The sequence below is a fragment of the Phyllostomus hastatus genome, unplaced genomic scaffold, assembly GCF_019186645.2.
Source record: "Phyllostomus hastatus isolate PE091 unplaced genomic scaffold, TTU_PhHast_1.1 phas_contig_40, whole genome shotgun sequence".
NCBI classification, from domain to species: domain Eukaryota; kingdom Metazoa; phylum Chordata; class Mammalia; order Chiroptera; family Phyllostomidae; genus Phyllostomus; species Phyllostomus hastatus.
In genome coordinates this window covers 99,493,241-99,632,023 of record NW_025333872.1, presented here as the reverse complement: position 1 = coordinate 99,632,023, position 138,783 = coordinate 99,493,241, and the positions used below count along the sequence as shown (strand labels likewise).

Sequence of the window (138,783 nt, the reverse complement as noted above, 5' to 3'; positions counted from 1 at the left end):
AGCCGAGGGGCAGCTGGGCAGAGCGGGGCGGTGCCAGGCGTGCGAGTCCTGCGGCGGATCCCACCGCCAGGGGGCGCCACAGCGCACGCTGCGTCTCCGGCGTTCTCGGGGTCAGGGGTGCAGAGTCGCGTGTCAGCAGGGTCACGTCCTCCTGGAGCCTGCCTTCGGGGCGGAGTCTGGAGCCACCCTCCTCGGCTCACGGCCCCTACCTCTGTCCTTTTAAAAAGATTTTTAAAGATTTTATTTATTTCTACAGAGAGGGGAAGGGAGGGAGGAAGAGAGGAAGAGAAACATAACGGTGTGGTTGCCTCTCATGCGCCCCCTACTGGGCACCTGGCTGCAACCCAGGCCTGTGCCCTGACTGGGAATCAAACTGGTGACCCTTTGGTTCGCAGGCTGGCGCTCAGTCCCCTGAGCCACACCAGCCAGGGCTCAACTTTTAAAATGCAGACCTCAGGAGACCAAAAAATAAAGTGAAAGCTAGACCTTGCCCTGGAGTTGATAGTATCAATCTCAGATACATTTTATTTTGTATATAAATTGACAAAATCAATACTAGATGGCGCATTTTGAACCAGATTTCTTGGTGAGTGAACTCTGGGTGGCTGGCCCTGTGAGTCCTCCTCCGCCTCCCGGCAATGGCGTGGGGGCAGGACAGGCCACGAGGCTGGTCCTGGGGCGGGGGGGGCTGGAGTCACGTCTGCCCCACAGGGGGTGCTATGAGCCCACGGGAACCTCCCAGACCAAACTGAAGTTCTGTTCACCCTGGGATTTATTTATTTCTCTTTAGCTGCAATATTGTGTTTCACATCCAGTTATTCTCACCCTGAGGACATTGTTCAAATTCCAGATTCCATTTCAATTTTTAACGAAGTGAACTAAGCAGAAACTGACCACTGGGAAAATGAAACACATAGCTGCAAGAGTAACAGCTCTTACTCCCTCCTACCGCCCTCTCTTGGGACCCCAGTCAAACCCTGAACCCCAAAAACCATCAAGCAGGGTATTTTTGGTTTTTGCCTATTTCTTTCTCTCTGTGTCTCTTTCTCTTTCTCTTCAACCAGACTTTCCAGAAAACTAGCACTGCACTCCGTCCTTAAAAACCCACACAGGAGACCCTCCTCTTCCTCACATGTGCGGGAGGCAGCTCTGACGCAGGGCCGGCTCCGTGGGGCACCCTTCAGAAGTCTGGGCTGTGTTCATGGCGACTGTGGGAGGCATTTTCCCACCTGTTGGAAGTTATCATCAGAGATGTCAGTCAAACCCTGTTTTTATCTTGATGATCAAAACAGAGAGAAGCTGGATTTCCAGCCAAGATGGAGGTGTAGGTAGACACACTGCGCTTCCTCACACAACCAAAAGAAGGGCCACACAAATTTAAAAACAAAAAACCACCAGAACTGCCAGAAAATCAAACTGTATGGAAGTCCGACAACCAAGGAGTTGAAGAAGACACACTCACCCAGACCGGCGGGAGGGGCAGAGGCGGGCAGCCGGGCGGAGAGGGCTCATGGCAAGGTGGTGGCTGGTGGACCAGGCGGTCCCACATCCATGTGCTGATAAACCAGGAGGAACAACTGGGGAGCGAGACGGACTCACAACCCAGGGTTCCAGCGCGGGGAAATAAAGCTTCAAAACCTCTGACTGTAAAAACATGTGGGGATTGCGGCAGTGGGAGAAACTCCCAGCCTCACAGGAGAGTTTGTTGGAGATACCCACAGGGTCCTAGAATGCACACAAACCCACCCACCCGGGAACCAGCACCAGAAGGGCCTAATTTGCCTGTGGGTAGTGGGGAAGTGACTGAAAGCCAGCCAAGAGCTGAGCCAGCAGCATTGTTCCCTCTCGGACCCCTCCCCCGCATACAGCACCTCAACACAGCTACTTGGGTTGCCCCTCCCGGGTGAACATCTAAGCCTTTACCCCTTACTATGTAACAAGCGTGCCAAGACAAAAAAAAATGGCCCAAATGAAAGAACAGATCAAAGCTCCAGAAAAAGTACAATTAAGCAATGAAGAGATAGCCAACCTATCAGATGCACAGTTCAAAACACTGGTAATTAAGATGCTTATAGAAATAAATGGTTGAGTATGGTCGCAAAGTAGAGGAAAAAGTGAAGACTATGAAAAGTGAAATAAAGAGAAATGCACAGGGAACCAACAGTGATGGGAAGGAAACCAAGACTCAAATCAACTGTTTGGAGCAGAAGAAGGAAACATTCAAACAGAACAGAATGAAGAAACAAGAATTCAAAAAAAATGAGGAGGGCCTATGGAACCTCTGGGAGAACTTTAAATGTTCCAACATCCAAATCATAGGGGTGCCAGAAGGAGAAGAGGAAGAGCAAGAAATTGAAAAGTTATTTGAAAAAAATAATGAAGGAGAACTTCCCTAATCTGGCCAAGAAAATAGACTTCCAGGAAGTCCAGGAAGCTCAGAAAGTCCCAAAGAAGTTGGGCCCAGGGAGGAACACACCAAGGCACATCATAATTACAGTAGCCAAAATGAAAGATGAGGAGAGAATCTTAAAGGCAGCAAGAGCAAAGGACACAGTCACCTACAAAGGAGTTCCCATCAGACTGTCAGCTGATTTCTCAAAAGAGACCTTACAGGCAAGAGGGGCTGGAAAGAAGTATTCAGTGTCATGAAAAGCAAGGACCTACACCCAAGATGACTCTATCCAGCAAAGCTTTCATTTAGAATGGAAGGGCAGATAAAGTGCTTCCCAGATAAGGTCAAGTTAAAGGAGTTCATCATCACCAAGCCCTTATTATATAAAATGTAAAAGGGACTGATCTAAGAAAAAGAAGATAAAAAATATGAACAGTAAAATGACAGCAAACTTACAACTATTAACCACTGAACTTAAAAAAATGAAAACAAAAACAAATGAAGCAAACAACTGGAACAGGACTAGAATCACAGAAATGGAGGTCACCTGGAGGGTTATCAGCGGGGAGAGGGAGTGGGAGAATGGGGGGAAAGGCACAGGGAATAAGTAGCATAGATGGCAGGTACAAAATAGACGGGAGGGGGGGTAAGAACAGTGTGAGAAATGGAGAAGCCAAAGAACTTACATGTACAACCCACAGACATGAACTAAAGGGGGAAATGCTGGTGGGAGAGGGTGTGCAGGGCGGAGGGGAATAAAGGGGGGAAATGGGACAACTGTAATAGCATAATCAATAAAATATATTTTAAAAAACAGAGAAGAGCAGAAGCCCTCCCCACCCCATCCATCACCCAGCGTGGCGGGTAGTTGCGACCCTGGGCCCTGACCCCCTCCAGCGGCGGCCGTGGTGAGAACCTGCGATCTGTGGGGTCTTGGCGTTCGCTGCAGGCGTTTCCTGCCATGAGGCCATCAGCTCTTGCCCGGTCGGGGTGGGACGGGGAATCGCAGTGAGAACGTCACTTTGTTGCAGCCTCTCATTTTTAAAAAAGATTTTATTTATTTATTTTAGAGAGGGAAGGGAGGGAGAAAGAGAGAGAGAGAAACATCAATGTGCGGTTGCTGGGGGTCATGGCCTGCAACCCAGGCATGTGCCCTGACTGGGAATCGAACCTGCGACACTTTGGTCCGCAGCCCGCGCTCCATCCACGGAGCTATGCCAGCCGGGGCAGCCTCTCATTTGTTACTGGATTTCTTGTGGCGACTTTGGCTAACAAGGCCACACGGGTTTCAGGCGTACGACTGTAAAACAGGATCTGTGCTCTGTACGGTGTGTTCACCCCCAAAGTCAAGTCCCTTCTGCCACCGTGTGCCCCCTCCGCCCTCTCCGCCCTCCCCCACCCCCTCCCCCCTGGTCGTCCCCAGACGGCTGTCTGTGTCGGTGAGTTTTCTGCTGCTTGTCTGTTTGGCTTGGCCCCTTCCCCTCCCTCGGCTGGTCGGTTCCTAGTCACTTCTCTCCTCGTCTCCATTGTCCACGGGCCAGAGGGGCCAGGTCCTGGCGGGAATCACTGTTGCCGTCCACTGTGTCGAGTGAGGCGGACTAACCGGCGCAGCTCTCCCCGCCGGCAGACTGCGCGCTCCGGGGGGGTTCTCCGTTCTCGCTGGTTCTTTGAGCCTGTGCGGCGGACTAGGTCTCGTGGGTGCGCTGGGACTGGCCAGACGGTGACCAAGTCACAACCACACACGCTGGCCTTTGGGACCCACTCAGACCGCGTTGGTCCCCTTCCGTCCCGTGGAGAGGGGAGGTCCCCGGGGCGTCGGTGCCGGCCAGCCTTCGGCCGCTACCGCTTTCGGCGAGTCTGCTGCCGTCACCCACCCGGGGAGCCCCCCACGCACGCACCCGCCCAGAGTGTTGACGACCAAGCTCTCCCCGCCGGTGCCAAGTGGTCCAATAAATCACAGCCCCTGAGCGGGCCCATCTGTCCTAAATGGATGCCAGATGTTTCTCAGGTGGCCCGAGAGAACGCCCCGCTCCCCGATTCCCATAAATAATGGGGGGCTGTCAGGAAGAACAAGCAAAGACGGATCATTTTAAAGCCCATCAGCATTCCTCCTTTTTAACTCTTTGTCAGCGAGCAACCCCCGGTCTTTATGTCAAAATAAAGGAAGGGCTAGCAAGGGTCACAGTGTCCGCTGAGCGGTTTCACGTGGAGGATGAACGTGGCTTTGATCGCGGCACTGGGAACACGAGAAGACCCCGTGGGGGGCACAGCCGTGGGGGGCAGACCGCGGTGGCAGGAATGTGGGGTCCCCGGGGACAGTGGCCGCCCGCTCAGGTGGGTGTCCACCGGCCCGCCTCTCGGTCCGTCCGTCTGGGTGGCCCCGGCTGACCCCCCCCCCCCCCCCCGCGCAGAGACCTCGGACCAGCTCTCCAGTGTGGCCTTCCTGGACACTTGACCACATCACGGGACCCGCAGTCCACGCGTCCGCCTTCTCATCGGCTGCGGTCTGTCCCGGCTGCGGAACGTCCTGGCAGTCCGGCTCTCCCTCGCCGGTCGGCGGTGCCCCAGGGCCTGGCCGCGCCGCACAGCTCGCTCACTGGTCTCTGGGGGGCATTCGGGGGCCGTGTCCAGTGTGTGGCCGTTGTCAGAAACAGAGCTACGGACACTCGGGCGCAGGTCTCTGTGAGGACATGAATCTAATGTAACTCAGGACACGTTCCTAGGACCTAGTCGGTGGGCAGCATGGCGAGGAGAAGCTTGTGTTTTTAAGGAGACTTTCACACTCTTCCCCACGGTGGCTGTGCCGTGTCGAAGCCCCACCAACGACACACGGAAGTGCCACGCGCTGTGCCCGTGCATGGTGACGGTGGCCTTCCGGACTGTGGCCACCAGAGTGGGCATGAGGTGGCGCCTCTCGGGGTCGGTCTTTGTGTACGAGGGACTTCTTGCTGGGTGTACAATTCTCGGAGGACAGTGTTTTCCGTCGACACTGACGCCGCCATTACCTTATTTTCCGGCTCGCGTGGTGCCTGCCAATCCTGTCTTTGTGCCTCGGCAGGCGGTGAGGTGCTTTTGGGGTTTCCTCTCCGTCACTGAGTTTCAGCGATCGGTGAGTGATGGTCCTTGGTGCACACAGCGTGTGTGTCTGCACATGCGTGTGCGTGTGGTTGCTGCTGCTTCTTGGAACTTACAGAGCTTCCTGGGTCTGCTGACGCGAAGTTTTCAACAAACTTAAAAACGTTTTGGCCACTATTTTCTCCAAAATTCTTGTCTCACTTCCTCTGAGATGATAAGTTTGTGACACTTCTTTACATTTTTCTACAGGTTGCGGAGCCTGTTTATGTTCCTGCCGGTCATTCCCTGCTGTGTGCGCCGCTTGGAACACAGTCCGCTGCTGTCTCCTTAAACTCACCGGTCCGCTCTGGGGAGACCTGTGGTCGAGCCCAGCTTTGCAGACTTAGCAAACAGACAGGGTTTAGAGCTGCAGTCTGGTCTGCGAGATGGCGTTTCACCGGAGAAGCTGTGCCGCCCGCCTCCGTTGCTGCTGCGATCGGTGTCTGTGAAGTTTCATCGGCAACGCCCGGGCTCGGTCGCCCACGCGTCGTCCGTGGCCTCCCGGGAGCTGCAGGACCGGCCGAGCGGCCCCGGCAGAGACTGTGTCACCCACAGAACCAAATCCTCGCCGAGCGGCCGTCTCCATGAGAGGTCGCGGGAGGCGTGACCCGGGAACTCTGAGGGGCGCGCAGAACTGGACGGTGTGGGGGTGCTGCCTGCCTTGCGCCGCTGGGACGCCACTCTGTCCCCAGAAACGTGCCATCATCGGAAAGGCCGGGGGTGTCGGCACCGTCCCCGTGAGAGACGCAAACGTGCACGTGACGTGTCTTCGCGGAACCCCGGTGGGGGCCCGCCACCGCCGACTCTGCTACAAGGACATGTTGGCGTCGCCTCGTGAGCGAGCTGCAGCTTTGAGTGTTTAAAAAAAATCTGGAAACATCTACGCGGCGCCCCAGGTGCTTCAAGTTCACGTGGCGCTTCAGCCTCCCGGCGAAGGCTGTCACCTGTGGGAGTTCTCGGCAGCTCCAGAGCCGACAGACTGTCCCCGGCGCTGTCGTGAGCCGTGGGCGGGGCCGCCGGGGTGCAGGGTTCACCGGGCAGAGCGTGGAGCCCGGGCCAGACCCGGCCAGACCGGAGCCTTTCCGAGCGAGAAGCATGTAAGTGCCCATGAGAAACTTACCAGAACGCGGCCTTGACCCTGGGGACCGCCACTGAGCTCGGTTACCGTCTCCGGCAAAGCCTCGGCTGGGCTGGCCGTCTGTTCTCTGCGGCAGCCCCGAACCGCCGTGCAGGCGGCGGACGGCCGCCGGGCACGTCAGCATGGGTAAACATTCCTTTTCCCCTGGGAGACAGGGGGTCTTCCTGCTCGCGCACGCGGGGGAGTAATGAACACGGACACGCCCCTGGTTACCTGCAGGACGCCCCCCCCCAACCCCGGAGTCCGGCCCGTCCTCCGCCGTGTTCCGACGCACCGAGGGCCAGAGCAGCGTCCAGTTGTGGCAGCGACGACGGCGACAGCTGGCGACTCCCCTCTCTCCGCGCCCGGGGGTTCCTCTCCTGCGCGGCAGCGCTCTGGCCGTCTGACGCAGTAATGGAGAGGAGCGTGCGGGGGCGGAAGGGGCCCAGGTCCCAAACCTCATGCTGTGTGCCGAGCTGTGGAGCGAGAACGCCGCAGCCTCTGTCCCACGCGGGTGCCCACGCCCAGCCTGGCGGAGAGACCGGGAGAGCGAGGCCGTGTCCGTGGAATCCCACCAAACACGGCAAGCAGGCGACCTTCTCTTAACACTGCTTCTTCCAGACTTTGTTTTCTATTCCGTAGCTGCATTAAAGAAAATAAACTCGAAAAGGCAGACGTCCCCCCACCCACCCCCTGCTGGCTTCTCCCACATGGCCTCTGACCGCACCCCGAGGACTCCTTCCTTCCAGCCCCTCGGGCGGTGGCCTCCCCGTCCATTCCCCGTGGGGTCCCTGCCCTGACCTCTGCCCCCACCGCTCTGCGGACCCTCAGTTCTGAACCCGCTGGCCCCTGGGAGGAAGCGTGTGGCCCTCAGTGGTTCTGGTGCCCCTCCAGGTCACCCTCCCCCCAAAACCCGCCGTCCCCCCAGGGACCGAGCACCTCCCCGGGACCCACAGGCCAGCAGCCTCTCCTGGGACGGAGCGTCCCGACAGGGTCTGCGTGTCCCCAGCAGCGCCTGTGTCTCAGAGGGGACGGCACAGGTGACCTCGGGCTCGGAGCCCCTGTGTCTGTGTGACAGTGTCCCCGGACCGTGTCATGTCCACTGTCAAGGTCCCCGTGGTCTCTCCGGCGTGACTGTCCTCTGCATCCAGGGACCTCCTCCCCCCCGGGCCAGACGCTGCCCTGGGGGTCCTGCTTCCTTGGTCACCAGCTTGTCCTCGCAGGTGGCGCTGGGTCTGAGGCGCTCGTGTGGGGTCGCGACCTCGGGACCCTGGTTCCTCGGACTCAGTGTCCCTGTCCCCCTCCGAGGGACGACTCTCATTGGTGGTCTGGTCACCTGAGGGAGCTCAGACAGGCCCCCCCACCTGCAGGGCCCTGAGCTGCCCGGGCTCTGCCCCGGGACGGGACGGTGGGCTCCCGTGGACACAGCGTCAGGGGCCACCCGGGCGCCAGCAGGGCCCAGAGGGAGCACCTGTGCTCCATCCAGCCCCGGCCGGCCGAGTCCTGCTCCAGCTCCGGTGACCCTGGGGGGCCGCAGAGCCAGCACGTCCCCGTGTGCCCCCCCGGGGGGGAAAGAACTGAGGAGCAGCTGGTTCTGGGCAAAGGTGCGTCTGTCCCTCGGTGGGGGCGCGCTGGCTTGACCTGAGCAGGAGGGGGCGCCGTGGCTTCTCGACAGAAACCGTGACGACCGTCTCCTGAGAGAGAGCTCCTCTCCCGGCTCTGGAGGTCCCAGACGAGGGCGTGACACACCGGGACACTCTCACCGCAGCTCCCCCCCCGGGGAGGGGGGCTACGCCTGCGTCCGGGACACGAGGGGGGCCCTGGGGAGAGAAGCGGAGCGAGACCGACGGCCCCCCCGCCCCCCCGTGCATACCCCCCACCGGCGGCTCTGGGACGGGGGAGGGGCCAGCACACGGGAGAGCCCCTGTGCGAGGCCTGGGAAGTGCCTGCTCGGCTGCAGGCCCCCCAGTGGGCCTCGGGCCGCCGCCCGGCCGGGCTGTCCTCAGACACCCCAGGTGGCCGCAGCCGCAGCTGAAGGCCAGGTGTTCGACGCACCTGCCACCCCGGCCAAGGGCACGCGAAGCACCGTGTCCCCTTTCACGCTGGAGTAATCCGTTTCCGTCCCTTGGATCGATTCCCACTCGCCAGGGCGGCCACACGGTGTTCGAGCTCAAGTACCGGCCACCCCGGACACGGCTCACAGTGTGTCCACGCTGCGTCCTGGCGTGGGGGCTGCCCCGCACCGCCCCGGCCCCAGGGCCCCCGAAACGCCTCGGGTGAACGCTCACCCTTCGGGTGAGGCTGTGCTGAGAGCACACAGGGGCCTCGGGGCCGCTGCGTGCTGCTCGGGCCGACGCCGCGGGCACCACCCAGAGGCGAGCGAGGGAGACCGTCTGCCCCCGGCGCCTGTCCCTGCAGGTGCGTCCGGGAGCCGCGGCCCGAGGGCTGAGCCGCAGGGGCCTCGGGGACTCGGGGGCACCAGCCCGCCATGCGGCCCGCGGGTCCCGTGTGGTGGGCCGGGAACGTGCAGCCCTCTCTCTGACTTCTCACAGGGGCACGGACGTGCGTTACGTGTAAAATGCCCGGTTTCTCAGCTGCCACTTACACACCTTAATACAAAGGCAGACACGCCTGCGGGTGGCCAGCTGGCAGCTTCCTGTCCGGAACGTGCGATTTTACACTCTGTTCAAGGGAGAGTCTCCTCTCGAATGGAGTCGCGCAGGGAACTCCGAAGCAAAGCCGACAAGCGCTGCCCGCGGCCCCGGGGTTGTTGTGAGTCCGACTGCTGTTGTTCAGAAGAACCGGAGGAAGTGGGGGCGGGGATGGGGGTCGCTGCGAGCCGACACCAAGGAAACGGACGGCCCCGGCTGCACTCTGCTCAGGACCCACCGTTCCCGGGAAGTCCTGACCCGCGCAGGCTCCAGCCACAAACGCCTCCAGTCCCGGCTCCTCCCAGGCCGGGCCAGGTGCTCTGCGGTGGCGAGGGGGAGGGGACGGTCTCGCCCCAGGGGCATCTTTGAGCCAAGAGGAGCCCCGAACTAGCAGTCACCAGACTCCCTGAGCCCCGTCTCACTATGGCCGGCCTCTCACGGCGGGAGGAACACGCCACGCTGAGCACCCGCCCGCGACCCCCGGAGCCAGACCCCGGCCACCACAGCCGCTCCCACTGCGGGGCCCGCCTGGGGAGGTGTGCACAGACTGCACCCCTAGTGGGCAGCGCCGCGTCCGCTCTGCCGTGGGCGACCTGGTCGCAGAGGTGCCGAGAGGGAGGGACGTCTTCACTGAGCTGGTGCACGAACCCGGGTCGGCTGCATGGACAGAGGGACAGGTGGGGAGACAGGGGCCGAGGAGGTAGACGCTCAGAGGGTTGGCAGGGGACCGGGTGTAAACGCGGACACGGAGAGAGGCTGCAGCTCTGCAGGACGGGAGTCTAGGCAGGGGCGGACTCGGGGAAACGCCAGAGACCGGCAGCCCACCCGAGGGCTCCGCGCGAGGCCCCAGTGGACTCCAAAACCGGCACGCACAGAGTGAAACGGGGGCGTTCAGGTCCCAAGGAGAGCAGCAGCTGCCAACGGGGCCTGGCTCCAGGTCCGGGGGGCCCTAGAGGCGACCCCAACGTGCGACCCGGGCAGGCACGAAGCCAGACTTCAGCCGGAAACACGGCGCGGCTTGCAGGAGGCTCCAGGGAAGGCCCGTTTGCCCTGAGCCTCTCCCGCTGGACGGCGGCCTCAGCTGGGACCTGCGGCGTTCCGTCCCCCTCCCCCCGCCCGCGACCCCCTCCCCCCACCGTCACCCCCGCCGACCTGTGAAGTCTCGGCCCCGCCGCCTGGCGCGGGGCACCTCCCACCCCTTCCTCTGTGCGTGCGAGGTCCGGTCGATCGGGCGCGGCGTCCCTGGGAGACCGGGATCGTTCTGTCGTGGCGACGCCGCGAACAGCTGCACCCCTCCCCCCGCTCCCCCTCTCCCCCCACCGCTCGCCGACTTCGGTGCGGCAGACACGCCCCACGTTCACGCAGAAAGGGGGAGTCGGGAGCCAGACCCCTGGAACCGCCAGCCTCAGGGACAGACACCTTCTGCGCTGAAGCAGCTTATTTCCATTTCAACGGAAAACTCTCTGACGTCTAAGCTGAAGCTTCTCTCCTTTTCCTGAACCAGTAATTTCATCTCGTTTTACCAACTGCGTGTACATGGTAGTTTACCTTCCAGAAAAAGGCGGCGAGGAAGAGAAGAAAGAAGCGGCGTGGAAAAAACGCCGAGAGCGTTCGTGTCCTTAACGCGCGTCCCCGCTGAGCCCGGTCCAGCGCCCAGACTCAGCGGACGGACCTCGCCGCGGCCCCGAGACGGCGGAGCGCGTGCGCGCTTGCCTCTCGGACGTGGACGCACTGAAGCCGCGTGCGCTGATTTTATTTAAAGTCTCACGAAGCCTCAGCGATCGTATCGCAGGGCCCCATCCCCATTAACTAGGTCATGCTTCATGTTTCAGAAATGCCTCCCTAAGCGCACTGTTTACTCTTCGCCATAAATAACTGTGCTAAATGGCCTCCTAAAAAGCTCGCTGTGAACCGCCAAGCAATAACATCATGGAAGAGGAGCCTCTGAGGACCTGGGGAGGGCTCAGCCCGTCCAGGCTGAGGGACAGAGCCGCCGGCCCTTCCGCAGGACCGCTGCCAGCCCACTTTGTCGGGGCGACGCTCCCCCGCAGAGACGCGGTCGGCCTGGCCCCCGCACGTCCGCGGGCCGAGGCCTGGGGCGGGGCATCCCCAGCCCAGCACATGCCTCCTCCCCAGCGGCCCCCCCCAGCGTGCCCCCCACAGACCCTGCGGTCCTCCAGGTCCCCAGGGTTCCGGCAGCCGGGGTGTGTCGCTGCGGCGTCCCCCCACACCGGCGACCTTGCGGGAGCGAAGGATGAAGGTGGGAGCCACTCCCCAGGGCGTGTGGCCTCGCGCGGCACTTGGCGAGGTTTGCTGGCTGCACCCACGGGCTGGGGGCGGGGGTGGGGGGAGCAGCGCCCTCCTCACATCTGCTGGCCCTAAGGCAGACCAGTAATTGTCAGCTATTTAAACAAGATCAGTATCTCTTAAAGGGCTCTCAGCAGTGCAGCTGAATGTCACCGTGCCGTCCCTCGCGCCACGGAGAAACCCTGGTTCCCATTCCGGGAAGAAGCCGGGGCCTGTCCTCAGCCCCGCTGCACCGTGCTCCCCCTCGAGGTTGGAAAGGAGCCCCGGGCCCCACCCCACCGGACGCCTCAACGGCCGGCTGCTCTCTCTCACGCAGAGGCCCCCGTTTCCTGTCCACCGCAGCCTGGACCCTGTCCCTGCTCCCCGACCCTCCCTAGCGGGGTGTCCTGGTTCTCTGGCTGCCCAGCTACCCGGCCCAGCTCTCCGGGCTCAGCCAGGCCCCGGGGGCCGTCCTCCTCAGGGCGACTCAGAGACAGCGTCGGAGCACTGGGAGAGCGTGGGGCTGAGCGAGGCTTCCTCAGGAGAGGACCAGACGGGAGGGGAGGCGGAGGCGGGGGAGGCGGGCACCGAGAAAGAAGGGGTCTCCGAAGAAGGGGTCCTCGTCGGACCCGTCTGCTCCCCTCCAGGGCTCCACCCCTGGCCTCGTGGGGTTCGCTCACACGTGGGCTGATCGAGCTTCAGCTGCAGCGTGAAAACGGTTTGTTGCAGAGACGTGTTGTGAGAGCTGGTGTGTTCTGGCGGCCGCTGCCCCTGGCAAGCACGGGACACAGAGCTCCCCACGCCATTCCGACCCTGGGGTCTGACACGGGCCTGCTGGGGCCCGGGGTCTCGGGCTCCGGAGCCCAGGAGGAGTGGAGCCGAGGTTTGCAGGCGGTGCCTGCAGAGGCCTCAGTCCACCAAATGAATAGATGTCGCCCTGACCGGAAGCCAAGCCGTGGCCAGGAGGAAGCTGATGCTTGAAGGACCAGGCTCGCCGTGTCCCCGGCAGCTGGGACGGGAAGCACGGACGCACGTGATGTTAGACCCAGTGCCGCCCTCGATCCGAGGCTGAGAGGGGGTGCGAGTGAGCGTCAGAGGGCGACACTCACCAGCGTCCCTCAGGGGGCCTGGGGCTGCCAAGGACTCGAGGACATGGAGCCGACCAAGGAGACTGTCTGGCCCCAGGCCCCCACCCGGGACGGCCGCCCCGTGGAGCTGTGATGGGGTGGGAGGGGCAAAGGGGGCTGCTGCAGCCCAGGCGGGGCCCCCAGCGCTGTGTTGGACGTTGGGTGGACTTTGGGCCACGTTTCATTCAAAGGTGTCCACGGAAGCTCTCCGTAGCAGGTGCACGGGTACTTCCTACAGTCTCCCGACCCGCACAGGGCGAGTTTCAAGGGGCATCTCCTAGGAAGGCTCTGGTTTCTTGGTTGGCTCCAAGCTTGATGAGTCACAGGGGTTAGGCCATCTAAATAAATTTGTTTTTCTGTTTTTCATTTCATACGAGACAGCAAACATTTCACTCAGAAAAAAATAGGACACTGGTAGAGCTGCAAAGCATGTCTGCATGAAGACTTTCATTGTTCAAGCAACACAATTTGAAGGTTTCTTTTCTTCCTAAATGTAATCAATAGTGTGGTTTCTTTGTTTGCTTTGTTCTGCTTTTCATTAAGTCCGAGGAGCTCCAAGGGCGGGACCTTTCCGCAGGAGGCCGAGCCGCCCAGGCGGTGAGGAGGCTCCCGGCCGAGTCCCTTGCCAGCAGCCAAAACTCACCACTTAAAGCAAGTCACCACCACACTCAGCTGCAGAAACGGCTGCACTTACTCGTTACATCCAGCGCTCTGTGGCGGGAGACACAGAGCGTGTGTGCATGTGAGGACCGCTGCAGACGGTTCACTGTTCGTAACACCCACCAAGAAACAGTGTTTCGTGCAGTCTCCTCCCCCCACCGCCCCCGCCACCGCCGGCAGCTGCCGGTCGGTGCCATGCGTCCAGGGCTCTCTCTGCCTCTGTTTTCTGTGTCGGTTTTGTTCGTCAGGAACCACAGACGAGTGAGATCACATGGCACTTGTCTTTCTCCGGCTGGCTTGTGTCACCGAGCGGAACCCACTCCGGGTCCATCGTGCTGGGGCAAAGGGCGCGGCTCTCTGCGTTTTACGGCTGAGTAGTATTCCACAGTGGGAGCTTGAAACCGGTATGGTTTTGCAAACCAATGTCACCCCAGCACATTCAATTAAAAGAGGACTTTCCTTTGAAGTTTACAGAGCAACATAAAAACAAAATTTAAATAATACAGAATTCTCAGAAGTTTTTCTGACCACGCTGCGTATGAGTTTAGACACGGCATGTTTTCGGTTTCCCCAGCGTCAGCTTCAGAGGACCAGTCACGACATGCGGGGCAGAGGCCTCTGGCACGGCAAAGCTCCCCCTGGACTTGGTTTTCCTCTGAAAAATGAAAATCCTGGCAAAACAGTTAAAGTAAACCACGTCGGGATTCTGGCACCTCTTCGGCGTTGGAGAACAAGCGGACCGCTGTCCAAGAGCTCGCCCCGAGTCCCCGCGAGGTGGGGCACTTCCCGGGGCCACCCCCCTCCCCAGATACTGGGTGCGGCCAAGCAGGCCACGCACGGGCAGCAGGGAGACGTGCCCGCCGGGGCCGTCCGTGGAGAACACCGGCCCTGGACGGAACACAGTTGCTGTTCCGTGTGGACTCACTCGCAGCTGCCCGGGGCAGCTCTGTGTCCGTCGGGGCTGCTGGTCTGACCCCCGAGGGCTCTCCTTCCTGTCGGTGCACCATGGGGTCTGCAGTGCCCCCCAGTAAGTTCTCCAGGTCAGGGTCCAGGAGCCAGGTGGCCCAGGTCCCCGAGTGCAGGTCAAACAAAGGGCAAGAGATGCTCTCGGGGTTCCGTTTGGTCCATTTTTACCAATAAAAGTGATTCTTCCTGTGTGATAAATGTGATAGATGCAGCTTACAGCGACTTAAAGCCTTAAGGGTGTATTTGTAGAGTATCTGGCCAAAGTGACTCTGCTATCGCCCGCCCCAAACCCCGCAAAGCCAGCCTCTGCGCCTGTCTCTGTAAACCCGGCTGGTTAGAACCGCCCGGGCCCGGACTCAGGGTCCCTCGGAAACCACGCCTCTGCTCCTCGCTGATGGAAACACAATCGGCCTTTGCTCCAGCGACCCAGATCGCGTCCCAGGACGGACGCCCGTTCTCCGGGAGGCGCTTGCTACCCGCCCTGCCCCCTCTGGGCGGCCGTCCTGGTCACTTTCTGTGACACTCTCCGCCGTGGAAAACGCGGACTTCAGTGCCCGGCGGTGTTCGGGGCTGGCGCCGCGTGCCGGGCACCACTCTGCGTTCGGCGGGCTCACGGGCTGACGGACAGCGGTGAGGGAGGAAGGAGCGGGTCCCCGACGCCGAGACGCCGGTAGCTGCCTTCCCAGGGAGTCGGAGCGGAGATCTGCATCCCAGGGAGACGGCGGGAAACGCAGCGCCGTGCTCCGGGAATGCCCGCGTGGGGCGGGGCGGCCCGAGCACAGCGCTGGAGCGCGGGTGCAGGGGCTCTTCCCGGGAGGGCGTCTGCGCGCACGGCCGCCCCCTCCCCGCGGCTGTCCGGGGGCTGCGAGACCCGGCCGGCCCCCTTTCCCGACATCCGGGGGTGCGGGACGGTGGGGGCGCGGAGGGGCCGGCGGAAGACCCCTGCGGTGGCCGCTGGTCGCACTGTACTCCGCTGGTCGGGACTACAGGCGTGCGGATGGGTACCCACGCCCCCGCCGTCAGCGAGTGCCGCGCAGGGAAAGCGTTTTGCATCCACGCGTCCTCACGCCGGTCTCCGCCGCAGGGCCGAGACGAAGCCGTCAGCCGTCAGGTCGCTGTGCACGGCGTCACTCGGGACAGTGGCGAGGCGACCCCGCCCGAGGACACCGCGCGGAGGAACATCTGTGGGCGGCGCTGAGGCTGAGCGCGCACGTGCGCCTGCGCAGGACCCCTGTGTCCGGTCGGCCGCCCGCCATGGCCGCCTCCGCCGCCAGCGGTCACTCCCGGCCTCGGGGCACTGAAAGCGAGACTCTCCTTTTGGGAAGACCCCCCCCCCACGCCACCCTCTGCACCCAGCGCAGGTGTATGGGTGTTGAGTCCCTTGCTGTCCCCACCGTTTCTAAGGGGCACGTGAGCTGGACGGGGGGGCGGGGGCGGGGGCGGGGCCTGGGAAGGGACAGCAGCGGCCAGTGCCCAAGCTCCTGGCGACCTCGTGCTGGCCCCTGGAGGTTCCCGGCACGGCCGCCCGGCAGACGGAATCCGCTCCGCAGCCTTGCCTGCGGGGCGTCTTCTCCTCACGCATTTGTCTGCATTTTTTCACCTTTCCCCGGGTTCGAAGCCCAGTGCTCCACGAAGGTCATCTCGGCCCGTGTGACCTCTCCAACTCGCCTCGCCCGGCTCTGCAGCTGAGGACGGTGAACACTCGCGTCGACGTTAACATCTCCACCTCGCGCACAGGTGTGCTGTCGTAGCCGAAACACCGTCCTCCGAAAGAGCCCTGCCCTCCCGCCGGGGTCCGCGCGGACACGCGCGTGGTCGGCCACGTCGTCACAGCGCCAGCCGCTGCCCACGGAGGCGCGGCGTGGTTTGGCCCTGCCGCGCACTCGCCAGCAGCCCTCCCAGACGCAGCAGCCGCCTGCTCTGCTCCGGCCGCCGGGGCACACGCCGCCGGCCAGGCAGCTCCGACAGCAGGAATGAGTGTCCCCCCACTGTGGCGGCCGGGGGCCCGAGACCAGGAGTCCGCAGGGCTGGTCCCTCTGGGGACTCTGTGCACGGCCGTCATGGGGTCGTCCCTCTGCGTGTGTCCGTGTCCTGGTCTCCTCTTCCCACGAGGACCCGGGTCCTACCGGATTAGAGCCAGCCTGGCGGCCTCGCTGTAACTTCAGCAGCCCCGTGCAGGCCCCTCCCCACATAGGGCCGCCCCCCAGGTGCCTGGGGTCAGGTCTCCACCTTCGAGTCTGGACGGACTCAGTGCAGTCCGCAGCAGTGACGGAGGCAGAAAAGGACCCGGGGCTCCCCCGCCGGCAGCCCCCCCAAGCCACGCCCGCCCCCCCCCAACTCCCTGGTTTCCGGTCGCCCCACCACCGTCCCTGGGCGAACGCGAGACCAGTGGTCTCCACGGCCGCCGCACGAGCGCGGCCGGGAAGGGGAAGACGGCCGTGCGCCCACCGCGCCGAGGGGACTGCGTGCGGCCGGCGTTCGGCGCGCCCCTCCCTGCAGTTCGGTGTTAAAGCTGAGGCTCCGCCGCTGTGCGCTTCTGCGTCTTGAACTCCTCGCGGAGGGCGTTCGTCCGCGGTTCCCGCAGCGTTGCAGTGTCCTGGCAACAGCAGCTCTCTGTTTCAGCTCCTCCGAGGTCTGAACAGAGCTCAGTTTCTGCAGTAGCCTCCTGACGCGAGTCTTTAATAGTCCTCCAAAATTAGCTCTGGTGTGAGGGCTGTTGTAACACACGTCCTGACGCACACACCTGTTCTTCTTCATGTATCACTGTTTTACGCCGACAGCTGCCTGGAAGTGGGATGATGAGGCTGGAGAACAGGGCAGTTTTGAAGAAAATTGGTTCATGTTGTCCAGCTCGTTTCCAGGAAGGGCACGGAAATGGAGTTTCCCGCTGGAGAAACGAGGAAGCGCTTCTCTCCCAGACAGGCTGGCGGGGGGCGGCCCCTCGGCGGCTCCGCGACGGCCATGTCCAGCCGTGTGAGCCCCTTGCCCGGGCTCTCTCCTGCGAACGTGTGACCCTCGTCGTCCGCCGTGCAGCTGTGATGTCGTCGTGCGGTGTCGCTGCTCTTACTCTCGCTGCATTTGCTGGCGCGTGAGCAAACAGCATTTGGAGTTGTGCGCAGCCTCCTTCGTTCCGTGGACTTCAGTACGTCTCTTTTCATGTGCGAGATGAAATGGATCAGTGTTTCCCTGACTGCCTCTTGGGTTTGTGCTTCAGAAGTTCTTCTGCCTCTCAGCTTAGGATTATTTACTATTCAGTGCTTCAAAGGTTTTCCCTCGGGGCTCGGTTTGGAATCTGTTTTGAAGAATGGTATCAAACAAATATGTAACTTTGTTTCTGTATAAATGCCATTTTTTTTCCTCCGCGTGATCTTTTGTAATCCTTCCCCGGCTCGTCCGAGGGGAACACAATCACCCTCTGTGTACGGAAAGCATCTGAGTGTGTGTGTGTGTGAAGAGCTGTTCATTTTCTCTGTTTGTGTCCTGAGTTGTACACATCCCGGTCATCACAGCGACTGTCGTCACAGTGTCGGGATTCCGAGGCCCGATGCCCGGGTCCCCTCCGTCTCTCTCGGGTCCGCGCACGGCCTCTGTCTGTGGCCTCTCGGGGTCACACCCCCTCGAGTGGGAGCTGCTGTTTCCATGCGTCACGTGGCTGTGAAGCAGCCATCCCTCCCCCCTCCTCCTCCCCCGCTTCGCGGAAACGTGGACGGAATCCTGTCTGGGCTCCAGGCAGACAGCGGACCTGTCAACGCCGTGCGCTCATCCGATATTGATGGGGTGCCTGCGAGGGGGGAGACAGAGGCTTGGACGCGGCCGGGCCAGCGGCGAGCGGAGCAGACCAGAGCCTCTGCCCTCGGGTCCTTGGGAGATGAGTGTGCGGCCTTGCACTGGCAGCAGGGGGGTGGGGGGAGCTGTCTGCGCCGCAGGCCGGCCCAGCCGGGGGGCCCGTCTGTCCAAGTTCATGCTCAGTGAGCTCGGCACAGGCATGGGTGGAGAGGGCAGAGCTTCTGCCAAGGAGAAGCACACGCTACGAGTCAGGGCCTCTTCTTCCCGAGCGGGCGGGAGCTGCGGACGCGCTGTCGGTGGCCAGTGTTGCACCGAGAGGACCCGCAGCGGCAGCGAAGAGACGCACTGGCTTCTGGGGATCGGGGGGAGTGGCATTTCCTGTTTAAATACGGGGCCCAGGAGGCTGCCTGAGGCTGGGACCCGGGAGCAGGGACCCAGGAGAATGAGGGAGGGGGCCGGGAAGACATGTGGGGGAGGGGACCCGCAGGGGACAGACAGCAGAGGCCCTGGGTGGAAGGGCCTCTGACGTGTGCGGAGAGGCCGTGCAGCGGAAGGGGAACACGGAGTCGTGTGGCCAGTTACACACTCGAAATGCTCCCCACAGAGGGAGGGGTCGGGGTCTGCGTCAGGGCACACAGCAGTCTGTGTTGCGAAATTACCCCAATTTGTCGCAGCCCAAGAGGAGTCCCACCTGGGACCCTGTGCCACCACCGCTGGTCCGCAGGACTGAGTCCCTGTCTCTGCCCGGAGCCTGCTGCGTCCCGGGAGGACCGGACGGCCCTCTCGGGGCCGGACGGAACGGCAGGGCCGGCGCAGGGCAGGGGCCGGGCTGGCAGCCCTTCTCCCCCCGCTTCTCGCCTCCGATCTTGGCCCCCAGGCCCTGTTCCCACGGCTGCCTGGGGTGACTCTCACAGCCCCGGGACACGACACCCCCTTGTGCTCGCCCCTGGTCCTGCGCAGGTGCCCGGGGGTGGGGCGTGTGGTGATGACGAACCCCCAGGGGTCTCGCGTGTGACTCTCCGTGACCGCCCCACGCAGCCGCACAAAACATCCTTTTCCAGAAGCGACAAACCACCAAAGCAGCGAAAGTGGGAAATCGGTCACATCTGAATGTCAAAGTCGAGTCCAAAAGGCAGGACTCGGGATCAAGGAGAGAAGTCAGGGCAGGGTGTCGTCTTAATCCCTGGACTTGCTGGGGTTTTGCGAGGAAGGGGGGAGGGGGACCCAGGGCAGATGAGACTGACTGTCCCCAAGGAGGGGCTTGTGCCGGCGGCCAGGTTCTCTTGGGGGGGGGGCCGGAGTCCCAGTGGGACCGGCGTGTCTGGGGACAGAAGCCCAGGCCCCACCCCAAAGCCCAGCCTCGAGGAGAAGTGAGGGGCGGCCCATGGGGACAGGAGGCGTCTGTGGGCCTCTCGCGGGAGACAGGCAGTGTCCCCTCGGGGGCTGGGCCCGTGAGGGCATTCGCCTGCCCCTGCGTCCCCTGTGACCCGGTCCTTGTGAAGCGTGTGTGTGGACGCCTCTGCATCCCGGTGCACACACCACGCCCAAGAGACTTCAGGTGGACGAGTCCCAGTGCCCGCCTGCCCCAGGGCCCACGGCTGGGGCCCAGCCGAGAGCCCACGTGTCTGCCGGCAAACGCACAAAAACGAGCACCGAGAGGAAGCAACGTCCGGCTGCGAGTGTGGGGGCCGGCCCCGGCCCCCGGCCCGGGAGCAGGCGTGAACCACGTGCCCGAGTCCCCGCCCCCCAGTGCCCGCCTGAGGGGGGCGGGCAAGGCTCGTGCGCCAACCCCACGTCCACACCTCAGGGGGCCTCTCCCCGAGCGGGGTGACTTCCGGGGACCCTCCGAGGGGCCGAGGGAGCTGGCCGCCCCGGCCTCACCTGCCCCCGTGCCCCGGCCTCACCTGCCCCCGCGCCCCGGCCTCACCTGCCCCCGCGCCACGGCCTCACCTGCCCCCGCGCCCCGGCCCACGTGCGAGGAGGAGGCGAGGGGGCGCCCCCCCGCGGCACGCCCTGGCCGCCAGGCTTGGCCCGCTCTCGCCGTCGGGGTCTGTTGTTTTAGACAGACTTCCAGCCCGTCATTATTTACATACTTAAAGCTGTTTGATTCCTAAGCCGCAGCCCAAATATTTTCTTTTAAAGTCGCTGCGAGCGCGGAGACGGCCCCACAGAGAGTGCAGTGTGCTCGCTCCGGGAGCGGCCGCGGCGCAAACGCCCGCCTTGTTTCTCGGAGGGGCACTTAACCCGCTTCTCGAGGCCCCGCCGCCGGGGCGTGTAGAGGGAAAATGCGTTCCGAAGAAACAGCCCTTGTTAAACTGTTTTTTAAAAACATACGGTGCCTTTGCTAGGTATTTAGAAACTCATCTTGCGGTGGGGGCGCGGGGGCCCTTCCAAAGCCCATCTCAGGTTAAAGCGATTAATCACCCCTAATAGACTCTTTGGGGGCCCTGTTTACTCTGCCGTGGGCCGCGCAGCAGGAGCCGGGGCCCTGCTGCCAAGCCTCCCAGCGTCTTCCAAGAACACGGAGGAGAACGGGGGTGGGGGTGAGTCTCTCCCGGGAACCTGTCTGTCTGCGCCAGGGCGCGGGAGCGGGGGCTGCAGGGCCCGTCCCGGCCTCCAGGCTCCGAGAGACAGCCCGTCTCCGGAGGAGCGCCCGCTGCCCTGTGGGGCGCCTGGGGTCAGCGCCGCCAGGCCGCCGCGCAGCAGGTGCCCTGCCAGCCGGGAACACAGGCCGCGCTGTCCGGGCCTGGCGGCCGCGGGCTGCGTGTTTGCTCAGGCTCGGGCTTGGCCGCGGGGGCCGGCGACCTCAGTCCCCGGGTTCAGCGCCGGCGCTCGCCCTGGCTCTTGGCTGGGACAGACGCCTTCCCCGGGTGGTTTAGGACCCCGGGGTGCTTGTGTGGCGGTGTTTTTCTCGCTCCTTCACCGCACTCAGTTTCTGGGAAAGGCTCATAAACGAAGATTACAAGTCATCCACACAGAAACTTTAATTCCCTGATTTTGCTTTCTGGATGCCCTTTCGTTTCTTTCCCTTTGTTCTAAAACCACAGGCCTGTGTGGGGCAGGGGCCCTCAGGGGCAGGGGGGCCGGGGCGCCCGTGGGCTTCTGGGGGGGGGAGTGGGGACCGGGGCCACCGAAGGCAGGCACTGCCCCAAGCCCATCGCGGCCGTGGCCCCAGCCATGGCCCCGACAATCAGCACGAGAGAGACTTTTCTCAGCATCCCATTTCATGTCTAAGGAGAAAAAATATAAATGTTGAGGAAGACAAGAAATGGGAAAAGAGATCTTATTGACTAAAAACCAAAGTCTTAGCCGCTGGCAGTTGGAGACCAAAAGCTCTGCCAGAAGTGCGGACCCAGCCTGCACGGCCAACGTGAGCGAGCTCATTCCTCCGACGACACCCGGACGCCGCGTCCACCTTCCCGAGGGGGAGTCGGGTCCGTGGAAGGCTGTGGGCGGGGGGCGTCCCACTGGCTCACGCGCACGGTCAGTGCTCACTGGACGTGCCGCTCGCTGGGCCGTGACGGACGGCGAGGACTGGCACTCGGACAACAAGGAAGTGAACATGCGCCTGGAACGATGACGCACCGAGAAACGGGTCACCAAGAAGCAGGCACGGGCCCGAGCGGAAGGAGGTGGGACTCTCCGCCTCGGGCAGAGACATGGGGCGTCCTCTCGCAGCCCCGGGACCTGGCCTACCGGCCTCTGAGAGGTCAGGGGGCGTCCAAGCCCCTGTGCTAGAAGAGTGGCCCCCAGCCTGCGGCTCGCGGCAGCCACAGGTCTGACCTCCAGCCCCTGCGGCCCAGCGGGGCTGGGCCCGGGCCTCCGGCCGGGCGTCCTCACCTGCTCGCTCCTCAGGACACTGCCCGGGGGACCAGGGGGCCTCAGCGGCTGTGACCCAGGCAGCACCTGAGCCCGGCCGCCTCAGCTCTGCTCTCAGGGTGTCGCCCTCGCAGGGACCGGCCAGCAGCGGCGGTCCATCCCCAACCTGCAGGCCCCTCCCTGGGCCCCACCCCGGCCCCACGGCCAGTCTGCTCCGAGGGGGCAGGTGAGGAGGGGGATGGGAGCGAGGCCGGGCACAGGTGTGGGTCTCCTGCTGTCAGAGCGGCCTTCATTCCCCCACGTTCACCGTACTCCGTTCACGGGACTCGGGCAGCAGGGTCAACCCTACTCCGGCGGTGGGTGTCCCCAGGGAAGGACCCCAGGGGTGGGGCCACTGAAGGGCTGGGTGCAGGTCCAGGGCACCTGCGGCCGGGAGAGCCCGGGGAGGGAGGGCCGGTCCGGCTCTGACCGCTCTGATGGTGACACCCGGCTGGCGGCTGGGTCAGCGGTGCCGGCTTTGGGGACAGCGGCCGCAGCCGAGGCCGAGCACGTCCGTCCGGCCCGGGGACGTGACCCGACATAAACTCCCCCCTGCCGCCCCACTTCCCCTGCTTGCTTTGGGGCACCGCGCTCCGACAGGTCGCTCTTAGAGACACCTGCTCCGAAGCCGCGACCCGAGATGCGTTAAGTACGGTCGGTATTTGCTTAGCACTTCATAAACTCCTCACCGTTCCGTCGCTGTTTATTAACTCTGCATTTTCAGAGTTTGCAGACTCGTATAAGAGATCAGGTTTTATTTGCAGGCCCGTTAACACTGGCTCACAGACAGTCTGTTCAAACACCCTGTCCCCCCCCCCCCACCCCCGGGGCCCCGGCTCTGACCTTCCACGCCGGCGGAGCCATGCGGAGCCGCCCTCTGGCCGGGATGCAGGGCACAGGCCCCCAGACGCAGCCCGCGTGACGGCCGTGCGGAGCCGTGGTACGCGGCTGCCAGGGCAGCCTCCTGTCGAACGCACGCACCGTGTGTGAGACACAACGAGAACACGGAACGGAGGGCGCGGGTGCGTGTCTCCCGATGGGTGTCACGAGAGCTGCGGCCACACCGGCTGCTGAAGGCACGTCGTCGTCGGGTCCAGCGTGAGTCGGCGGGACCCGCACGTGGGAGCCCCCGAGAGTCCGGATGAAGGCGGCACGTGGCCGGCAGCGACTCCGAGGGAGCCCGTGCCGCGGCTGGAGCCACCGGGCTCTCGTTCTGTGCGGGCAGAGAGCGCGTCTGAGTTTGCTCCGGGGAGGGCGCGCCCCTCTGCGGGAGGTGGGGCTCCAGAAACCCCGCAGGCTGGCAGCATGCGGCGGCGAGGGGACGGGCACCCGCGCCCGGGCAGCAGCCGGAGGCCTGGGCCCAGCAGGTCCCGGGCCGGCCCCCTGGTTGTGCCCAGTTTGTGGCGGACGGGTCGCGGAGGGCGTTGGAGTCCCGGGACCCCAGGCGGGAAGCTGGGCCACCCGCCGGGTGTCAGCTTCGGGGACCTGGTGGAGTCTCCCCACCTGTCCGACGGTCTCGTCAGCTCATTTGCCGCGGAGGCACCTCGTCCTGAGGATGCGGGGCGGCTGCCGACGTCCAGGACCCGGCCGAGTCCTGGCCCTCGAGGCCGGTCCACCCCCGCTGACAGAGGCCCTGCGGCGGCCCACACTCCAGCAGGGGCCTCTCCGGCCGCTCCGCTCCCTCCCCTCCCGCCCCGCCCGGCCCGCCGGCCGCCCCTGCGTCTCTGGAGCCCGGCCCCTCCGCTCGCAGACCGCTGCCGGCACCTGCGCTGCGTGCTGCCCTGAGTCCTTCTGTCCTTCCGGCCGCCACTCCCGTGTCAGCTGCATGCAGAGGCTGTCCTGACGGTGCCCCGCTGTCCCCGGCATCCCACACTCTGGCTTTATTTTCGTCCTGCCAGGCCTCGAGGCTCTGGGACTGGGCGGTTTGTACTTCGTGCACCCACGGAGTGCATGAGAGAGCGGGGGCGGGTGCTGGGACCGGGGGTGGGGCAGGTTCTGGGACCAGGGGCGGGTTCTGGGACCGGGGGTGGGGCGGGTTCTGGGACCGGGGGTGGGGCAGGTTCTGGGACTGGGGGCGGGTTCTGGGACCGGGGGTGGGGCAGGTTCTGGGACCGGGGGTGGGGCGGGTGCTGGGACCGGGGGTGGGGCGGGTGCTGGGACCGGGGGTGGGGTGGGCAGGGTGGGATCCACAAGGTCCCTGCTTCCGCCTCAGTGTGTTTTCCGTGAACACGGCCCGAGCTCGAAACTCTCCCGCCCGCCCGCCCGCCCGGGACGACGGGAATTCTCACGTTCTCGCCCACAGGACCCTGAGGCAGCGCGGACCTGCGTGCAGAGGGTTGGAGACCCGCGGTGCGGGGACCCCTCCGCGCCTCCCTCGGGCCCGTGGGCCAGACCCGGCCGGCTCCCCGGGCGAGTCCCGTGTGCCGGGCGCGGCCACGCTGGGCTCCGGCGCTGCCGTGCGAGGGCTGTCTGACGCCAAAGGAGGCGTTTCGGCCCCTCCCGCCGCCGGCAGCCACAGGAGGGGCCCAGCCTGATTTTCCTGCTGGAAACCACACGGTGTCCCGGAGACGCAGATCCGAGAGGAGAGATCCTTGCTCTCAGTATTGGAAGCCCGTGCGTGCGGTTTTCGGAAAGGGCGAGGGAGCCGTGTGTGAAAATGTTGCGAAGCAAAAGCTTTTGTTTGTTCAGGCTCGCTCTCACACGGGGCCGTTTACTTGAACTAAATCCCCAACAATATTAAATACGGCTTGAAAGCGTAAACACGCAGAATATCAAAGCTTTCAGAAACCAGAAGAACGTGAGGACTATCTCGGTGGACGTTGAGAGGGGTGACGCTGCAGAACCCCACGCCGGGGGAGGCGGCCGGCAGGGCGCCCGGTCACTCCTGGGGTCTGCCGGTCCCCCCCCGCCACAACCGCTCGGCGTCGGCCCGAGTGCCGGACGGAGCCCGGCGGTGACGGAGGCGTCAGGTGCTGCCCGGGGTCGCGGCACCACCGCGCACAGGGCGGCGACGGGTGGTGCGTGCAGAGTGTGGGGGGAGGGGCAGAGGGGCGGAAGACGAGACACACGGCTCAGCCCACGGATGACACGCCACACGTCCGTGCACCTGCAGCCCACGTCATGCGGTGACCCGTGTCGGCCCAATAAGCTCCAACGGAGGAAAGGCACCACGAGAGCACTTAGGTTTTCCAAGGCCGACTGTGCGAACGGTTCGGCACACGCTCCCGCCGGGTCTTTGCGCGGGGTGCTCGGGGGGCTGGAGGGTCTGGGGGTCCGGTCCCCAGGTCTTAACACACAGCTTCCCTCTCCTGTGGGGAGTGGAGCCCAAAGCTGGGGACGACGGCGGAGACCATGAGACCCCCACGGCGGCGGGGGGGGGCACCTGGGACCCCAGCCCCCATGGGCCTGGCCGGCTGGCAGGCAGGCCGCGGCCCCACGGGCTGTGAGCGTCCCAGGAGGGACGGACCCCCTTTCCCACGTCGCCACCGGGCAACCCTGCGGGACCCGTCCCACCAGCAGAGGGGGCTTCCCAAGCGGGCGCCCGGGACGAGGCCAGGGCCGCAGACCCGGCAGCCGCCCCGCCCCTGGGGGCAGCCCTCCCCAGATGTGGCCCAGCCGCATGTGGACGCGGCCTGGCTGCCGCCTGGGCGGGGGTGGGGGTGGGGGCTGCTCCACGCGCTGCCCCCGCCCTCCCCCCGCACCCCCCCGTTCTCACCGAGACGCGTCCGGAGGAGGCAGAACGGGTTAACCGAGACCGCGTTTCCCGGCTCCCTGGGCGCTGGGGCCCTCGCTCAGCCGCCCCGTCCCGGGGGTGGGGGGGGCGTTGATTTAACCGGCCACAGGCCCCGCAGATGCAAAACTGCGGAGGCAGGAGAGAACGCAGATGAGAGGACGGCTCTCTGCGCGCACTGCGGCTGACCCCCAGAGTGCGTCCCCACGGCCGCCGCCTTCCTTCCCAACGCCGATGGTCAGGAGTGACGGCCCTTGTCTCGGCGACAAACGCCCTCAGCCACCGGGTGGCCCTGAGCCCGTGTCCCCCTCGGAAGCCCTTTGAAACGCAGCGCAGGGCGAGGGCCCGGCCCGGGGCGTCCTCCGAAGGGGCCCCTGGCACGCGGTCTGGGCTCTGGGCGGGGGGAGAGGGACCCGCACTCTGCGTTTCTTGTTATAACTTCCGTGACCTCTCCCCAGCACGTCCCGTGTGCAAGCTCGCCTTCCGGGTCAGTCGGGGTCGTCAAGGTCGGGACCGGTCCCGGGAGGTTGAGAGAAGCTCCTCCCGCCGTTGCGACTGGCCAGACACAGCCCAGCGGGGCCCAGCTGGTCCCTCATCACCCGGACGCCCGAGCGTCTCACTGCCCCGTCCCCGACCTCCGGCCTCTCGGGCAGCGCAGTCAGCACGGGGCAGCGCGGTCAGCACGGGGCAGCACGCCGCCCACCTGCTCTCCGCAGGTAACAGGGAGGCTTTTGCAGGGGCCCCCACGCAGGGCCCCGGTGGGGTCAGCTGGCCCTCTGCCCGCCACCCGGCCCGGCGTTGACCTTGACACTGCGGCGGGAGTCAGGAGGGAGACCTGGACGGGAAGGCAAGCCTGGGACGGCCCCTCCGGCACCAGGCCCGGCAGGCGGCCCGGCGGAAGGAGAGCTCCTTCCCACCGAGACCCGGGGTCGCAGAGGAGGCGGGCCACCCTCCGACACGCCGGGGGCCACCATCAGGCCCGCGTGGGCACGGGGCCCGCGGAGAGGCCGGGACTCGGTTTCCTTGACAGCTCTCAGCTCCAGAAGTCTCCGCACGGCGCTGGTCTTGAAGGCTGCTCAGCCAGGGGCAGTGGTCCAGCCTCCGGCCTCAGACTCGAAGACCGTGGGACTGGGGGCTGGGCCCCCGGTGTGGGACGGGCTGCGCCTCCTTCGGCCAGAGATGGGTCGTGACTGCCTTGTGTGTCCTGGCGTCGTGACGGCCCCTGTGGCTCCCCACGGGACCCACCCCAGCCCACGGGCGGCCACGCGCCACGGCGGGGTCCTCGGGGACCGGCCGGGAGTGAGAGGGTGTGTCCGGGACCCTCCCTCCTCCCCGGCGTCGCGGGCGTGTGTCTGGCTTGCACACGTCTCTGTGGGACGAACCGGGTTGGTGCCCTGTCCTTGCACGCCTGGGCACGGAGCTGCTGAGGCGGGGGGCCTCTTGGCGTTTGATTTTGAGCAGCGGCCCGGCTGTGCCAGACCCAGGCTGCCCGTTTCACGTCCCGTTAGCAACGGGCGAGCTCCCGTCTCCCCACCCCCGCGTCAGCACCCGTCCAGGTCCCGTTCCGAAACCGCCGCGGCCACCCTGGTGGCGGGGAGTGGCCCCTCACGGCGGGTCAGCGTGCAGGGCTGTCGGCGACGGTGGTGTGGGGCGGGCCTTCCTGCGCCCACTGGCCCTCGGCCGGCCTTTCCTGCGGAGGCCCCTGTTCACAGCGTGGGCCCTGAGTGCGCTGGGCCCTTTGTTTCTGCTGCTGAGCAGAAAGGGGTGTGTGGTGTGTGTGTGTGTGTGTGTGTGTGTGTGTGTGTGTGTGTGTGTGTAACACACACATGACACTGGGCCCTGATCAGGTAGGCGGGTGACAAATACTCCCCCCGTTATGCGGGTGGTCTTCTCCCTTTCTTGCTAGTGTACCCTGAAACACACACGTCTTTAGGCATTTTGACGGAGAATAATTTACCGTTTTGGGTTTTTTTTTTTTTTTGGTCATTCATGCTTTTCATGTCACAGCTGAGAACGCACGGTCATAAAGACACATCTCCAGTTTTCTTCTAAGAAGTTTATCATTTTCACTCTTCCATGGGCGTCTCCGGTCAACTCTGAGTTGACAGGTGGTGTGGACAGGGCTCCGCCTTGTCCATTCGCGCGTGGGGAGCCCCACACGACTGGGGCAAAGACAAGCTTGCCCCACCGAGAGGCAGTTTGCCGAGACTGTCTGGGTTTATTTCTGGACGCGGGCTTTGTCCCGTCGGTCCGTGTGTCCATGTTTGTGCGAGCGTCAGAGTGTCTGGATTCCTGCAGTTTGCTCTTCTCAGTATCTGTTGGCTAATCTGTGTCCCTTTTAATTTCCTTACCAAATTTAGGATCGGCTTGTAGATTTCCGTGAAATAAAGGCTTGGAGTTTTGACAGGTCCAGTTGCACTGAACCTGCAGGCCAGCAAAGGAAGGTTCATCTTCTCAAACACATTCAGTCTCCCAGGTCACGAACGAGGACGTCTTTGCATGTATGGGTTTCTTAATTCCTCTCAAAAGTGCTTTGTGGAATTCAATGTATGTGTCTTCCCTTTTTCCGTTAAATTTATTACAAGTATTTTAGTCTTTTTAATACTATTTTAAATGTAATTGTTTTCTTAGTTTTACATCCTGATGTTTTATTGCTGGTGTTTGCAAGTACAGGTGAGGTTTATGTGTTTACCCTGCAGTCTTGCTGGACCGTGTGTGTGTGTGTGTGTGTGTGTGTGTGTGAGTGTTTTATACACAAGTTCCTGTCGTCTGCAGACGGACAGTGTTACTCGTTTCCTTCCGAACTAAACGTGGTGTATTCTTCTCTCCTGCTTTCCCGGCTACGACCCCGAGTGCGGTGTTGAACAGAAGTGACAAGGGTAGACATCTTTTTCACGTTTCCAGGGGGAAAACACCTAGTTTCTCACCACTGAGTATGATGTAAGTTGTAGGTTTTTCGCAGATGCCCTTTATTCGGTTGAAAAAGTTTCCGTTCTTGGTTTGTTGAGTGTTTTATTACGAAAAGGTGTGACATTTGGTTAAACCCTTTCCCGCATGTGTTGAGATAACGATGTGCTCTTATTTCTTCATGTATTCACAGGGTGCCTTGTACCGCGTGTCTGCGGGTGCTACACCCACCGGGCGTTCTCTGGGCAGCTCCCACGCGGCCCCGCGCCTCTGCTGTTGCTGGTTTCTGCGCGATGCGGCGTTTGCGGTGTTTGGTGGAGGATTTCTATGCATAATAGTCACTGGTCTGTGGTGGATTCCTTTTCCCGTGACATCTGGCTACTCCCGGCCTCCTAAAACAAGACATCTGGTTTTTGGAAGAGTTCATAAAGAATTAATCGTCATGCTTTGAAAACACGTCACAGATGTCAGCACCAGAGCCATTCGGTCATGGGGTTCCCTCCATGTGAAGGTTTTTATTGTGAGATCGATCTCCCGACTCGCTTCAGAGCCGCTGCTGGGGTCCGCGGCCGCCCCTGAGGCGACTTCCCTTCATCGCGTCTGCCCTGCCCTGCCCTGCTCCTCAGCAGTCCCTTCTCGTTTCTCGTTTCAGGGCTCGCTTGCCCTGCTTTTTTTCGTTTCTTCTTCTTTTTTTTCTTTAGTTTCTTAAGGTGAGGCATTAGGTTATTTATCTGGGGTCTTTCTTCTTTTCAGTGGAGTTTGTTCAGCGTCTCCGACGTGTGGGTCGATCTCCCCCACACTCGGGAGGTTCTCCGCCGTCCTCCTGCGAAGGCTGTCCCGGAGGAGGGCTGCACGGCCACCAGCGCCGTTCGTCCTCGGAACGCAGCGCTCGGCTGTGGCGAAAGCTGCGTCCCCACCCCCCCTCCCGCCGCCGGCCTCCGGGGCTCTGCCGCGCTGGGCCCTGGTGGAGCTTATCCGTGCGTTTGTGCCCAGGATTCGTCGGGCTTTGGGGTCTGTGGGTATACAGTTTTCATTAAGTTTTCAGAAATCGAGGTGGCATTTGCTTAAACACTGTTCCTGCCCGCCCCCCCCCACCGAGGGAGACCCCAGCCCCGCCTGGTCGGTGGGCTCGGGGCCGTCCCGCAACTCACGGCTCTCGGTGTTTTCACGTTCTCTCCCCGTGGGTTCTTTAATGCAGTTTCTACTGCTAAAGGCTTCACATTTGCTAATATCTTTCTGCAAAATTGGGATGTCTCATTTGCCATTAGTCTGATCTAGTGCATTTTTGACTCCGGACATTACATTTACCAACAGTTCAAGTGTGACTCCGGCAGTTTCGTCTCTCAAGCCCCTGAAATCCCCGCGCTTCTGAGTTCCAGGTCCGGGACGCTCCGAGGCGTCGCCGACAGTCCCGCCACCTGCATCTGCATCCACCCTGGGTCGGTGGTAACTGCCCGACGATTGTGTTCGTGGTGAGTTACGTCTTTCTGCTTCTCAACAGGCTTGGTGATCTCCGATCGGACCCCGGGACTTGTCTGTGCTACCTCATCGGGAGCTGGGTGCATTCCTGCAGGCATCCCTGAGCTTTGCTCTGGGCCGGGGCTGATGTTCTTGCAGGCCGCTCCGCCCGCTCCGTCCTGCTTCTGGGACTCCCGGGAGAGTCAGGGGCGGCGTCTGTTCTGTGAACGGTCATTTGCCGCCACTGAACCGAGATCTCTCCGATGCTCTGAGCAGTGCCCCACGGCTTACGAGTTTTCCCGTGGGGCCGGTGGGCGGAGGCTCCATTTCCGGTCAGGTGTGAGTGGCGGCCACCATTCCCTCTGGTCCTCCTGAGGGGTTTGTCCCACCTGGTGCCCCCCTTCTGAGGGGTTCGTCCCGCCTGGTGCTCTGGTGGGGAGGTCCCCCCAGACTGCGGGTCCCCCCTCAGTGTATCCTTCCTCCAGCACATACCTGGTGAACTTGGGGTGCCTCGGTCTCACCGACACGTCCACTGCCTCCTCAGGAGGAGGACCTTGCGGGCTTGGCCCGGTGCCTGCCCCGGGACACGGCTCAGGACCCCCAGGGCAGGGGACAGGGGCCATCGTGGGCCTCTGTGCGTGGGCTTCCCGTGGCTCTCGGACCGCCGCCTCCCATCGTCTGGGGCCCAGTGTTTTTAAAGTCACGTTTCCTGTATTTTCGTCTGAATTTCATGACTCTTTCAGGCAAAAATGTAAATACTGACCCTGTTACTCACCCTTGGCTGGGATTAGTTTAGTAATTCTAATCTTAATGCAAAATCTATTTCGGGAACAGAGGAGGCAAGAACAGTTCTCAGCTAGTTTTATGAGGTTAGCATTACCTTGTATTAAAACTGGTTGAAGGTGTTACAGAAAAAAAGAGAAAGAAATAAGGAAAAAGAAAAAAGGAAGGAAGGGAGGGAGGGAGGGAAGGAAGGGAGGAAGGGAGGGAGGGAGGGAGGAGGGAGGGAAGGAAGGAGGGAGGGAGGAGGGAGGGAGGGAGGAGGGAGGAGGGAAACTGCAGGTCAGTTTTACTCAGACACACAGATGGGAGCATTTTGACGAAGGGCCGCACGACGGCCCCCCGCGATGTCTGGCACCCGGGGGCCCAGCAGAACCCCCTGCGCCCCCTGGAATGTGCGCAGGTGCTGGCACTTCTGTCCCCGCCCCCGAGACCGACACTCGCAGGACTTCCGTCAAACCGCCGCGTTTCCTCGGGCCGTGACCCGTCAGTCCCTCTCCGGGGGCGACAGGGTTGTGATGTCTGCGCCGTAACCAGTTAGGTCCCCCCTTGAAGTTCCTGCGGGCTCGGGGTACACCCTTCTGTGGGGGCCCTTTTGCTCAAAGGTGTGATCATCGCCGCAGACCCAGAGGCAGCACCGACAGGATTCAGGTCACTCCGGGCAAAGGTTCCTCGAGGAGGTAAAATGCTCCGATGAAAGCCCACACGCTCGGGAGTGCGTGCGCGGCGAGGGGGGCCCTTCCGCGGCCCCCGAGCCGTGGGGGGTGCTCGCCAGGCAGTCGCTTCATTAACAGGTCGCCGCTCCATCCAGCACCCAAATTCCATCATTAAAGTATCGGTTTAGGAGAGTCAGCGCACAACTTGTAAGTAATAAACGTGAAGGTCTGTACAATATTATTATTGAATCAATATAGTGTCAATATTGATTAATCATCAATATTATTGATAATATTATCGACATTGATACGTAGCAAAGAAAAGGCTCAGAAAACACAAACGTGAACACAAGAGCACGCCCTCCGCCTGACGCAGGGAACCGACAGGAAGCCCCCCCACTCCCCCCCGCCCCGTCTGTCTCCCGAGGTGGGTCGCGACCTCCCCTGCCGCCACACACACCGGATCGGGAGGGTCTCCCTCTGAAGGCCGGGAAGACAGGGGCCCCCTTCTCATCATCCGTACCCCACTTCGTTCTGAAATCTCTTTCTATTGAAAAAGAGTAAATCGAAGTGATTAGAAAGAAAAAATGTGTTTATTTAAAGAAGACAATACTGTTCACGTGGGAAATACAAAGAAATCTACCAGTTCCTGGAGCAGAGCAGCTCCTAGGCTGTTCTGTAAATGTTTTCATGTGTTGGTGAGGAAACTGTGAAGTGTGAAATGAAGTAAATCCCATTTGCACTGCCACTAAACACACAGAGGACTGCGTGTGACTCTACAAGGCACACGCCAGTCTCCGGCGTCGGGATCTGCAGGACATCGCCACGGCAGACTGGGGACCGGACAGACACACCGGGTTCGCGGACTCGAAGACTCGACCTTGTGAAGACCTCTGCCGTCCACAGTCGAGTCACAGATTTAACACAATCGCAGTCAAACCCAAGGATCTTAGGCTTTTTATCAAAATGGATGGGTTGATTCTCAAACTCATGGTGAAATTCCAAGGGCATAAAGCAGGCCAAGCGAGCTTCAGAAGGAACAAAGCTGGAAGAACCCCGCCCTGTGGTTCCCTGACCTGCCCCCGAGGCTGCTGACCCGGACAGGGGAGGGGCCCCCGCCGTGGCCCCGCCGCGCTGGCCGTCTGGTGAGCACAGGAAGGAATGCAGCCGCAGCCGGCCCCGGAGAGCCCCACCAACACGAGTCCAAGACAAGTCGTAAAAGCTGAAGAAAACAGAGAAATACCTTTTCGTCGTGCAGACGGGCAGAGGTTTCTTCCAGTTGACACGGACAGGCCGTCCTATGAGGGGAAGCCCGAGCGACTGGACTTCATCAAGACAAAGGACCTCCGTGTGCCGAGTGGCGTGACCAGGAAGACGAAGAGGTGAGCCACAAACTGAAAGAAAATATTTGCGAGGCACATGTCTGACACAGGTCCCACGCCCAGACTGTATAACGGCTTCCAAAAATAAAGAAGACAAACAATCCTGTTCAAAACGGGCAAAAAAGACTTGGAGATCTCACAAAGACACAAAAAATGGCCAATAAACACTAGAGAAAGTATTCAACATCATTAACCATCAAAGAAGGGCCAAACAAAACCACAGCGAGATACTGTTTCACTAACTTCAAAATGGCTAAAATTGAAAAGACTGTTAATCCCAAAAGCTGGCAAGATTGTGGGGCAACGGGAATTTTTATGTGTTGCCGGTGGAAGGATAAAGTGGTCGAACGGCTTCGGAAAACTGGCAGGAACAGCACGCTTGTGTTCTTACCCAAGTGAAATAAAAATATCCATCCGTAATAAAACTTACACGAAATGGTTTTCATTATAACCCCCAGCGAGAAGCCACGCGAACTCCGTGGCGCGGAGAAGCCGGCTGCGGTCCGTGGCACAGCCGTGCGGGAGTCAGCAGCTCGGCGAGGGGACCGACTCCCACGGCCGCGCGGCGGAGGGGCCGACACACGCCCAGCGGAAGCAGGCAGCCACAGCAGCGTTTGCACCGGACGCTTCCCTTTGCACCAAGTTCAAGAGCAAAGGAGCGGGAGTCGCGGCTGCCCGAGGAGGATGGTGGGGGGTGGGTTCAGGTGGGGGGTTCTCTCGGGCGGCTCACAGGTTCCGGGATCGATCGGGGCGGGGGCTGCACAGGCGCGTTCCTCTGGCCCTTCGTCCAAACCTTCGTGCTTTCTATGCAGATTTCGTCTCACATCAGGAGCCGGAGAAAGCCTCTGACACCGACAGGCCCTGCCGCGAGACGGGAGAGACCGTGCCCGCAAAGACCGGGGGCAGGGGCGTGCGGGGACACGCCGGGGGAGAGCCGTGGCCCCGGGGAGAAGGAAGGGCTCTGGGACAGAGCCACTGGGAAGCTTCCTTTGCAGGAAAGGCAATCCCACCGCAGGGGCTCGCGGCCTCAATTCTGGGCGTTACTGCCATGCGGCAACGTCCCCGGGGGAACGACATCCGGTTGGAGAGGACCGCCCACTGCAGGCCACTGACCACGGGGGAAAGGCAGGAAACTCGGCTGCCGGGCTGTGACAGCCGGCGGTCCAGCGGAGACCAGGGGCCTGCGTGGCGCACCCCCGTGGGAAGCTTCCCCCCTCCATCTCAAGTCACTGAGCCGCCCCTCCCCCGGCGCACCGCAAAGTGGGCTGACGGTGTCTCCCCCGACGCTGAGCCCTGCTGGCTTCCGGGCCTTCCCTCTCCCCCAAAACACGGCCGGGTGTTCGGGCCGCCGTGTCCCGGGGCCACCGTGTCCTAGGGGCCGCCGTGTCCCGGGGCCGCCGTGTCCTAGGGGGCGCCAGGCAGCCGCTGGAGAGAGGAGGCAGCTCGGGAGACAGAGCTGGCAGGAGTGGGGAGAGACACAGGTACGTGGAGGTCACGGGGACGCAGAGCGGAAAAGGAAGTGAAATGCAGCCTGTCCGACCACGTGGGAAACCCCTTTACCTTGGGGCATCTTGCACCCTGGGTTTAGGAGGGTAAGTTTCATTTGGCAGATCGACCGCTTAAGAAGTAGGTGAGGGTTCTCCCCCACTCCACCTGTCCTGACCCCTGGCCACGTGCAGGAACTCAGAGGCCGGGGGGTGGGGTGACTGCAGGACAGGAGGGGTCAAGAGGCCGGGCCACCACAGTGAGAAAAGCCGTCAGCAGAGTGGGGACGCCCTTCCCTGAGCTTTCGGCACCTCGTCACGAACTCTCTCTCACGCTGAAGTGTTCCTGCCACAGCGGTCGGTAGCCATACTAACTAATACCACACCGCTGCCTCGGGCTCACCAGAGGGCTGCTGCGGCTCCGGCCTATGCATGTCACATGCCAGCTGCATTTCTCCGACATAAAGACTGTTCTCTGGGGCATCAGCTCACCTCTTATCAACAAAACGGGGTTACATGGCCAGCACGAGCTGCCAGAAACAATGTCGGCAGGACACGCTGTCCCCCGAACAAACTGGGGGTTGTGTCGGACACAGACCAGGAGAGGAACAGTGTCTGGGACAGTGTCTTCCGACAGGAGAAGGCTCAGCAAGGCGCCCGACGGGACGGGGTCGGCAGCACGATGTTCTCCCTCTGGGACCCCCCAAACCACGGGAGAAACCGAGTCGGGAGACCACGGGCGTCTGGGAGTCGCTGGGCCGACAGGTCACGAGAGGCGGGCGGTCAGGGCACGCTGTCCTGTCCAGCCCAGCAGAGTCGTCATTCGCGGCGTCTGCCCTCTAACGAGGTCCAGGGAGGCAGGCGGCCCCGGCAGCCCTCAGCCCTGGGTCTCGGCTCCCCGACCACTCGGGAGTCCTCGGTAAACGGCGGGGACGCACTGGCGACCGAGGGCAGCCGGAGGGTGGAAGGGACAGGGACGGGCGAGGAGCCACGCAGGCCGAAACTCCACCCACAGCCGTGGCGTGGGCGCACCTGGAAACAGCAGGGCCGCACCCCGGCCCACGCCACGCGCTGTCCGGACAGCGGTTTGTCGGGAGGACCAAGCAGCCGGGGGACAGGCAGGCGTCCGTCCCAGGGGACACGCCACCCCGGTCGCCCGCACTGCGACCCTCCCAGCCCCTTCCCTCCCCGGCTGCCGGACAGCCTCCAGTCCCGGGTCCCAGCCCGGCCCCAGGGGCCCAGCTCCGGAGCAGCCGGCCGTCGGCCGCCGTGCAGACACGGCACCTCGGTGGCGACCACGGTGTTCACCTGACGCCCCGCCCACCAGCCTGACGAAGACGGGAAAGAGGCGAGATGACTCGGGGGCGATGGGACCCAGCCACGGCCCCAGCCCCGTTTGGGGGACCCAGACCTCCTGCCACGCTGCCCAGTGGGGCTGCCGCTCACCGGGTGGGGCTGTGGAACTGAAGTAATTTAAATGAAACTCCAAACTCAGTCTCTCAGTCGCTGCAGCCACGTCTCAGAGGCTCACTCACTGCGAGGGGCCAGGGTCTAGAACATTCCCATCGTCCCAGAGACGCCTGCCGGACGGTCCCGCCCGGGTCCCGCCCAGGAGCCGCCCAGGAGCCGGGGCCAGGCCGCGTCCGGCCGGCCGGTGTGTGGACGCCCGGCCTGTCCGGTCAGGGGGCACGGCCCCTCGGGCTCGGGGGTCCCAGGGGCTCCCAGCCCTCACAGCAGCAGGGTCCGGGGACGCCCGTCCCTCCCCGGCAGCCCGCGGGTGAGAGGGGCGCCCGCCACCCGCTGGGTGCAGGGAGGCCCCCTGGACAGTATCCCCCCGGAGCCGTGACCTCGGGCTGTTTTTCTAACAACTTTGTTTTCTTTCAAATCTGAGTTTAATTTCCCGCTGAGTCACAACACCTCCGCGGCAGCAACCCCAGCGTCCTGGCCTCCAAGTGGAAACTGCCGAGTCACGGGCCCTGAGTCCCTTCCAGCGTGAACTTGCTCTGACGCAGAGGCTGCTCCTGTTGCCCCCGAGTGGGGGGGCGGGGGGAGGAGGGTGGTCTGCGGCCCCCAGGGGTCGCGTAGCCTCTCTGTGCCTTCAGGGCCAAGAAGTGGCTGGTCTGCCACCGTGCGGGCACCCCTGGAGCCACAGAGGGGGGGACCACCCAGCCTGGCCTCTGTCGCCCGCCTGGGAAGGTCCGCGCGGCCACTGTGTGCAGGGCCGGGGCCCCGCAGGCCGAGAGGAGTGGTCCTCGGCCTGCAGCCTGCCGCCCGCCTCTCTGCCGCTCCCCAGCCCTGGCCGAGGGCCCAAGGAAAGCAGGAGTTTGGGGGCGCCGAGGCATGCAGCAGCAGGGGCGCCCCCTCGGCTCCTCCGCCTGGACCCCTTTGTCGGCACTTCTGAGCGGCGGCCACCAGGGCGGTCTCCACGCTGGGACACGCCCCTCCAGGCCCCGGAGCAGAGCGGCCGCCTTGTCCCCATGCCTCGCCGCCTTCGGGGTCCGCCGTCCGGGCTGAGCTTCCTCCGGGGTCACCTGTCCGAGTCCCAGGATGCTCCGCTCTGGCTCACGGGGGCCTGGGGGCCCGGCCACTGGCCCCGCGCGGTCCTCAGCGGCGGCGGCGGGACTCGGAGCGGGAACGTGGCTCCTGGTCTGCGAGGACGGCTCTGCTGCAGCCTGTGGCGTGTTTGCAGCCGCCCTGCCCTGCGCCGGGACCTCTGGGGGCCGCTGTCCCCCCACCCCCCCGGCCATCCTCCCGACAGAGGCACCCATCCCCCCCACCCTCCTTCGGGCGTTTCCCCGCTCCGGGCGGCCGCAGCATCTCAGGGGAGATTCCAGACGCGGGGCCCTCGCACGCGGATGAGGTTTAACGAAGCGGGTCACTGCCAAGGGTCACTGTCGGCGCAGACACACTCAGACCGGCCTCCGCTGCGTAAACGACGGCCCACGCCGCCCACGCATGTGTCCTCCGCGACGCCCCCACGGCACTCTCCGGCGAGATGCTGGTCCCGAGGCCCCACACACAGAGGGACGTGGGCAGGGCAGCGCTGGCCGGGCGCAGGGAACCACACGGACTCTCGCGCGTCCCCTCCGCAAGCACAGAGACAACGTCCGATGTCCTTCACGACCAGCTCTCCCTGAAGGACTCACGCTGGTCAGCGCTCGGGCTGGTCGCCCCCCGCCCCCGCCCCCCCCCCGCCACGCACCTGGGGGGCGGCGGGGAGTTTGAGGCGCCGGCAGGCGCGAACACCTGGCCGGGCTCGGTTCCGGTTCCACGTGGGCCGGGCGGCAACTCCAGGGCACTTCTCAGAACTTTAAAACCCGGTCCAGCGGCGGACAGGACCACGTCGTCTGAGACGTATCCACGCGGAGTCAGGAAAGGGCAGACGCATCCAGAGGGTCCCTTGTTTTACGGTTCCCTCCCTTTCCTGCTTCCCAGGTGGGTGGGGGGGGAGGCTGTGCGTGTGTCTGTCCCAGCTGTGGGAGAACAGGGAACAGAACGAGAGCCTTCTCTGACGATGCCCTGGCCCACGGGGCACAGTTTCCCAAAGTGACGGGCCCATGTTCGAACATTCTCAAAGCACCGAGCCCCGTGTTTATTTCCAGCGCGTGGCGCAAACTGCTGCCCAGACTGTGGCTCCGCCCCCGCGGGGTGGGGCCCGTCTTGGGGGGCCGCCGCCCCAGGTGAGACGCACGGAGCCCCTAGGTCTTCCTGCTCCGGAAGTCCCCGTTCCGACATCAGCAGAGAACTGGAAACAGGTGGTAAGGACACGTGAAGATCCGAGAATGGGCCCCTTTGCTACCTTTGCTGCGAAAATACCAGGGAAGAGCCGCCGCGGTCGTGAGGCGAGCAGTGGTGCTCCCCCCCCCCACGGGTCTCCAGAAGCCCCTCGCAGGCAGAGTCACGGGGACAGACGGCGACCGCGTCTGGGTTTAAAGTCTCGGGGAACAAAGCTGGTTTCCTTTGTGTCCTCGGCTCCCGTGGGGCAGATTGGACGCCGCCTGGTCTTTCTGCTCCCGCGGGGAGTGAGCCGGCAAGAACCGACCGGCCCCGGTTCTCTGGGACCCACCGGTGTTGGGGCCCACCCTGCACCCCCGAAACACGGCCTGAGGTACTGAGGGTCCCGAGGGGGCAGGCGGTCAGTCTGCGGCCGACCCCAGACTCCCCACGGACCCCACTGCGGACGAGGACGCAGGTCGAGCCCGTGTCACCGGCACCCACGACCCGAGGCCCTCATCGCGTTCTCCTGGTTGCACGCACACCTCACCTGGATGACGCCTGTCCTGTCTGGGACACCCTTTAGGGGCTCGGAAGCCGGAGTTTCGCGGACGTGAGCAAGACACCCCAATCCCGTGCCTTCGATCGAGAGGGGAAGCCTCACTCCCTGTGCTGACGGCCCCGCGGCCCACTCTGGGGCTCGTGGGTTTCAGACACCCGTGGTCACCGCCCGAGTGATGACCAGAGACTGAGGTCCCTGTCTCGCTGCAGGGGTGTCCAGCCCACTGCCTGCAGGGTGGCTGTGAATGCGGCCCAAGCCCAAATCATAATTTTACTCAAAACATTATGAATTTTTTGCATGTGATGACATGTTGCAGTGTATTTAATATGTGGCCCAAGACAACTCTTCTTCCAGGGTGGCCAAGAGATGCCACAAGGCTGGACGCCCCGGGAAAGCAGCCTGTGTCACCGCAGGAGTCTGGCTTGGGGACCCAGGGGCAGGTCCTAAGGGTCACACACCTAGGGTCCAGGCTGGGGAAAGAGTGCGTCTCGGTATCTTCCCAGGAGGCCCCTGCAGGGGTCTCAGTGCAGAGACACTGTTATTTCGGGGAGAGTTAGAGAAGGCATCGCAAGACCAGCGGGCGGCATGATCGTCTGTGAGTGCACGCCCAGGAGCCCTGGCTCCCGGCAGGGTGACGAGCACTGTCTTTCGCCACCCCCCTCGCAGGGGTCCCGTGTGCTGGCCGGCACGGCAGGACAGTGCTGAGCCACCGGAGATGAAGACAGAAGCCACGGGGTTGTTGATGTGCCTCAGAGTGAAACCGAATACTTGCTCGAGGTTCCAAGTGTTCAGACCGTGTACCCGCTGACTTTGTGTCACTTCCCATTCGCACACCCTTCCGCCACCTGACCCGTTGACTTAAATAAATGTCTTCCACGAAAAGCAATGACCAATGGGTTTCTAAAAACTGAGAACAGTGCTGTTTGTGTGTGCCCGTGGAGAAACTCCATTTTTCTCACCTTTCCGAGTATTTTCCTCTTGTTCCGTGCTCAGTGTTCAGGATGCGTCTCAGCGCGGTTTCCTTTGAGCTGCTCCTGCCTGGGGCTCACCGAAGTTTTGAATCTGTACGTTGTGTCTCGAATCGTGTTTGGGAAGCGCCCGTCATCACCCCGTCAATAGTTTCTCTCCGAGCACCGCGTTCGCCCCTCCCACTCGGACACTCCCTCGACGGGAACGCGAGACCTTGGACGCTGTTGGAGTCTGTGCTCCCAGCGGGGACTTCGCTGCCCACGGTTCCCGGCCCCGAGCCCCACCCGCCCTCAGGGGTGCCGGGAGCGGCCGTCAGGGGCCTGTCGAAACGAACTCACACGCAACGAGGGGGACGGCTGTCTGCCAAACGCCCCACCCCACCCCCCGGAGTGGGGCGCGATGATCACGATCACCCCACCATTTCAGAAAGAACAGTGAGAATTTATCCCTCCTCCTTTTTGGCTAGTACCCTCAAATGAAACAATGATGATAGTAGAGTCAATTTCCCTATGATATTCACTTGGCGAAAAATAAAAACATGAAGTTGGATCCCTGGCTGGCGTGGCTCAGTGGACTGAGCGCAGGCTGTGAACCAAAGCATCGCAGGTTCGATTCCCAGTCAGGGCACATGCCTGGGTTGCAGGCCACGGCCCCCAGCAACCACACATTGATGTTTCTCTCTCTCTCTCTCTTTCTCCCTCCCTTCCCTCTCTAAAAATAAATAAATAAAATCTTTAAAAAAAACATGAAGTTGGCAACCACGTGCTGGTCTTTGGGTCTATCATCGGGTCGTCCTGACTCCGAGAAATCTCGGCGCCACGGAGCCACGTGGGCTCCGCCTCTCGGGAGGGCTCTGCGGGAGCCCCTGCTTCCCGCGAGGATCGGACTCGGCGGCAACACGTCGTTTGAGTTCTCGGGGTGCGGACGTTAGGACCGCCGCTTCCCCGGGGTTCTGCGAGTAAACAGGAAGAGGTGGCCGCCGACCTCCCCTCCCCCCCGTGAGTCAGGGCTGTAAAATGCAGCCGCCCCCACTCCGGGAATGCGAGCTATCTCCAGCCGTCTCTGGAGAGAGAGAGAGCAAGCACTCCCTGGCCTGGAACCGCGACTGTGTTTTCCAGAAAAACATTTCCGAGCTGGGGAGATGGCGGCTCCTTCCTGGGCGGAGCCGCCGCCTGCGCTGGGGAGCGTGCGCAGCGAGCGCTGAAGTTCCCCATCAGAGCGACACACCGTCTCGAGTCCGTTCGATGGTTCCTGACAAGGGCAGTGATGTCATTAAACAGGTTTCCAATGGCTTACATCTGTCCCTGGAAACAATTCTGAGAGAAATTGAGCCAAAAAAGAAAAACAGAGAGAGAGAAGGAGCTCGTGGATTCGGACAACGGGGTGGCGATCGCCGGGGGGAGGGGTGGGGGAGGGGGTGCCTGGCTGGGGGGGGCGGCGAGCACGCCCTGCAACACGTGGGCCGCGAGTGGTAGAGCTACACACCTGTACCTGGTTTTACTAACCTGCGCCACCTCCGTAAATTCCATAAAAAGGAAAAAAAATTTAATCGGTTTTGAAAAGTCCTTGAAACAGAACACGGTTGGTTTGTAAACCTGACTTTCCCACTCCTTCTTGGCACCAGGGGGAGGGTGCGCAGCCCTCTCCACAGTAACCGAGTCTCGTGTCACGACGCGGTCAGCAGCGGGCGAGGCCGCCGGCCTGGCCGTGGGGCTGACCAGTCCTTCCGGCCCTGGGCTCAGCCCCGGCGCCACGGACTGCCGGCCCCACCCGGCTCAGCCTGAGCTGCTCTTTTCCGGGACAACAGCGAAAGGAGTGGGGTCGCCGAGGAGACCCGGGACACGCGGTGCGAGCCGGTGTTCGGAGCGGTTTGCCGGGTGCGGCTCCCCTTCGGAGCAGCGCGAACCGGCCGCCGAGGGGCCCCTGGCCGCCGGGTCTGGGGTTTCGGGGGCCCTGGGCCGTGCGCTCAGCTCCGAAGGCTGTTCCCGGGGCCTTGCCTTCCGTCCTTGTGATTTGTCCAAAGTCACTTCTCGCCGACTGCAAGGCCTCTGCGTTTTCAGAGGAGACGCTCCCCCAGCTTTTGGGTTTAAAACTGGAAAAATAAATTTAAATTTTTATAGCTTTCCAAAACTCATTTTCATTCGGCCACATCCATTTTGCCTTTGGTCTCCTATGGAATGTAGGTTGAACTGGAAACTATTTGTGGTTAAGCCAGATATGATTTTATTGGAGTAACAAACAGTTCATCAGGAGCGAGCGCTTTGGAACGGTGGACGTGTGGACGGGCGGCTCCTCACGGGGCCCCTCCCTGCGTGGGGCGGGTCTCCCCCCGCCCCCCCTCCGGGCCCCCCTCGCCCACGCGACACGGCAGCCCCCCACCCCCGCGGCCCCTCAGCGCCGTCCACTGGAACCGGCTCGGGGAGGTCAGGCGGCGAGAGACGCAGGCCCAGGTGGCCGCAGAGAACAAGTGGCCGGATCGTCTCCCGTGGGTGGGTCTTTCGTGCCCGTGTGCGACGTGACACGGAATGGCCCCTCCTTTGGTGGATGGTGGGGGCTCCGGCGGGGTTCCTGGTGAGAGGCCTGTGTCCGGGGGACCCCCGGCCCAAACGCAGGCCCCACAGAGGAGGCCGTGCGGGGCTGCGCGAGGCCCAGGGAGCCTGGGGTGCGGGCTGAGGGCGAGGCGGGGGAAGCAGAGAAGACAAACGGAGGTGGGAAGGGCAGGAAGTTGCTTAGTTCCCGCCACGACGACGTCCCGGAGCCCCACGGGAGGTTCGCACCCGCACACAGAGTGGACGGAGGCAGGCGTGGCGCTGGGGTCTGCCTGGCCCAGGGGCGCCGGAGGCAGGAGGCAGACCGGAGGCCGGCAGAGGGCTCCGGGCACGCACGGCTGGTGACAATGGCTGGCGGAGCTGAGGCGGCCCCGTTCTCGCCCTGGGAGGCGACGGCCAGGCCGTGAGGGCCAGTGGCCCCTTCGATGCGCAGGGAGGGCCTTGAGGACGTGACCCAGGGGCCTGGGAACTCTCAGCCAGGGCCCCGCCGCCCTCTGCACCCCTGACGACGGCTGCGGCCATTCTTCCCACGTCTGCGTGTGGGGGCAGCCCTGGGGGTCGCTCGGGGGCAGGGGACCTGGCTGCTCTCCTGTCACCACCTCCCTGGGCCGGCATAGAAGCTGCCGGGAAGGAACAAGCTCACCAAGCGCTCAGGGACGTGCTGGGGGACTGGTGTGGCCACAGCAGATGCGTCAGAGCGCTGTGCCCCGTGGGCTGGCCGTGAACTCGACCTTCTCTGGAAACGGTCACTGCGGAAGTGACAGGTTTAAGGTGAGGTTGAGGCCCCCCTCCTCCGACAGGGCTGGGACCCCCGAGTGCAGGGAGGACGCCGTGGGAGGGTGGACACAGAGACTGCGGTGGTGCCGCCACAGGCTGAGGGATGCCCGGGCCCCTGGGCCCTGGGGGAGGCTGTGTAGGGACGGCGGCCTTGGGCCACCTCAACCCCAGCCCTCCCGCCCCCTGACCTGTTGTCCTGAAGCACCAGTGTGGGGGCCAAGCCCCGGCAGCCGGGGACTCGCAAGGGGTGGAAGGTCGTGGGAGAGGCTGGGGAGGGCGCAGCGAGGCCCCCAGGGTGGTATTTCTTTGCCCCCTGAGAACGGCAGGTCCACGCCCCGAACCCCAACGCTTCCCCCCAAGGGTTCCATCGTTTCCCACCTGGAGGCTGGGTGCCGTGGGCTGCACGGTTTCCGTTTCCGTTTCAAGACGCGTGAGAAGCACGTGGGGGTTTTCGCGTGTGATGCACTGAAGGGCGTTCTTTCTGAGGGCGCCCCAGACGGTTAAGGCCGCCCTCACGCCCCCACGATTCCCAAGGTGCCAGGCCGTGCTCGGCCGGGGGCTGCTCTCCCGAACCACCAGAAACGCACGCTGGACCCCTGGAGTCGCTTCCCTGCACGGGGCGGACTCCCGCCCGCCGGCCCGCGGGGTCAAGGGCCCCGAGGACCTGAGTCGCCCCCGGCGCCCGCGTGCCCCAGGAAGCCTGTGCAAGGTCCCCCGCCCCCCCCTCCCCCCGCCGAGCAGGCAGAGGCTTACCTGTCCTGCCCCTCCGAGGCTGCCCAGACCACCCCAGCCGCCTCATTTGCCCCCGAGTCCCTGCAGACCCACTGCGTGCGCCCCTGCAGACCCTCCCCCATGCTCCTAGTGAACACGAATTCACCCAGTGGGACTCGGCGCCTCCCAAGCCCCTCGCGGGGTCTGCGGACACGTCTCTGGTGCCGCACGCGGTCTCCTTGGGTCGCGTGAGAAAACACGACTGTCAGTGCTGCCTGCGACTGACAGTCCCTTTTCTGGGGGGCTGGGTCCTCCCCTGGCCCCCGATCGGCCCCTCTCCTCCCAGACTCTCATTTCTCTCGCGTCCCGGGGGCCAGCGTCTGCTGGAGACAAGCCCCCGTGGCCTTTAGAAGGTCGCCGTGGTCCCGCTGAGGCCTGGGTCCCGGGGAGGGCGCAGGGGGCCGCGTGGGGGGAGACGGGGCACCAGGTCTCCTTCCGGGTTCTGGGTGTGAGTTTTACTGGGTCTGTTGGGAAGGCACAGGTTAGTACCATTGTCAGGGCATCAGGCCCACCGTCCTGCATCCATCGTCCATCGTCTGTGGAGAGAGTGGAGTCGGCACGGGCTTTACTCAGAGCAGGGCCAAGCGACACCCTTCGACGGCCCAGCCTCACTTCCAGGGCAGACGGCGTGGCGTGCACGCCCACAAGGACACGGGGGGCTGGTCCCACGTGCGGGGGCGGCCACTTCTCACTCCCCACAGTCCCTGCCGCCCACCACCCCCGGGCCCACCAGCCCCCCGCCAGGACCCCGGGAGTGGGACCGGACTCTCCAGGCCCCGCCCCCAGCCCACCTGTGCTGACCATACCCAGGAGAAGAGACACTAAGGGCGAGGGAGAAAAGGGGGGGGCGCCCTGACTGGTGTTTGCTTTCCCCCACCCCGACCGCAGTGGGCTGGGAAAGGGCAATCACGGGAACCGGCAGGGAAGTGAGCTTTTCCTTGCAACTGCTCCCTCGGTCGCCACACGGCGCCCGCCCCACACACGGGACCGGCGGTCCCCACGGAGGCACGGAGCCCGCCGCTGCAATCCCGGGTGGTCCGGGCCCAGCCTGGGGCCCGGCGTTCGGAGGGGCCGCCTGTGTGGCTGGTCCGAGGGCAATTTGGGGTTTGTGGCGTGAGGTTTAATTCACAGCAGAAACGCCTTTAATCAGGCAGCAGGAATGCCGGCCCGCGCACGGCGAGGAGCGGCTCCAGCGAGGGGGCTGCCGTGTCGGGGGCTGGGGCTCCCGCCCAGGGCCGGGCGTCGTAGGCAGCTCCTCGGTGAGGTGGGGGTTTCCCCGCGGCCACTGTCCTCCCTGCCTTGGGGCAGGCTGGTCACCGGGGGGCGGCTCGGGCTTGTTGTAGGAGCTCGCACCTGTGCGGCCCCCCACCCCGTGCCCACAGAGGTCCCGCTGGGCGGAGGGACCGCTCCTCCACCACACGGGGCTCCAGGTGGCGCCTGCAGGCCAGCGGGCCCTGTTCCCATCTGCCCCTGGACAGCAGCAAGTGGCCGGAGCACCTGCCTGGGACCCGGGCCTGTCCGAACTCTGGTCGTGACCGTGAAAGGCGGGGAAAGGCTGTCCTCACGGGTGGACGTGGCGGGCGGTTCACAGCTGAGCCCCAGGCAGGAGCCCGCCGTGCACAGAGCCCCGTCTGCAGGAGCAGGGGGTCCCACCGAGCGCCCACGTGCCCTGGGGGGCAGCCACCTGGGGCCCCTGCTCGGAGCTGCCACGGTCCAGGTGTCTCTGCGTTCCCGCTGACGGGCTCCGGACGGAGAGGCTGCCCAGATGGTTCTGGAAGGTGACTCTGTTATGCAATTCCCAGGAAGAAAGTTATTTCTGCAAAGCCCTTTGATTGGCAGGACAGGGGCGATGAGCCACTCTCTGGTAGAGAACAGCCCGATGGTCACAACACAGTGACGATGACGACAGAACATCCGACAGCGGCTCAGAGCTGGGCCACAGTTCACTCAGACGCAAGGCTGGTGACTCCGGCCAGCTGGGGCCGCGGCCCCTCCACTGTGTCTTTGGAGACATGTTTTGTCTTCATGACACCGTGTCCACAGCCGGCCACCGGCCACGTCGGGGCCGTGCCTTTGTTTGACCTATCGGAGGCGGGCGTCTGCCCTGGACAGCTCGTCTCGGACGGGGACGCGGGCCCCAGCCGGGCCCGGCGGCCGGGCCCACCTGCTCCTAACCGACGGCGGCCCCAGCCCTGAGCGGCCGAGGGGCCTGAGTGTCGGGGACGAGGCGCCGGACCCCGAGGGTGCCGGTGGGGAGGACGGGCAGAGGGGAGGGACACTTTCTCCCCCGAAGCTCCTGTGAGAACAGCCACATCTCACACACGCGCCTGCCTCCTTGAGGTCACCACCGCCGTCGTGGTCGCGAGGGGCGGGTGTCCAGAAACGTGTTCCGTGACGACGAAGACAGCGGTCGGTCCCGCCCGTCCGTCGAAGTCAGGGCGGCACTGAGCGCTCCATCCTGGTCAGGGTCTGGGAGCGGGGGTGTGGGGGCCGCGTGCCTCTCCTGGGGCTGCCGGGACGCAGCCGCCAGCCGGGTGCCGTGACGTGGCAGAAACGGCCCCACGTTCCCGAGGGCCAGCGGTCGGAGACCGAGGGGCCAAGGGGCCGAGTCCCCCCAACAAAGCCAGTGAGGATTCCTGCCTCACCCCTTCCACTTCTGGGGGCCCTGCAATCCCCGGCCCTCCCGGGAGGCAGGTCTGTGCCTCTGTGGTCACGGGGTGCGGTGCCGGTGGCACAGCCCCTTTCCGTGGACGCCCGTCACACTGAGTCACGGCCGCCCACTGCAGCCCCCCTCACCCCAGCCTGACATGTGTGCAGAGGCCCCACTTCCAAACGAGGCCACGTCCACTCCCCTCTGGGGGGAGGACCGGGACGTCCCTTTTTGGGAGACCCCGTGGCCCAGACAGTCTCCCTTCCGAGACGCATCCTGGGACCCGTGCTCCATCATGGCTCTCAGAGACCCCGGACTCAGACTGATATGAAGAAAAGTGTCACGGAAGAAGGCATGACCTTCCGTGACACTCTACCCTGTAAACTACAGAATCACGCAAAGTAGCTGTAATGTTGACGCGGCAGCATCTGCGCGAGACGCTGTCAGGGCTCCCGGGTTCCGTGCAGAACCGGACACGCGTGGTCTCAGACCCCGGAGAACTCGCAGGACTCGATAGAAGACAGTCATCGACTAAGCCCAAGTGAGCGTGGCTGTCCCAGCACCCTTCCCGTGTCAGGAGAAACCACCCGCAGGCTCCACAGGCAGAGAGGACTCCTCTCCCGTGGGGCACCCGCAGGCCGCCCAGAACCCCTCACAGTGCGACGCGGAGCAAGAGAAAGAGCTTAAAAGCGTGTGTGCAGAGGGACCTCAATTATATAAATACATGCACAGAGAGCCTGAAAGGAAACATTAGCGGAGGTTCTCTCTGGGTGGCGGAAACGTAAGTTATTTAAATTTCTTCTGCGCAACCTCCTGTGTTTTCTTAATTCTCTGCAGTAAATAGAAATTATATTTATATAAAACCAAAGGGCAGGAAGCATTATTGCAAAATAAATACAGGTTATTTTCCGAGAGTCACAAAAAAACGAGGCCCAATCAGCCCCACGCGGGCCCCGTACCGCCCTGCACGTGAGCGTGAGGGACAGCCAGGGCCCGGGGCCCGGAGCAGAGTGGGGGGAAGTCACCGGGAACGAGGGCTCCAGGGCCCCCTGAAACATTTGCCTTACCTGCTTCATTGTTTTTTTTTTTAATTTTATTCATTCATTTTTAGAGAGGGGGAAGGAGGGAGAAAGAGAGGGAGAGAAACATCAGTGTGTGGTTGCCTCTCCCACGCCCCCGACCCAAGCAGGTGCCCTGACTGGGAATCGAACTGGAGAACCTTGGGTTCGGGAGCCAGCACTCAATCCACTGAGCCACCCCTTCCAGCTACCTCGTCTGTTTTAAATGTCACTTGAGGAAAATGAGTCCGCGGGGTGTGAGGGACAAGGACGCCCCCCGGGGCAGAGTGGGTGGATTCCAGCCGACTGCACTCTCTCACCACCACCCCTCCCCGCCACTGTCTGGAGATGCCATCTGTCCCCATCCCCCTCCCTCCTGTCCCGAGCCACTCGGGCCATGCGGCAGCCGCCTGGGCTCGCCGTCCGCCAGTCTGAAAACGCTGCGTGTCGGGGGAGGGAAGGACCTCCAACGTCACGAGTGACGTCCCGAGTCCCGACTGCGGAAGCACTTGTCCTGTGGTGGCGCCCGAGCCCGGAACACGGGCCTCACCCTGGGCGGCGCCAGGCGGCACGCCCTCCTGCTCCGGGACCCGCGGGGCGCCCCAGAGGCTCGTGGCCTGCGGGTCCCTCGAGGACGCCTGGGCGTCACTTCCCAGGGCCACTGTCCATGCCGCCTCCCCTTGGAAGGGCCCTCCCCACCGGGCGTCCCCCCATCCGACCCTCGTCACAGAGGGGCGGGCGCCAGCACCGTGGTCACAGCTCCCCTCCCACGGGTGTCGGGCGTCCTCGCCGACCACAGTGAGCTACGAGCCGTCCGGGTCTTTAGAGAAGTTGATCGCGTGTCCACAGGGCACCCAGACGCGCTCCGCGGGCCTCGGGGCCAGGATTTGAGGGCGGGAGGCCGCTGGGTCAGGGGGAGGGTGACAGTGACAGGTGTGGCTTCGGTCAGCAAGTGTGTCGGGGCCCTCGGTGCCACCCTCCGGCCTGACCTCGTCACTCCGGACGTGAGAAAAGCCCCAGTGCTGACCTCTCCACGCGGGTCACTGTCACTACTGGAAAGCTGGTTACAGACACGAGTAGATGGTTGAGTCACTTTAAAACACGGACTCACCTCGGCTGCTCTGACTCTCAGATGAGCCGTTGGCTTCTGTCACAGGCAGGTGGCTCTCTGAGACTTGGGGACCCAGGGCTGTGGTTCCAGGGGCCGCCTGGCCTGCTCTCGCTCTACCAGAATATACTTTCCGTCCACGGCTGTTGGCTTCGTCCGTCACGACCGAGGAGCATCTGGGCCCTTCCAAGCCCACGGTCACAACAGAAACCTCAAGGCGGGAACCGGAGACCCAGGTTTTAAAGACAGAACTCCACGTGCCGTCTCCGTTTCCCGTCTGGTGTGAAGTGCCGACCTGGCGCCGGGCAGCCGGAGAGCCGGTCGGCGCGGCTCCGCAGCTCCAGGCTCCGCCCTGCGTCCGTCTGCATGGGCGGGCGGGGTGGCCGCGGGGAGACGCAGCCCCACGGCCTGCTCCTCAGCCCAGCGCCGGGGCCAGGGGAGAGCCGGCTGCGGAAACAGGAAGAAGTGCATTTTCCCCCTGCTCCTCCCCTCCACCCTCCTCTTCATCACCACCTTCATCACCACCACCGCCATCACAGAGAACGCTCACTGAGTGCTTTATAATGGCCAGTCACTCCGGTCACTTATTAGTCAGCCCCGCAGAGCTCCGTATGGAGCAAATGCCGGAGCGCGGAACCATCGAGGGACTCGCTGGGACCCCGCAGACTCTGTAAGGGCTGCCTCCCTCTGTCGCCTGGAGCTGAGCCCTGGCCGTCACGCAGCCCTGATGGGGGGAGGCCTCGTCTCCCTTTCCTGCACGGCTGTGCGGGGGGGCGGGGGGGGCACAAGGACGGCCCCCGGGAGGCATCCCCTCCTCGAGCGAGCGGGTGCTGTGTGCAGGCGCAGTCACGCACGTGGCAAGGCTGTTGTGAAAGAGGTGCTTCTGGCGCTGGCCCGAGCGTGACACCAGAGCAGGAGCGCGTCCTCTGAGTCCTGGCGTCCCCCAGCGTGTCCTGGGCCGGGAGGCCGGCAGCAGTGAGCAGGCGGGAGGGGTGGGTCTGCCCCGCCTCACGCTGCCCCCCCACCCCCGCCCCCGGACCCAGGGGGTGCGTGGCTGACACTCGGCGCCTCCTCACAGAATTCCGGCCGGAGAGGAGACGGCGGGCACTGAGCCCCTCCCCACACACACGTGCGGCCACACAGGGCACCGAGCGGGTGAGCCCGGTGGGGAGCAGGTGCCTCCGCCAACGCCCCTCCAGCTCGTTTTTGATTCCCGTCCGTCGGGGACATTTCTGCCACCGACATGCAGAGGAGGGGCAGCGAGGAGCACGGCCGTTGGCTCTGGGGCGCGGGCACCTCGTCAGGAGCAGTGAGCATAGCGTTGTCCTTTCCGAGGGACGGGAACCGGCCGTGGGGGCGGTGACCAGAGCGGCCGAGAAGACGGGCCGGGGCGTGCGGACGCCAGCGTCCCCGCCGCCGCCGGGCCAGCGTGAGGGAAGGCGGCGTCTCTTCAACGGCGAGTGTCCCCTGCCCCGTGGTCACAGCTGCGACTCCACATGCGACGACCTCCGCCGTGCCCGGAGCATTCGGGACGGGCTTTTCCCTCCGGACTGGCTTCTTGTTAAGGTTTATTTTCACTGTAAAACATAGGATTGTTAAAGACGTCTAAGTGCCGGATTCCGAGTCTCGTGGAGGCACGCTCCTGGACGCCCGGGCTGCCCTCCTCCAGCCCTCCCCGCGGCTCAGCTTCCAAGCCCGTTTGGCGCCTCTGGAGAGACATGAATTTTTCCTAGACAAGGTTTTTATGGTTTCATTTTGTAACGTTTAACTACATGTTTGATGAAGAAACCACAAAACCTCATGAACCTATATGCAGTAATGTCAGATGAAATCTGCTGATTTTGTGCAAGGCTGCTACACTGCCATATGACTTCAGTCAAGACCATGCAAATTAAGACAAAAGCTGAAGGGGGGACCAAATGAAGGGTTTGGAGACCGCACCGTCTGACGTGTGGGGTCACTTAGCTGCACCCCAGGACCTGCGACGATGCTGCCCCTCCTGGAAAGGGGACCCCCTCCGGCCTCAGGGGGTGCTGTGGGCCACAGGCTGTGCTTGGGGGTCACGGGCAGCACGGTTTAATCCATGTCCCGAGCAGTGTGAGCACCCGGCAAGCGGCACCCCAGCCCTGCCGGAGCCGTCCGCCGCGCGGCAGTCCCCTGGAACCTTGACTGGGGACGCTCTGCTGGCCCAGCTCCCGGGGAGGGCAGGGCGCCGCCCGGGCCAGCTGCCCCGGCCCAAGGACACCAGCGGCCAGGTCTGTTTTCAACACGCTCAGGCGAACCCTGTCCAAACGCAACAGCTTCGCTGAAGAGGTCGCCTTTGGTTACGAAACCTACTGTGCCCGATGCCGTGAGGAACTGGAACTTGGAGCAAAACCTCCAGACAGGGAGCCAGCGGGCTCTCTGGGCACACGGACGCTGGCCCTCCGCCCCCGGCTGCTGGGGGACGCAGTGACCGACAGCAGTGCGTGAGGCCTGCTGACCCCTCACAGCACCACCCAGCTCCAAACTTGCCACGGAGAGAGAGGCGGGCCTGGACCCACGTTACCGCGGGCAAGGGAGAGGAGACGGTGACAGGCTGCCTCCAGGAGGACAATGACCTTCTCCCTAAGGCAGATGGGTGTGGTCTAGGGCGCAGCTCCACCGGCCAGCCGAGGAGGGTCACCGACCTCCGCAGCCCAAATGCTCCTCCCTCCTGCGCCCCCGGGCCCCGCCCCGCCCCCCAGCTCTGGGCAGAGTCCCCAAGACCGCAGGTCGGAAAGACGCAGACCCCAGCGCTTCACCGCAGGGGAAAAGCCCCTCCTGTTAACTTTCCGGCTCCTTTGCGCCCTCTCGTTTCCGGAAGACGCCTCCCCGCCGGCCACCCGTTTGCCGCAATGTGATCGGGCGCGCCAGTCTCAAACGGGGCAGACGAAGGGAGGGCGCGGAGAGAAACACCTCCGGAGTCGGCACGCGCTGTTTTCTGCGGCAGATGGTGGTTGGCTGTGTCTCGGGTTCTGCGGGAGCCTGCAGCACGCGCTGGCGCCTGGACGCCCGTACACGAAGACATCGCTGTCCAGCCCAGCGCAAGGCCCGGCGGCACGAAGCCGCGGCCGTGAGCAGAAGGCACGCTGCGGAGCCGGCTCCCTGCAGGGGTGCGGGGAGCAGGACTTCGAGGGGACCCAGAGGGCACACACGGGAGAAAAGCCCCTCCTGCAGGTCGAGGCAGATCTGTGTCGGTCCGCAGGGCGAGGGGTCGGCGCGAGGGCATCAGGACGGCCGGGCCACGCTCCAGCCGGTCAGCCTCTCACAGGCTGCAGGTGCCCGCGCCAGCCAGCCCTCTCGTGGGTGCCGATTCAAAGCCAACGGGAACCCCCAGTTCTGCACCCGCTGAAGGAAAAACCCTGTTGGGTGCAAACGCCTCCATTATGACACCGCGAGGCCTGAATCCCCACAGCTGTAAGGTGCCCCCCCAGCCCCCACCAGGCAGGTGCGCCCACTCTGCTGTGGTCAGCTCTGCTCCGAGCCAAAAAACCGCAACCTCCAGCCTCAAAGGGAGAGAGAACGCGCCTTCTCCAAGCCCGCAGGGAACAGGCTCCTGCGGTCGGAAGGCCCGCCCCTGGCCTCTGATTGGTCCTTGCTCATGCAAATGTACCAAATCCTTGCCGTCTGATTGGTCCTTACGGCAATGTCCTGACTGGTCAGAACAGAACTGCTGTGATTGGTCAGTGTTAATAATAATTGCAATATAGCTGGGAAGCTCCTATTGGGTGGGGAAAGCCCCAGTCCTATTGGCTGACACAGGATCCCAGGGGCTCCTCTCCGAGGGCTCCCGCGGCAGGAACGGGGCAGACGGGCGGCTCAGTGCAGGCTGCGCCCTGGTGCGGGTTGTGTGCGGGTTCCTTGCGCAGAAATGGCTGCGAGGCTCTGCTTTTGTTTTGTCTTTAATTTCAGCCCAATTAAACCCCCAGGGGCCCTTCTTAGCAGGCGTCTCCTTCCGCAGGGTCCACCGCTGTCACGGGGCACGAGGCAGGGCTGTGAAGGCGCAGCCCCACGATCACCAGCTGGTAACGCTCTTAAGGGCATCGGGGGTCCACTCCCAACTCGAAAATACTCGTACTCTGTCTCTCAGTCGTCACCTCGAACACCAGCGGGACCCTCAACGATGTGGGCGAGGCTTTTGGGAAGAGTGGCAACTGTTTATCGAGCACGTCCAAGGGACGAGAGCTGGTGAGCCCCTCCCCATCCTCCCAGCAACACCGGGGGGTGGCGGATCTGCGTTCCCAGGTGGGGAAACCAGCGCGCATGGCAGGCCACGCCCATCTGCGGCTCAGCCCCACCGCCCCCGCGGTCCCCAGGCCTGCAGCTTTCCTCTGGGTCATGCGTCTCCTTCCTAAATTTCTCTACTTCCCCGTGCTCGCGTGAAACCACGGCTCCCATAGCTCCCCGCTGGCCTGCCCAGCCCCTTCACTGTACCTCTGGCTTCAGTTCGGGCCGCTCCGCCAGACCACCACCACCGGGGGCGGGGGAGGGGCGGCTTGTGAAGGGCAGACCTTTACGTCCCCGGGCTCTGGAGGATGCACGTCCAAGATCAAGGGGCCGACAGGCTCAGGTCCCATGAGAACCCCTCCCCGGTTCCTCGCGTCGGCTGCCCGCTGCGTCCCCACACGGCAGCAGGCGCAGGGAGCCTCTCCGTCCCCTGTACCAGGGCACCGGCCCCACCCTGAGGGTTCACCCTCTCAACCTCCCCGCCTCCCCGCCTCACACCGCCGCTTGGGGGGTAGGATTTAACGTTTCAGTCCGGGGGCCACAGACGTTCAGTCTAGAGCACCCTGCCCCCTCCTCCTGCCACCTGCAGGTCCCCCCAGGTGCAGCCTCGCGGTCGCCATGACAACGACTGGTTGGCCGTCCCTCACACTCCCCGGTCCCCGTGGTTCGGAGCTTTCTCCCCAGACCACACACCATCTCACGGCTCCATCTGTGCGCCCTGGGGCCTGGGTCTGCTTTCTCACTTCGAACCGTTTCCTTGAAACAGCGATTATATTGACAACACAAATAATAAGCCTGGACTTTCAGAATCATGGTGTCAGGCGTGTGTGCACCGTCCTAATAAATGTCAAGAGGAAAGGAAGGGCAAAGACCAAGGCACACGGCGACGTCGCCGCAGGACTGCTCCAGCCCTGCCTCCCCAGCCCGGGCGCCTCACAAACGCCCCCTGCGGGGTCCTCCGCCGCCCTGCCCGGGCCACCGGACCACCTGCCCAGCACCGACGGGTCCCGGCACAGACACAGGTCCAGGGAGGCATGCAGTAATACACAAGAAGGCCGCCGTCCGTGGAAATAGAGGATGTTGTAAGGAACCCATGTTGTAATGAATTCAGACAATGGCGGTAGTGCGTGTGCTCACTGAACGTGCAACCGGAAAGGTGTTAACATTTTAGACGCTGCAGCTCGGACAGTTAAAGACCGAGTTGGACGTGCAGTCTGACTTTATCCGTCCGCTCTGCGGTGACTACAGCCTCGGCGACTCGCACCGGCTACCCATGTCGGCTGTGCCAGGCCCTCTTCTGGGCTTTGTAAAGTTTGAGTTAATAAACTTAAGAATTAATATTGAATTCTTCAAATTAAATTTTAAATTTTGTTTATTAACAATTGGACCTTCACATCAGCCTAGGGAGTAGGCTCTGGGAGAACAATGAACTCGGTTGTTCCCGGAGGTATAAACATGCTTGTGAGGTTTTTTGCCAAATCCCTGTGGTATTCTTAGCACTACTCCCCTGACACGAAAACTGTCTCGGTTCCCACGTTCTCCTCAGGGTCACCCGAGACCGTTCCAGCACTTTGTTGCCGAGTCACAGGGCTGACAGACAGACAGACAAACAGACAAAAATTGCCAGGAAACTGCACAGCGTCAACTGTTTTTATTTAAACTGCTTCCTTGATTTCGCTAAAACCATCGTGCCATGGTGATCACTGCAAACAGTGCAGAAAAGTTCCCTCCCCCAAATTCTTTGGAGAGATAACCAACAAGCACGAAAAGTTCACTATCCAGCAAGTCTCCATGGAGAAGAAAAGTCTGTCCTGGGGGGCCCAGGTCCTCGGATGCCCCCCAGGGTTTTGCAGTGACTTGTGGAGGCGCTTGGAAGAAACGACTTTCCGGGCAAAGAAGGGTGGTGTTTGAACGTCTTCCTGCACCCGCCCACTTTCCATCAGTGGAGTCGTCTGCTGAGGGCCAAGGTGAGGCCCCTCCCAGAGAGAACGAGAGGTCACAGCCACCTGTAGGCACTTGGCTGAGACACAGGTGGGAGGACAATCTCGAGTCTGCTCCGGAGGCCGGGCGGTGTTCCGGCCTTGGAGGGTATGAAAGGGTTAACACCTGCGGCCGAATTATAGGTGCAGAAGGTACCATTCCCTCCGGGGACAGACAAGTGAGGAGGCGCCAGCAGGACAGAGGACCTGAGGGACCTGCGCATTCCCTGAGGTCCTCACGCCTCCTCCCCACACCTGCTCCGAGACACGGCAGGAGCCCGGAAGGTTCTGGAAAGCACAGTGGCCGAGAATCGCCGGCTCTTCAGAAGGAAGACTTAGCCCCCATGTGATGGTGTACATGCGTCGTAGACTGTATCGTCCATCTCAATTCTGCAGTTCGGGGTTTTTCCAAATGACAACCACAGAGTTCCCTTTAACTTAGGAAGTCACGCGTGCAGTGAAACTGAAAGCAAGTTTGACGTCTAATAAAGGTCCTCCATGAAATCACCGCTTCACGTCTCAGAGAGCGAAGCGGCAGCTCCTCACGCAACCTCTGTTCATAACAAGGTTGTCAGAAAGTTCTCGCCCCCAGCAAGCGGCAGCACCCAGGAGTGTCGGCCCCACAGACCCCCGAGTCACCCACCTTAGATGCCCGCACTGCCGCCGCTGTGTCCGGGCAGAGCTGTCCCAGAATTTGGCCGGAGGGTCCGAGGATGCAGGGGCAGAGCCGGCGAGGGGACGGGCCATCCCGAAGGAAACTGGGCCACCGCAGGAGGGGCTGGCCAGCTCCGTGGAGGGTGGTCAGTGACCCCCAGACAGTGGCAGGTGAGTGCAGCCCCGGAGGGACCGGTGTGGCTGTAGCTGCTTCCGGATGCTGGACGCCTGCCACCAGCCACCCGTGCTTCCCGGGGTTTCCACAACCTGTCCTCTGGGCGCCCTCTGACCTGACGAGCAGACCTCGTCCAGCCCTGCCGGTGGGTCAGGATGGGGGGACGGCAGGGGCCACACAGAGCGCCTGGACGCCGCACATTTTGGGAGGAACAAGGCCGACGGAACTTGTGACACTCCCCCGCCGCTCTGCGTCTCCCGAGGGGCGTCCTGCCGGGTCCCGGTGAGGGAGTGAGAGCCAGCGAGCGAGAGCCCGAGCCCGGCCCCGACCGCCGCGTCCAAAGCAACCGAGAGCCGAGCAAACGCGGAGACGGTGCCCAGGGCCCTCACCGCGTCCGTTCACACGCGAGGGGTCCTTGCTGAGGCCCTGGGACAGGTCAGAGGGCGCAGTGCTCCGCCCACTGCGGCCCACGGCGCTGCGGGCGCGTCCTGTGGGACCCACACGCCCCTGAGCTGCTGGGGCGCGGCCCGTGCCCCAGGCGGGGACGTCTGCCCAGAGCCACCGTCGCAAACGCAAACAAGGCTCACCCTCCGCCCCCGGCTGCGGCCTGCTCCCGGCTCCCGGCTCCCGGCTCCCGGCTCCGGGCCCACATGTCTCGTCCTCGAACTCACCGCTCCGTGAAGGGTCAGCTTCGCGCTTTACGGCGGGGACAGCGAAGCCTGGAGACTCGGAGGACCGGGGACGGCCCAGGGCCCACGGGCGGAGCGGGGAGCAGAGGTCCGGCCCGAGCCGGCCCGGGATGGTCCGCCGCCTGCTCACGGGACCTGCCCTCCGTCGGCGTGAAAACCCCAGGACCGTCGGACGCGGCTGTTCGTTGGCTGTCTGTTAATCTGCTCCTTTTAAAAGTGGACCCTGTTCCCCGTAAAACAGCCCCTTTCTCAGCAGCAACGGGGAGCGCGCAGGCCGGCGGCCTCTCCCCCGTCCACCACGACTCAGGGGCGGCCGGTTCTCCGTGAAGCGTCCGCGTTGTGATGCGGGGCCGCCGCGCAGGGCCTGGGCAGGCGCGGGGGCCAGCGGGGCTCCGAGGGTGGCCGCCCGCGCCGGCGTGCCGGGCGGGTCGCTTACGTGGCTGTAACACCAGACACGTTTACGTTTCTCGCAGTCTCTTACCGCTTTCTCGTTATTTTCTCGTCTGCGAAGTACGGCGACCACAGTCATCTGGGAGGTGCGCGCAGAGCGGCACGGGGCATCCTGCCGTGTCCAGCACACGCGTGGTGGCCCGCCTGCCGTCCCCCGCGTCCCCTGCCGAGTCTGCACCCAGGGTGCCGTGAGGCTCCCTGCACAGTCCCCAGCGGCCCACCCGGCCGGGCGAGGGTCAGGGCCACACCCCGGCCCACACCCCACGCCCCAGCGGGGCAGCCGGCCCCGTGTGCGAGCACAAGGCGGGCCCAGTGAGGGACTTCGGAGTCGGTCTGAGTGTCAAAGACTCGGGGCTCTGTCGGGGCCCCAGAGGGCTGGTCCCCCGGGCACCAAGCGAGCCGCTCCAGCGCCCGGGGCGGGGGCCGCGGTGGGTCCTCCGGAGCCTGGTGAGCGAGCGGCCGACAGGCTGGCGGCTCGGAGTGGACCCCAGGGGGAGTGACTACCACGGACACCGGCAGACGCTAAAATCGGGGCTTTGCTGCCCTGCGCTGTTGTTTCTTCTTCCGTGTGTGTGTGAGGGGGGTGCCCCCGTTCACCTGTACCCACCCCCCCACCCCGTAGCCCCACGCCCCAGCCCTCTCAGGAGCCTGCCGCTTCTCAGCGGGGCACAGGGTCTCCCGTCTCGGCGTCTCCCCGGGAGGGAGGCAGGAAGCGCAGTCCTGACAGACGCTTCACGGCCAACCGGACCTTTGTCACTGCCTCCGGCCACGCCGGCCACGCTGATGGCGCCGCCCCAGAGGAGGCTGCTGGAGGGACCACAGTGCGGGCGCCTGCCCACCCCGGGCTGAGGGGGCAGCCCTCCCACCGCTCGGAGGGGCCCTGGGAGGCCTCGACGGGTGCTGGGCTTGTGGGCCCCTCCTTGGGCAGAGGGCTGGCACCCGAGGAGCAGACGGCTCCCCACACCCAGGGCAGATGCCGGCACCCCATCCTCGGGGACTCACTCGACCAGGTCCTCAGGCCCACGCGACCGCCCGCTCCTGTCCCAGCCCCGAGCAGCCGGTGGAGCGGCCGGGGACCTGCCCCCGGGCCCCACCCTGCCCCACCCGCCCACCCGGCCAGCTCAGGTCTCCTTCGCCTGCGTGTCTGCATCTCCAGCGCCAGACACCTGCGGAGCCCGGGGGGAGGGACCAGGCGTCCTGACGCGCAAACCCCCCCCCCCGCCCCGTCACGGTTTTACGACTGTTTGCTTTACATCACTGGAGGTTAGAACTGGAGCTACCGTGCAAAAGTGCAATGAGTGGAATGTTCATTTCTCATTTTATATGAATTTTAAAAATACTTTCTGAAATTTTCCAAAATAGCAATGGGAAAGAACACGCAAGACACCCTGCTTGCCCTGGGTGGGCCCCAGCAGCCTGCCCCCCAGCTCCTGTCTGTACCCCGGAGGCCGATGGCCGCCCCCCGAGCCTCACGGTCCTGGGCGGGCGCAGGCAGCCGGGGGCGAGGGAGCAGAGACCAGGGCCGGCCCCAGCGTGTGGTTCTCGCTCGCAGGGGCTGAGAGACGGCTGTGTTCTCCCCGGTGCTCCGGGCAGGCCCGGCCCCGCAACACCGAGGGGCTCAGTGCAGGGCCGTGTCCTCAGGAGCCCCGGCCGCCACCAGCAGAACAAACAGGACATTCATTCCTGGAGCCCGCGTCCACCCCAGCTCTGCTCGGAGGCGCTCACACCCTGGGTCCCGCCGGGCCTCCCGGGGCATGTGGGCGCCCGGGGTCAGACCCCCAGGGTCGACTGCCCGGCCGTCCCTCGCCCCGCTGCAGGGTCGGGAGAGCAAACTCCCTGGGGGGCCTGCCGGCCCTTCCCCTGGAGCAGCAGCCGTGACCCCTGAGGAGGTCATGCCAGACGGCGTGTCGGCGAGAGGTCGTGCAGCTGCGCCGGCGGCTGCTGTTTCTAAGGCGCTTGCAGGGGTGCCCTCCGTCCCCGGCCCCGCCCAGCCGGACTGGGGGGGTCTCTGCAGACCCGAGTCAGGACGTGGGCGCCCCGGGCATTGGGGGGGGCGTCCTGACAAGTGGGCTCTCAGGGACCTCTCAGCCTCGGCGCGACAGGGCCCACCCCGAGGTAGCGGTGTACCCCTCCCTGGGCCCGTCGCGTGAACGCCGCGGCCCGGGGTCTGCCCATGTCCCACCGCAGAGTCCGCACGCGTGTCCCCGGGTGCATGCGTGGCCGCTGGTGATTCCGGGGCAGCAAATCTCTAAAACCACTTCCTGCGTCACGCGGAAGGAGGTCCTCGGGGTGCTGCTCCCCGCACGGCGCCGCGGGGGGCGGGGGTGGTTCTGCAAACGGGACGGCTCTTTGGCACGGGAAGCCCGTCCGTCCACCGGACCCGGACCCGTGAAGGAGCCGGAGGGGGGAGCGCGTCGGGGCTGGTCTGTCCGGAGGCGGCACCTGCTCCCCTTTCGCCCCAGCAGTGTCCCTGTCACCCGGCCGCGGGCCCAGCGGGGGGGGGGGGCACGGCCGGCCCCAGGTGGAGGAGTCAGCCCAGGGGCGCGCCCTGGGCCGTGCGTCCCACGCGCCAGCCGAGAGCCGCCGCCTCCGAACGTCGGGGGGGCCGCGGCAGTGGGCGCTGCCCGGCTGAGGGTGTCACGCCTCGGGCTGCTCCAGACACGCGTGGGCCGAGGGGCGTGAGGACGGCGTGCTGGCCCGCGGCAGCTGAGGCCGGGGCGGCAGCCCAGGGCTCCCGGACGGCCCTCCGTCCTCTGGGCGGGGTTCCGGCAGCTCCCAGGACGACTGTGCCAGAGTGGGGCAGCCCACAGTGGTCGTCCACTTCAGGGAGCTCCGGTCTGCACAGGGCGGCCGGGGCCCACTGTGTGTCCCTGCGGGGTCTCGGTCTCCTCGTCGTGAGGGCAGGACGGTGTCCACACAGGGTCCCCCCACCCCCCTGGCCCTGAGGCTCCGGGGCTCGTGCACCGCCTCCTGGCTGCCTCCCGCCGGGAGGAGCCCAGCGACATGGACGGAAACTCGGGGGGGTGGGGGGCGGGGCCGGCCCTTCTGTCTCCTCACGGGGCCCCGCCCGCTCAGCGGTTGCGTCCGGCCCGACCCGCGCTGGCCCGGCCGCCCTCGCAGCCTCCCGGCCAGGTTCCGTGGCTCAACACCCCCCCCCCCGGCTCGTTCCCGTTCACAGCGCGGTCTCAAGGGATAGCTCACCCCTCCTTTCAGGGTGAAGAAACTCCAAAAAGGGCTGCATATCTCACTAGTCAAAAATGTTTTCCAAATTTTGGCCTATGCAGCAGTGTGTGTTATCAGGGAAAAAACCATCAGTCACATTATCATCACCACCCCCAGCACCCCCAGCACCCCCAGCACCCCCAGCACCGTGGTGATGCTCACCATCGTCACCATTGTCACCACCACCTCCGTCACCACGGGCCGAGGGGGTGCTGTACACATTCCTACGTTCTCTGACCAGCTTTGCTGGCCACATGGTGTCCACTGGGCAGCGTGAGATTGTCGGTCCTTTCTGCACATCGATGACAAAACGCTGACACTTTCACCCTGATAACCTACCCGGAAAGGCCTGGTGTCACACCATGGGGTGGGACTGAGGAGCCGGTCCGTGCCCTGGAAAGTGAGTGAGTGGTGTCCCGGGCGGAGGTTTTGGACAAGGACGTGGGAGAGCCGTTCTGAACCTCGGACGGAGGGCGGGAGGGTGGGCGGGTGAGGGGCGTCCTCTGGGAATGCCAGCTGTGGGGGCTCGAGGGGGGGGCGGGGTGGGGGAGCTGCATCACAGTGCTTGGCAGCAAGGACTGTCCGTGGCGGCCGGCGGCTGCCCCCAGCGCTGGCTCCCTGCCCTCTGCTCGCCGGCCCCGATGCGACCCCCCCGGGCACCCCCCCACGTGTCATCTGCCCCGCCGCCTTCTCCGGGGCCCTCCCCCAGCGGCCCTTCTCCCTCCGCCCGTGGTCCCAGCCTCGTCTCCACGGCACAGCGGCCGCGGGGTCACGGGGGTGGGCCAAAGTCCCTCTTCTCTGAGCAGGGGAGGGCAGGGGGTCCGCAGGGGGCCTGCCGGGCGGGACGCGGCAGTGTGGCGACGGTCGTTGGCGCTGCCCTGGGGAGCACGTCGTGACGGGGGCCCAGAGGGTGGACCCCCCTCCCCGCCCCGCGCTCTCCCCGCGAGGAAGGCCGCCGCACTTAAATTCACGTGGCACTGGGTGTCGGCCACGTCGCAACAAAACAGGAGAAGCAGGAGAAAGCCACCGCAGCGGCCGGCCGAGGGGAGCGTCGTGGGGCCTGACCAGGACGCGACCCGGGCGTGTGAGGGAGGGCGTGGCGCCGCTTTCACCACAAGAGCCTTCGCGTGTCCCCTGGGGGTCCCCGTGGCATCGGGACTGGGTGGGACTCCTCTCTCACCAAACAGGGGCGTGTCCGGCACACGGCCTCCCAGAACCTCTGCCCGGGGCCGCGTGCGGCACCCGCAGGGAACCGGAGCCGGAACAGGCTCAGGACCTGCCCAAAGGCACCCGGCCCAATCCGGCAGAGCCGGGTTCCAGCTCCCTCCGGCCCAGCGCCTGCCCTGCCCTCCCCTCCCCGAGGGCCGACACTCTGCAGTCCAATGGCTGCAAAGCTCTGCTTTTAGCCGGAAAGAAGAGACAGAGGGCTGTTTCGATAGCAGATTTTATTTCACTCGCAGAGAAACGATTAATCAAGGTTCAGAGATACAAAGACGACCCAGTAAGTTTGGGGCCGCAACTGCTTCCTAAGCAACGGTGACGGGCACTGGAGCTGGTTTGTGGCTCGAAATTTCAGCTTGTCCTTCGCAGTTTAAATAAGAAGCCGCACAGCACGCCCTCCTGCGCAGTCAGGGGCCGCGGCACCTGGCACATGGTACGCACGGGGCCCGGGGGCAGAGGGCCTGGAGGGGCTTCTCTGCACGTGGCTCCCCGCCCCCCCTCGGGCGCCGTGGCGCCACGGCCCCTCCCTGGCGGCCGTCCAGCGCTGATAGTGGCCCCTGGCCGCCACCGGCCGTTTCTGTGGCTCACGGGGTGGGCGTCCGGTTCCTGACCTGCCCGCCCCCGGTCCCTGGTCCCCCGTCCCAGAGGACTTTCCCCGTGAGGCGTTCTCATGGCCCAGAGGCCGCAGGGCAGAGGAGGGGACGGCAGGGCCCCAGGACACAGCTCGTCCCGGCCGCGCCTTCTCTGAGGAGACCGTCCGGGGTCGTCCGGGTGACAGTTCCACCTTCCAGGGGCTCCAGGGGGCGAGGCCGCAGCAGAGGGAAGGTGGTGGGCCCGCGTCACGGCCTGAACACACGTGCTCTTCCGGCCGCCGGGGCCCTCCCGCGGCCCGGGCGGCGGGGCCAGCGTCGGTTCTGCTGCCTGGTCAGCAGGCGCCCACGTGTGGAGTGCAAAGCAGGGGACTGTCCCCCCGGCCCCCGGTCACTGGCCGGCTGCTGTGGCTGCAAACACGGCGGGAACGGGACCTCGGGACAGCAGAGCGAGCGGCCGAGTCCCGGGAACACGTGGCCCGGGCACGTGGTCACTGCGCTGGAGGCCGGGGGCGGGCGGCAGACCGGCAGGGACACAGGGGGGCCGCGAGGACGGCGGGGCTCCGTCAGCGGCCGGCAGGGGCTGGAGCGCCAGCACGCAGCCACGGGGCGGGAGCCTCGGGGCCCCGGCCCACCCCCCTCCACGCGGACACGCAGGGCCGGAGAGCGCGGACGTCCGAGGTCCAGGGGACCACACGGGGCCTGCGGTGCGTCCGCGACGCCAGCCCCGCCCTCTTCACAGATCAGAGCAGTCTGTTTGAGAACCTCGCTTCTACTACGTGAACTGACATTTAAAGTACAAAGTGCAAATACTATGGGTTTTGTTTCCGATTTTTAATTGGGTTTTGGTGAGGGGTTCTCCCACGCGTCCGGGGAGCCGCGGCCGGCCCGCGCTCATCCTTGGTTCCTCGGCTGCAGGGACACAGAAACAGGCGCCGTTAGTCGCCCGCCCGCCCCGTCTGGGAAGGCCGCGGCCGCCCCGTGCGGACGAGACGGGAGGACCCGCCGGGGACGAGGAGCAGGCCGCGCCTCGGGGTGGACGGGAGCGGCACAGAAGAGACACAGAAGAGAGGGCAGGACGTCGGGAGGAGAGGACGGACGAGCGGAAAGGCCGGGGTCCCGGCGGCGAGGGCTCGTGGGGACAATGACGACACCCTGGCGCCTCCTGACGCCGACACCGTCTGCCGCTCGGGGACCGGAAGCGCCAGGGGACTGGGGGTGGGGACAGCCGGCATTCGCCCCTCACACTGCCAGGGGACTGGGCACCGTGGACGCCCCCACGAGTCCCTCTCTGCTTGGACTGACATGCAGAGTGATGCCCCAGTCCACACCCTGACCCGAGAAAGGCCTCCCTGGGGTCGGACCTTCCCTTCCACTCCTGCTCAGCGCGGCCCCTCCCACTGGCCTCCCACGTCCGTCCGTCCGACAAACCGGTTCTCAGTGAGACCCACGGAGCGCAGGGGGCGCCGCCGAATGCCCCCGGCCGACACCGGGTGGGGGGGGCCTTGGGGAGCGTGGCCGGACTTCAGACGGAGACGGAGGGAACACACCAGCGCGTGGTCTGCGGGAGGGGCTCCCCCAGCCCGGGGGGAGGGGAACCGCCCGCTCACGTTCCTCTCCCGGAGGGAGAACGTTCTAGACCTCGGACAGGCTGCAGGTGACTTCACCTGCAGGTCGCTGGCGGGACCCCGGGAGGCGCCCTCGGCTGGGCCCCCCCCGTCCACAGAGGACTGAGTGTTTCCCGCCCACAAGCGAGCCCGCAGATCGGGAAGGCGGGAACCCAGACTCACCTGTCTGTTAGAGGTGCTCTCCGCGCTTCCTCTGGGGGCTGGGGGGGAGACAAAGGAGGTGTTGAAGGGGGACCACTCTTCCTTCCCTGGAAGGTTCGGGACGGTCTGGGGGGGGGGACCTGCACCCCGTGGGAAGACCCCCCCACAGCAGACCTGCCTCCCGGAGGAAGACGGGGGGGGGGGCACGGACACCGCACCCCGGGCCACGCCAGTCTCGCCGGGAACGCCTCCCGACTGGACCAGTGCTCGCACTCTCCTTGGGGGCGGGGTTCACTTCACTGCACACTCCACAGGCCGGCCGGCCCCCCAGGGCGCGGGCTGGTCTTCCCGAGCTTCTCGGGCGCCCCCAGGAGGGGGCTCGGCCCGGGGGTCCGGGAACCAGGCCCCGGGCACAGCGCTGCTTCCTCCAAACCCCATCCGGTTTTCTGTTAAATCTCGAGACGCCAACACGTGCGGCTGCCAGCAGCTTCTCCCCGGGAAACGGGAGCTCAGGGCGCACGGGAGACGCAGGGTGCTCCTGCGGGGGCTGCACCCGTGGCCCCGGGGGGCGGAGGGGGAGGGGCAGATGGGCCAGGACGGCAGCCCTCTCCCGGGGCGGCTCGTCCCCCTCCCCAGGGCACTGCTGCCGTCCACCCTACACCCCCCACCCCACCCCACACACACACACACTGCGGCCGGGGCCCCCCCCACCCCTGCTCTCTGAGGCCCTGGGACGGCCTTCTGCCCTCCTGGGCTCCTCCCCTGCCAGCAGACGCGGCCTCTCCCCTCCCACTCCCCCCTCCCCCACCCCACCCCCTCGCTCTGGCTCTCCACTGCGGGGCTTCAACTACGCACTTCCCGACGGCCCCCGATGTCCACACCCCAGGTCTCCCCAGTGACCTCTGACCCTCCACCGGCCTTCCTGGCCAACCCCTCGACGACCTCCACTTCGGAGCAGAGGCCCTCCACGGGGTCAGGGCTCTGGACTCCCACACTCCACGGGCCTGTCCACCGGCCACCAGCCCGGGCCCAGCCCTCCGGGGCCTGGGCTCTGGCTCTGGGCCCCGCCGTCCCCCCCGCCAGACACTCCCTCAGCGCCTCCTTGGACTCCTGGCGGAAGGGCCACCGCGTGAGGTGCCCGCCCCGCCCCGTCGGACTCCCAGCGCTCGGCCCCGCCCCCGCACGTGCCACCGGCACGCCGGTCGGCGCTGCCTGCCGCCGCCCTCACAGGCCGACTCGAGGAGGAGGCAGGGTCGGCCCGTTTGCCGTCCTTTTGCCAGCTCCTAGAGCAGGGCGCCCTCCTCAGATGTACATGCTGTTTCCCACAAACAAACACCTTCTGAGCCAATCAGTTCACAGCGGGCAGAATGTCCACCCCAAATGCCTTAACTGTGGACCTCTGGCCACGGGACACAACACACGAGGGAAGCGTTGAACCACCTACTTTCAGAGCCCGTGCTCTCCCGCCGCGGCAGGGCAAGCGCGGCCCCGTGAAAGGGCGAGACGCAGAGGTACGGGGAACACTGCAAAGCCATTAAATGAACGGCGGGTGAGTGGACTGTTTCTTCAATTGCAGGCTTGGACGGTCCCAGCGTCGGGGTGATTGCAGCCACTTTGCTCTCTGTGGAACGACGCCGTCGTCGTCGTCGCTGAGAGTGCGGCCCGGGGCCCGGCTCCCCCTGACGGGCCGTTGGGGCCGTAACCCGCCTGCCCCCCCCCGCCCCCCCCCCCCGTGCCGGCCTGGCTGCTCCTCGGCCGCCGGGTTGTCCCGCGCCCCTTCCCCGGCCGGCTCGGCCGCCCTGGCCTGGGGGGGGCCGTGGGCTGACGGTCGTCCGGTGCCTGCACGCACACGGACGAGAGGCACACACTCCACGCACACGGACGGGAGGCACACACTCCACGCACACGGGACGGGAGGCGCACACTCCACGCACACGGGCGGGAGGCGCACACTCCACGCCCCACGCACACGGACGGGAGGCGCACACCCCAGGCACACGGACGGGAGGCGCACACTTCACACCCCACGCACACGGACGGGAGGCGCCCACTCCACACTCCACGCACACGGACGGGGGGCGCCCACTGCGGTGAGGGCCCCAGGGCACCATTTCGCCCCGGGGAAAACAGCGGCGGAATCCCGGCTCCACATGTGCAAGGGGCAGGGCGTGAGGCCGCCTCGCGTCCTGGGACAGAGCGCGTCATCGCGGTGACGCGAGGAAGTGGCCGTGGAGGGAGGACGCGGGAGAGGAAGGGCCGTCCCCAGGCCCCGGCCCCGGGCCGGGGGTGGGGGGGGTGTGCGGAGAGCCGGGCCGGGGGTCCGCAGGCGACACCACGCAGGCCGGCCGTCGGCCTGGGAGCGGCTGGGGTGCGAGAGGGCTGCTGCCCGGCCGCCGCCCGCCCTGTGGCGGTCGCCCTGGGGGCCAGCAGGGCGCGATGTGGTCCTTCCTGGCGCTTCTCTTCTCTGGCTTGGTCATTCCTCACCAGTTTTTAGCCACTTTTCTTTCATTTTTTTTGTAACCACGAAAGTTCTGATGAAACTTTCCAATAACTTATCTTTGTTGCAACAACTTAAATGAAAATCTTGTGTGACTGCTTAACATACATGTGATTAGAAATGTGTATGCGACGCCATGCACACGTGAAAGCCGCCGCACACGGACGTGCACGTCTGTGGAGCAGGAACACGTTCTGGAAGAGCGTGGACGCAGGTCCGATCGTGTCTGAGAACGAGGAGCGCGTCCTGCGTCCCGGACGGAGGCGGGCCCGCAGGGGGCAGACGCCGCGGGGGCGGGAGGGGCCGGCGAGAATCCGTGGGGAAGTCCCGGCCGACCCCCCCTGAACATCTGGGTTTTCCTGGCTCTTCACTGACTCAGATCACATGGGAGAAGAAAAAACTACTGATAACCAAACTGAAAAAAAAAAGTAGGAAAAAACTTACAGAAGTTTGCAGGGAAAGTAAAAGGGTTCCAGGCCCAAGGCTCATCTTTGACAAAGTAACCACTGTTAACAGGTTCTGGCTCGTCTGGCGGAGGGGGTCGGGGGTGGGAGTCACAGACGATTTCCTCAGGTCCCGACAGGAGAGCAGCGCTCAGGCCCGCCCGGTCCCTCGTGGGGACCTGAAAGAGGTGACGCGCTCCCGCGGGGACCAGCGTTTCCCGTGAGTGACCGTCGCGGCCACAGAGACCTGCTGCCCCTGCCCCCACGCTGGGAGCGGATGGCCCACCCCAGCCCCACGCGGGGCACGTGCCAGAGGGAACTCGCTCCTCTGTGGCCCCTGGAGAAGCAGCGTGACCCCGGGAGACAGCCGGTGGCGCCTGGCTCAGCCACAGGGACTCACGGGACGGTCCCCGCCACCGTCAGAGCCCCGTGTCACCTCCAAACGCACGGCGCAGGCAGCACCGGCCCAGCATCCCCTCCTGGCCTCTCCCCCCCGGGGAAGGTCCCCGTCACGGCGGGGCCCCGAGCCTGACCCCATCAGAGAGCAGAGGGGCAGCCCCTGCCGGACAGAGGTGCCCAGCTGCCCTCCCGCCGGCAGGCGGCACGGCCACCCCACTCAGAGGCGAGGGGGCGGCCCCACCCTCGCCCTTGGCCTCCAGGCCAGACGTGTGGAGGACGACGCGGGGCGCAGAGGCTCCCCACACCTGTCCTCACGGCACAGCGAGCCGCTGCCCCAGCAGACTTGTCACCGGGGACGAGCACAGACGCCCACGGCTACACACACCCGGTCCGGAGCCCGGTCCGTGGCTCCGTGTGGAGTGACCGCGAGGACAGGTACGGGGACACGGGGGCAACGACGAGCCAGCACAGGCTGCCCTTGGGGGGGGCCCCCAGCCTGGGCCGGCTGCGTGGTCCCCGCCCCAGAGCTGAGCCGCCGACACGGGACCGACAAGGGGGCCCCGGGAGGCCCGGCAGAACCTGCTCACACACGTCACCTTGCCCGGGTGTGTGACTGCGGCGGACGCCAGAGGGACAGGTGAGGGGGCGGGGAGGGGGGACCCCAGCACACAACCCCCACCCCCGGTGCCGGCTCCTGGTCACGACGGGAGAGCAGGAGCCCTGTCCCCGCGCAGAGCGGCCCTGCCGGCCGCCCCAGCAGCCAGCTAGCAGGCCGGGCTTCCCACAGGCCCTGGGGGGAGGGGGGGGGCCACCAACCAGAGGGTTCCCTCGGCGACGGCTGGCTCCCGGGGCCAGGCCCACCGAAAACACACCCTCGGTGGTGAGAGGAAGTGCGCACACGCGTCCCCCAGCAGGGAGACGGGACACCATGTGCACACGGGAGGGGTCTCACTGCTCGTAAGGGGGCTGGCGCCTCGGGCTGCGGCCACGCGCGGGGCCGGCCGGCCGTGGCCGATGGTTCCAGGGCGGGGCCGCCAACACAGAGGCCGCCACCTCTGGACCGGCGGCCAGTGCAGTGGGAGCAATGACAGACTCGTCCTCAGCCCCACCCCCGTCACCCCTTGTCACCCCTGTCACCCCCCGTCACCCCCCGTCACCCCCCGTCACCCCCCGTCACCCCGTCCCTCCTGCCCGGGGCCCCAGGGTCTCGCCCCACTCTGTGGACAGGCAGCCCGCCGGTGCCCAGGCCCCTCCACCTTGGACCTCAGGACGACCTTGGACTCGGGGGCGGCCACAGTCAGGCCTGCGGCCGGGCGCGGGGCAGGGGACGGACTCACTGTGCCGCCTCCTGCCGCCGCCGCCGGCCTTGGCCTCGTCCCGCGCCACGCCCAGGCAGCCGGTCAGCTCCTGCAGGGACAGGGCCTTGTCGTTGCTCACGTCGCAGTACTCCACGAACTTCTTCACGCACTTCTTGGGCTTGGACTTCTTCCGGAGGAGCCTCTTGAAGGGCTTGATCTCCTTCTTGCCGATGTCCCCGCTGGAGTTCTTGTCCAGGAGCCTGAAGTACCAGTGGACCACCCTCTCCTCCAGCGTGTGGCTGGGGTCGGGCTCGGAGACCCTGGAAAGACAGTGGTGGTCGGGGGTCCGCCCGCGGGAGGCCGCCCTGGGCGCCCCAGAAGGCCCCGGGGCCGGAGCCCGCCTGGACTCGCCACTCGAGGTGACGTGTATCTAAAAACAACTCGGAGAGAGGGTTCAGCACAAAGTGTTCAAGCTGGTTTCCAGGCCGCAGGCGGCACTGGCCCCGCACGTGCCAGCGGTGCCCTCGGGCCGCCCGGTGCTGGGGGACGGCAGCGGCCTCGTCCGGGTTCTGGGTGGCGTGGCCTCGGCGGCCAGCTCGCACGTGAGGACCCCCGCCACCCTGGGGACCCCCGGGTCTCCCCTCCCTCACACGTGGGCCACGTGTCACAGGGACGACGGCAGGTGCAAGTGAAACACGTCTTGAAGCGGCGACGAGACGCCTTCCCCCCAATCAGAAAGAATCTCTGTTCTACAAGAGCCTGGGTTTGAGTCGGGTCTGAGAACCACCCCGAGTGTTACAGCCTCGTCCCCACGGAGGAGGTGAGGGGCCACGAAAAGCCTGCCACCTCCCCTCGGGCAGCTGGGCTCCGCACTCTGCCGGCCGGGGGGCCCTGGGCGCCCCTTGCCGAAAAGAGGGGGACCTGGGTGCCCCCATGGGAGCGGCTCCCAGGCGCAGCTGAGTGTCCCCAGGCGCGCGGGCCGGTCCGGCCTCAGCTGCGCCCGGGAGCCTCTTTCCGAGTCGGTGCAAGAATCCACGTGGGACCTCGGAGACCCCCGCACCTGGGACAGTGTAACCCCCTGTCCTGTCACGACAGTCTCCGCGGTCACTGCCTTTCTGCTTCCTTGGCTCTTGGGCAGAGAGATGGGGGGGGGGGGCTGGTAGCGGGGGAGAGGACCGAAGACGCGAGGGTCTCCTTCAGAAAACGGCCCCTCGCCCTGGCCGTCGGGGGCAGGAGACGGACAGACGGATGTCTCTGGGGACACGAGAAGCCCGCCCCCGCGGGCCTCCCGGGCCCTGGGTGGGAACGAGTCCCGTCCCAGAGCCGGGCCCCGAGCGGGGTCGGGTCTCGAACCACCGCACACGGTTAAGGCGGTAGTTCCGCGCCACACCTGGGGTGTCCCACCAGAGACACGCCTGGGGAACTCAGAGCGGAACGCTGTCGCACGTGGGGTGTAAGGCCCAGCCCACCGCTCGGAAGCGCCGTCCCGACGCGTCACGCCGTCGACCGAGGGCCCGTCCGCCCCGCCTGCAGGGGACCCAGGGAGCCCGGTGTCCCCGACGGGACGGCGTCTCCGGTGGTTTGGTCACGTGACAAAAACCCACCGCGGGGCCACCCGCAAGCCCGGGAGGTTCCTTCCCTTTGGGGACGGGCCCCTGCCCCGCCCACCGTGTGGTGCCCAGGGCGGCCCACGGGGCCTCGGACAGCGAGGGCCCAGAGCGGGACGCACGGGCTCCCCGGGTCTCCTCCGGTCACGGCGGCGTCTCCCCAGCCCCTCGCTCTGCGGCCCGGTGCCACCTACCTGCCGGAGGAGGAGGGGTCGGAGACGGCGTGGACCATGTCGGTGGACAGCGCGTCCAGGACACTCGTCAGAAACTCATTCTTTTTGGCGCCGGGGCAGCCTGAGGAGAACAGAGCAGAGCATGCACGGCTGTCGGAGCCCACGGGACCCCCACGGCGCGGCCGGTGTCGCCGCCGTGGTGGAGACACCTGGGAACAGTGAGCTCGCTGGACGCCGTCAGGAGGCACGCTGGCGCGGGTCTCCCGGGCGCCTTCCACGCCCGCCCCCCAGGTACGCGGCAGCTGCCGGAGGAGGTGCCCCTCCGGGCCGGGTTCCACGTCCCCAACACACTCATCAGAGAGCCACTGAGGCCGCTCTGGGGGGAGAGCCGGGAGGGACAGGGCTCCGACCCCCCGAGGAGCAGGTGACGGGCACGGAGAGCCCGACGCCACCACCAGGGCCGCGTCGCTGCAGAACAAGCACGACTCCCGCCCGCTGTCCCCGTGGGCGGGAGTGGAGGACCAGAGCCTTCCCGTGTGTGTGCGTGTGTGTGTGTGTGTGTGTGTGTGTGTCGCGGCCGAGGGTCTGGCGCCCCGGGGGCTCCCCGTGGCCGCCCCGCGCTCCGGCTCTCAGAGGGGCGGCGGCCCTCGTCAGGACAGCTGGGTCCCCGAGGACGCGGCGGAGCGCTGCGCCTCGTCAAAGACGACACGCGTGCGTCATGAGCCGGACCACCTGCAGACCAGGCGTGTGTCTGGGAGCGTTAGGACCCTGGCGCTGAAGGAGTCACACCGGCCGGGCTCCCCGTCGACGTGGGCTCCCCGGACACCGACGCGGGAGCAGCGGCCCGGGCTCTGGGGCCACGCAGCCAGGGGCAGGCCTGGCCGGGCCCAGGGCGGTCGGCCGGGCTCCAGGGTTCAGCGGGGTCTCGGGAACGCCCCCTGCAGGCACGGTCCCGCCAACCCCATGCCTCGCGGCCCAGCCCCACACGCGGTCCAGCAGAGGCCAACCCGGCCGGGCGCTTTTCCCTTTCCCTTTAGTAACAGACGTGACCTAAGGGAGGCTCTCCATCCACACAGAGACGTCCGTCTTCCCAGACCCCCACGCCACCGTTTCTCACGCCCGACTCTCGCTGCACACACGGCCTCTCCTATCTCCCTGTCCTTCTCTCTCTCGAGGACTTTAGGAGACACAACCCCGGGCTGAAGGAGGGGACAGGCTGCCTGCTCACTGTAAGGCCACAGCCCGTGAACATCCACTCACCGCTGCCCCGAGAGCCCGCTGCCCCGAGAGCCCGCTGCCACTCTAGTGCGACGCAGACCACACTCCACGGCCCCGAGGGCCTGGGGTGGGCACAGTCACTGAGCTCTCACCGTGCCCGAAGCGAGCGTGTCCAGTGTGTCCCGCATGTCCCGACAGCGCTGCTGCTGCTTCCCAGCGGCTCCCCGGCAGGACTCCCTGCGGTGTTACCGGGAACCACTCGGGGTCGGCGCGGTGCCGGTGCGGGAGAGCCCATGGCCCTGTACAGTGCCCGCAGCCTCAGCGGCCCCCCAGGCTGCCCTGGGTGACCTCTGCTCACGTCCTTCCCGCCGTCCTCGGTGGGGCCTGACCTCCCGCACGAAGAAACCCGGCCTGGAACAGGCACTAGGGGTGTCCCCAGAGGGGGACCGACAGCCACAGCGCAGCCTTGCTGACCAGGAACCAGAGGAAACGGGAGGCAGGGCTCATCGCCGGGGACGACCCACGACCCCCCGGCCGGGGAGCCTCACGTGAGCCAGATGCCGGGCTCTCGCCACCCACGTCACCTGACGGCTCAGCACGGCGACGCCGCGGCACAAGCGAAACCCCAACAAACAGCGCAGACACTTCCCGGAGAAAACGGCCCCGTGGGCGCAGGGCTGCCCGGCCGACTAAGGCGGCGGCCCCTCCAGAGTCCGGGGGGCCCCCGGGCGCCCGAGGAGAACGGGAGCTGCGCCATCTCTGCCGTGCCACCTTACAGGGTGACAAGAGGCGGGGGTGACCCCTTGGGGAAGGCGATGCCCAGCCCTGCACCAGGCGACCACCAGCACCGTCCGCTCAGCCCAGCGGGAGGTGGGGCGCGGAGCGGGCCTCTGCCGGAGCGGCCGCGTTGAAGAACACCTGCCGACTGTGACCGACCCCAGCAGAGGTGAACTAACGCGCAGACCGGGAGATGAGGTAATGGGACGTGTCCGCCTGGGGGCCCGGGGAGTGGAAGCAGCCCCCCCGCCCCGCCCGGGCAGCCCCCAGGGGCCGGGCCCGCGGGAGCGGCAGGTCTGGCCAGTCTGGGGGGGACCCAGCCGACCCGACCCGCTCCCATCTGGCTGCTGTGCATCGCGGCGCGCGGCTCCGGAGCCGGAGCCGGTCGACTCGGCCGACAGCCGACGAAGGAGACGAGAGGCCGGGGCCCGAGCTGAACAAAGGAAACTCCGTCCTGAACGTCGGAGCGGGGACCCCTCCGGGGCGGGAAGCCCGGCTGTGCGACGGCGTGGCTCCGAGCCGTCCATCTGTCCGCCCGAACCTGCAGGGGAGGGCGGGCCGCACGCGACGTGACCGCGGGGGGAGCCCCTTTCCCTCGAAGCAAGTTCTGGTTTGCCTCCTCCCGTCACCGCCACCCTTTGCCGACGCTGTTGGTCAGGGATGGGACGACGGTGCATGGGACGCACAGACGTGCAGCGCGCTGACCCCTCCCCCGGGTGCCCAGGGGCCGGCGGCCTCTGCCTCGTGTCTGAGGCACCGGGGGCGCTGGCGTCGCTGCTGTGACAGCCGACTCGCCCCCTCCCGGCCAGCAGGTCGGGCCGGGCCTCTTCACAGTGCTCTCTGCAGCCCCCGAGGCCTGGCCTGCAGGGCGCAGGGGGCCCCTCCCTAGACGTGTGCACTCCCCTTGGGTGGCACGCCTGACACCCAAGCAAGTCAGCAAGGACATGGCTCTGCGTTTCTCAGTGTCGGCCAGCAGCTGCCCCCAGATGGACGACCACCAGCCTGGAGACGCAGAGTCCCCGCCGGCCCCGAGCGCGCTGGCTGGCCCCCGCCGGGGAGGGGCTCCACGGTACTCCCACAGTGGGCAGCGGGGGCGGGGGGGCTGCCGTCTGTCACCAGGACTCTGTCTCGTCACCGTGCCTCCTGTCAGCGTGATGACCGTCACCGTGACTTCACCGATGGCTGCAAAGCCCGACGGAACATCGGTGAGCTCGTTCAGGCGTGCGTGTGACGCCAGCCACCGCAGCTCGAGCCGGCTGTGGCGCGGTTCTGGGTCGTTCTGGGTCGTCCCAGGCCTGGGACACCCAGGCCATTCTCGCGGCCTGACCAAGGCCACAGACAGGCACCCCCCGAGGGCGGTCCGCGCGCCGAGCACATGCCGGGTCCGCCACCCAGGGACACGCTAGGGGACACGCTGCCCGCCGGCGCTGAGCCCTGGCTCCGAGGCGGGAGACCTCACCAGCTGACGGAGGCAGGGCTCGTGGGACAGGCGGCCCAAGCTGCCGGCACCTGCCAGCACCCGCCGGCCCCCGCCTGCCCGGGCTCAGGCGCCGCCCCCACACGACGCGGCCCGGGAAGCAGGGGGGGCGGGTGCCGGGGAAGGCTCGGGTGTCGCGGCAACCCTTCCGGTGCGTCGCAAACACGCGTGGGCTTCTTGGCGGAAGAGGCCGCCCCCAGGACACCCTCCCGTGAGCGTGCTGTTGACAGCTGTGAGACTAACCCCGCGGCCCCCGTGCACCGTCCCACAGACCTCTGTCCGCAGTGACACTCGCCCGGCGGACGGAGCCCGGGGTCCACGGAGCCAGGCCCCTTCCAGAGGAGCGTGGGGCCGGGCTCCTGGGCCGGCTCCCTCTCCGGGAGCAGGAACAGTGGGCGCGCAGGCTTGGAAGTCACGCCGCGGCGCGTCCCGCGTGGGGGGCAGCGCCCCCGCCCCTGAAACGCTGGATCGGAGACCGGCGGCTCCTCCAACTGGGCCGCCGCCCCCAGCCGGCGCCCCTGCCTGCCAGCAGGCCCCACGGGGATGGGCAGCAGCCTCCTCCAGGGGACTGACTGCGGGGGACACGGCCACAGGGGCTCTTCCCTGCCCCTAACCTGCAGGAAGTGTAGGCGGTCCCTGCTTCCAGTGTATTCCCGCCCCACCCCCCCCCCCCGCGCCGGCCAGCCCACTCACCCTGCAGCTGGCGGCCCCGGTAGAGATCCCGCGCCTTGGCCGGGTGGGCCCTGGCCGTGTGGTCACATTTCGGCTGCTTGTACCTGGGGGGGTGGGGGGGACGGAGGGGAGAAGAGAGAGGTCAGTGGAGTCAAGGCTTGAAAGGGTGGTTTCGTCCATCTCTTGCCCGGCCACGGGGCAGGGCCCCTCCTGGGCCCTGGGCGACCTTTGCGACCCTGCACGCGGTGGGCGTCTCTTCCCCGTCAGCAGGGGGGGCACACGGCAGGGCCACACTGGTTCGTTCCAAATTTGGGCTGGAGTCCTGGCCCCGAGGCTGACGTGGAGACGTCCATCTGAGGGGCAGCGTTCTCTCCTCGGGGAGATTCGGCGACCGTCCCGTCCCGGGCAGACCCGCCGCATCAGGACCTGCAGTGAGGGCCCCGGACCCCGCGCGGAGTCACCCGCCGCTGCTCTCCGTGCGAGGGAAGCGCGAGCACCCGCTGTCCGGGTGCCCACCAGACGGCAAGCCGCTGCCAGAGGAAGGCGGGGTCCTGCCCCCGGGTCACGTGCCCTGCAGGACAGGGAGCTTGGCAGCCAGGAGGCCGGGCAGCCCGGCGCAGGGGGACGGTGAACAGTCTGATGGCGGACGGACGGGCCCCCCGCCCGTCCAGGACAGGGCAAGGGAAGTCCCCCCGCACTGGGCGCCAGTGCAGCCGCTGGCAGCCAGCCCAGCCCACGCACAACCCTAGAGCCGGGCCCAGTGCAGCCACCACCAGCGCGGCCAGGAAGGGACCGCCCGGCCCCCAGCTCCCACTGCACCGTGCCCGGTGTGGGCGCCCACGGGTGCCCGGTGCTGCCGCAGCCCAGCTGTAAGCCACGGCCACGGGGTCAGCCTGACCCAAACCAGCAGGGGAGCTGGGGGGTCAGGGGGTCAGGGCCGGCCCGCCTCCAGTTTCTCTCCCGAAGAGGGACCCCGTGCCGGGGGCGCCGCTCTCTGCCCCCCAGGCGAACGGCGCTGGTTCCAGTCCTTGGCACAGGCCGACCACAGAACTCGTCGGTTTCAATTATCTTGTTGGAGACAGGAGGAAAAGGAGCTGGCTCACGGTGATGATGCATTTCATGTCTGTGGCTAATTACGGGCATTTGATTTTTTAATTATATTTCCCCACTGGAAAATGTAAAATAAAGGACAATCAGGGAAAACAAAACCTTGAACTTCTACCCAAATCTAAACCAAAACTGCACAGTCTCTCCCCGGACCTGCTTCCCCGAGGAAACCCCGGGGAACGGCACTTCGGTGACAGCAGGTGTTCCGACGGCGGCGGGGACTCCGGGGCGCCTGCCTCTGCGCCCTGCAGTCACAGCAGAGCCCGCCTCGGCCGGCGCGTGAGGCGCTGGCGCTGGCGCTGGCTCGGCCAATCAGACAGCCTGAAGGTCGACATCTGAGTTCCCAACATCCTCACATCCCTAGAGTCCAATTTAAACCAATTCCAGGTTTCTTTCCCGTGATGGATTTAGCTACTTTTTATAATCCAATTGTGGCCAATAATCCATGAATGAAATCTGCTCAAGGGGCTTTTTGGAAAGGCTTTTGGCTCCTAAGCAAGGGAGAGAGGGGCCGTGTGTCCTCTGAACACTGTGGTATCTGGATGAGATGCCTGGTTCTCTGCAGCCATCTTGTGACCATGAGGGAAGTCTGTCCAAGGGCATGAAGTTGTCAGAGTGGAGGTTTGGGGGACTGTCCTCGGTGAAATCTCACCGAATCACGTTATCCCCCGAAAAGGAGCCTCCTCCACCCCTGACCTCTGACACGAGGTCATCTGCTCCCTCGTTATTTATGTCCGAGGGGCAGGCATGAATACAGACAGTTATATCTGAAGTCCTTGTCCACACAGAGGTGCTGGCCCCATGCGGACGGCCCTCACTCACTCCATCCGGATGGCCTGTCACAGTTGTCTACCCATTGGCTCCTGGTCAGGGGGCGACATTCTGACCAACTAGATGAGGGATGTCCACTGAGGGCCGAGGGCCAGTGGGGGAAGCGCTCCTTCCGGTCAGAAGGAGGCACGACCTTTGCTGTCATGGCGGCAGAGGATGCAGAGGCCACAGGGCGAGCCGGTGAGTGGAAAATGGCCGAGCAGAGAGCACCACACAGAAGTACGCCCTTGAACTTGAGCGGCTGAAACAGTCTGACCCTCCGTGTCCCCTGAGCCGTGTCGGCGGGCGCACGTCGAGGCTGGTGAGGTGTGGGGGCTCTGCCGCTGTGGAAGCAGCCCCGCCGGGACCCCTGCTTGCGCCCCAACGCCCCCAGCGGGGGGCCCAGCCCCCAGAGGGGTGGACGCATCTGCAGCTCAGGGCTCCTTCCTCGGTCCCCGGAGCCGGGCGCTGCCGACCGCCAGCATCCGCGACAACAAATGAGCAACTGGATGAACGACCGAGTGAGTGAGTGAGTGAGTGAGGTCAAGACCCAGCGGGAGCCCCAGGGGTCTCCTCCTGATGTAACGCTGTTCCAGGAATTCCGAGAAGAGAGCGGGCTCTGCTCTGTTCTGCAGGCAGCCTGGCGCTGGTCTCCCTGGCGGAGCCGCCATCGGTCCGGGCAGAGAGTCAGGACGGGGGGAGGGGAGGCGGTGACTGTGCCCCTTGTCCGATCAGATGCGGAGCGGGTTCTGGCGGGGAGCTCCTAGATGCCGATCTCATCACTTCGGGGCCGCTTGGAGGAGTTCTGGTTTTGACAGCTTCAGGGTTTTTGTTGGCCGGGGCTGGGGAGCCGTCTGCCAGCGGCGCCTCCCCCGCCAGAGGTGCGGCCGGGGCCGGCAGCCAGCGCCCCGGTGTCCCGAGTGGGCAGAGCCCCCCTTCCCAAGGAGGGCTCCTCAGAGGGCGTGTGCACCGGGGCAGGAGAAAAGATCTCATCCAAACTGCTGAAGAGGTGTCCCTCTGAACGCCCGGTGGTCACTCGCAAGCAGCAGTGGGGGCCCTTCAGGGGCCCCCGGCTGCTCGGGCCGGGGCCCCCGGGCAAAACCAGGGCCCAGGCCCACAACCTGGGAGGCACCGTCGTATGCCTGTAAGCCAGTTGCACACGGATCGGTGAAAACCCGGAGGTCGGCTCATGTAGCAGGAGGCCGCAGACACACTCAACCTCACGGGGACAGCACTCACTTCCGCGAACAAAGCCCGTGCCCGTCGGGGGCCGGGAGGACCGGCTCTGCCCACGCCCTGCAGCCCCGAGGGGGTGCCGGTGCCCGGGGGCCGGGCTTTCCCTTCCGCGTGGACCCTGCAGGGTGCACGCACCCTGTGTCACAGACAGCCACGAGGGGCGGTCGGCTCCCCCCGCTTGTGCAGTGCCGGCGACTCTGCCGCCACCGACACGTGGCACACTCCCCGAGCCACCGTGGCCCGGAGAGCAGAGCCGGCTCCGCGCGCCCAGCCCACACCAAACAGCAGACCCTCCCGCGAGGGCCGGACGTGCCGTCACCACACGGTCGGCGCCCGGGGGCCTTCAGAGGGGCGGGCACCTCTCGTTTCCACGGCCAAGGCCAGATGTCTGCAGACACGCAGCCCAGAGACGTGGGGGCGAGGCGGGGGGTGGTGGGAGCTGCAGGCTCTGCCCTCCTGAACCCCACCCCCGCCCCCCGCCTCGCCGGCCCCGAGCGGGCCCTTACCTGGTGGAGGTGCCGGGGATGGGGCGGCCGGTGTCCACCAGCACGCACCAGCAGTAGCCCGTGGACGGGTGGCACTGTACCGGCTTGTAGAGGCCGCCGTGCGCGCACTCGGGGACCACCACGTTGTCGTTCTTGGGCTGCCGGGCCTCCTCCAGGGCCGACTGCTGCTCCTGGTCACACGAGGACGCTGGGGAGGAGGACGCAGGCGTGAGCACGCAGCCCGGTCACGGGAGCCCGTCCCGGGGAGGTGGGACCGGACAGGGCACGGCTGGGGCGGCGGGAGGGCAGCTGGGCGGGTCAGGAGCCCCGGGCGCCTGCCGCCTCTTCCCGGTCATCCACTGGGGACACGCGTGTGCCCCCCCACACACACACGGCAGGCCCCTCCGCCGACACGCTGAGGACATGACTAACTGTGAACAGCTGAAGACACACGTGTGTGCAGAAGAAACTCTAAACTCAGAGCCTGGACGACGAGAGCAAACGAAGACGAATGTGAGTCGAAGCCCCGCAGGACGCAGGAACCCGTGGGGCCTCTCGGGCCCCCTGGCCCCGGACCTTGGCCTCCGAGGCCGGCCTCTGTCCCTCGGGGGTGGACGAGCAAGCGGAAGCTAAGTCACGTGGGCCCCGGCCGGTGTGTCGGGGGCTGATCTCAGAGCCCGTCCCGGGGTCACTTAAAGCTCGCAGCTGGCGCCTGGTGCGGGCCGCCACCCCTCCAGGAAGCCCTCGGGCCCGTCACGGAGCCGCCGGCCCTCGCTCGGCCTGCAGAGGACCTCGCGGGCCCGCCCAGCCAGGTGGGCGCTCCCGTGGGGGGCACAGAGGTGCCTCCAGCCGACCTTGAGGCTCTCGTTGCCCAGGCCAGATTGCTTTTTGGTCTGAAAGTTAAGAACTTGAAGTAACCAAGTTCTGACTCTCAAACAGGCCAGCGAGGGCTGAGCATTTGGTTTTCATCAACGGTGACGCCCTGCCGATCTGCGCCCTGGACAGCAGACTCCGGACGAAGGGCCTCCCTGCGTCGTCAGCCCTGGGCCGGGGGCCCAGCGGGAGGACCCCGTGTGGAACCTGCCCCCCGGTTCGCCTCGCACCCACTGTCGGCACCGCTGCTGAGTTCCTGGGGGCGTCGCTGCCCACGAGTTCTCGCAGTTCGTACTGACGGCTCCCCGTGAGTTCGGGACTCTGGAGCACGCTCCCACGGCAGGGGGGCCTGCCAGACAGCGTCACGCCGGCCCGGCGGCCTCAGAGGACGGTCCGGAGGAGCCCACGGAACAGGACACGAGAGGGCTGGGAAGGAGAGACAGTGCCCCACAAACGTGCAGGACTGTCCGAGCTGCTAGAAGTCACACCTGGTAACCCTGCCAGACGTTGTCATGACACTGTGGCCTCAAAGCAAACGTTTCAGCCCCAGCAAACCCACCGTGTTTAGGAAAAGAAAACGTCGGTGTCCACGTTTACGAAGGTGAGCTGCTCCGTTAACCAAATGGCAAAACCCTCAGAAACCCGGGAAGGGAAGACAACCGCTGGGTTTCAAAGAGCAAATGAAGCCAAAAACCTACAGCTAACATCAAACTTACTAATACAACCATGGCTGCTTCCACTCCGGGATCGAGAATAACCTCACCAATTCTACTTCCTATCACATCACAGGTCCCAGGCGGCGCAAAGAGAAAGTTAAAAAAGACAAAGATCTGAAACACAAAAATGTAAAACTGTCCTTAATCACACACACGATAAGATTGTTTATTTTTTAAAAAATGCTAAAGCATCTACAAAGAAGCTGCAAGAATTAATAAGCAACTGTAACAAAGTCTCAAGACATAACGTTAATAAGCAAAAATGGCTCGTGTCTGTACACTAGCAGAAACAATGGAAAGATAGAATGGTTAAATGTCATTTGCAATACCAAAAAAATGGAATTCTTAGGATTAAATTGATGAAAATACGTGTAAGACACCGTAAACAAACAAACAAACAAACAAACAAACAAACAAACACAGCTGAGAAAAATGCAAGGAAACCGTCAACAAAGCAAACAGGCACCAGTGGAACAGACAGCCCCAGCAAGCAGCGCCCCCCGCCCCCAACGAGGGGCTGGCTTCCGAAACTCGGAAACAGCCGCAGGACCCGGCAGCAACGCCAAACAGCCCAGTGGACCGGGGCAGGGGGCGGGGCAGACCCTGTTCCCCAGGAGCCGCGCGGAGGGCCAACAAGTGCTCACGCAGACGCAGGCGCTGCAGCCGGGCACCCACGGGGAGGCTCCACGCCGCAGGAGGGAGCGCGGCCGCCGGCAATGAGACGGGGGTGCGTGGTGCAGGGGCGGGGGAGGGGCCGCCCGCACTGCCGTGGGGGCCCAGGTGGAGCAGCCCCCATGGGAACAGAAGGTGTTCTCCCCCCCACACACACACACTGAGACTGGACGGCCCTAGGGCCCAGCAGCCGCTCCTCTGGGCGTGCACCCGCACAACTCAAGGACGCCCACCCCTGAGAACGCACGCGCCCCTGTGCGCACCGCAGCGTCACCCGTCACCCGCAGTGAGAACAGGTGCGGGCACCTCCGTCGGCGGGTGCGACCCCTGCTCACGCCCGGGGCGCCCAGGCGCCCTCGTGGTCCCCTGTCAGACGCCGAGTCGGGGCGAGCCCTGGGCCTCCAGGCCGCTCGTGCTGAGTGCCCACGGGCACGGGGGTGGGGAGCACGCCACCCTCCAACGTCTGCTCTGTGGCTGCGGGGTCCCCCGCTGTCCCGGCTGACGGGCCCTGAAAGTCCAGCCGCCCCGTGAAGGCCGCCCCGGGAGGGCTCTGAGGTTTGAATGGGACTCACGTGCGGAAACATTCAGGGATAAAACAACGGTTTGTCCCACAGGCTCCCACTCACAGAGGGCAGGAGGCTGGCCACTGAGAACTCGGCGGGGGGCTGCAACTGCACGCTCGTCACGTCAGAGCTGGGCTGCCGGGAGCTCCGAGGCTGCGGCCCCGTCCTCACCCTGCAGACGCGGGGACGACGCCAGAGGGAGCGGGGTCCCCGGCCGGCCGCCGGGCCCCGCGGGCCAGGAGCGTGCGTTTCCGACAGGTTCCCAGATGGTGGTGACGCCCGCGTTTCTGTCCGTCCCAGGTTTCATTCAACATATGGGTTTTTTATTTTTTCTCCGAATTGATTACTTAGTTTTTACACACACTGTCTTCATCAGTCACGGAACTTTTTGCGGTTTCCTCTGTAATTGGGCAACATTCAGACGATCAAAAGCAAAACAAGGAAAATCAGAAGGAGGCCATTTAGGATCTGATTTTCTAGAAATGGCAGATTGGGGGGGGGGCCTAGAAATCATGGTTCCAGGGGACCTAATTGCTCGCAGGTCCACGGTCAGCGAGGGGCCCAGCGGCCCCGTGCGGCCGCAGCTCCGCCTGGGAGGGGCCCGGGCTGACCGGCTGTGTCGCCGAGTTCACAGAAGACGGCGGTTCGTTTCTGAACACACTTTGTAGCCTGGGCCTGTCACCGCAGCGGCACAGGCACTGAGGCCGGGAGCAGAGAAGCCCGCCTGTCCCCTTCGGTCCCAGTGAAAAGGGAGTGGCATGGGTGTGACCGGGGGGCAGGCGGAGGCCCCCCGGGCTGCAGAGCGGGGGCAGGCTGGGCGAGGAGCCCCCCTCCCACCAGAGAGGCGGAGCCACCGTGGAACCGGCGCGCCAGGCTCCGGGAGCCCTGGGAACGTGGTGCCCAAACACTACAGGAAGCTCAAGGTCAGACCTGCTTCCAACGGTGGTCAAGGTCTGGATTCGAGTCCTGAGCTAGCACCTCTGAGAGGACGGGAAGGACCTCGGGGTCCACTCTGAGGTGCCTGTCCCGGACGCGTCCCCACGGCAGCCGGCCCCGCCCGAGGGGAGCCGCAGCCCGAGAGGCTGTTTCCGACGGACGGACCCTGGGTCCTGGACCCGAGGGCCGGGGGGCAGGGCGCCATCAGCCAGGGGGAGGCGGGCACCCCACGGAGCGCCCTCTCCCGCCCTGACCCTCCCTGCGGCCTCCGTGCCCCGGCCGGCCCACGGGCCGTCTCTGCGGAGAGCCCACCTGAAGTTCTCTGCCCAGAGCCTTTCCTCAACGACGACCGCACCGCCATCGCTCTCGGAAACCTGAGACCAAGTCACCCCACGTCCCCCGCGTCCCCTTCTTTCCTCCGCCTCCATATGGAGCCCCACCGCCCACGGTGCTCCCCAGACCCCGCCGCTGCCCGCCCACCCCACAGTCACTGTCCCCAGCCCCTCCCCCATCAGGTCCTCGCAGCTCCCGGGCAGCAACCCGCGTGCAGACCCGCCCGGCCACCCCCCGTGACACCTCCCGGGACGCGTCCACGCCGGGACGGCCCCTCGGCCGCCCCCCACCCCCGAGGGCAACGTGCGCGGAAACGTCAGGGGTCGCCGAGGCGCGGCACCAGACGTGTTTGTCCCCGTGGTGCTCTGCAGGGTTAGGAGGCTGCTGCTATTTTTAAACGGTTGGGAAAACAGTCTGATTTTGCACTGGGACGCCGTACAAGAGGGGCCAGAATGTCCCCCGCTCCCCAGAAAAGCCCCACGTGGAGGCCGGCAGCAGACCGGCCGCGGCCACGTCCCCCTCCCGCCTGACGGCCCTCCGAGCCAGCCCTCGGGGCGGCCCCGTCCCCCCGTGTCCCCGTGTCCCCGGCATGTGGACGACGCAGAGACTGATGCGTGTTTTTAAAAACGGGGGGACAAAGAATAAAACAAAACCAGCATCCTGACACAAATGACGGGCGTTGGGGAACCACTGGGCCCACTGGCCGCCCAGGGCCCCAGGCCGCCGTCGCCCGGCAACAGCCCGCGGTCTCTGTCCGCACGTCAGATGCGAGAGCCGCCGCCTGCGTGGTCATGGAGACGCAGACAAAATGAGACCCAGGGCACTGTCACCGGGCCGTGTCACCCCCTCCGCCACAGGGTGTGAGACCCAGGACAGGCAGACCCAGACAGCGGGTGACGCCACTTCAGGACGAGAGGGTGCCCCCCGGAAGACCCTGAGCCCTCAGAGCCAGGAGGAGGGGCCCCCCAAACACCCGCCATCGTGCCCCGAAGCACCGCCCACGTCCATCTCGCTGCCCAGGTGGCCCCGCGGAGCCCAGCGGGTGGCAGGGTGCCGGGTGGACTCTTGCAGCCCAGCCCTCGGTGCACAAGGTGTAGCTCGGTCCTGGGGTGGGGGGCTCTCGTCTCTCCCAGGCTCACCACAGGGGAGCCCTCTCCCCTCAGGAAAACGGGGTGCGCAGCTGGGCCACTGGTCTGCCGGGTCGGAAGTTCAGGGACGGGCACGTGGGCTTGGTGTGCGAGACGCTCGGGGACGGACGGACCAAAGGACACCAGCGCAGGACGGACCTCGGCAGCCAGCGAGGCCGCCCCCGCAACTGGACCGCACTGGAGGACACAAGGCCCCACTCCTGCAGCACCACTCAGCGTCCGGAGCGGCGTCCAGACATCCGGCATCTCAGGGCCACAAAAACAAAAACATCTCGAGTGTTCAGTGACCTTGCGACCCTGTGCTGGGCCACATTCATAGTCATCCTGGGCCGCATGCGGCCCACGGACCACGGGCTGGCCACCCCGATTCACGGTCCCAACCCCCGACAACGACCCAGGGTTTCGTCCGTCCGCACCAGACACAGCCCTGGTCACCTGGGGACCCAGACTCTCAGCTCCCACGTGGCTGCGATCACCCGGTTTCCAGGCACGGCCCTCACGCCCTGGGCCCCCACCGGCTCCGCTGCGCCCCCTCGCTGCGCCCCAACCGCCACACGGGGTGTCAGGCGACCCTCACTGCACCCCGGGGACCGGGCGTGGGAAAGCAGAGTGACTTTCCAGAGGGGACTCAGGCCACGCGTTCGACCCCAGAGCTGACACTGCATCCCCGGAGGGAGACTCCACGGGCCGCTGGGACCACGCGGGGGCCGGGCCTTGGGCTCCGAATGCAGGACGCGTCGTGACCAGCTCTCCTGGGCGGCCAGGCCCGCCCCACCTGCTGGTGCAACCCTCCCTCGGCTGTGTGACTGGACCGCCCCTGTCCTGTGGGGTGCGGAGCCCGTGGGGCAGCCGCACGGGGACAAGGGCCCGAGGCTGAGCACCGCGCACACGGCTGCTGTGGGCTGGTGGCCGCCGGCAGACCGACACACGCTGGCTGTGCTCTGGGCTGCGGCCCTGACCCCGGCCTGCAGGGAGCGGCCGCAGGGACAGTGGCACCCCAATTACAGAGGCGGGCCAGCTCCGGGAGACTGCAGAGGTGCTGCTGGGTGTCCGAGGCCCCGCCCCCACCCTGGGGAGCAGGGTGCCCTCCCCGGGTCGGCAGCTGGTCCCCAGGCTCCTGGCCATGTCTGTTTCCTCAGTCGGCCGGACCCCGGCTTGGCTCCACCCCCCTTTCCTGGTGCGCACGCGCAGACCCCAGACAACACAGTTCCCATCCTCCTCCTCCCCCTCCCCCTCCTTGGCCCGAGAGGGTCCCGCATCCCCTATGTTCTAGAAGCTGTTGGCGGGGCCCCAACCTGCTGGAAGGAGGCCCTGCAGCCCGGCCTCGGCGGCCGCACGCACCACCCATCAGGCAGGGTGTCAGCAGGCGTCTGGCCAGGGCGAGGAGAAGAGACTGAGGAGGACGGACTGCTTCTGAAGACGCAGCAGAAACACACGGGCAATGCTCATGCTACAGCCTGCTGCCTCCTGTAACTCCTCAGTCACAGAGTGTTTTTCCAGGTGTGGCTGCAAACCCTGAGCTGTTCGGTGGGAAGTCCACGGGCTGTGTCATCAGCCTGCAGATCTGGGGGGAGGGGGCCGGGCTGGGGGGCTCCAGGGGAGGGGGCTCGGCCACAGACCCTGATCAGCACACGCCCCCCGAAGGCCCTCCCCCGACGAGGGAGGAGCGGCAGACACGTCTCGGCAGAAGGGCTCAGGCCGTGCGGACTCTAAATATTTAGCTTGTGCCGACGGCCGGGGCACAGGGGGGGACGAGGCTGGCCCCCACCGCGCCGCCCAATAAGGCAGCGTTCGTTCTGTTCTGGTTGAGGCAGGGCGCCTGGTCCCGCTCGCCCCGCACACGCGTGACCCTCGGGGCGGCAGGGGAAGCAGGCCCCCGGCCGTGCGCAGGGACGGGACGTCGGGTCGTGCACAGAGTTCCGGGCTGGGACCCGGGCTGGGCCGTTGGAGACTCCGCCTGCCTCTTGCCACGAGCCTTCGCACGCAGGCCCCCCCCCCCGGAGGCCGTGGGGGGCAGCAGCACGGCCAGCCCCATGGCCCCCTGGACGTCCCAGGGGGGCTGCACTGGGCAGGCACCCCCGACATGGCCCCTTCCCGTCTCACTCTCTGGTGGCCCTCGCAGTCCAAGGCCGTCTCTCGGGTCACGGCCACCTCTCACAGGGACACGGGACGTGTGCCGCCCTCCCACGGGGGGACCCCACCGACTGTGTCTTGTCCGCCCCTGCTGCTCTGCCCTTCGTCCCCTGGGCCCCCAGACGGCCCGCTGAGGCTGGGCCCGCAGGCCCCTCAACCAAGCTCCTCCCCCACCAGCCCTGGAGCGCACCCACTCTGGCCCCCAGCTCCGCCCCACCAGCTCCCTGCCCCTCACCTGCACTGGTCACCCCCAAGAGTGCTGCAGGGCCCCCGGCTGTCGGCCAACCGTTCCCAGTGGTGACCCTCCTCCACCTGGCCGGGCGGGGCGAGAGGTTCCCGTCCACCTGTCCCCGCCCCCGTCCGCTGACAAGGATGCGTCCTCGGGGTTCCTTCCTGAGCCCTTCCCCGGACTGCGGGGGCCTCCCGCCCCGGCTGCAGACCCGGACTGTCCTGGGGGGGGCGCGGGGCCGGCACGACTGCCACTTCCGGCTCTCGCTCGGGGAGCATCCGCCGGGGCCCTGTGCTCCTCTCCAAGGGGGCACTGCCCTCCACAGTGGCAGGACCAGACCCCTGCCGGCGGAGGAGGCAGCGAAGGGAGGCTTCCGTCCAGCTAAGACCTGGATGTCCACCTGGTGGGAGAGAGGGGAGCGGCCCGTGACCGGCTCCTCCGGGCGTCCCGAAGGGGCCTCGGCCGAGACCCTGCGCCGGCCACGTCTCCCTGCGGGCAGCGGCTGCTCACCCGTGGCCTCTGGCCCCCGCTCTCCGCACACCTTGGCCCCGCCCCCAGCACCACCCACCCAGCGTCCACGGCTGGACTGCGCCCGGCAGTCCACGCTGAGAGGAGCTGTTCCAGTTAGTTTTAAGTATTTTCACCTCTTCAAATGACCCAAACTTCACAACATAAGGGTCTGGTTGGGATCCAGATGCGTTTGCAATCCTGCACTTAAAAACTGAGACTGAAAACACGGGGGGACTACTTTAGAAGTCGCACGCAGACAGAGGAAACAGCTGGTCTGACTGTCCCCCAGGGAGTGCGGGCGGCCACGACTAGAGCAGACGCAGGAGACGGCCATCGTCCGGCGCGGACCCCAACGCGCACTAACGCACAAACCCCACCGGCTCCGCAGGGAGCAGAGAAGCGCAGCAGCATCGTGAGCAGGAGGCACAGGGCGTCCGCCGGGCGGGGGTGGGGGTGGGGAACACTTTTACCAGGAAGGCAGGGTGTGGGGTGGGGTGGGTGGGCCGGGGGCTCTCAGGGCTGACAGAGCCGGGGCCTCTGTTTGAGGGGCCCCAGGCGGGGCACCCGCATGGGTCCTGGGGTGTACAGCCCAGCCACACGCGCTTTGAGAGGGGGCCCCCGCCTGGGCCCCACGCAGATTCTGGACCAGCCCCGTGCAGCGACGGGGGGGCAGGCCCGCTCTGCCGCCGGCCTCAGGTCTGGAGTCAGCAGCCCGAGGGGCGGCACACGCCAGGCCGCAGGCCCGGGCCGGCGTCCGCTCAGCCGGCAGGGCAGGGTCAGCCCCACGTCACAGACACGGGGGCCCTGGGAGGGGCGGCGACCGGGCCACTCCCGCGCGTCCAGAGTTCCCTCAGTGTCTCCAGACTCAGGAGACAGCGGCACACACCTGACCGGACGCGCAGAGCTGGCCGCCCCGCCCCGCCCCGCCCCCCCCCCAGGCCACGGGGACCCGCAGCAGTCCAGCGGGGGACCCGGCTGCCTGGGGCCCTGTCCGGGCTCCCGTCCTCCCCTGGGAACCGGAGGAGGGGGCTGGCCCCCCACGTGTGGGACCGCGCCCAGGACCAGCAGGGCAGGAGGGGCTCCGCACGGAGGGTGAACAAGAGTCGTTCACACCCCGAGCACCGCCGCCCCTTTCGTCCCAGACTGAGGGAGGGGAGAGCGAGGGGTGCTCAGGGCGTGGGCTCACGCTCCCTCGCAGGCTCCCCCTCGCACCAGACGGCGCCGCCCTCGGGGTCGCACGTGGGCGGCTCGGGTGTCGTGGGGCCAAATGCGACCTGAGCTGGGGGCAGAGAGCAGTCATCAGTTGCTAAAATAATCACAGTCGTGTCCTTGGCTGTAAAAATAAAATGAAATAAAAAAAGTCTTAGCGGGCGATCTGTTTCTTCGCAGCACTCAAGTTTTATTTGCTTTGGCAAAACCGTCTGGAGAAAGGGACCTGGAGAAGCACCTAAAATTAACGCTGACGCTGAAGCAAGGAAGACTTGCCACCTGGCAAAGTCACCCAACTGTGCGCGCCGCGAAGGGGGGACGGGGACAGTCGGGGACGCCGTCTCGGAGGCCACAGCACGACGCCCTACTGACAAGACAGCGTGTCACAAAACCTCCTGCCTGGTGAAGTGTAAGCAACTCTTGTATCCTCCGTGAATACAGAAACGAAACTGAATGTGACGGTTCAAGAAGGTAAGTATATGCACATGTACACACATGTATGTGCATATATGAAAAACTGAGTAGTGCATCCTTAAATAACAGGCCATTTCGGATTCTCCTCACTCATCCGAGGCACCTTGACTCAGATGATGAAAGCGACGCTTTCCTCCTGATGAACCAACAGGAGGCCATTCCGTTCACACTGACGCTGAGCTGCAACCTACCAACCTCCAGCGAAGGGCAGGGGTCCTCGGGTCGGGCCACCCCCCTTTCCCAGTTACCCCTCCATTCGGGCTGTCTGCTTCCTCGGGCCTCCGTTCCCGAGAGCGGGGGGGGGGGGAGCTGGGCCCCACACCTGTGCATGAGCGGTGCTCCCCCAGAGCCGGCCGCGTGCACACGTCCACAGGAGCGCTGGGCCTTCCCCTGTGGACACGGCCCCTCTGAGACTGTCCCCAAACACCCTCGCGCACCTGACCGCGTCCCCGCCACGTGGGCGCCGCTGGGCAGCCGCAGGCGGTGTGTCTGGTGAAACCCCAGTGGTGGACGTCCTGGCGGAAGCCCGGGGGGGAACAGCAGCCCTTCGAACGGACAAAAGGAAACGCCAGAGGAAAGCAGGGGGCTCCCCGCGCGGCCTCTTCTGAAGGAGGACGCACGAGAGGATGGTCCCCTCCACGTCCGCCGCTGCCCTCGGAGGGTCCGCCCCAGTGCAGGTGGAGAGCCGCACCTCTGACCCTCGGCCGGAGCCGCGGATGGGGGAGGCCGGCCGCGAGCCTGCCCCACCCCTTTTCACACGACGGACCCCGTGGGCACCTGCTGGGCCCGGGCACCTGCACCTGCGGAGGGGCCCGGGTCATCTGAGAGGTGACTTACTGATGGACAAGTACGATTTTCTACAGCCACAGAAGAATAAAGAAGCCAAACTACTCTTTGCCCAATAAACGTGTCCACTTCGACCAAAGATCATTAGTAAGAGTGCCTTTTAACAATGAAAGTGAAATGCAAATCCCTCTCTTCTGACGTCTGGAATCTCAGTGACTGCAGTGGTCACTGCGTAAACCCTTCGTTACCTGCCACTCCATGGCTAACCAACCTGACAGACTAGACCCTGTTTCTGACATCCCGGAGCTCCGGCGAGGGGTGACTCCTCCGCACCCCAGAGAGCAGCAGCGGCCGGACCACTGTGCGGAGCACAGACCCGGTCAGGCGGCCTCCCGCCCCGGGCCCGGAACCCAGCTCGCCGTCGCCCTTCTGTCTCCCCTCGTCGGGGGGTAACCAAGGGATGGCGCCGGGTGGCTCACCTAACTGGGCCCTCTGAGATGGCACCCTCGGGCCCACTGACCATGCGGGGCGGCACCGCCCGCGTGGGCTAGCCGCCGCCGACGGTCACTCAGGCCTGACAGCACGGCGCCGACCAGGGAGGCTGGAGCGGGGAAAGCATGTTCGCCCCAGGAGAGCGCAGGCCGCCCGTCCACGCCCGGAGCAGCTGCCTGCCCACGACCAGACCCACCTCCGCAAAGACGCGCCAGGTGCCCGGGCGCACAGCTCCGTGGGCTGGGCGCCGGCCCGCCGGGTGGAAGGCTGCTCAACTTTCCCGCCCTTTCTTGCTCCCCACCCCCCCCCCCCGCCCCATCTACAACAGCAAATACAACCTTCTTAAAGGCCCCTGACATCTAAAAGAAGGTGCCGATGCCCTTGTCCAGACCTGGCACACACACACACACAACGTATCACGTTTGTTTCTCAGATCAGCCGGGGCCCTGCCACAGGGACCGTCCCCGGAGACGTGCCCGAGACCCAGCGGCCAGTCTGGGACGTGCAGTGTTCCGACTGACCTCCCGTGCGCTGACCGCTGGGGCGCACGAGCAAACCCCGTAAGGGGACCTCGGCAGGCGTGGTGGCAAGGCCGAACCGAACGGCTCGGCCCCCGAGGTCCGCGGCAGAGGCACGTGCACGGGTCCGGCCCTTGGGTGCCGGGAAAGCTCACCGACGGCAGCGATTTCTGCGAAAAAGCTGCCATCCCATCAACAAGTTTTAAGTTTTCCTGACACTCGCACACACTCGCACACACTCACACACACGTGCACATGCACACCTCTGGGGCTTCCCCTTGGTTGGCTGTCCACACAGGAGAGGGGGCCAGGACAGTGCTGGGCTCGCCCAGTCCGGGCAGGGCCAGGGTGACACGGGGTGGGCAGGGCACGGGTTGGAGCTGCGAGAAGGGGCGTCACGGGGTAGACACCGTGCGGGAAGAGCCCACGGGCCTGTCCCACCAGCCCCACCTCTGCCCCGTCGCGGGTGGTCCACCACGTCGCCACGTGGCAGTAAACGAGGAGACATCACCACCACACGGCCCCGGTCTCGGGGCCCCGAGGCAGCCGCCGAAACGGCCAGACTGGGGCGCCATCTGAGGGGTCCCTTCGGGGGGGGGGGCACGAAGGGGCAGAGGACGGAGACGCGCGAGTCAGACCGCTCCTCGAGTCCTGAACGCTCACGCGACCCGGGAGCCCGAGCCTCACGTCGACGGGCATCAAGAACGCACGTGGGAGGAACGCAGGTGCCCACGGTGGGGGGGGGAGGCTCCACCCCGAGGCCGCTTCCCACCGCGGACGTCGGCACCTGCCCGCTCGGGCCGGCCTCGGAGAGCCCGGTGTGAGCTCTTCAGCCCTGGAGTGGCCGCCTTGTCGCGCTGATCCCGGGGGACCCCTTCGGAAGGCCGCGGGGGCGGCAGGCCACGGGTGGGCCGCTGAGCGGAGGGGACTGCCTGGGAGTCCCGGAGCTGCGGCTCGGCGCCCCTCGCCTGTCCCCAGGGCGGCACCCCCGCAGGCCGTCCTCAAAGGGAGAACGGCCCTCCCACGCCACTTTGCGGCAAAGCCAGCACTCAGTTTCCAGGACTTTGAACTAAGTTGGTCGAGTGTTCGGACATCACTGAAGTCAGGTCGAAAACAAACACTCACTGTCAAATACTGGCATTTCCATTTTCATCTAAAACGATGTTCGCCCGGCACATACAGAGAAGCCTTTGAAGACTGCAGAAAATCTACTGAAAACACCCAGATCCGAACCGCATTCCAGGGGCCGGTCACGCACGAGAACTGCGTGCCCGGCCGGCTGGAGGCCGAGGCGCTGCCCGCGCTGCCCGCGGGGCCGGGGAGCAGGAAGCCGGCGGCGCTGTTACCTGCGTGCTTGTTGGTCTTGTTCTGCCGGCTCTTCACCTGCTCGGTCCAGAGCGTGGGGTAGCGTGAGGCGATGTCTGACGGAGCAGAAGAGAACCGGCGTTACTTTCAGTTTGTCAGCAGAACACAAAACCTCTCACAGCCTTCGGGCGGGAGCCTGAGACCCGAAAGAGCCAACAGAATAAACGATACGTGCTACGCACTTAAAAATAGTTCAGACAGCTGTGCACAAAAGACAATAAGAAGTGACAATACACATGGTTTTCAAATCTCAGCGTATTTTTTCCTTTCTGCACCAGAAAGGGTAAATAAAAGTCGCGTGAGTCCAGACAGCCCCGCGGGGGCCTAGAAGTGGGTTTCGGCGCAGAGCCTGTGTGGGGAAACGCCCTTGTGGTGGACACGGACACCCATGCAAACACGGGGCTCCCACGCGGTCGGAGGCCCCAGCACCGAGCCCGGCGTGCGAGAGAGAAGGTTCGCGCCAGCCGTGTCGGGAACACATGTTCTCGGTCGCACTGTTTAGATGGGCACACCGCACGTGTGTGTGGAGGTTGGGGGGTGGCCACAGTGCACGCCTGAGACCCCCAGGGAAGCAGGCCAGCCAGCCCCACCCCCCTTCGCCCAGCAGCGGCGGCGGCCTGGCGGCCCTGGGCCGCCTGCCTCGGCACACCCGCCCGCACAGCGGGATCCCGAGGACCAAGGGGGCTCTTGGGGCCGCGCCGCCATCCGCTGCTGCCGCTGCGGCCGTTTTCATCGCTGCTGTCGGCACGACGCGGTGCGACCCCGCCTGCCGGCCTCAGACCCGTGCGCCACGTGCAGGCCCCATCCTCCGTCGTCGCACCCCGTGACCCGAAAACCTGTGACACGTTCGCAAACACCCGAGACCAGGCGCCGAAGCCTGAGAGGGGGATGCCAGCTCGACGTGGCCGCGAGGCCGGCGCCCCTGAGGGACGCTCCTCGTGGCGTGACGAGGCACAGCCGGGCGGCACGTGGCAGCCGTGCACCCCAGCGAGAGGCGGGGCGTGTGGACCGAGCGGCAGCACACGCCGGCTCGCGCTTCAGAAACAGCTGTTCTATGCGATCCGAGTCACAGAGCTTCCGCCCACGGAGTCTGATCACAGACCACACCCTGGCCCTCCGCCCCTGCAGAAGCGCACGTGGCGGCACCACAAGGCCACGGAGGGACCGGGGGGGGGGGCTCACGGGGAGAGGGCCACGAGGCCCCAGCAGCGTGGCGGTCCGCAGGCGCGCCCACCCCGCCCCCTGCCCCCACGCCCCGCTCACCTTCTTCGTCTCCTTGAGGCTGAGTGTCCAGCGCGGGGGCTGAGGCATCATCTGAATTCAGAACGGAAAACATTTGCAAGGAGACTACAATCACGAGAGTAGGTTAAGTAAGTGTGCATGCGGGTGAGGCTGCGGGCTGGCAAACGGCCCGCAGGTTAGCGCACCCCCCACCCGGGGCACGCACAGGGGCCCGCCGCGGCGCGACAGCACCGCGTGCTCGGGGCTGCCCCCTCCACGCGCTGCCCGTGGGGGGCCCGGGACACTGTCCCCAGGGGGCCGAGCACGGCCCCGGGACAGGGAGGGAGGGACGGACCGGGGTGAGCCAGGGACCCAGCGCTGGGACGACCTCAGCCCGATTCAGGCCGCTACCCGGCAAAGGAGGACGGCCGTGTGGGCGGTGGGCCCTGCGGGCAGTGGGGCCAGGTGCCCCCGCGGTGCCCGCTGTCCTGGCGGGAGGGCAGGGATGCGGGAGCCCGGGGTGAGACCGCTGCCCTGGGCGTGCTGCACAGCTGAGGCCCCTCTGTCCACAAACTGACCCCCGGGAGGGACCTGAGTGTGGGGGAGGGGCAGGCAGGGGCGGAATGACAGGGGCCGGAGTGGCGGAGAGGGAGCGTGGGTCATGAAGCAACTCGGGGTCGTCCCGCGGATGACGCGTACTCCTCAAGCACGACGTGCCCTCTGGGTTTCCAGGCCAGGTCTAAGGCCTAGGCTCTAGAGGGCCCCGAGACGCAGCCCGAGGACGCGGCCTGGTGGCCCCCACTCGCCCTTCCTGGTGTGGTCTGTCCTGTGGCGATTTCAGGGTTGACACAGGACAAACAGTGGCTGCGAACTCTGACCTACGACTCCGCCTGCTCTCTGAGGAGCAAGAGCAAGTTCCTCGTGACCTCTTTCCGAAGGAGAACCAAAAAGACGTCTCCCAAACCTCCTGAGCATCGAACTAGCCCTTGCAAACAACTCGCTCTCCGCTAAAACGCCGACAAAGTGCGACGTCGTCTATTTGAAACAGCCAAGCCTGACAATGACGGCAGCCACCAACTGTGGGTTTTGCTGTCGCGTGTTTTACAGTCCCCCAAGAAGCCAGAATGAAACGGGGGGCGCACCTAAAACACTGAGAGCCTCAGAAGAGCACCCTGAGAAAAGGTCCCCCCGACCCCGGGGTCGTTGGGAACGAGGACAGACGCGTTTCCAGGGCCTCGCGTTCGTGCCGGGGGGCCCGGGCAGGTCGCCACTCAGGGCCTCGCCCGCCCCCAGGGTCATGGGGCCATGTCCGTGTGAACGCTAGCGGAGCGGACCACACCAGTGAAGGCCACTCACCGACCCAGAGGACAGGATGGGGGCAAGTGGCAAGTGAGGTGCCCCGGGCCGTCCCCTCCCCGCCCCCCCACTTTCTGCCTGGGGCCACCCCTGCCGTCAGCGTGACTCTCCCTGGGCCACCTCCCACTCTGGCCCCACGAATACTCCCGCCCAGTGCACCCACCCCAGGGCGTCCAGGGCGCCCAGGGAGCCAGCCGAGCCTCGAGGAGGCGGAGCCAGAGGCCAGGGCTGCGCCCTTCCGCTCCCTCCCACCGGGGTCTGCGGGACCTCTCGGCCCCACCCACATGCCCGCCCTGTGGCCCATCTCCGAGCACTTCCTCTCCGTGTCTGGGCTGGGGCCTCCGTGGAAGCAGGGTGCTCTTTCCCGAAGTCCCTCCCTCCCTGCGCCTGCAGGCCAGCGCCCCAGACTCCCTTCCACCGACCGAGGAGGCAGGGGGCAGCCCCAGGAGCGGGGGGGGGGGGGGGGGCCGCCCTCCAAGGTGGTGTCTGCCCCTCCCTTCAGCATTTGATTGGTTTTCCTGGTGGAACGTCGTCACTTCCTCCTCTTTAAAACAACATGGGGCTGTGCCCACCCCGATCTTAGGGACCTGAGTCCCAGCCCAGGCTCTGACGCACCAGCCGTCACTGCGCGTCACCCATGAAGGGGCCCTCTCCCCAGCCGTGGGGTCTCCTGTTCCACACCAAACCCACCGCCCACTCACACACGCCTCTGGTCATGGCTCTGCCGCCCACGGCTCCCCCCTCACCCCGCCGGGTGCGCCCCCCAGGTTGGCACTGGTCCATGTGTCGGTCTCTGTACCGTAACCTCTGTAAAGAGCCCCCGTGACCTGCCAGGGCCGGGCCGTGCCCACCAGGGTTGTCAGGCACACACCTAAGGGACCTGGGGAAGGAAACTCCGGCCCATTTTTTAAAATCACTGTCTCAGCCCTGGCTGCTGTAGCTCAGTGGATTGAGCGCGGGCTGCGAACCAAAGTGTCGCAGGTTCGATTCCCAGTCAGGGCACATGCCTGGGTTGCAGGCCATAACCCCCAGCAACCGCACATTGATGTTTCTCTCTCTCTCTATCTCCCTCCCTTCCCTCTCTAAAAATAAATAAATAAAATCTTTAAAAAAAATAAAAATAAATAAATAAATAAAATCACTGTCTCACACACGACCACCTACATCAGAGAAATTAGTGCCTGGGGTTTTGGTGCCAAAACAGTGTTTTTATTTCCTCTTGAAAATAACCTGTGACTCCACAGGGTGGTCCGAGACCGTCACCCATAGGAGGTGAGGGCAGGCTGCGGGGGCTTCCCCGGGGAGGGGGCTGATGGTGGGCCCGGCCCCCGCGGGGGCCGCCCCAGCGCACCTGCAGCCAGGGGTGGGGCCAGCTGCCCCCCCCCCACTCCTCGGGAAGAGGCCCCCAGTGGTCGCTCTGCTCTGGGATCACAGGGCAACAGCCCAAACATGGAACCCCAGTGCCCCCCGGGTGGCACTGGGGGGGCACCTCACGGCACCAACAGGCACTCCCGATGCAGCCTGAGAAGCCCCAGTGCGGGCCCGGGGGGCACCCGGCACCCTGCCTGGAGAATGTGCGGTTGTGAATGAAGAAACAGGCAGCGAACTGCTTCAGCTCTGAGTGTCGTCATGGGACACGTTTAACTCGCAAAGTTACTTAGGGCACAGGTGGACCGGACGTGACCTGTCACCACGGAAACCCGTTCTGGGGGTTACCTGTTCTTCCTGTGCCTTCCCGGGGGGGCAGCTTTTCACTGACGGAACCTGGAAGGGGAGAGAAGGAGCGGGTCAGTGGGGCTCTCCCTCAGTCGCCGGCAGTTGTCGCAAAGGTGCTTCCCTCCGTCCTAGTGAGCTCCCAGCGCTCTGTCACCGTCTGGTTGGACAGGGTCCGAGCCGTCTGGGGCCCCAGCTGGCGCCGTCTCTGCAGGGACCACAGGCCCTGAGCTGGGACGGGGGACCGGCTCGGGGGCCCCGCTCCTGCCACCGTCTGGACCTGGCTGGACGCAGGTAAGACCCTCGGGTGCTCCCCAGGCCACAGCTCCTCCGTCTGAAAACTGTCACGGTGGCCTCCTGAGCCTCGCGGCACCGCGGGGCGTGCAGACACCTGCAGCACAGGCTCCGGCTCCCGCGCCCTCACTGGGACGGGACACGTTCACACCCGACGCGCAGCGTCATCTGGAGGCACGGGTCGCACTGGGGGTGACGAGTCACCGTGGAAACCCGTGCTGAGACGGTTTAATGAGTTAAAGTTAAAAACTTCAAATAACGGAATGTCATGCATGAAATGCTAAATGAAAACCCTGGTCGCAGCTGGACTCCCACGTCCAGAAAGCAGAACCGGGAGCCCAGGCGACACCCGGGAGACACACGTCACACGTCACCGGGTGACGCGTGACGAGACTCTGCAGCATCTGCGCAATCCCGAGTCTCCGTGACGCACGCCAGGAGGGGCCCCTTCCTCCCCGGGGGGCCGGGGCTGCCACAGGCACCGGTGTTCCCCCTCGTCATGGTCACACACGCGAGGAAACACACGTTTCAGTCTGCTCAGACTGGCCTCGGGGTGCGTCTGCTGACCCAGGCCAGAGCGATTCATCCAGGGCTCGTTTAGAATGACCACGATCCAGCGCCGGGCCATCCTCGTCAGCAAGAGCTCCTCGTGAAATGGAACTCAAAATTCACCGTTTATTTTTCCAACCGTGAACATGGCCCTGACGTGCAGACCGATATTTATGCAGCAGTAGACGCCCGGTGGTGTCTGGAGGGTGTCCATCCTGTTTCGGGGACCGGTCACAGCACCTGGGCAGGAAACGCACCGCCCTTCTCGGAGAAGGGTCCTGGGGGGCAGGGGCAGGGCCGGGACCGGGCCGCCGGGCCGCCACCCGCTCTCTGAAACACAGACGGGAACCCCCGTACGCATGCATGGTGACACGTCCTCACCCACGGCTGAGCCCAGGGACCACGGCACGCCTGCCCTGAGTCACTGCTCTGGCGAGCACAGCAGGCGCAGGAGACGCAGCCACGGCCCCAACGGCACCCCCCGGTGTCTGTGGGGCCACAGTGTCGGGTCCGACGCATGCGTGCAAACCCGGTCTGCCCGTGACCGAGAAAGACCACGGCTCCCGGGCCCTGGCCCGGCCCAGCTATTGCCGTCGGCACTGGGTGAGACGGTGCCTCGTCTGCAGGCGTCCTGGTCCAGGTCAGGGACACCACACGGGCCCCCCTGGGCGGCCCCCACGCGCCTCTGGGGCCCGACTCCCCCATCTCTCCCATTCCTACTGTGTCTTTACAAATCCAGATTTCTTAGGGGCTTCGGTTTCTTAGTCGTCAGTTTGTTTTTATCATGTGTTTCGGCAATGAGTCAAAAAAAAATGTTTTCTGCTTGTGGCCAGAAACTGTGACAGTTTGGTGGTATTTTTTAATATGACTCTGTAGGCTTCACGGCTCTGAGCTAAACGTAAATGCCCCACGCAAGCGTTTGCTGCCGCCGAGGGAGCCCCCCGGTGGGGGAGACCACGTTTCGTGGCGTGAGGACAGAAGGGCCCCCGAACCGCCGGGGCCCAGTCTGGTCAGAGGCTCGGGCCTGAAGACCACCCTCTGCCGACTCCTGCCCCTCCGAACCGACCAGCGTCCCCGCTCACCCGTCAGCCCTCTGCGCGCAGTCGGCGTCTACACGAGCAGATCCACAGACGAATCCCACCTGGTTCCCCATGTGCAGGAGGGAGGTTTACACCGGCCGGGTGCCCCGAGCCGTGCTCTGTGACCCAGACACTGCAGGGCGCCCTGACGGGGCGCCTGCCGCCCACCGCCCGCCCGGCCGTCCCGGGCACCGCCCCCAGGTCTGAGGGCGCGGTGCAGCGGTGCGAACCGGAGTCCAGGGACCCAGAGCCAGAAGGCACCCCTCCTATCACTTCATCCCCGCTTTCTGGAGATAAGGACGCGCCCAGGAACCCCCAAGGGCCGGGTGAAGGCAAGAGTCTGGGGTGTCACCGTAGAAGGGCCTGGAAACGGGGGGGTTAGATGCCGTGCCGACGGGCTGCTCGGCCGGACCGGCAGGTCCGTCTCCGCTCAGACGCGAGGCCCCTGCTCCACGCCGCCCCGCAGACCCAGGCGCCCGGGGACCTTGCCTCAATCCCACGAGCGAGACCCCTGCCGCACGCCGGCGCTGTTTGAGCAGCGAGGCCTCCCTCGCAACCGGAGCGTGCGTTTCTCAAGGCAGACACCACGAAAGCGCCGGGTTTCGCAAAGGACTGGGTCCCCTTTACGGCAACAGGCGGCTCTCAGCCCCAAATTAAAGGTGCAGCAGAGCACAGTGACGGACGCACGGCAGTAACAGTGCGAGTGTCAGGCCCTGCAAGTCCCTCTCCCGCTGAGAGGAGGAGCAGCAAGAACAGAAAGAAGCATGTTTCCCGGAGGGAAGACAATAAGGCCAGAACGCTATTCATCAGGTAGCTGAGTACGTCAAAACAAGTCCAAATTAGGAAAAGAGAGCGAGAGACACAGAGAGAACTCGGGCCTGACGGGGTTCTCTCACAGCCGCCCCCACAGGCTGCGCTGAGCCTCGGCCGACCGAGGGGGGGGCTGGCTCCCGCTGCGGCTGCCAGCCGGTCCCGACGGGTCCCCAGACGGGTCCCCAGACGGGTCCCCAAGCGGGCCCTGAGGCCTCGGCTGGCGACCACACCCTGCGACCCTCTCGTGGAATAGTGGGCTTATTTTTTAAAACTGCAGTGTGAACTCAGTGCCCTGAGACATTCCCACGGGCCGGAACTTCCGCTGGGAATGTCACGTATCCCATGTGGGCTGTGTCAGACTCTGGTTCATCTCGTCACGGGGGTAAAACCAGTGTCCTCGAGCCTTCAGAAGCGGCTGCGATGGCCCGGGTGAGAGGGGGACGCATTCTCTGTCTTTCTCTAGAATAACCATGTCTTCAGTTCAACCTCCCCAGCCGCCCCCTCATCGGGGCAGGACGCGGAGCAAGACCCCAGCCACCAAGACAGGACGACCCCCTCCCACCGGATCTACGGCTCAGAACCGGCAGAGACCAGCTCGATCCAACATGGCGACGAGTTTCACTGAGATGTGGTCACACGCTCACTGTGGTCACGAGTGTGCTGATGAAGACACACGCGCACACACAGACACACACACACACACACACACACACACACACACCGGCCACCCTCCCACCCGCACGGCAGCGGTCAGACGAGACAAGCCCAGAGGCACACGCACGGGAGGCGGACGGAGCTCCTGAGAAGTCCCCACCGTTTCCCGGAAGACCCTGAACGTCCCTCCCCCCAGGGAGTACCCCAGCCCCCCACAAATGAACCTCCACAAAGGAGGCAAGTGCACCACAGGGGGCTGCCCGGCCTGAGGGGCGGCCCCCTCCCTGTGTCCTGCTCCTCTGCCAAACTCGCTTCCACCGCCGACCCTGTGCGGGCGCGAGCGTGCATCCCTTCCTGCGTGAGGCCCACGCCCCACTCGGGTCCCGGATAAACAGATGTCCTTCCCACACGCTCAAAACGATGGCAAAGGTCGAGTTACAGACCGGGTGCAGTAAGGGGTCAACAGTCAGCAGTAATAAAGTGGAGCGGCTGTAGCAACACACAGTGATGAAAGTGACGGGAATGTGTTCTCTCTCTCTCTCTCCCTCTCTCTCTCTCTCTCTCTCTCTCTGTCTCTCTCTCTGTCTCTCTCTCTCTCTCTCTGTCTCCCTCTGTCTCTCTCTCTCTGTCTCTCTCTCTCTCTCTCTCCCCCCCCCGCCCCCGTCAGACACCTGGCTTTCCCAGGCACTGTCCAGTGTCCAGGCCGTGGTTGGCCCCCGGGACCAGAGCCCTCGCAGGTGACACCGAGAGTGAGGGACAGTGGTCCTGAAACCTGGCCGCCAGGACTGACCTCTCTCCCCGGTGTCCTCGTCTGTGGGAAAAGCGGGCCCCACATTCCGTGCCTTCCCCACCTTTTTACACGCACACACACACACACACACACCCCGGCGGTATCCGTTCAAACACCTTCTCTGACAACCGTGTTCGGGAAGGTGACGGCCAGGACGCGCAGGCGCCGTGAGGGGACACAGCGGCGGTTCCTCTGAGAGGGAACCTCTCCCGCGTACGCAGAGCGGCTCACGGCTTGCGTTTGGGGGTCTCCACGAAGACGCACCTCGGATACCCCGGGGGCCGGCCCGGGTGCCGCTGACGTCGTGTGCGGGGCTGTGGGCGTGGCTTCGAGTTCCTCCGTGTCACAGGGCCCTGAACGCAGCGCCAGGGAAACTCCCGAGTGAGTAACTAAAGATAAAAATCAGCTTCTCTTTATAAGTTAACATTTTCAGAAGTCATTTCGCTGTCCACAGAGACGTGGAGTCCCATTTCTGGTGGACGCGAGACCACGGGGCGTCGTGGGGAAACGGGGCAACCACAGATAAATCAGCACAAATGCTACATTGCAACGTGATCCACCCCAACCCGAGGTCCCCTGGCCACTGATAAGGGGGCCTTTCTAGAACCCCAGCCTGGCAGCGGAATGAGCAGGAGAGGGCGGACCCTGGGCAGGGAATGACCCGTCTCCAGCCCAGGTCGCGCTGGAGGCCGTGCCCCCTGCCGGACACACGCCGGGCCGAGGAACGGTGCTGTCCCAGGCCAGGCGGCCACCAGGTGAGCACATCTGCCACCCTTCCCCACAAACACCTTCCTGCACTTGACCTCGGTCTGCAGGGGGGAGCGGGGGCGGGTGGGGCCGGTGACTCTCCAGACCTCAGCCCCCGCCTGTGGGAGGTGCCCCCCCCACTCGTCAGCCCGAGCCTGCAGCTCCCTTCAAGCACACGCCTCGCCCTGAGCCGGGTGCGCGGGTCCTCCGGCTGCGGCAACAGTGAGGATCCCTGCACGCAGGTGCAGCTCCCCGCGTCTCCGCCGGCTCTGTGCTCGTGCCAGGAACCAGCTCCCGGCCAGGGCGCGGGCTACGGAGCGAGATGAGACGAAAACCCTGGAGCTGGGCCCAAACGGCAGAGGAGAGGCCGCCTCAAACACCCTCCCTCCCCGAGAAGTTCTGTGTGTCTCGGCCCCCCCCCCCGCCCCCAGCAATGCCGGCTTCGGGTCCTCAGAAGGGGAAGAAGAGGGGGAATCCCTGGGGAAAAACAACCCAGCTGTGTGCAGAGGGAGGCGGCTGACGGCCCCGACCGGCGGCACGGAGGGCCCCCTCTCAGCTGCAAGAGGAGACCCTGAGGGCCGGCCCACGGGGCCTGCGGGTCCGAGTCCACAGGGCAAGCCCGTGCCCTGAGCGAGGAGCACCTGCTCTTGGGGGGACAGGGCCCAGGGGGCAGCGGCCGGTCCCGAGTGCCTGTCCAGGCCGGACCCGGCTGCCGTGGGCAGGCTGCCCCCAGGAGCCCCCGAGAGCTCCCTGCCACCCTGGCTCACGTTCCCAGACCTATGGGGTGGAGCCGGGACCAGAGCTCTCTCGGGACGAAGCGGCGCCCCCTCCCGTGCCCAGGTGCCGTGTGGGGCACCGCCTGGGACGCTGGACCCGTGGCGTGTGTCTGTGCAGCTCCCCCAGACCGTGTGCGCCGTGCCTGGAAAACCAGGGGGCTGCTCGCGTGTACACGCGTGTAACCTGACCACCAACGCACACTGAGGGGGTTTCCTAGCGGGAAGGAGAAGTCTGGGTGCCCCCCAAGCCCTGGCCGAGGGGGGCCCAGACAATGTCTCCCACTAACACAGACCCTGGTCGCCTCCTGGGCACTGTGCACACGCGTGTGGTGCTGCGCGAGCCGGCGGGCACCTGCAGCGGGAAGGGGCTGGGCCCGGCACCCTTCTCCGGATGCTCCCGCGTGCCCGGCTGGAGCCCGCTGCTCGCCGGGCGATGGACGGTGGGGCAGACTGCCGGCCGGTCCGGTGTGAAGCCGGGGCTCCTTCCCCAGCGTCTCCCCACCCACAGCCCGCAGGAGGCGGGCTGCCGTGCTGAGGGGTAGCCCAGAAAGACGGGGTTCCAGACTCCAGGCCAGTCCCCGTGTGGGTGGGGGGGCAGCTTCTCGCTTCCTGCTCTCGAGGCACTGCCCGGGCCCTGGACCAGCCCCCCCATGGCCACGGGTCTCAGGGCCAGGACTCACGTGCCCTCGCTCCTCATGTCCCGTACAAGGCGCTCCAGGCCCAGGGTCCACCCGCCGGTGGACGGTGCTCGGGGGACCGTGGGCCACGGAGACGAACCTGGAGGTCCGCGCCCTGGCCCAGCCACTCCCAAGCACGGAGGCCTCGGGTAGGACTCTACGGGCAGAGCAGCAGGGAGGTGACGCACCTCCACCTGGGCCGCTGTGACGCCCCACACGTGGTGGCGACGTCACCCCCACGCACCTTGGGCACCGAGCCTGCTCCCGCCACTTGGCCAGAGCCTCACCGGTGGCCAACGGTAGCGTGGGCCCCCCCAGCCCCATTTACCACTTTCTGTCCCCCCACAGCCCAAGGTGCGCCCTCCCCTTACCTCGCCTCTGCCCGCTCCCGGCCTCCTCCCCGGTCAAAGCTCCAGGGAAGGTGTCGGATGGGGCCGGGCCTTGGGAGTCGGCGCACCACCTCTCCCGATGGGATCTGCACGTTTAGCTTTGCAAACTGTGACACACGGCGCTTGTCCGCGGGAGCACGTGCACACCAGTGCACAGCACCACGCACGATCGGACACCGGGGCGCAGGCCTAGGACAGGGGGTGGCCCACACACGGGCCCTCCGTCACACGTGTCCCTCCGCAGGGGCAGCAGTCCGGGCTGTGGGCAGCCTCGCCTCCGTGGCTCCCCGGCCAAGGGCGCCCAAAGGGCAAGAGCCGCGCACGCCTGGCTCTGATTTTCACGTGGGCCTGCAGGAAGGAGCGGCCCTGGCCCCCCTCGTCCCCTCCACGTGGGCACGTGGGCCCTCCCGTGGGCCTGGCCTGCCGCTGGGGCGGCTACGTGTGTTCACAACAAACACACACACACGTGCACACCCTGAGTGGCAGGTATGGTTTATGGCCAAATTTGAAATCTCTTTTCATTTTTTTAATTTTTATTTTTTAATTACGTTTCATTATGGTATTACAGTTGTCCTGATTTTTGCCCCATGCCCCCTCCCCCCAGCACCCCCCACTCATTCAGGAAAGCCCCCCACCACTGTTCCTGTCCGTGGTCAGACACGTAAGTTCGGTGGCTTCCCCATTCCCTGTACGGTCCTGTACATCCCCACGGCCACTCTGCAATGACCCATCTGTACTTCCCAGAACCCCCACTTCCCACCCACTCCCCCACACCCCTCTCTCCCCTCACAACCATCGCAACACCCTCTGTGTCCACGGTCCTGTTTCTGTTCTCCTTGTTTGTTTAGCTGGTTTTTTAGGTTCAATCGCTGATAGATATGTGTTTTTTGCCAATTTATTGCTCATACCTTTGATCCTCTTTTTCTTAAATAAGTCCCTTTAACATTTCATATAATACTGGTTTGGGGATGATGAGCTCCTTTAGTGTTTCCTTGTCTGGGACGCTCTTTATCTGCCTTCGCTTCTAAGTGACAGCTGTGTTGGGTAGAGCAATCTTGGCTGTAGGTCCCTGCTTTTCATGACTTTGAATATTTCTTGCCAGTCCCTTCTGGCCTGCAAAGTTTCCTTTGAGAGATTACCTGGCAGTCCTCTGGGAACTCCCCTGGTGGTAACTAACTTCTTTTCTCTTGCTGCTTTTAAGATTCTCTATCTTTACTTAACCTTTGGCGTTTAAATTCGATGTGCCTTGGAGTGGGCCTCTTTGCATCTATCTTGTCTGGGACTCTCTGTGCTTCCCGGACTTGTGTGTCTATTTCCTTCACCAAATTAGGGACGTTTTCTTTCGTTATTTTTTCAAATAGGTTTCCAATTTCTTACTCTTTCTCTTCTCCCTCTGGCACCCTTATGATGCAAACGTTGGACCTCTTGAACTTGCCCCAGAGGCTGCTTAAATGATCCTCATTTTTGCGGATTCTTTTTTCTTCCTGTTGTTCTGATTGGTTATATTTTTTGCTTCCTTATGTTCCAAATCATTGATTTGATTCTCAGCTTCATCCACTCTACTGTTGTTTCTCTGTAAATTCTTCTTTATTTCAGTTCGTGTGTCCTTCATCTCTGACTGGATCTGTTTTATGCTCGTGAGGTCCTCACTAAGTTCCTGGAGCATCCTGGTCACCAGTGTTTCGAACTCTGCATCTGATAGATCGCTCATCTCCATTTCGTTTAGCTTTTTTTCTGGAGTATTAATCTGTTCTTTCATTTGGAGCATGTCTCTTTGTCTCGTCATTTTGGCAGCTTCCCGTGTGTTTCTATGTATTAGGTAGAGCTGCTTTGACTCCGTGTCTTGGTCGTGTGTCCTGATGTAGTAAGTGTCCTGTAGGGTCCAGTGGCATGGCCTCCCCTGTCACCCAAGCTGGGCCACCGTGTGGGCTGAGTACACACTGCCGTTGCAGTTTAGTCTTCATTGCTGTGGGCAGATCATGGGAGGGATATGCCCAGGCCAGTCAGCTGCAAGGACTGGCTGTGGCCACTGACCACCACCCTCTGCCCTCCCTGGAGGATCAGCTGTGCAGGGGCAGGGAGGTGGTGTCCCAACATGGCCTGTAGCTGTCCACTGGGTGTGCTGGCCCTGGGGTTTCCCAGGTGGTGCAAGCCAAGGCCAGCCCCCACCTGTGCTTGCCTGGGGCCACCCTGCCTGAGTTATAAAGCAATCTGAGATGTCTCATACTTGTGCTGGGCTTGGGGATTTCCAGGTGAAGCCAAGCTGTGAATCCAGGCTGCTAGTTCCGGGCCTGGGGCTCACTGAAGCCAGCTGCTGCTTGTTTGAGAAGATTTAGGAGCCAAGACCAGCCATTCATATGGAGAAGCAACTTGGGTGGGCCAGTAAATTGCGTGGGGTGGAGTCTCTGGGGATCTCCAAAGTGGGTCACACAGTGTTAGCCAGGTTGATGGAGTCTCAGATACGGCACCAGCTTGCTGGCTCTGTGGGGAGGGTTTAGAAAAGGGACAACGGCCTCTGCTCTCCTTGATGTCAGGCACTTCAATTTCCCCCAGTATGTCATCGGTACCCTTTAAGCTGCCACCCCGGTGCGGGAACTCAGAGGGATGAGTCTGAGTAGGGGAGTCGTGAGCAGGTCCATTAAGAAGAACTGCTTAGGGCTGCAGCAGCCTCCTCTACCAACTCAATCCCTACTAGATTTTGTAGCCAGGAGTTGTGGGGTCTTACCCTCTAGGCACTAGAACCCAGGGCCGGGTGGCGGGGCCTGGTGTGGGGCTGGACCTGCTCGGTCCTGAGACATCCCTCCGAATTTTTTTCTGCCACACATGGGCGAGGGACCAGCTCGTTCACACCTGTGCCCCTCCTACCAGTCTGGATGGACGTGGCTTCTTTAATTCCATAGTTGTCAGACGTCCCTCCAATTTCATTTCTGAGGGCTCTGAGTGAGGGTTGTTCTGTATTTTGTAATTTTGACGTGGCTGTGCAAAGGGACGGGTCATGTCTGCCTATGCCGCCATCTTCAAAATCTCTTTTTGTGATTTTCAAGTTTCCATAGCACAGGCTCCCATGGCAGGGGCCATATAAACCCCAGGACAAGAAGCACCTGTTGACCGGTGGTGTGCACCCAGGCTGAGTGGACGGGGTGAGCCCCACCACCGTGCGGACGGCAGATGGCGGGCGGTGCTCGTGAGCCAAGACGAGCACCAGCTGATGCGCCAGGACGGGAGCGGGCGCCTGACAGAGGCCCGGGGGTCTGCAGACGGTGCGTTGGGACAGCTGTGCCAGGCGTCACTTGTCACACCCTCATGCACAGGGACACCCCTCACCCACGTCTCTGAAGCATCTGTGAGGTCGTGTGTGCGTCTGAGAGGCAGGGAAATATTACATTCCACAAGCCTATCGTGAGCTCTCGTGCCTGCGTGTGCTTGCACATTTGATCCTCCCAAAACTCCCAGTTCAACTTCAACGTTCTCGCAACAACTCACCACGTCTCGACAGAGTTTCACACGTGTCCCTAACACAAGCCCCTGCTGTCCAAGCCTAGATACTGGCATGGACAGCAGGACAAATAAAAGCATGAATTCAACTGGGATTAATAGAATTTTCCCACAACTCAGAGGGAGTTGTGGAGTCTATTAGAACCAGCAGGTGCGAGACAAGCCCGGCCACACCCCATGTGTGGGTCACAGCCATGGAACCGCACCACAGAAGTGCAGACACACACACTCATGCAGACAGGGTGGGGGCGGGGAATCTGAAGCCCCGGTCCCCGGCCCCTCCCGACAGCCTTCCCCACACAGCGAACTGGACCTTTAGGGGAAAGGACCGCACACTCTTTCTTCCAGCACCATCACTTGCACCAAAAAATCCGGATGGGCAGTGAAAGATCGGGCCATTTCCACACAGTAGGTTGTTTCCAACACCCGGGAACCAGACGGAACGTGCGGTGGCCTGGCGGCAAGAGCGAAGCAGGACTGGGCGAGTGTAGCGAGTCCAGCCCACTGCGCACGTGGGTCTCTAAGCGTCCCTGGGGTGCCGCTGAGCTCTCCAAACGGGACCGCTGAAATCACGGAAACCGGTCCCGGTGCATCTGGACGGACAGCGTGCCCCGTGGCGGGCAGAACGGAGTCTCCACGGGAGAGCATCTTTCAGGCCGAGGGACACACAGAGGCCAACTCACCCTGTTATTTTTTTCCCTTTTTTTGTTGACTCCATGAGTTTGTAAAAGAATTATTAGGTGCAATGTTAGCTCACTAAAAATATTTTTTCAGCAATTTTTAGGTCGTGGATGACAACATGGTTTTTAAAAATAATGTATTTTCAGGCCACATTCCGCATGCCCCACAGCTTCCCAGCGATGACCAGTCCCTGGAAATATTAGGTTTCGTGTTACCGTTAATTGCAGATGTCATCATTCTGGGGCAGTTGCGGGCTCTGTCCCGTACGTGGCTCCTGCTATGAATGTCTGAATCGAGAACAGAATTGCTCATCATAACAGGCCTGCCCTTCAAAGGGAAAGCACGTCTAAAAGCAAACCCTAAACGCAAACGTTCCGATGGTTTACGAGACACCAGGAAGCGGCTTGGTGCCTCACCACGGGTCTGAGAAACGGGCCGGTGCTGCCCGTTCCTGCGGGTCTGCCCTCGGGGCTCTGGTGCCGAGACCGGGGCGCTCCCCACCGCCGATCCGCTCGGTCCCCCCAGACAACCAACCCAGATGCAAGGCTGCAACCACTTTCAAACGAGAACGATCCGAGTGATTTATAAAGTTTGGGGTGAAATATTAATGGAAAACAGACTCCTTTATAGATTATCCTCCTGCCAATGCGATTACGTCCAGCGCGTCGGGCCCTGATGAGTCATAAAAACAACACAAACAGGCCATCTGGAAGCGCAGCTATGAAGAACGAGCCACTATTTCTTTGCAAAAATATACATACAAAACCAGAAAGGTTTGCTTTTTTTTTTTTTTGCCAAAGAAAATATTTGGTCCTTTCCACTGCTGACTACAGCCCTTGTCCTTATTTCTGAAAACTGAGGCCTGGTGTGGTTCAGACCCGTCTTCCGCCGGGGAGCCGTCTTAAAAACAGAGGTTTCGTAATATTTCGGGTTCGTCGAGCGACGCAGACCCTTCCCATCACCCCCCGCAAGGCCGCCGAGGCTGACTCTCTCTCCAGTCGCCAGCGGACACGGTGACGGCGACCGGAGAACGACCCGCCCGTTGACCCAGACCTACCTGGGCAGCGGGGCGTCTTGTGGGCCACGGCGGTGCCGCTGATGGGCCTCCCGTTGGGCGTGACACACCAGCAGTAGCCCGTGTAGCTGTGGCACTGGACCTGCGGAGACGACAGGGCGCGGGGTCAGGGCTGCGGGCGCCCCACTCCCCGCCTCTGGGGGGGCTGTGCTCCCCCTGGTCGGTCCTGCCTTCGACCACTCACTCGGGGGGACAGCGGGGTAACCGGGCCGCGGGACCCAGAGGGAAGGCCACCGGCGGCCCTTCCCGGCCCTGCACGGCTGAGCATCTTGTCCTTGGCCCCCTGGAGGCGGAATCCAAGCCCCCCTAACAAATGGGGAAACTGAGGCCACCGAGGGGCAGCAGAGCGCCCGTGCAGGGCCAGGACTGGCACCCGCTGCCAGTGGGGTGTCCCCCTCCGCCCCCCACGGCCCCCCTCTGGGTGCGTCCCTCGGGCGTCCGTCCTGCCTCCCCCGTTCCCTCGCTCACTCACTGTCCCTTCCCAGGTCAAACGCCTGTGTGACACCCCCCCCCAAGTCGTCCTCGCGCCCACGGCTCCCGGCAGCCCCCGCGCTACTCTCCACTGAGAGCTGCGCCCTAGCTCTGCGTGGCGGGCCCCCTCTCCTCGGCACGGAGTGGCCGCGTGACGACGACGGCGTCGCCACCCTGGGGAGAGCGCCCGGGCCCTGCGCCTGGGGCTGACGGTGTCCACCGAGCGGAGGTCCCGGCGGGGGCTCCGACCTGGCTGTACGTGCCGTCCTCGTTGCACTCGGGAATGAACACCTGCTGCAGCTCCTTCCGCGCCTGCTCCTGCGTGTACTTCCTCTCGGCCACACACCTGGACACGTCTGCGGGCAGGGACAGAGCAGAGCCGCGGTGACGCGAGGGAAGCGCCGAGGCCGGGCGAGGCCAGGCTGGAGCGCCGCCCCGTGAAAGGCCTGGAGGCCCAGGGGCAGGTCCCCTCCACGCCCGACGCGCTCGGAAGCGGAGCTCGGGGCAGGCGGCCCGCGCACGGAAAGGCTGCGGGTGCGGTCCCCGGTCGGGCGGGGCGCGTGCCCGGGCTGTGGGTGCCATCTCCAGCAGGGCGCACGCGGGAGGAAGCAGCCCACTGGCTGGTTGGTACTTCTCACTCACGTCGAAGTTTCTCTCCCCCCCTTCCCTCCCCTCTAAAAGTCAACGGACAGCGCCCGGGGACGAGGACTGAAGAGTCTGACAGTCAGACCGCAGGGCCCCCTCCCCCGCGCCCCTCCCGTTCCCCGTTCGTTCGTTCTGCCCCGGCGGGAGCGGAGGGCTCTGAGCGCGCCCAGCAGAAGGAAGGGCTGCTCAGGAGAGGAAATGTGAGGGCGCGCACTTCTCCCCACGGTCCCTACGGCTTCGAGTCTCCCACGGCAGGCTTCCCACAGCGGCCACAAAGCAGGCACGGGACGGGAAGCGCCAACTGGAACTTAGTCAACAACAGGGCGGCAGCAGCTCCGTGGGGCGCCCGGGGGGCACGGAAACAGGGGGGACACTGCGAAGTGTGCGGCTGCCGAACCACTAAGCCGCCCGCCTGAAACCCACGCAAAATAAAATTCAAAGAAAAGTGGCATTTCAGGGCATGTGCTCTCCCTCTGGACCCCACCTGGGGCGCAGTCGGTGGACCGGGTTGGGGGGATCTGTGCCCACTGAGTGCAGGGCGGCCCGGGGCACCCCCGTCGGCGCCCACCGGGCCCCTCCCCCACGCAGCCCCGCGGCACAGCCCCGCGGACTAGCGCCACCTGGACCCGGAAGGGTGCTGGCTCCCGACGCCGGTTTCAGACTCTCGGGGGAAGGGTGTGAGGCCTTGTTAACAAGGGCCGCCTCTTCCTGACCCTGGTCAGCAAAACCTCCCCCAGGAGCCTGGGCCACCACTGGGGGGGGGGGGGGAGGCGCGGCCTCCCGTCCCCACCGTGCCTCGTGCCTTCGGACACCGCCGCAAGCACTAGTTTTCTTTCTCAGCCAGCCTATGTGCAGCTCATTTGAATTTTAAAACTTGAAAAGGATGGCTTCCCCGAGGTTTCTTAAGTGTTTCCAGACTTAAATAACAAGTTGTCTGGATCTTCAAGGCCCCGTGGACTCTGAGAGATGCTTCTTCAAACATGCCCACTGCCCAGCGTCTGCAGTCGGTGACGTGTTGATTGCCTGGTGGTAAAAACTGCTGGCTCGACACGGGCCATCTGGGCAGCAGCCCTGGCTCCCGGCCGTCAGGATAGCGTGGGGAGGGGGGGCGGGGATCAGCGTGCCACGCGCACACAGACCCTTCGGCGGGGGTCGGCGGCCTGGGCGCCTGTGATCTGGGGGGCGGGCTCAGCCTGCATTAGGGGCCTGAGTGCTGCAGCAACCCCCGTGGGCTGGGGGCCTCCCACCCAGACCGATGCTGGGTCCCGCCGGCCGGGCCTCAACAACATGTGGTTTTAATGCGCTCTGTGTTTTTGCTGCGGAGAAATCACTGCTTTGCTGGACTCCGGTCCTCCTTTTTTTAGGAGCGCCTGCGGTCTGACTGGCGAAAGGGGAAAGTGATACGCGCCCCAGCTCGCCAGCCCTCCACGCGGGTGGGTGGAGGGAGCTGCAAATTGCGCCCAGCGTTTGAACTCTCACGGAGCACGCCAGAAAGCATACGTTTTCCAGACCACTCACGGGCCCGCTGCTGGCGTGAACGCCTTCTTTGTGAAGACGCCACTTTAGCCACCGGTCAGAGAGTTCTCCAACCTGCAGCCCCTGCGTTTGGCAGAGCGCTGAGTTTCGGGTTGGCGTCTGCCTGGGGCTGACTGCTGCTCCGCGTCAGAGGAAACAAGGGGCATCCGGCAGCAGCCACACCGGCCTGTCCCTCGTCCCTCAGAAACAAGTCCGCCGTCACCTGCCCAGTGCAGACACTGTGGCCTCAGGAACCTGCCTGAGGGTCCCCATTCCAGACACCCTGGCTCCGGCGCCAGGGTTCACTAGGGAAAAGTTTGGACCTGGCCAGTGTAGCTCAGTGGACTGAGCGCGGGCTGCGAACCAAAGCATCGCAGGTTCGATTCCCAGTCAGGGCACATGCCTGGGTTGCAGGCCACAGCCCCCAGCAACCGCACATTGATGTTTCTCTCTCTCTCTCTCTCTCTCTCTCCCCCGCTCCCTCTCTAAAAATAAATAAATAAAATCTTTAAAATAAAAAGAAAAGTCTGACTGGCAGCCCTCCGAGTCCGTTCTGTCGACACACCCCAAACACGGGGCGATTCCATGCAAAACCGCTAATGGCAGTCGTGTGTCACTTTCGTTTTGTCGGTCATTGCAGAGGGGTGAGCCCAGGTGACATGCACCTGTGCTACAGCAGGCCAAGATGGCGGCAGGTGCACCCGCCCCCCGCCCAGCACCAGCAGACACCCCAAACAGCACCGGGATGTGCCTGGCCCGCGCAGCCGAGCCAGCTGCCCGCCCTGAACGGCTCTCGAAAGTGCTGCATGGCCGGTGTGCACACACCAGAGGCTAAACTTCACGCCCCTCTTCACACACGTCAACATGTGAAGCCCAACTTCAGAACCACATTCTTCTCGACTTTGCATTTTTCCCACCACTTTCCGAAAGCAGAGTGGAAAGGTGCCGCATTCTCCCCTGGCCGCGGTGCTCGGAGGTGACGAGACTCCTCCACATGTTACTCCTGCTCCGAGCTCTTGTGACGAGGGAGCTGGTTCCTGACCCTTCGGGGGCCTCGCTCCAGGGCCTCGCACCGGAGTAAACTGCGGTGTTACTCCGGACACCTCATGTCGCCAGTTTGAAAATAAAATCCTCAGAACACAAGCACCGTCCTTTTTTTCACTGTGGTATAGCTATAAAACATAAACCCACCATTTTAACCGTTTCGAAGAGTGTGAGTCAGTGGCATTCAGTGTGTCCACAACTCGGTGTGACCAACGCCCTGCCCAGCCCCGCCCAGAACGCCCGCCCCCACAGGAAGCCCAGGCCCACCCCCCGTCGCTCTGCTCTGCCGATTCTGCACATTTCAGACGGATGCGATCATGCGCGGTCGGTGTGGATTCCTCCACCGAGTTCTTTCCCCAGCACGCTGTCGAGGGCGTCCACGCGGCGTGTGTCCCCAGCCCCCCCTTCTCTTGGCTGGGAAACGCCCTGTGGTGTGGACCGACCACGGCGTGTCCCCCTGGCGGGCTGCAGGTGGGCACGGCAGGGGGTCCCGGCTGGGTCCGCTGCGGGTCACGTCGGGGCGGGTGCTCGCGGCCAAGTCTTCGTCTGAACGCCTGCTTTCCAGTCTCCTGAGTCTGAACAAGGAGGGGACTGGCTGGGTCGTGACGACTCTGTGCCCACCCTGCAGGGAGACCCCCCCCTACTTCCCACAGTAGCAGACCCACTGCGCGCTCCTGCCCGACTGGGCCAGGGCCCCCGTGCACCCACACCCTCCCCAAGATCGCCTTCTGTCTCCTGTGCTCCCAGCCACTGTGGCCCCCGGGTGTGAAGGGGCACGCCACAGCTCCCGGCTCGCGGCGGTCTGTAAGCTGTGGCCAATGTGTGCCTCGCAGGAAAATTCACCTCAACTGAAAATCGAGTATCAGTACCTTAATTCAATCAATTATTGATCCGATCTTCTTCTAATCAAAGACTCGAGTCACTTTGCTAGACCCAAGGAAAACTCTTCCAAACAAATGTGACCACACATTTGTTTCACCCGCCCACGAGTCTGGAGGCCGGACTCCCAGAGGAAGGAGGCATTCTGGGCTCCGTGGCTCCATGGGCATCGGTAAGGGAAACAATAAGTAAAACATTGTTTCTACAGTGGGAAAAGGAAGACAGCCCCAGAGGTCTCAGGTCAAAAGGAAACATCGATGCGTTTGCTGAGTTCTGGAAACGCAGACTCCGCGGGTTTCGGAGGAAGTGGGAGGAGCGTGCGTCTGCCTGCCCCCTGCCCCGCGGCTCTGCCACCTCGACGGCTCTGACGCGAAATCCAACAGGGGCCGAGGCTTCCAGGTCGTTTCCACGCTTGTGTCCAACAGGGACAGGTCAGCGGGACTGTCACCCTGAAGGCCTGTGACCACGCCCTCGGAGCAGGCCCCTCGGCCCTCGGCTCGTCCACACTGGGACGCACGGCCACCCTCCAGGCGGGAGAAGTCTGGAGAGAGCCGGAGGGGCATCTGCGTGACCTGAGAGACAGCACGGACACGCACACGCCAACCCCGCTCCCTCCCCCACACTCAGAAGGAAGCTCCGCCCCGCCGGGGTGCGCAGTGGGACCTGCGGGGTCTGCGCCCACGGGTGGAGAACGAGGGAAGGCACGGCGTCCTCTGAGTCTGCCCAGGGCCTCCAGCCGGCTGCCCGGCCTCGCCCCGCCCCCCCGTCACGCCCCGCCCCCAAGCCCCGCCCATCGGGGGGTGCAAGCCGCCGGGCGACCTCGGAGCCTGGCACCCGGCTCCTGCTCTCTCGCTGCGGCGACTCCAGCGTTTGCGCCCCGGGCGGTGGCGGAAGCAGCAAAGGCACGTGCCTTTGCAGCCTGCAGGTGAAGCTGCATTCTCCTGCTTTAATCCTTTCAATTTAAATTGAATTTGCTTTTGTGAAGCAAGCTCTATCTATTTTCACCTGTTTCTCCCTTCATGCATTTTTTTGGGGGGCTACGAGTTTACGACGGGAAATTTGTTGGGTGACGTGAATGCGAGTCCCCACCCAGGGCACTTAGCCTGGGTGATTACCCTAGACAAATCAATGGGCCCAAGCACATGCGGGCTGACAGAGGTGCCACCAAACAGGACACCTGTGTTTCCTCCAAACCTGCGCTGCCCGCCCAACCCAGCGCTGACCCTGCAGGTGGGCCTGGCCGAGGTCCAGGCAGAAGGCTCCGAGGGCAACCTCAGGACTCTGCGGGACACAGGGCCCTGCGTGGACTCTGGCCTGCGTCTCCTTGATCCGTCCCAGCCGCCAGAGGCCCGGCGGACACGGGGGCCACCTGGAAGCGTCCTCAGGGCCTCCGACCGCACGCAGTGGGCTCACCCAGAGGGCACAGGATGGAGAAAAACCAAAGCTAAAATTCAGACGTCACCACCGGCACTTCCGCAGCTCCAGTTTTCACAGGCAGGGCTGGCACAGGCGATGGCTTCCAGAAGCTTCTCTGAAGGGATCGCCCTGCACTTGCGTTTATCCTGGAATTGCTGCTGACGGCTCAGCACAGACCACGAGCTGTGTCACTGCACTCACGGCATGCAGGGACACCCCACTTTCCCCAGGGACCAGTGGGGCACCACAGCCCAGGGGGATGGACTTAACATGACCACTTTTCCACTAACATCAACATGAACGTCTTTCCACCTGGCGGACACAGATCCCTTCACTCTGCACATCCCGAGTGGAGCAGGCCAGGTAGGGGACACTCTGGCTGGCCAGCAATGGTGCTGTCACCGGGGGGCCCCGGCACCCCGGTCCGGGGCACAGTGGAGGTGCAGAGGGGACGGGGCAGGGGAGCTGGGCTCACCTTCCAGCACACACTGTTTCCGTCCGTCCATCCTTTTCCTCCTCCGCTGTCTGTGGCTTTCACCTCCCCCGGGCACAGACAGATTCCCTAATCTAACACGCAGCACTCTGCCACCCTCTCGCCCTTCTCCCCCCTCCCCTGTGATGCCCCCAGAGGTGATGTCCCCACTGGGCTTCCGCCCTGGGACCCTCGGGACTCCTTCGGTGGGAGTGGAGGATGGACCCCCGGCCCCAGGCGCTGACGTGGGAGCAGCAGCTCTGTCCCCAGGAGAGGAGTGGGACTCAGCTTCAGAAGCAGGATAGTCTGCCCCCAGAGCCTGCTGTCCGCCCCGGCCCCGGCCCCGGCCTCTCTGGGCCCAGATGCCCAGGGTCCTGAAACACTCTGACCTTGAGCAAAGCACAGGGACAGAAGGAGCCTCAATAATGTGTGACCATCAGTCACGGGCAGTGCCCAGGTGCATGCTGGGAGGGAGTCTGTCCCCCCCTCTGGTGCCCATGGAGCAGCAGCAAGTGCACCCAGGGGACAGGGCTCGTCACCCGTGGGGCACAGGCAGAGGCCCCAGGGTGGGAGACCTCAGCGCCGAATGCAGAGCTTTCCCTAGGGTGTTCGAGGAGCCACACCCCGTCTCAGGAACGGGAAAGTTCCGTCTCTGTCCAGTACGGGAGTGATTCAAACCTGTCACCCAGGACACGGCGTCAGGGCCGGAAGAAAGAGCACATTGCACGACGCTGGCCAAGCCTGAGGCCGAGACCACAGCTTCGCCCGACCGCGGGGTCTGACAGCAAGGCCGCGAGAGCCGTCTCGGAGCTCCGTGGGGTCTTTTCTCCCGGACAAGGAGGGGAGGAGGCTAGTGCCCTTCCTGAGCACGGCTACCTCGCTGTCCGAAACACCCGCATGTTCTGTGGAGCCCAGCCCTTCGTCGGTGCGGGAAGCCCAGCAGCCTCTCGGGGCACGCACGCTACTCAACGCCCCCGCCCCTCCAAAACTGCACGTGCAGAATTAGTCCCAAAACACCACGAAGAAGCCACGTGCTGGTGTGCACCCCCCGTGCTCACCAGCGAGACGAGAAAGGGGTGGAGAAACAGAATGAGCTCCCGTGAAAAGCATTTTGGAAAACTTGGGAAACGTCCTGTGAGCCCCGTGGACGAGTTTGTGCCCTGGCGTCGCACAACACGCTAAGGAAAGCGAGCATGAGTCCAGTGAACCCTGGCTCTGCTCTTGAGTCGCAGAAGTTCTTCTTCCTTGCCTGCTCCGAGACACACGCCCCGGCGCGAGAGTGGCCCGTCCGTGCCCGTCGCGGGGCAGCGGAGACGCGCCGGGAGCCCGCGGGCAGGCCTCGCAACGCCGTGCCCGGGCGCCTGCACGCACGCACACTCACCGCGGCAGTTTCCTCGGTACGCGATCTCCAGCTGGGGGTCTTTGCACTTGGCGCGCTGGAACTCGCAGCGGGACAGGAAGGTCCTTCCGTCGGACGCGCAGAGGGGCTTCTGGGAGGAGCCCCCGCAGTCCAGGCTGCAGTCTTTGTCTTTGTCCTGGTCCACGCGCAGGAACTTCGGGGGAGGAGAAAGAAGAAGCTGGATAAACATGAAGAACCGTTTGCTGCAGAGCCGCGGCACGCCCCCGGAGACCGGAGGCCACCTCCTGCCAGGGGACCACGGCCAGAGACACCAGGGAAACCTCTGAAAACTCTTTAAAAAAAAAAAATACAGACACTGCCCCGGCTGGTGTAACTCAGGGGATTGGGCGCGGGCTGCGAACCAAAGTGTCACAGGTTCGATTCCCAGTCGGGGCACATGCCTGGGTTGCAGGCCACGGCCCCCAGCAACCGCACATGGATGTTTCTCTCTCTCCCTCCCTCCCTTCCCTCTCTAAAAATAAATAAATAAAATCTTAAAAAAAAGGAAAACCGTTCTTAAAAAATACGGACATTTATTGGTTTGAGAAAGACTGGGAGACGGGGGGGGAAGAGAGAGAGAGAAACATCGGTCAGTTGCCTCCCACACGTGCCCTGACTGGGGATGGAACCCGCAACCTTTTGGTGCCCAGGACAACGCTCCAGCCAACCGAGGCCCCTGCCAGGGCAAACCTCTGAAAGTGCTAAGCTGTCATCTCTTTCAAAACACCCCGCTCACCGACAGCTTCTCCCGGCCGGAGTCGGGGGCTGGGCCGCTGAGCACTGAGGGGCGTGGGAAACTGCCCGTGTGCGCGGGGAGGCACGGCGTGCCGTTTCGCCGCGAAGTCTGGGTGGCAGCGGCCATCCGGGAGCTTGTCCACGGGGTTGCTAGTTCACTCCGCCTCCACCCTGCTTTGCCCTCGTCCGGGGAGCCAGGAGTAACCACCCGGAATCGGGCGGTGGGCCCCCTCAGGGAATGGCCTGAGTCCCCCACACCCCACTCAGAACTAACAGTGTCTCCCATCGAGCTCCGGGGTCCGCCCGCGGCTCCCACTCTGCCCTTCTCGGACGACGGATGGTGCTCCCCACCCACCCGACCCCCCAGCCCCAGCCCACACACCCCCACCACAGTCCAGCCCAGCCCCCCGTCCCACCAGACAGGACAGCGACCAGGAAGGCGGGTCTCGGGAAGCCCTAGGCGGGCTCTGTGTGGCAGGGTGAACGGAACACTCAGGAGGCTCTGGCTGCTGGCACGTCACCAGCCCCGAGAAGGTGCCGTCCCTGATGCATGGGGCGCCCACCAGCCATCCATCACGGGGAAGTCGGAGAGGGAGAAACGAGCACCAGAGCTGAGGTCCTCACTGCGTACTGCCGGGCGGCGGGGCCCAGGGCCCTGCGTGCGCCTGGGTGGGTTCACTGGGCACGTTTCCGGGACAGACCGAGGGCTAAGCCGGAGTGGCCCAGGCCTGAGCGGGGGCACCCTCGTCTGCGTGCTCCTCAGCAGTAAGAGGAAAGGGAAACTCGCAGCTTGCAAAGATCCAAAGTGCCCCCCTGCCGGCCCCCGGGAGCTCTGAGGGTCCCTGTTTAAAAGTGAGCCGAGGGCAGCAGCCGAGGCCAAGGCCTGGGGGAGGGGGGGCCCCAGGGAGGGGCCCTGAGCCGGAGCCCCACCCGCAGCAGGATCCAGGCGGCCAGGACCCTCGGAACCCCCACCCCAGGGCCCCAGAGGGAGCGGCGGCCGCTGCGGCCGGGCGGCTGCGGCTCCCGGCAGCAGAGCCGCCCGCGTGGGGGCTGGAGACGCCGCCCAGCGTGCCCCTCCCCAGACTCTGTGCACGAGGCACGCGATCAGTGCCGGGAGGCGACGGGTCCCCCGCAGTGGGCCCCCCCTCCCCCCCCCAGGCACAGGGCAGAGGCCCTCGCGGCAGCTCCGGTCCACACCGCAGCACGCCCTCGTCTGCCCCTGGGTAAAACGGTCTGCGCTCCTGCTGGCCGAGAGGCGAGTGAAAACAGAGCATTGCCTTTTTTGGGTCTGCAAAACTCTGCTCTTTCCCTTAAAAACGGGCAGAGCGAGCACGCAAGCACGTTGGGTTGGGTTCTGTCACCGAAGGGTGCGCACGCGGGGCCTGCTCCCACGTCCGCCGCGGTCGGCGGCGAGGTCCCGGCTGCGGGGGCGCCCGGCAGCCAGGCAGCCCCTTGGGGTGGGGACCCTCGGTGTCTCCCCTCAGGAGGCCCGTCCAGCGGCTGACCCACACCCCTGTCCTCCGCAGTCCTTACTCCTGAGCACGGGCGGGCTCGGGGGCGGTTCTCCTGGGGCAGCTCTGAGAGGGACAGACAGACAGAGGCCCAGACAGAGGGGGACAGAGGGACGGGGGGGAGAGGGGCGAGACGCAGAGGGAGGCGGCAGCAACGCTGGGCCCAAGGGAACGGGTCACGGGACCCGGCCTCACACAGGAGCACCCCGTCTCCTGCTTTTGGGGAAAAGGTGGAATGGCCGACTCAGTCCTGCTCGTTTTCCGGTGGGAGAGGCGGCCGGTCTGCATCTCCTGACGCCCTGAGAGAGGAAGTGCAGACGACTCAGGGGAAGACACCCCAGCGTCGCTCTCCCTGAGTGGACAGAGGCAGCCTCTACACCTTCAGCCCGAAGAACAAAACAAGAGCCCCGGCGTTCAGGCACTTGGAATTCGACCGTAACTCCCGATAATGCGGTGGTGTGGGACCAACAATGGGACTATTCTTCGTGGGAAACCAGAGAACGCCCACCCGGCGCAGGTTGCCCCCCTCCCTGTTTTTAACGGCAGCTAAACGCCCAAGCCGAGGCTGCGCGGAGGGAGGCAGCTCCTGGGTGGAGGGAAGAAGCCAGGCCCCCGGGGGGGAAAGGCAGGGCTCCCGGGCCGAAGAGTCCTCTCTTTATTGAGGCAGCTCCGCGGAGAGGTTTCAAACCAGCTCCGATCGAAGGCACTTTGCCAAGCTCAGGGCGGAATCCGTTGGACCTTGAGCACCACTGTTAACAGAGTAACCGGCTCGGCGGCCAGCCGCCGCTCCGCTCCCGCTCCCGCTCCCACCCAGCGCGGCTGTTTGCACAGGTGCGCGGAGGGGGCGGGGCGCGGGGGAGCGGCCGCGCCCCCCCCTGCGCCCCGCCCCCACACTGCACCGCGAGCGGGCCAGACGCAAGTGGATCCGCACAGGATCCAGAGGTTGCTTAACGAATGCATGGGTTTCAGCCAGAAAAAGTTGGAACGAAATCAAAGCGTTTGAGAAACAGGTCAAAACGCTCCTCGAACCTGAGCACCGCGGACTTTCCCGCCGTCAAGTTGATGGAAGACGTTTTTTACTGATCGTGATGGGGGCCAGCACGTGGTCCCGGGGAACCGGCAGGAGACGCCCCTGAAGTGCATCTCGCCCCGCAGCCGCGCGGGGCGCAAAAGCCAGGCCCCCTCATCTGAGGCCCCCGGGCAGCGGGGCCGCTCCCCAGCGCGTCTGCTCGGTCCACGGCGCGGCTCGCACGCGGGGAGTGGGGTCAGAGGTGCTGCGAGGGCGGCGTGGGCGGCGACGGGGCCACTGGGGGCCACGGGGGGGGGGCCAAGTCAGGGCAGGTGGGCCCGAACGCAAGCCTGCTTCAGAGTCATTTCTCCAATCTTAAAGCCCAAGCTGCAGCTCAGGCTGCGAACCAAAGTGTCGCAGGTTCGGTTCCCAGTCAGGGCACACGCCTGGGTCGCAGGCCATGACCCCCAGCAACCGCACATGGATGTTTCTCTCTCTCTCTCTCTCTCTCTCCCCATCCCTTCCCTCTCTAAAAGACATTAATTAGTTAAAAAAAACTTTGAAAGCCCAAGCTGCTTCAGGCTGCAGGAGGTGTTCTCGGCTTCATTAGCTACACGGAGAACCTAACTCTACTTGATGCAAACGTGGAGATTGTTCTAGAGCCTCTTCCCTGGGGCTCCAAGGCTCGAGCGAAACTCGAGTCACCTCGGCGGGGGGTGTTTCCTCCCGGGGGGCTGTAGCTGCTCCCTCACTCACTCACCCACCCAGTCACTCACTCACTCACTCACTCATTTGTTCACTCACTCACCCACTCACTCACTCACTCACTCACTCATTTGCAGAAAGTAATACAAACCAATTTGCATGTGTTTAAGAAAACGCCCACTTCAGTGTTTTACTGTCTTCCCCTCCAGTTTCACACTCTGTAAGCACAAAGTCTTCTCCTTTTACAAGAACTCAGATCCAGCTTGCGCTGAACTTACTGAATAACTTTGACTGCTGGCTCTCTGGTGGGTATTTTGCGGTCTCCAAGAGCGTGAGGATGCAAAGGAGGGTCTGCCTGGTGCTTGAAACCGAGAGGACGGCAAACCTGGGGCCTCATGTGGTCACCGCGTCATCTAGGATCACACTCGATCACCACGTCAAGAGGAGATAACGGTTTTTTCAGGAAGAAAATGAGGGCTCATTGATCAGGAGGGGTGCCTGTCGCAGGAGAAGAGGACCCGACAGGTGGGGTGACAGATGTGGGATGGGGTGACACCGGGACTGGAGCAATGTCCCCGAGTGCCACCCACAGCAGAACTGCGCATCTGCCCCGCGTGGGGGACCGGGACAGACCTCTCAGGCCTTCGGTGAAGCCAGAGAAGCATGGCGGCGACAGCGCGGCGGAGACGCCCCGGTGCCCGGCTTCCGGACACTTCCCGGGGGCGGGTGGCACGGGGAGGCCCGTCCGGACCCAGGGAGCCAGGCACGGGGGACACGGCCGAGGATGTCCTTCTCCACATTGCTCGCGCCGCCTCGTTGCAGGGGACACGAGACTCTTCAAAGGGGTTGACGGACTCCTCACCGGCCTCCGGTCCCCTGACCAACGTCTCCCAGAGTTCTTGTCGTTCCGTCTTCAGGGTCGCGTCCTGCACGGGGGCGGGGTTCCCAGCCCCACAGCTGGGGAGGGGCACGTGCTGCCCGAACGTCCTGCCCGAAAGCCTCTCCTCCCCGCAAGGGCCCTTCTGACCCCTGCCCCGTTGTCCCTGCCTCCCTCCAGCACCGATTTCAACAATGATGACCACACAGGCCCGTGCTGCTGCTTAGCACTTCCGCCAGTGAAGAGATCTCCTGGTCTGTTCACTGCTCCTGGCCAATGTTCACTCAGATTCAGTAAGAACGGTGTTACCCTCGAGTTCTGCTTAATGAAGCATCATGCCGGCTATTCCCTTAGCGTGAGACTGTCTTCCACAATAAAAACCGCCGTGGTTGACACTCGGTCACGGTCCCTGTGGGTCAGAGCAGCTCGTCCGCACGGGCAGAGCCCACAAGCACCGCGTGAGACAGCGGGGCGCAGCCGGACGCACGCTGCTGTGAGCCAGGCCCCTCCGTCTGAGGGTGTCTCCGCGCCCCGGTCACCGACACACTCACAGGCGCCCCGACCTTGGGCAGGCCCTCCTTCCGCCACAGTCGGATGCCAGCCTTTCACCCGGGCTCCCCCTGAGCACCCAGGAACAGGCCACGTGAATGTCTAACAACTTCCATGTTTTCTCAGCCTCCAGGCTTACGAGCCAGGACAGTAGGGGGCACGGGAGAACGTTCCGGTGGACGCTCAGCCAATCGCTTTAGGGCCCGTGGGTCTGCAAGGCTCACAGGGCAGAGATGAGCAAGTTCCTCCAGGTGGCCTAGCGCCCGGCACAGAGGCCGGCCCACAGCTGGTGCTCAGCGTGTCCATGTGCTGCCCGAGGGGCCGCAGCAGTGACCTGGCCGTGCGCGGCACGGCTCTCCACCGATCGGGGGCGAGAGTCTCAGGGAAGCGACACGGAGTCGGCGCCGCTGAGAGCGAGGCCGCGGACACGCACAACCGTCCCCACAGGGAGGGGCGGCAGCCAACCTCCTGCTCCCGCCCTGCACCCTGGGCGCTGGCTCGCTCGCTCTCCCCAACCCCCCCCTCCACCCACGGCGCCTCACTCCCTGCGGATCCCACCCCTGTGCCCCCAGGAGGTCGTACGAAACTCCGCCCCACGGGGACATCACAAGGAGCATGTGTCCCGGGAGTGAGTCCCGGACGAGATGAAGCAGGCAAAGGGAGAAGTGTCTGAAGGTCAAAGGGCACATCAGCCTTGAAAGTCAGGGTCAAGCATTCTCTCAGCAGTCCATTCAGGGCGCCTACTGGAACCCCCACAGCCCGGCGCTGGTGGCCTGCGGCCACGGACCGCCGGACCACCCAGGCAGAGCCCGGCTTCCTGGGTGGGCCAGGAGCTCCGTGTGTGATACCCGGGGGTGGCGGGGAGCCCTCGGGGCCCCAGGCCCTGCACGCGCGGCCCCCAGAGGTGTGGCACGGCACAGCGGACCCTGGGCGGGGGACTGAGAGAAGCTGCTGGGACCGTGTGTCCAGAGTGTCCGCACGACGCTTTGTGAGCGGACAGTATCGCCGCTCCGCCGGCTGTGCTGTCCATGAACCCCTCGCAGCCCGCACTTCCGGGGGCAGCTCGACCGGACGACGGGCCGTGGCCGCTGGTCCCCGGCCTCCTGGGAACCCTGACTGCGCCCGCGGACGAAAGGAGGTTTCCAGGGGCGTTCAGCCAGACTCCCCTTTAAGGCTCCTGCTCGTTTCCAGGCATTTGGAGCCAATTACGCTAAAGTACATGGTGGAGAACGTCGGCGTAACCTGCAAAGCAGGAAACGCTCCCCAAAGCCCGGCCCCCGGAGCGTGTGTGTGGCGGCCAGACCTCAGCGGAGACTGGGGGCCCCCAGGGGCGTCACTCCCGCGGACACGGAGCTGGAGGGTCAGAGGTGGGGACCGAGAGACGCGGGTGAAAAAGCCCGGGGCCTGCGGAGTAGCCGTGCGGTCTCACACACACGTGGTCCATGTGCACTTCTAAACGTGTGAGAAAGGTGTCCGAGAACACACACATCACGTAGGAGTCAGGGGCCGCTGACCCCTGAGCAGAGGCCAGGCACAGCCCAGCTCCAAACCCCAGGGAGGCCCTGGGAGCGTCCGGACACCACCTGCGAATCCCGGCCCAGCCCTCCCGCGTCCGAAGCCAGCGCGGCCCCTGCTCACCCACCACCCCGGGGCCTGCGCAGAGGGTCCTCGAGAAAAGGGGGGCCCTCATCGGCCCACATGCGTGTCCTCCAAACTCCGCCACGACCACCAGCCTGGAGTGGAGAGAACGGGGGGAGAGGAGGAGGCCAGCGTCCCTCTCTCGGTGGCCGGGAGCACCTCGTGTCCCCCTCCCCCGCTCAGGGGGCTGGGGCAGCGGCAGAGCGCGGTCTGGAAAGGGGCCTGGGAAGCCGCGCAGGAGGGGAGCGGGGGGCAGGGGGTGGGGCAGGAGACACGTGCCCCTCCCGTCCCGCTGCCCCAGCTCTGCTCGGGGCCCCTCTCCTCCAGGCCCCTCTCTTCGAGGCAAGGTAACCCCACGGGGCTTGTCTTTCTGCACAAATCCTCGCCGGCAGAGGTCGGCGTGCAAGTCCGCCATCCTCCAAGAGACCACGTGGAACGCGTCTCGGCGTTCCCGCAGTTCGCTCTTGACTCCAGTGGGTGAACCCTCCCTGGAACCAGCTCCCCGGCTCTCGAGGGACCGGGGAGAACCCGGCCTCCTGACCCCGGGTGGGGTCCCAACAGGATTCCCGGCCACTTCTCCCCACTCAGCCCCCCCGCCCCCCGAGCCCACGGGAGCGGGCCGCCCCCTCCCCGGCAGCACCGCGGCCAGAGGGGCGTGGCGCGCGCTCCTGTGAGGACGGGCTCTGCCGTTAGAATTCTACAGACCACGAACAGATAGACTTTAATACGTTGCCGATGATCGACCCTGCACACGGGTCCCACCAACACACACACGTAAACACCAGGTACCATGTGTTGAACTGTCAGTCCGTTCTCCGTAACCAGGGCTGTGCCGGACCAGACCTGCCCACCACCGGGTGCTCCCGCCCCTTCCCCTGAGCTGGGACGGACGGACGGGGGTCCAGCGTCCCCAGCGCGGTGACCTTCCTCCGGAGCACAGCGCCGCGAGGGGCACAGACGACAGCTGGGGACAGCGGGAAGAAGCACGCAGCTGAGACTCCCCCGGTCGGCCGCACCTGCCCCACACTGGACCCCGGGGGCCTGCGTCCCAGCACCTCGCCCCCAGTCCCACCCGCAGAGACACCTGCTCCCAGACCGCCCTCCGGCCTGTCCCTCGACGCCCCGCACGCCCTGGCTCCCCAAACTGGCCGAGCGCCATGCCTCTCCGAGGCCTCACCTCACACCCTGGTGCTGCTCAGCGCCCCACCCCAGCGACCCTCTCGTCCTGCAGCCGCCACCTCCCCACCGCGGCAGGACACGCCGACACTGCGGACGGCCCTTCGTCCCTCGGCCTGGCTCCCCACCGCACCGGAGGTCCACGCCAGGAATGGCGGCTCCGGCCCCTGACCTCGCGCAGCAGGTGTCCAAGGCCCCCAGGTGACTGGCCCGCTTTGCTCCCCCCTCCCTTCCCTTCCAGCCCCGACACGCCCTCTCGGAGAGGAGAGGAGGGCCCCTTGGGTGCCCCCCACGCCCCCACCGTTCCTGTCGGGTCTCTCGCAGAACAGGGAAGTGACAAGAAGGCCGACCGACCGCTCAGACGTGTGTGGGGGGGGCGACCAATGACGGGAGCCCCTCTGAGTGACTCACGCAGTGGCTCGGCGCCGGGGGCACGCCCGAAGCGTCCCTCCCCACCCCACCGAGAAGGGGGACGGCAGCGGTCTGGGGCAGGGCGCCGGCCAGGCCTGAGGCCCCGTCCCTGAGTGCTGCGGCCGCGCAGTCAGAGGGCTCTCTGGGCGCCGTTGCCTGGGCCACTCGGCCCCTTCTCGTGGACGGGACTGGCGCCCCCTTGAGGTGTGCCGTGAGCACCGGGTGCAGCTGCACACATGGTCTTGGCGGCGTTGTTCCGAGGGAGGTGGCTGCGTGAGCACCTACGCCGCAGGTGCAAACCCCAGGCCGGCGGGCCGGGCCCAGCCCTCCACCCTGTTGTACCCGGCCCGGCACCTGGTTTCGACCCGGCGGCAGTGCCGCACTCTCGCTTAACTGTTACGGAGCAGTCACGTGTACACAGTCCTAACGTTACAGTCGGCCCTTGGAAGGCCACCGCGAGGCTGCTGCGGCCCCCGGTGACAATGAGTGTGACACCCCTGCGCTGGAGTCTGGCCGGACGGATAAATCCAGAGATCGTCGGCGTGCACGCGGTGTTTGCAGTCACGGACCTGGTGGCATTGCTGACAGAGAGGCATGGAGAGGGCGGGGGGCCAGCACCGGGCCCTGGACGGACAGACGGACAGACGGACCAGGCTCAGCGCAGCAGAGGAGGCTGCGAGGACAGCGAGCCCAGGGACACGGTCCAGGGGGCGGCACGGCAGAGCCCGGGGGAGACCCCAGGGGGCGTGTGCTCCTTGAGGTGCCCCAAAGCCGCAGCCCAACGCAGGGGCCGGGGCCCCGGGCACTGTCACCTCCACCCCCGGGTGCGCAGGTGCACGGTGTGAACACTCCAGCGTGCCGCCCACCTGTAACCCGGGCCGAGACGCGCCACGGGAAGGCCAGGCCGGCAGCTGCCCAGCACGGCCCGCCTCCCACACGGGTCAGTGCTGTGTCCTGCAGGGCGGGGACCACAGTGGCAGGAACGCCCGGGAACACCACCCAGAACCCCGAGGCCCGAGCGACCACCTCTTCTCGTCAGAACGACGCGTCCTGAAGCCGACGGGGACCGGGTGCGACTGTCGAGTGAAACAGAACACGTAGGACGTGGTGCTGACCCTCATCCACGCGGCGTGTGTCCTCGAGCACGGCCGGGCGGGGAAGCGGCCGGGGTCCCATCCGTCTGCGTGAAGGACGGCCCTGGATGTCCAGTTCGACAAAGTCTCGCCACACGGTCGCCGCAGAATCGAGCTGCCCGGACCTAGCAGTGAGCCGCTGTGCAGTGACGGGGGACGCCCCACAACACGCACGTGTCAAGGCGTGGGGCTCCGTGTGTGGCATGTGCTGCTGTGCAAGGCTCCAGCTAACATCCATGCCTGTCGATGGCACCGAGGTCACCGCCAGGGTCTCCTCGAAAGAGAGCAGCGGGAGGCCCAGCCCGACGGTCGAGTGAGGAGCCTGCAGAGGACGGGGCCTCGTGGGTCTGCCTCCGGCGAGGGGTCTGAGGGGCCGTCCGACGGGTCCTTGCGGGGGGCTCCCCCACCCGGGACACCGACGGCCGCCGTCGTCACTCAGGGAGCCTTTGAACCCAAGGACATGCACGGAGACACAGCTCTTCACGTCTGTAACTTCAAAAAGTGATGCCCCGTCCACTGACACCTTCCCACCAAAATGAGAGCGAATGGAGACCCCACGGAGGTTTGGGTGTGGGTGGAGACCACGTGCCGAAATCTGGCGTGAATGTCCCTTTAAACGTGGGGCCAGCACAGGGATGCGGCAGGAGGCTGGTGAGGCTGACCCCCACCCCCACGCGGGCCGTGCACCTGCTGCCGGCTCGGGCCTCCCGTGGCCAGAGGGGACTGGCGGCCCCTCAGTGCCACGCAGGCCAGCTGTCCCGCGGGTGGCGTGGACGTCAGAGAAAGCCTCTGGGGCACTGGTCCGTCAGCGCGCACGTCGCCGTGTTTACAACAGATCCAAAGGCGTCTTCGACGGGTCTCCCGACGGGTCTCCCGACGGCTCAGGACCGCGGCGAGAGGAAGGCGGGTCAGTCAAGACTGCACAGGCCAACGCCCACGACCGGGAGGAGACGCGGAGGAACTCGGCCGAGGTCCCCGCCCGGACCTGGGCCCCAGCACGCCCTGGGCCCTCCCCAGACGGCGCCCAGCTCCCCCGCCCGGCGCCCCTCCCCCCGAGGGGTCCGCACCACCAACGGAGCTCGTCCCGGGCGTGACTCACGGGAAGGGCGCCTCTCCTGGGGATCCTCTGGGAGAACCTTCCCGTCCAGGCCGTCCTGGGCTGCCCTCCCTGTCCGACCCAGATCCTCGTCCACGAGCCCCAGGGGACTCTGTGACCCGACCAGAAGGAGCCTGCACAGCGCGCCACAGCCGCGGAGCCGGGAGGCGGGAGCTCCTCACTCGCAAACCTGTGTCGGCGGGCGCTGCAGTGGAGCCGGAGCCACCAGCCCTGAGGAGCGGCCGTCCCCGCGCGCCCGAGCCGCAGGCCTCTGGGTGCTGAAGCAGCACAGGGACCTCTGTACCAGGCCGGAGCGACCTCACCCCCCAAGGACTGTATCTGGTGACTCCCGCCAGGAACTCCCGGCCCTGCCCTGCACCCGGGCGCGTCACTGGGTCCCTTTGCGTCCCGATGTCCCCGCCTGCCGAGTGGCACGGTCCGAGCCCCACTGCCAGGCGCTGAGGGGGCGGAGGGGGCGGCAGGGAAAGGATTCCGACGAGGGCCTGGAGCACAGCAGCTCACAGCCCGAGTCGCCTCCACGTGGTTAACTACCAGCCAGTTCCATGAACTTAAACCGTCACGTCACGCTAGTCTCCAAACCACACTAACAAATTAGCATGCAATTATCGCGAAGTGAGACTCACTGAAGGTCCCTGGCCACACACGGAGCTGGCGTTTACACCCGCCCGGCAGTCGGGAGGCCTTCCTGGAGGAGGAGTCAGTGTTTGCAGACAGTGAGGGAAACAGGAAACCAGAGGCAGGTGGCAGGCACGGCGGGGGCCACGCTGGCCAGCCCTGGGCCCTCATTCCCTGCGTCCCACCAGGAGCCACAGGGACCCCGGAGCCCCGGGGGGACGTCAGGGGCAGGGAAAATGGACAAGGACCACGGCCTCCCCCCACTTTGCAGCCCTGAAGACAGAGCTCAGTGGCCGCTGCAGGAGTCAGGACGGGAACAGCTGGTGCCGGAGCCTGCACCCAGCACCGTGGCGTCCCCGCCCCAGGCGGACAGGTGGGCCCCCTCCTGGGGGGTGCTGGGGGGTCCGCCTGCTGGGGAGCCCTGGACGCCGGTCTGCGGGCCGCCCCACAGAGCCCGCCCTCAGCTGGCCCCACAGTCTTTCCGGAACAGGCCCCAGCGGCAGGGTCTCTCGTGGGGCCCCGGGCTGCGAGCCTCACGCAGCCACAGAACAGCGACAGATTCAGAAACACGAGACGGGCGGTCCTGACGGAGGTGGACAGAGGGCAGCGAGCAGGCAACACCTGGAAGAGCCGGAGCTTCCCCTCTGCTGGGCCCACTGTCCTGCCCGCCCGGCCCTCTGACCTCCGACAGGGTGGGGGCGCAGGCAGACAGGCGGGGCTCCGGGGGCGCAGGCACGGCCCGGGGCCGCGGGTGCGGGACCAGAGGCTCGCCCCGGCCCAGTGCCCTGGAAGGAGGCGTGGAGACCTGCCATCGCCCCTGCAGCCACGCGGACGCAGTGGGAACCTGGCACCCGGCGTGTTTACAAGGGGCGATGCTCTGGGTCGCTCGGTGACCACCAGGCGGCCCAGAGGCAAGCCGGGGGATTAACTAATGACAGCTCAGTGCACGCCACTCAAGCGCCACCTGTCACTGCTCGTGGGGCACCAGCCCCAGGGCCCCCCGAGGACTCGGCGCCCCGAGACGGCCGTGCGGTGCGGCCCAGCAGGCACAGGGGCGCCCCCTCAAATGGTGGTTCTGATGTTTGCAGGGCAGAGGGCGGCGGCACTGGCTCTGCCCTCAGGGTTCGGTCGAACACATCTCCCCGGACATCGTAAGAGCCCGGAGACTGCCTGAGGGTCCCCTCCTGTGCCCGCCCGCGGTGCCTCCCCACACTGACACGGAGCGTGGACCCGTCTCCTCCCCGGCGAGGAGCTGTGACAGTGTCCGGGAGTGACGGGTGTGGGGCCAGCTCCCGCATCGTCCCAGTGACTCAGCAGCGCCCAGAAGTCAGCCCCCATGATCCGACACCCCCCGGCATGGCCCGGGGGGCCGAGTTACGGTCCCTCCCGCTGAACTCGGGTCCCCAGCAGAGGGGGCGGCACGCCGATCCCTCCCAGTGGGCTGGGTCCTGCGGCCTCCGGCGGTCTCCCGTGGGACCGCGGTTTTGGGGGTGAGGACGCAGGGCCGGTGTCGGTTCAGAGCGTCAGCACCGCTGCCTGCCCCGCAGCCGGCGCGGGCACGTCCATCCGGGCTGCCCGCTGGGTTGGGCTCGGAGGGGCTCCGGTTTGAAGACACCGCCTCCCTCGGACGGTTGACCCCACGACCTGGCCGGGACGCCCGCTGGCTGGAGGGCCACCCTCAGGAGTGACCACGAAGTCTGTCCGTCTCTTCCCTTTGTCTTTCTCACCTGAGGTGCGTGAGCACCGGCGTCCCTCAGAGAGCAGGTTTAAGAGCCTGACGCTAGCACTCCCGGGGGGGCGGGGGGGAATGAGGGGGGATGAGGCCGGCCCCTCACGCAGCAAACCCCCCGGCCTGGCGGCCCCCCTGCCCCCCACCGCTCTCGACGCCGCTCACAGAGACCACGCAGAGGGACGGCGGCAGGTGGGAGGTCAGTCTGTGACAATGGTCGCATTCAGTGCATCCATATTTTAAAGGAACTCGGGACCAGGCCTGAGGCCTGTGGCCCCCACTGGCCCTGTCCGGGGCCTGGAGCAGGTGGCACCTGCGTCCTTGTCCTGGTGCAGGGCAGCCAGAGCCCCGCAGTGCCCGTCCCCCGCACCACAGCCACACCAGGGGCCTGTCTGCACCCCATATCACGGCTGCACCAGGGGCCTGTCTGCACCCCACACCACGGCCGCACCAGGGGCCTGTCTGCACCCCACACCACGGCCGCGCCAGGGGCCTGTCTGCACCCCACATCACGGCTGTACCCCAACATCACGTCTGTATGAAGAACCTGTCTGCACCCCACATCACAGCTTCCCCAAAGGCCGCTCCCCTGCTCTGACACCCTGGGAGGCCCCCCTTGGCTGCCAGCCCACCCCCCCATAGCCCTTCACCCCCACACACACACACCTGCTCGCACTCTGAGGCCCCCTCTCCGCACAGGACGCTCCCAGCTTCCCCCAAAACGCAGGGGACGCTTCACCCCCTCACGGGAAGTCCCCCCCCCTTCGAGCAGGCGCAGACGCCCGGGAAAGCTGGGCACGGCTCTCATTCGCCTGCTTCCCTGGGGGCTGGCACGCCACCCCCTCCGGAGCCCCCTCCCGCGACCCGCGAGGGACGACTCCGTGGGGAAAGCTGCCGTCACAGTCCTTTGGGGCTCGCCCATCGCAATGAAGTCGGGGCGTCTGCGCACTTCCCTCCGGGAGAGCGCCGGCCGGCGGTCAGCGCGGAGGACGCAGGGGCTGACCGCGTGGGGAGGGTTCTGCCCCCCGCGGACCTGCCCGGAGGCCCTCTCTCGGCCAGGCCAGACGGCAGGCCTCCCTCTGAGCGTGGCAGCCCGGGGCAGAGCGCACACGCCCGGACTGCGAACCCAGCTGCGGCGACTTGGAAGAAAAGGTGGCCCCGGTGCTTCCTTCCCTGCTGGGCGTCTCTGCACCCGGAGCTGAGTCTCCGGCCTGGGAAGACCAGCGAGATGCCTGGGCGCGGGCTGAGCCGGGGTCCCTTCTGTCCCCCAGGTGGCCCGAACCCGAAACCCCACCTCTGGGGCCCCGCTCCCCCAGGGAGGGGCCGGCCTGCTCTCGGGCTCCCCCCTGTGGTCGAGGTGGAGCACGGACAGTTCTGACCGCAGTGTCCGCTCTGGAGCGTCCACCCCGGAGCATCAGATGGCCGATGGGCAGTGAACGATGGATCGGGGACGGAACCCGGAACCTGTGCTTGGGGGCAGGGGGGCCGAGGGCAGGAGGAGCGCCAGGAGTGCAGAAGAGGGGCGCCAGGGGGCCCCACCTGGACGACCCCCCTGGACGAGCAGGGGCTCCGGGTCGGCGGCCCCTGCACCAGACAGACCTTCTGAGAGTGAGGGCTGCCGCCGTGAGTGGCTCCCTCTCGGGCCGGTGGCCGCAGGGAGCGGGGCAGGCGTGTCGGCGCAGGTCGGCTCTGTGACTCACCTTCCTGGCCCCGGAGGCCCCAGCCCCAGCCCCAGCCCCGTGCTCCGCAGGCCGGGGGCGCAGAGGAGATACCATCGCTGGCGCGCGGTGGAGTCTGACTCCGGTCCCAGCCGCGCTCCCCCGGCCCGAGGGCGCGAGGACGGCCGGGCTCGCCACGTGCCAGTCACCGGATTAGCGCGCCGTCTGCAGAGCATGATTCACGGGAACCTGCACTCGGAAGCCCGAGGTGGCGTTTGATTGATGGGGTTCAGCCGTGGATTCTGGGGTGGGGGGAGTGTGGGGTGTGGACGCGGACACGCCCCCTGGGGACAGGGCATCGCGGCAGTGAAAGGAGGCTCCCGGGGGTCCTCTCTCCCTGTCTCGTGGGTGCACGGGGGCCACCCAGCCACAGGAAGACAGGGGATCCCCCAAAATCCGAGTGAGCCACAGGCACGCTCCAGCCCGGGAACACACACGGAGGACCGCCGCAGGCTCAGGCAGCTCCGGCGCAGCCGTCGGGGGCGGTGGTGCACCAGAGGCTCCGATCAGGGGGCCGGGCAGGGCTGAGCCCCAGCCACACACGGCCGCGGCCCGCAGGGGCACGCTGGGCTGCGCAGCGACCCCTCCGGAGGGGCTGTGCCGGCCTGAGGGCCACGGTGCCCCCCAGTGGGGACGGTTCAGCCAGGGCGGGGGGCTGTGTGGGGTAGCAGTCACGCCCCCAGAAAGCAGAAAGGCGGACCCCTGCCTGAGGATGAGGTCCTCGGGGAAGGGCGATGCTGAGGGACCCTGTGGCACTTCCTTTGATGCAGGTATTTTTCCTCCATGTTATAGAAATATGGACAAAAAAAAAAAAAGCGCAGGGAAGGGAGCGGGGTTCCCGTGCAGAGAGCTCCGTCGGAGCCTCAGGGACCGTCGGCGATGAGAACCCAGGACCAGACGGGGGGAGGGAAGGCCCGTCTGCATTCTGCTCTGACGGCGGGCTCCCCGCCTGGCCACACGGGAGCCAGCAGAGGTGACCACTCACGGGGACGCTGGCGCCCGGGGCCAGGCTCCGCGTGACCAGTGGAGCCGCCAGGGTTCCGCCGCCGCCGGAGGAGACCCGGTGGAGCGCGTCTGCGGGCACAGAGGCTCAGCGAGGGAACTCGCACCCCCCTCCCCCCCGCGTCCCGGCCCGGAAAGGCGCCCCCGGAAGCTCAGGTCAGCGGCGGACGCGCTCGGTCACGCACTTCTCCATCTCGGCCGGAGCGCGGAGACACCGCCCCCCGGGGCGCACACGCGGCCCACTGGCCGGGAGACCGAGGCCGCCGCCTGCGCACAGCCCTCTCGGCCCCTCTGGGTCACGGCACGGGGGCCGGGCCAGCCTCCCCCTGGCTGCGGGGCGGCAGGCACCTCGTCTCCTGGGGCTGCTGGGAGCCCCGAGACAGGAGAGGGGACAGCCCCCGCCCCCAGGGTCCCCACCGCCAGGGCTCCCCCAGTTCAGCTCCACGCGGTCTCCACGCGAGCCCATGGGGTGACCTGCCCCTCGGGGTCAGCCTCGGACCGCTGACCACACGCCTCCTCACAGGGCGGGCGTGCGGCCCTGGCTCAGCGCCCGTCCACGTGGGCAGGTGCGGGGCGGGCAGAGCCACGGGGAGCCAGAGGGGTGTCCCGGACCCCGGGAGGGAAGCCGAGTGCCCGTGAGTGTGTTCATTGGGGACATGGGGTGCATGTGTGTTTCTGGACCTGGATCACGGAGCGGAACAGGCGACCAGGGAACAAAACCCCCGGCCTGGACGAGGCCGACCCGGACACGACGGCGTCTGTGGCCACCAAATGGGGGACTTGCCCTTTAAGAAGGGACTGTGGCCGACAGCCCGGAGACGCCCGCCGGAGCGGGGCCTCCCAAGCAGCACACGCCCCGCACGCAGATCACGGATCGCCCAGAGCCCCGCGTGCTCGCCGAAACGCTGTCCCCGCTGGGACTCTCGACCAGCAACCTCGGACGTGAGGCGTGGGTTCACCCCCCAGAAAACCCTGCCGGGGGCCGGGGCTCCCTCACGGACGGGCGCGGCAACCCGGTGCTGCTGGGGGGAGGGTGGCGGCGGCGGCCCACCCAGCACAGCGAGCCGGCCCCCGGGACGGCACTCAGCAGGGGCGCTTCCAGGGGAGGGAGCGTGAGGGAGAGGAACTACAGAACCTCCGGTGACGGGGTCTCGGGCTGGACTACACGGACGGGACCACGTCGGTGGTCAGTGCAGGCGGGAGGAGGGGCTTTGGGCCGAGTGTGGACGAGGAAGGGGAAAGGTGGCCGGGCTGGGGCGGGGGGGACCCACGGGAAAGGGGGGCGATGCGGAGAGGAGGCTCCGGGCAGTTCTCCTTGGGCAGAGCCGGCCTCGCTGGCTCCAGGCCACGGGGTGTCCCACGTCCTGAAGGCCTGGGTGTCGTTACGGCCGCAGCGGTCACTCCGAGACTGGGCCCCGTGTCAAAGACCCTCGTTACATTGGGCCAGAGGGTGCAGTGTGCAGGTTCCGGCTGTGACCTCTGTCCTTGAACGCTGGCAGTGCAAGTGCGAGGTGGCGTCCTGCTTGGCTTCCCGCACGTGTGTGTTGCTGCTGACCTTTGCTCCCTGACCTCCAGCCGGGGCCACAGAACCACAGCAGGGTGCCTGCTGTTCTCCCGCGGACAGCGATTTCTTCTCAGCCCCTGTAGAGTCAATATTTCATTTTCCGAATCCGTCCTTCCGTGGGCTCCGGGCACATGCTCAGTGGATGGTCATGCACACGCTGAAGTCACACCCACATTCACGGTGAAATCTCGTCCAGCCCCCGACGCCGTCGGGAAGGGGGGATCCCGGTTTTCCATCAATGAGCCCAGGACACGGTTTTGCGTTTTCTCTCTAGTTCCACGGTTTTACCCGCAGCTCCTCACTCCACGTCTGTCCGTGGGTGCGGAGTGGGGAGCGTTTTCACTCAGAAACACACGGAGGCTGCCCTGCCTGAAGGGTCGCACCGCAGCCCCTCCCGAGTCCCCGGGGGGCCGAGAGGCTCGTCCGGACGCAGGACCCCTCGGAGCCCCACTGCCCCTCAGCACCACGACCTCTGCCGCGGCCGGGGGCTCACAGCCGTCCTGCTGGGGCCAGCAGGGGCTTCGAGCCGTGTTTATGGTTTTGACTCCAGACGGGTGGGTGTCTGGTTGCCACGTGAACGGGCTTCCCGGGGGGGAGGGGGAACCGTGGCTGCGTTCGGTTTCCCCCTCCCCGGCCACCTCGGGGCCCCTCGGGGGCTGGCAGGTGGCAGGCTGCCATCCGAGGGTGCCCAGGCCCGCCGGCCGCTGCACTGGGAGCGGGAAAGCGCGGCCACTCCCGCGCCAGAGACTCGGAGTGAGCACGGCGCCAGAACCGGAGGACGCACGGCTCGCACCGCGGCTGCCCAGACACAGGAGAGTGCTTTCATGCCGGCGTCCCAGCGACGGCCTTGTTAGACCCTCTTCCGGACACACTAGTAAGGACACACTAAAACTGATATTTGAGCAAATTCTCTTTTCTGTCTCCTTCCCTCTCTTTCGAAGCAAAGAGGCACATGCAGGGAGGAAAGCCGCCATTTCGGCCCTGGTCTCGGTGCCCTAGCCCAGCGAGTCCTGAGCACCCCCCCGCCCCGCCCCCGGTGCACCAGGCCCTCGTGGGAACCCCCACCCTGGAGCAAGGAGAACAGTTTCAGGTTGGGTTTGGGAGCCCCTCAATCAGCCTCAGGCCCAGGGGCTCTGACAGGGGCTCCGGGAGTCTCATGCCCCTCCCCCCCCCCCAAGGCGGCTACAACGGAGCGTTCCTCGTCGGCTTGCTGTGAGGTGCAACGAGGACACAGACCAGAGCACCCCCGGCCGAGTGTGGGTGTCACGGGGCACTTGGGGGGCAGTGAGAACAGGTATGGGGTGGGGTGGGTTGGGGTGGGGGTCCCCTCACGCTGCCCTCTGGCGTGGGCACCGAGGGACAGCGGCCGCTGGCACAGGGGCACGGGGACCGCCGCCCTCCCGACCCCGCAGGACACACGCCGGAGCGGGCTCCCCGGCCGCCCGTCACGGCCAGCGCCGCTGCGCAGAGGATGTGAGCCTGCCGTGAGGCCGGCGAGTCCCGCGGGCGGTCACTGCCCGTCGCAGCCCCGCACGGGAGTTTATTTAAAAGGCTGACCACTCACATGAGAAGCGGAAGGTGGGGGGGGCCCGGCCTTGGAGGGACCCACGTCTTCACGGACGAGAGAGACTCGGGCCCAAATGAGGGCGCAGTGGGCGCCGCGGACACCCTGCCGACCCGGAAAACTCCGAGGCTTCACCGAGCCATTAGAAAGTCACGAGGAAAAACAAAAAGTCTTAGGGCAGCATACGAAAAAGGTGCTTGTCAAGCAAAGCAGACTCTCTGTGTCTGGGACGCAGCGCCCAGTGACACCCTTGGGCTGCGCACGGCCCCAAGAGCGGGGCCACGGGCGGAGCTCCGCGAGGCCGGGCCGGCAAACCCGTCGGCCCAGGAGGCGGAGGATCCGGCTGCTGGGCGGTGAGAAGCCGGGGACGGAGCAGGAGGCGGAGAACCAACCGCGCCGGTCTCCACGGCCCGGCCAGCGTGCGCAGCTCACAGTCGGCGATGCGCACGCACGCACACCAAGCACCGGGGCATGCCCTCGGCCGGCCGCTGCGACAGGTGGAGAGAAAGGGGTCCCATGTGCAGGCACCCCTGACGGCACGGCCCGTGAGAGCCGGTAATTAGGGCGTTTGAAACCGTCGCGGGAGGGGCCGTGCTGTGGGTGCCCGCAGACACACTGTGAACTGGAGAACTGATGTGCCCCGAGCACGCTGGAAGCACACCTCTCGTCTGCACACGAGTTAAACAGACACCACGACTCTGCCCCACGTCACAGGTGCGGGGGGAGGGGGGTGCCGCAGAGAAAAGCCGGGAGTGTGCCTCCGGAGCACAGCTGGCGGCCGCGCCCATCCCCACGGGCTGAGGCCGCCCCTCTGACCGGTGAAAGGCCAACAAAAGACACCCCCACAGGCCAGGAAGGGGGCCGGAGAGACACCAGCACCCCGGGGAGACCCGGCACGTGGGACACCCCCACGAGGCCCCTCGGCCACTTCCTGATGCCCCGGGCGAGGGGTGGGGTAGGAAGCGATCTGCCAAAATGCTTTACGGCTTTCAACTTTTCTCCTGCAGGCAAAAGCAGCCCAGCACTTCATTTGCAAATGTGGTTTCGAAGCCAGAAGCTTTCTGGGCAGTGCTGTAAGAGAGGCCCCGTGGGCCCTCAGGGTCTGTCGCCGGGGGCGCCCCCCCGCGGGGCGGGCGTTGCCGGGCACCCCGCCGGCCCGAGAGAGAGCCGCTGTCGCAGGCAAAGGGCCGGAGGCTCCGAGCAAACGGGGAAATCAGGAGAGGGCGGGCGAGGAGGGCAGAGGAGAAAACCTGCGGAGATTTAAATTCTTCCGACAACTAACCACAGGGACTCTGCTGCTCCTGGGGTGGGGGGACCACCTGGCCAGGGCTCCCCCAGCCCAGCTGGCAGATGACAGGCTGCCGCCTTGGGCAGGTCCAGAAACTCGGTGGCAGCGGCGGACAACCTGCCGCCCCAGCGCCGGGGCACACTTGGGGTCGCACTGGGAGAGCCGGCCCCAGCCTCCCATGCACTGTAAGGTGGAGTAGGGGGCTCTGTTTTTATGGGTGTGCATCGCCGCGTGTACGTGTGCACAGACGCACACACACGTGCACGCAGGCAGTGGACCCTCCGGGGAGAGGCGAGTCCGAGGGGAGAGCCGAGCGTGTGAAAACCCCCCCTCACGCCCCCAGCTCGCAGACTCTAATCTGCAGGCCGCGGAGGCTGAGACAAGGCAGGGACCCACGGCCGCTCCAGAAGAATTCTAGGTATGAACCACGAACTCGCCGGCTCCTTCCCCCGCGCACGGCTCTAAAAGAGAAGGGAAGGCTCCGGAGGGCTTAGGATGTGCCGGAAAGCCGACCCCGACCCCAGCCTCTGTTTTCCACACGGTGCTCGCCTGCGGGGCGAGCCCCTGGCCGCCCCAAAGCGTCTCTCCGCCAGAGGTGTCCTCTCCACCTCCGTGTTTTCTCAAGCACTTGTTCAAAAACATGTGTAAGGGGGATGTTCTCGTTTCTGCAGATTGCATTAATTACGGGTTTGCCCTCGCCGCGAGCCCACGAGGCCCGCCGGAGCTGGGGGCTGCAGCCGGCCGGCCGGCGGCCGGTGGCTTGGCGCGGCCCCTGCACATAGCTCCGTGCCTGGCGCTGGGCGCCGCGCCGGCCAAGGCCGTCCCCCAGAAGCTGCAGCTAAGAGAGGAAAACACACAGCGGTCAACCGCCCTGACCCACGAGCTGGGGCGCGTGGCCTGCGCCCAGCCCCGGCCCTGGGAGAGGCCTGGAGGTGCCTCCTCCCCCCAGTTCTGCCTGCGCACCCCACTGACAAGCGGTTTTATTTGTAACGCCATCTGCTTTTCCTCGCCTCCCTTAGAGAGGTCCCCAGGAGACTCCAGCAGAACTCGCGGGCCACAGGGAGGGCCCTCGGCCGGCAGCCCCTACACCCAGCGAGCGCCCACGCAGGGAACCCGCGCACAGAGGGGCTCCTGGCAGCTGGGTCAGCGGCGAGTGGGCGCCGACTCTCTGGTGGGTCCGCCTGCACTCTCTGCGGGGGCGGCGCCGGCAGTGTACGCGCGCAAGTGGGGGAGCACGCCCCAACCCCCGCCCACCCGCGGCGCCCGCACCCGGTGCGCCCCCCGCAGCCGGCGGCAGTCCAGCCCGGAGGCGCACGCCGCCCACCCACCAGAGTCCCACCTGCCTCGGCCCCGCCAGGAGGAGGAGGCGCCACCTCCTCGAGGGTCACCTGCTCGGCGCCCAGAGCCCGGGCCAAGGGGACACCGGGACCCGGCCGGGACTCACCGTGAGTGCCGAGAACTTCTGCGCGGGCGCCGGCGGGAGCAGCCCCGCGAGCAGCGGCAGCCAGCAGAGCCCGGACAGCAGCATGGCGAGGGCGGGGCGCGCGCCCGGAGCGGCGACACGCAGAGCGGCTGGGAGCCGGGCAGAGGGGCTGCGCGAGGTCCTCTCCCCGGCGCTCCAGGCAGCCCGGAGTCGACCAGCTGCCCTCCAGGCACGGAGCGCTCCTCCGCGGGCGTCCGCGCGGCTTCCCTGGCTCCTGTCAAGTAACTCCAGCGCGTCTGGGAGCCTCCTCCGTCCGTCCCTCCCTCCCTCCCCTCCTCCCCTCCCCTCCGCTCCCCAGCCCCACCTCCCGCGCTCCCCGCCTCGCCCGCTGGGCTCAGATGCCCGCGCCCGCCCAGGGGCCACCCTGGCGCGGGTCTGCTGAACCAGAGCCCCCCAAGGGGCCCACCAGGGCGATGCTGTGGCCTGTCGGTGCTGCGTGCATGCCTCCTTCCTGCACGGGCATACGGGCATACACACGGATGCACACACATGTGTGCACATGCACACTCCACGCATGCACACAGACGTGCACGCTCCCTCTGGAAGCTCCCTGGCGCAAGCACGAGGTGCACTGCGCCCCCTTCTTGTCCCAGGGCCCCCCCCCGTGCACCACCAACCACGGAGCCTGGATCACCCAGCAGCCCTAGTTCACCCAGCAGCGTCGACAGGAGCCTGAGTCGGTGCCCGGCCGACCCCGTGCACCGTGGTTCTCCTCAACCCCTGGGCTCCCCTGCCACCTCGTCCAGCCCAGAACGTCACTTCTCAGGCCTGCTGGGCTTCCAGCAGGGGCAGCTAGCCACACTGCGTCACCCAGAAATTACGCCGGGACAGCCACTTGTGGCGTCTTCCCGCAGGTTCACCCACGCGGGCCGTTGTGGACCCACAGCTCGGGGTCCGAAACGCAGCAGCCGAGACCCACCCGGCAACGGTGGCTGGAAGGTGGCTGCTCCGCAGCCGCGCCGCCAGAGCCGGCCGCCTGTTTGTGCAGGGAGGACGGGCCACAGCGGCTGCAGACTCCCGGGTGGGGACTGGTTGGAAACCAGGAGAATTTCACACACCCAAACTCTGGATAGTATCCATTGCAGACAGCATTGCTGAAATAGTTTAGCCTTGGCTTACAGCTTTGCAGGGAATAGCCCTAATTCTGGCTCTCGCCGAAAACCAAGAGTGAAGGTTTGCAAGAACAATGCATCGATTGACTGGTCGGGGGCACTGGGGGAAAAGGACCGAACACAGAAAATCCAAATCTGATCTTTAATCTGATGTTTAATCCGAAGCTGTAGTCCCGTGGGGGAGGGGCTGCATCAGCGGACTGTGGGCCGGCCGGCCGCCAAGGCAAAGGCTGTGCTGGCCCAAGGGCGGGGGTCCCGTGCCGCAGAGGGACAGGCTCCCGGCCCCCCCAGGAAAGGGGTGGACAGAGGGCCCCGGGAAGACAGGGGAGAGACGCCTGCTGGAGAAGCTCCCCCAAACGCGCTGGCCCGGAGAATCTGCCGAGAACTTTGAACGCATTCCTCCCGGCTCGGGGGCTCGGGAGGAAACCCTAATAAAACCCTGGGGGCGGCCCGAGGGCGCACGGAAACAGGTGAGCGAAGCAGCTGCGAGGGATTAAGTAAATAAGGAATGCTGTTAGGAAACGTTCATGAAAACTGAGGTAAAAAAAAAAAAAAAAAAGCAAATGCTGCATACTGCAAATTCTAAGATGGTCCGGAGAAGGACGTTTACATTCAGGGCGGACGCGTATCCTTGAAGAGTCACGTGCCACTGAACGGAACGTTCGTTCTGCCTGCCCACCTCCCTGGGAGGACGCGGGCCGCCGGCTGAAATATTTATTTGATTCTGTGCACGTTTCCCTGGAACTCGGAAAATTAAAAACAGGCTGCTCCGTGCGCCCCCCTCAGCCTCAGGGACAGCAGGCGAGGGGAGGGTCCGGCGGTTCCCATCTCACAGGTGAGGCGGAGTGGCGCGGAGGCCCGGTCCGAGAAGCGGTGGCACCGTGGCCCCGGGGCCCACTTCCTCCGAGGGTCTGGAGGAGCCCCGGGGCCCAGGCCCCGGGTCCTTTCGTTGGGGACCGCAGCGCACCCTCCGCGCAGCATCTGCAGAGCCCACGGCGGATGGATCTCAGCGAGACGGACGCAGCGCACCCG

General features: G+C 65.1%; 1 protein-coding gene across 2 annotated transcripts; it reads right to left on the bottom strand.

Moving 5' to 3' along the window:
* Positions 1-62,555: 62,555 nt before the first annotated feature.
* Positions 62,556-137,575, bottom strand: SMOC2 (SPARC related modular calcium binding 2). Of its 2 annotated transcripts, XM_045844201.1 has the most exons (14): positions 137,559-137,575; positions 136,601-136,853; positions 114,798-114,969; positions 107,695-107,801; positions 106,957-107,056; positions 94,959-95,006; positions 91,929-92,012; positions 90,647-90,721; positions 77,730-77,916; positions 74,092-74,174; positions 69,948-70,047; positions 68,186-68,466; positions 63,531-63,568; positions 62,556-62,652 (listed from the first exon to the last, which is right to left on the bottom strand). In XM_045844201.1, exons 2-14 carry the CDS (start codon positions 136,682-136,684, stop codon positions 62,635-62,637), a joined length of 1,377 nt encoding a protein of 458 aa, XP_045700157.1. In that variant the 5' UTR covers positions 136,685-136,853; positions 137,559-137,575; the 3' UTR covers positions 62,556-62,634. The 2 variants fall into 2 exon arrangements, with proteins under 2 accessions (XP_045700157.1, XP_045700158.1); XM_045844202.1 differs by lacking the exon at positions 137,559-137,575 and having other exon boundaries at positions 91,929-91,979.
* Positions 137,576-138,783: the final 1,208 nt, after the last annotated feature.

Bases quoted from the DNA above. Each gene is read 5' to 3' on its own strand.
- SMOC2 (XM_045844201.1), bottom strand. From the start codon at position 136,684: ATGCTGCTGTCCGGGCTCTGCTGGCTGCCGCTGCTCGCGGGGCTGCTC. The intron at 114,970-136,600 runs GTGAGTCCCGGC...CCTCCCCCGAAG, and splicing joins AGAAGTTCTCGGCACTCACG to TTCCTGCGCGTGGACCAGGA. The intron at 107,057-107,694 runs GTCGGAGCCCCC...TCGTCTCCGCAG, and splicing joins AGGACGGCACGTACAGCCAG to GTCCAGTGCCACAGCTACAC.